At 35.9% G+C, this 120392-nt stretch overlaps 14 protein-coding genes and 2 non-coding genes across 24 annotated transcripts; 9 read left to right on the top strand and 7 right to left on the bottom strand.

The window, feature by feature from the left end:
* The first annotated feature begins 3726 nt into the window (after window positions 1–3726).
* On the top strand, window positions 3727–7225 carry LOC113701054 (uncharacterized). Of its 2 annotated transcripts, none has more exons than XM_027221513.2 (5): window positions 3727–3959; window positions 4077–4150; window positions 5731–5851; window positions 6024–6338; window positions 6694–7225. In XM_027221513.2, the coding sequence occupies exons 1-5, from the start codon at window positions 3825–3827 to the stop codon at window positions 6964–6966; spliced, it is 918 nt and encodes a 305-aa protein (XP_027077314.1). In that variant the 5' UTR covers window positions 3727–3824; the 3' UTR covers window positions 6967–7225. The 2 variants fall into 2 exon arrangements, with proteins under 2 accessions (XP_027077314.1, XP_027077313.1); XM_027221512.2 differs by having other exon boundaries at window positions 3729–3959; window positions 5731–5866.
* An 834-nt stretch (window positions 7226–8059) lies between these two features.
* LOC113702435 (annexin D2) lies at window positions 8060–11208 on the bottom strand. The gene is made up of 5 exons (XM_027223649.2): window positions 10935–11208; window positions 9999–10144; window positions 9507–9725; window positions 8925–9137; window positions 8060–8524 (listed from the first exon to the last, which is right to left on the bottom strand). The coding sequence occupies exons 1-5, from the start codon at window positions 11008–11010 to the stop codon at window positions 8228–8230; spliced, it is 951 nt and encodes a 316-aa protein (XP_027079450.1). The 5' UTR covers window positions 11011–11208; the 3' UTR covers window positions 8060–8227.
* A 10263-nt stretch (window positions 11209–21471) lies between these two features.
* On the top strand, window positions 21472–22708 carry LOC140011233 (snakin-2-like). Its single transcript, XM_072059998.1, has 3 exons — window positions 21472–21555; window positions 21662–21704; window positions 22554–22708. Exons 1-3 carry the CDS (start codon window positions 21472–21474, stop codon window positions 22706–22708), a joined length of 282 nt encoding a protein of 93 aa, XP_071916099.1.
* An 858-nt stretch (window positions 22709–23566) lies between these two features.
* On the bottom strand, window positions 23567–23639 carry TRNAR-ACG (transfer RNA arginine (anticodon ACG)). Its single transcript has one exon. It is a non-coding gene; the product is annotated as a tRNA-Arg (tRNA).
* A 168-nt stretch (window positions 23640–23807) lies between these two features.
* LOC113702381 (uncharacterized) lies at window positions 23808–28630 on the top strand. Of its 2 annotated transcripts, XM_027223566.2 has the most exons (8): window positions 23808–24194; window positions 25283–25815; window positions 25944–26016; window positions 26710–26790; window positions 26880–26943; window positions 27823–27910; window positions 28018–28102; window positions 28305–28630. In XM_027223566.2, exons 1-8 carry the CDS (start codon window positions 24081–24083, stop codon window positions 28386–28388), a joined length of 1122 nt encoding a protein of 373 aa, XP_027079367.2. In that variant the 5' UTR covers window positions 23808–24080; the 3' UTR covers window positions 28389–28630. The 2 variants fall into 2 exon arrangements, with proteins under 2 accessions (XP_027079367.2, XP_027079368.2); XM_027223567.2 differs by lacking the exon at window positions 28305–28630 and having other exon boundaries at window positions 23948–24194; window positions 27823–27928; window positions 28018–28097.
* A 1601-nt stretch (window positions 28631–30231) lies between these two features.
* LOC113701096 (uncharacterized) lies at window positions 30232–35414 on the top strand. Of its 3 annotated transcripts, none has more exons than XM_027221594.2 (10): window positions 30232–30348; window positions 31985–32355; window positions 32459–32589; window positions 32688–32773; window positions 32922–33016; window positions 33294–33390; window positions 33919–34033; window positions 34249–34403; window positions 34489–34614; window positions 34946–35414. In XM_027221594.2, the coding sequence occupies exons 2-10, from the start codon at window positions 32174–32176 to the stop codon at window positions 35153–35155; spliced, it is 1197 nt and encodes a 398-aa protein (XP_027077395.1). In that variant the 5' UTR covers window positions 30232–30348; window positions 31985–32173; the 3' UTR covers window positions 35156–35414. The 3 variants fall into 3 exon arrangements, with proteins under 3 accessions (XP_027077395.1, XP_027077394.1, XP_027077392.1); XM_027221593.2 differs by having other exon boundaries at window positions 33267–33390; XM_027221591.2 differs by having other exon boundaries at window positions 30244–30380; window positions 33267–33390.
* Window positions 35415–36695: 1281 nt separating this feature from the next.
* On the top strand, window positions 36696–44569 carry LOC113702337 (uncharacterized). The gene is made up of 12 exons (XM_072059353.1): window positions 36696–37369; window positions 37939–38020; window positions 38844–38920; window positions 39283–39389; window positions 39994–40123; window positions 41369–41485; window positions 41595–41686; window positions 42294–42360; window positions 42467–42545; window positions 42643–42734; window positions 43180–43323; window positions 43819–44569. The coding sequence occupies exons 1-12, from the start codon at window positions 37235–37237 to the stop codon at window positions 43957–43959; spliced, it is 1263 nt and encodes a 420-aa protein (XP_071915454.1). The 5' UTR covers window positions 36696–37234; the 3' UTR covers window positions 43960–44569.
* A 4020-nt stretch (window positions 44570–48589) lies between these two features.
* LOC113702164 (asparagine synthetase [glutamine-hydrolyzing] 2-like) lies at window positions 48590–57213 on the bottom strand. Its single transcript, XM_027223197.2, has 14 exons — window positions 56985–57213; window positions 55573–55711; window positions 54488–54583; window positions 54104–54245; window positions 52976–53071; window positions 52312–52406; window positions 51546–51707; window positions 51374–51454; window positions 51060–51281; window positions 50805–50939; window positions 49925–50005; window positions 49738–49824; window positions 49543–49650; window positions 48590–49135 (listed from the first exon to the last, which is right to left on the bottom strand). Exons 1-14 carry the CDS (start codon window positions 57062–57064, stop codon window positions 48914–48916), a joined length of 1746 nt encoding a protein of 581 aa, XP_027078998.1. The 5' UTR covers window positions 57065–57213; the 3' UTR covers window positions 48590–48913.
* A 2036-nt stretch (window positions 57214–59249) lies between these two features.
* Window positions 59250–64380, top strand: LOC113702392 (UDP-N-acetylglucosamine transporter ROCK1-like). Of its 2 annotated transcripts, none has more exons than XM_072058785.1 (7): window positions 59250–59548; window positions 60722–60770; window positions 60857–61083; window positions 61631–61829; window positions 61941–62084; window positions 62810–62884; window positions 62983–63709. In XM_072058785.1, exons 1-7 carry the CDS (start codon window positions 59394–59396, stop codon window positions 63001–63003), a joined length of 870 nt encoding a protein of 289 aa, XP_071914886.1. In that variant the 5' UTR covers window positions 59250–59393; the 3' UTR covers window positions 63004–63709. The 2 variants fall into 2 exon arrangements, with proteins under 2 accessions (XP_071914886.1, XP_027079385.2); XM_027223584.2 differs by having other exon boundaries at window positions 59251–59548; window positions 63688–64380.
* Window positions 64381–64778: 398 nt separating this feature from the next.
* On the top strand, window positions 64779–69397 carry LOC113701716 (uncharacterized). The gene is made up of 3 exons (XM_027222476.2): window positions 64779–65093; window positions 65210–65634; window positions 68849–69397. Exons 1-3 carry the CDS (start codon window positions 64971–64973, stop codon window positions 68865–68867), a joined length of 567 nt encoding a protein of 188 aa, XP_027078277.1. The 5' UTR covers window positions 64779–64970; the 3' UTR covers window positions 68868–69397.
* Window positions 66232–70455, bottom strand: LOC113701715 (BTB/POZ domain-containing protein DOT3). Of its 2 annotated transcripts, none has more exons than XM_027222474.2 (6): window positions 70306–70455; window positions 70086–70155; window positions 68420–69315; window positions 68000–68267; window positions 67779–67907; window positions 66232–66913 (listed from the first exon to the last, which is right to left on the bottom strand). In XM_027222474.2, exons 1-6 carry the CDS (start codon window positions 70446–70448, stop codon window positions 66548–66550), a joined length of 1872 nt encoding a protein of 623 aa, XP_027078275.2. In that variant the 5' UTR covers window positions 70449–70455; the 3' UTR covers window positions 66232–66547. The 2 variants fall into 2 exon arrangements, with proteins under 2 accessions (XP_027078275.2, XP_071914885.1); XM_072058784.1 differs by having other exon boundaries at window positions 66766–66900.
* A 3874-nt stretch (window positions 70456–74329) lies between these two features.
* Window positions 74330–77688, top strand: LOC113702495 (ras-related protein RABH1e). The gene is made up of 6 exons (XM_027223730.2): window positions 74330–74645; window positions 75792–75862; window positions 76108–76196; window positions 76360–76471; window positions 76752–76842; window positions 77226–77688. Exons 1-6 carry the CDS (start codon window positions 74529–74531, stop codon window positions 77367–77369), a joined length of 624 nt encoding a protein of 207 aa, XP_027079531.1. The 5' UTR covers window positions 74330–74528; the 3' UTR covers window positions 77370–77688.
* A 513-nt stretch (window positions 77689–78201) lies between these two features.
* Window positions 78202–83032, bottom strand: LOC113702496 (uncharacterized). Of its 2 annotated transcripts, none has more exons than XM_027223733.2 (5): window positions 82713–83032; window positions 80911–81186; window positions 80657–80753; window positions 79899–80007; window positions 78202–78524 (listed from the first exon to the last, which is right to left on the bottom strand). In XM_027223733.2, the coding sequence occupies exons 1-5, from the start codon at window positions 82734–82736 to the stop codon at window positions 78446–78448; spliced, it is 585 nt and encodes a 194-aa protein (XP_027079534.1). In that variant the 5' UTR covers window positions 82737–83032; the 3' UTR covers window positions 78202–78445. The 2 variants fall into 2 exon arrangements, with proteins under 2 accessions (XP_027079534.1, XP_027079532.1); XM_027223731.2 differs by having other exon boundaries at window positions 80657–80762; window positions 82713–83031.
* Window positions 83033–87787: 4755 nt separating this feature from the next.
* Window positions 87788–87859, bottom strand: TRNAE-UUC (transfer RNA glutamic acid (anticodon UUC)). Its single transcript has one exon. It is a non-coding gene; the product is annotated as a tRNA-Glu (tRNA).
* A 3972-nt stretch (window positions 87860–91831) lies between these two features.
* Window positions 91832–96227, top strand: LOC113701729 (probable mitochondrial adenine nucleotide transporter BTL3). Of its 2 annotated transcripts, XR_003450995.2 has the most exons (5): window positions 91832–92984; window positions 94071–94374; window positions 94772–95239; window positions 95545–95652; window positions 95856–96227. XR_003450995.2 is itself a non-coding variant. In XM_027222492.2 (4 exons), exons 1-4 carry the CDS (start codon window positions 92470–92472, stop codon window positions 95922–95924), a joined length of 1356 nt encoding a protein of 451 aa, XP_027078293.1. In that variant the 5' UTR covers window positions 91833–92469; the 3' UTR covers window positions 95925–96227. The 2 variants fall into 2 exon arrangements, 1 of the variants encoding a protein (XP_027078293.1); XM_027222492.2 differs by lacking the exon at window positions 95545–95652 and having other exon boundaries at window positions 91833–92984.
* A 1254-nt stretch (window positions 96228–97481) lies between these two features.
* On the bottom strand, window positions 97482–106811 carry LOC113701728 (cyclin-dependent kinase C-2). The gene is made up of 12 exons (XM_027222490.2): window positions 106562–106811; window positions 103423–103504; window positions 103192–103282; window positions 103062–103091; window positions 102837–102946; window positions 102657–102729; window positions 102451–102571; window positions 102217–102334; window positions 99569–99708; window positions 99433–99490; window positions 98941–99011; window positions 97482–98298 (listed from the first exon to the last, which is right to left on the bottom strand). The coding sequence occupies exons 1-12, from the start codon at window positions 106669–106671 to the stop codon at window positions 97764–97766; spliced, it is 1539 nt and encodes a 512-aa protein (XP_027078291.1). The 5' UTR covers window positions 106672–106811; the 3' UTR covers window positions 97482–97763.
* Between the last annotated feature and the right edge of the window lie 13581 nt (window positions 106812–120392).

The raw sequence follows: 120392 nt of genomic DNA, 5'->3' as shown, positions 1-120392 counted from the left end.
TGCTATTTCTTCTCCGAATCTTTGTATGCTTCACTGTACTCTATCCACTCCTCTTGAGATATCTGCACTGTTACCATTGTATGTCTTTGTTTGTTGTTGAATTCCCACTCATATCTGCACTGTTCACTTGTTTCAGTCCTTAGTATTTCTAGTTTATTTGTGTCACTCCGTATATGAAATGCCACTAGTTATCAACTCCTACAGTCCAATTGATGCCTTTTCAGTCCTACAATTTAGTTAGTTGGCCTTATGCAACTATAGAGTTCTGGGAGAAATTTCACATTCAATTGCTTCCTTTACCACGCCAAAACGAGCTAGCTTAGACCTGCTTTAAAATTTTGTTAATTAAGTATACAGTCTAATGAGTTCCTGTACTTTAAATTCGATATATTGCAATACGAAAGGATGGAACTAGTTTGCCAGGTACTAGCTTTATATATGTTTTTTTTAAGAATTTCCCTTGCAAAGATGCTACTCCACTTTGATGTCTACTGTTAAAAGCATATTTCTAAAACTTAAATTACCCTCTCCAGTGCAATGTGTTATTTCGAGTCCTGCCACTTAGGATGTAGTCATCCCATACCTTCCTGCATTAGGGAATATGATCAGTTCTGATGGGTCAATATTTATGTGTTTTTATTTGCGTATAGAGAGACCCATACTTCTTAATACTTTTAGATGTTAATCATACTTCATTTTGGTAAGTCAATATAACGAAAAAAAGAACAAGGGACCAAATAGTGGAAGCTGAAATGGAATCATGTGCTGGAAGAGTGTGTATGAGGAAGGGCAAACCGCTTGATGCTGTGTTTCCACATAGTAGTGGTATACACATTCTATTATATTTCAAACTATTGTTAAACAGATATTACATTTTAATTTTGTTGGTACAATTTTTTCACCTTTATTTGTTCACCCTTTTATTTTTATTTTTTTTAATAATGTCAGCACCGTACGTAGCACGGGTATTCCCACTAGTTAGTTTGTAATGCTGGATAGAGATTTTACAATTATACAATTTTTCACAACAATGAAATGGCATAGAAATTTGATGAAAAACATTAAAATTTTGGAAAAAAAAATTGTAAAGAGTAACAAAAATATAAAATAAGTATCCATTCTATATTCCTAGTAATTCTCATCCAGATTTTGCAACATTTATGTGAGTAATTAGAGGTGGCAATTTTTTTCATCCATATCCACCTCATTCAAATGGTTTTGGATTGCTAAAGAAATTTAGATTTATGCAAGTAATTAGAGGTGGCAATTTTAATTCATATCCATTTAACCATCTCTATCCACCTCATTTAAATGGTTTTGGATTACTAAAGAAATTTAGATGGACATTGATGTAAATCCAATTGGTTTGATGATTTTAAGTAGGTAATCCACATAATCCATCTAAATCCATTTAAGAAAAATGAACAACCCTAGATACTCGCTGCTTGACAGAAAACTATCAGACTCACAAATTTTTTCCATCCAAAAATTCAATGAAAGTCAAATGTCCCCACAAATTCTATTGTTTTCCTTTTATCACTTAACATTATCTATTTCAGGAATGCAAGCTTAAATCTACGCAGTCAAGGAGCATCATTCAAATAAATTGTAAATGAAAAGTGACAGAAAAAATGCTGATCGTAAATGAAAAATGATAGAAAAATAACTCAAAAAAAGCTAAAAACCATGAAAATGTCAATTTTATCAAAACAACTAAACAGTCTGATCAAGTCTAACTTTTGTGAGCCTCAACCCAAATTACCTTTCTTTTTAAGAAAAAATTTCTATCTTTTTGGTTCCCAGATTTGTTGTAAACAAGAGTTTACAATTTTTTTCCCCATATGTTCTTGTGATTATGGTTGAAAGATAAACCAAATTACTCGATATTCGAATTTAGTTTGGTTCGTCAATTAGTCTAGTCAAATTTGAATGGCGTTGTATACTCAACAACATTCAAACTTGATTAAGAAAAACTCATTCAAATTCGGCAAAAATTTCAAGTTCGTTCAAACAAACAAACAAGTTTGAACACTAGGACGCTCGATTCGATTCAATTGTTTGTACCCTACTTGTGATCAAGTTTTAATTTTCATGTTCAATTTCAAAGTTGCCATGTTGGGCTAACATTATCCACGGCGCATTCTTGAGCCCACCCTGTAAAGTAGCCCAGTTGGCTCTTCCAAGGGCTCTCCTTAGTCAAATAATTAATTTACACCTTAAACATATAAAGACAAATTACCTTTGATTTTTTTACAAAAGAAATAGTTTCATTGAAACTATACTAGATTCCCAATATGAGCACATTTTTGCACTTCACTTGTACACTTAATGTAGGCTAATTCAAGCACGTTGATATCGTCGAGTTGTTATATATGTCCATGGTTGATAGACAGTAATTAAGATTGTGCCACTTTGGCAATTCAAAGAGTAGTTTTTTCAAAGTGAAATTAATTTGCCTTATGTTATTACTGGAGTAGAAGTATTTTTCTGAACATGAAAAGTTTACCTTTTCTAAAGTTTATGTTAGTGGTAGAGCAAAAGTTTTTTCTGAAAATGAAAAATTGTACACCTTCTTTCCAAAAATAAAACTAACATTCTGGCAAGTAAAAGGCACAGAATAAACCTCCTTTATTCGAGTGTATGTGTGTGTGTGTATATATATATATATATATATATTTGGAGAATTTGTTCAGAATAATATTTCAAGTTTTTCTTAATCATTTGATATATGTGAAATACAAAATTGATTAATAAAATGAAGGGCAAAAAAGTAGCAATTAAAGTACTACTTGTGCCGACTTTTGACCATCAAACAATTTTTCGTTACAAATTAGTTACTAAATTAACTAATCAGTACAGCTGTGATCATTTCATGGATTTGACTCTTAATCTACAAAATAATCAGAATGCTTAGGGGTATTTTTGTTCACCACTAAGTATTAATTATATTGGATGAATTCCGAAGTTGGTGAAAAGACCACATGCATTGATCTTTAAGAATTGCAAGAAATAGGATCTGATACTTTTAGCATCGTAGTTGTTTCATTAAGAGTTAGTTATTCGTTGGAGCTTAATGAAGCAAGAGTATACGGTTGAGTTACTGGTGGACAAAAATAACGATGGGTGTTTTGATTATTTTGTAGATTAAAAACCAAAATCCATGAAAATGGCCACAGCTGTGATGATTAGTTAGTTTAGTTGTTAATTTACGATGAAAATTTATTTGATGGTCAAAAGTCAACACTAGTAATAATTTAATAGCTGCTGAAATTTTTTGCTCTAAAATTAAAATGTAATTACGATATTTGTATCTATAAAAGACATATCTATAATATTTTTAAAGCCACATAGTTTAAGTGAACTCTTCGCAGAAAATGAACTTCCCAAACCATGGGGTTTGTTTGGATTGTAAGTTATTTGGAATATTTCTACTGTAATACTTTTTGTGATGTGATGTATGTGAGATAAAAAGGTAATTGGAAAGATAAAAAGGTGTATTGAAAATCGTAATAATGATGTAAGCAAATAAAATTGAAAAAATAATGCCCAATAACTATTTGCCAATGTTATCGATTCATAAATAAAACGAAGAAAATGAAAATGAAGAATCTTAAATGGTGGGACCTAATAAGTACACGTGTTAAGTAAGATTTTAAGACTGATAACGATAGATTCAGATATTCTTTCTTTGTGGTGTCTACTGTCTATACAGTCTACAACAGCTCTCCGGATATTTTCAACTAAACCTTTCAGACTTTCAGTTCAAAACAAAAAGCACAGAAAAAGGAGAGAGACGAAAGGGATTAAAAAAAAAAAGAAAAGAAATGGAGAGAGTAACGCCTGCCCGGAAGCCCCATACTTCCACGGCCGACTTGCTGACATGGTCGGAGGCGCCTCCGTCCGACTCCTCCACCTCCGCCTCTGCCAATGTCTCCCGCTCTGCCACTCGTCCCCAGCAGGTACACCTTCTTGTTTAACTAGCAACTTTAAAATGCACTGCATTGTAGCCGGAGATTTAGAATTGTACTCTTTTTAATGTTTTTCTTTTTCTTTTTTTCTGGTTGAAATTATTGTAGCCAGCAGATGGGATTGGTAAGGTGGTGTTTGGAGGACAGATCACTGATGAGGAAGCTGAAAGTCTCAACAGAAGGTTATTGTAATCAGATGCATATCTTTTTTCTTTTTCTTTTTTTTGTTTTTGCTTGTATAATTCAGGAGAAGTTGCACTGAGATGCAAATTAAGATGTCAAGTTTGAAACTTTACTTGCATTGTCAAGAATCTAGACCCCTATTTCTTTTTTTGGGTTTTTCTTATTTGCATTTTTCCTGTATTAATTTACTAGAAGTTGGATGATAGTATAATGGATCTGTGAGTCCATGCTTCAGTTTTTATGTTTATTTAGTAGATAATTACTGTTTCAGCAGTGAAATTATTTGTATTATGCATCTATTTTAAAGATTTATTTTTTTCTCCGATGGCTTTCCTTTTTTGGGAAATATTTTGGGTAATATTGGTTTATGAGTAGAATATAAACAGAAAATATTACATATTTGGTTGAACTTACATGTTTTCTGAATCTTACTACCTAATTTACTTTTTCACTTTGATATAACCTGTGACTTTTTCTTTAACTGGAATTAATGTAGCTTACTTCGTACTTTGGAAGATATTTTGCTTAAATACAGCTATACGTATGGGGGTAACTTTTGTTGGCTTTTTGATTATTTGATTAACAACTGGAGTACAATTTTGGAAAATGTTATTTGCACTCCCACTTTTGTTAATCACACTTCCAATATCATTTTAATCATATAGTTTTCATTTATTAGACTATATGATAAAATAAATGGTGGGTGCACATAACAAAAAATAGAGTGCAAATAACATTTCCCATTCAAGAGGTCAATGGCAAGTGGTTCTGGAATATGTGGTTCTTCGATTTAAAAAATGATACTTATAATTGGAATGCCAAGTTTTGACCAAAAGCTAACCTGGCTGAATGTTCTTGATTGCTAGTATCCTATGTCTATCTGAATGTTGCATTGTAGCAATCAGGGAGATGCTTGTGTTTTACTTGCGTGTGCATGTGTGTATGGCTAGACTCTTTAACACCCGTCAAGAATCATGCTTTGCAATAGCAAGATAAGATGTTTAGGTAATTGTTTCTGCAAAGGTAATATTTTTGCATGTCAATATAAGCATAGGTCTTGGCTTTTGTTGCTGATGTATATCCAAGTGACATACGTAATAAGTTGCCTTTACTGGTCAATGTGATGTCACTATATATCAATGCTAACCAATCACCATAATCCCTGCTTTTTTTCCTTTTTGTGTATAAGTCTTTCCAAGGTGCTATATGAGCCGCTCGAACTCTTAAAAACTGCATGTCATTAGGTTCTGTTGCCATGTAGAAACATGAAAGGTCAAAGTCTTCTTGTCAAGATGTTTGTAAAGCTTGAGTTTCTAAAGGTGAAAGTTCGTTTAATTTTATGGCAGTCAGTTTAGAACAGACAATTTGAGCATGTCATTAGGCTTGTGGAAACATCATCTGGTCCATTTCTTTCCAAGCATTTTCATCTTTTGCATACTAAAATGTAGTATATTCAAAAGTAAATTGTTAAAATGTGCCAGACGCTCATGATTGATTTAGCATCGTTGCATAGTGCAATTTGGAACCTTGATTCTTAGCATTTGAGCTCTTATTTGCTGCGGTTTGTTCGTGTGTTCAGGAAACCATGCTCAGGATATAAGTTGAAGGAGATTACTGGAAGCAAAATATTTTCTGGAGAGAGTGAAGATGGTGCATCAGAATCTGGAAATGGTCATGTCTCTTCTAATAATAGGACATCTGTACGTATGGTTCAGGTATCTGTAGATGTAATTGTAGTAACTCTGTATTCTCAGCATGCCTGAATCCCTTCCATTGGCTGAATGAAGCCCATACAGCCATATTCTTCTATAAACCATGATGCCCATAACAGGTCTTTTGACTGCGAATGCAATTGCTCTTGATTGTTGTTAGCAAGCTGCAAATGGAATCAGCCAGATCTCCTTTGGTACTGAAGAAAGGATTTCTCCAAAGAAGCCGACAACTCTTACTGAGGTTGCAAAGCAGCGGGAGTTAAGTGGAACACTGGAAAGCGAAGCTGATAGTAAGATGAAGAAGCAGCTGTCTGATGCGAAGAACAAGGAACTAAGCGGTAATGATATCTTTGGCCCTCCTTCTGAAGCTCCTTCCAGATCATTGGCTGCTGTGCGCTCTATGGAAGCAAAAGAAAGCAAGGACATGGGAGAACCTGCACCGCGAAATCTACGAACATCAGTCAAGGTTTCTAATGTAAGTTAACTCGTGGGACTCATCTGTTAGATTAACTTCCATTTTCTCCTCTTTATCTCTCGTTCTTGTACCCCGTATGGCCTGCTGATAATGCACATGTACAAACAAACAGCCACACACACACACATTCACTCTCTCTCTCTCTCTCTCTCTCTCTCTCTCTCTGTGTTGAATGTTTTAGGATAGCATTTTGCATTTGTATTGTCATTATGATGTCTATATCAGCTTTTGGATCTGTTATATTTAGGGAAATTTTTTTGACAGTTTCTTTGCAACCTATTACCTAAAGTCTATTCTTTTCGGACTGGTTGTCCAAAATGCTGGAATTTTTATGGTCTTGTTTGAACTTTTGTAGCCTGCTGGCGGTCAAAGTAACATCTTGTTTGGTGAAGAACCAGTTGTCAAGACTTCAAAGAAACTACATGACCACAAATTTGCAGAGTTGACTGGCAATGACATTTTCAAAGGAGATGTTCCTCCAGGCTCTGCTGAAAAGCATCTGAGCACAGCGAAGCTGAAAGAAATGAGTGGCAACAATATTTTTGCTGATGGCAAGGTTGAAGCTAGAGACTTCTTGGGTGGAGTGCGCAAACCCCCTGGTGGTGAGAGCAGCATTGCCTTGGTCTAACTATTTGCATGCAACTGGAAGTTTTAATAACTAGGACCAATAGCTCTCTCTATGTTCCTCCACAATTTGTGTCCTGTACTTTGTGGAGGAACATCTGTGGTTCGTGAGTAATTAGGAATCTAGTTTATAGGTTTTGAATGTATGGATTATGAGATAAGAACAATTTCAGGATCTTTCGTTTTCAGAACCTTCAAAATTTATCTGAGAGTTAACCATGGGCAAGCTAAACCATTATAAGTTCGAACTTATTATTTCCCTCCTCTGATTTGTCACTATTTGCTCACTAGTACGGAGAATTTTTTTTTTTGGTGTCAACATGCCAGCTTTGCCAATTGCCAATCTGAGTGGGCTTAAAAAAGATTGTCACTTCTGTTTGTGTCGTGAATGACGGTGCAAAGTTGATGCAAATGGTGCGTATATTAATTGTATTTATGCTAGTCTCAGAATATTCACAAATCGGAAATCTGACCATATATTCCCAGGCTGGTTTAGCAATCAAGTTTGGGTAATAAAATCATAGAAAACCCATTCGTTCAGTGTCTTCAAACTCCACCAGTAACAAGTATATCATACTTGCGTTTTGAGAAATACAAGTATATCATCCTAGTGACAGAGTGTATCATACTTGCCTTTGAGGTCCATTTTGCGGATTGAGCCGAATGAGCTCTCGAATGGAGAGAGAAACAACCTATGAGAAAATCAAGCTGATCATGGTTGATTCAAGCAGGTGAAGGAGTTTCACAGGTCTCTTTCTCTAAAGTCCTGGGGAAAATCTCATCCTGTTTTGCCTCCCATTTGCTGCATCAGTAAATGAAGCCTACACAGCATGGTAGTATAAGTTTTCACATACGGTAGTACATTTGCTTCAATTTGGTTGGCCTTAACCTGATTGCAGACCTCAGTACTAAGTTCTGCATGATCAGTACATTTTCATGAATGATCAGTAAGGAGGAATCATTTCTAGCTCAAATATTAACTGGCCTTGTCAATCCCATCAATTAATTGAGGTTATTACCTACAAACAAGTTTTTTAAGGTAATGCGTAATAAATGTTGCTTGACTTTTAACCAGAAAGTGCAAGCCAGAGAGAGAATTCTGAAGGACACTCTGAACCAATCATAGATAACAGCACACAGTTTCTCTGGCCATTAACTGACCAAACCAGCAGAAGTTCATGTTTCAAAGTCATGGAACTTTAAACACTTATTACTGACTGTATTTCGTACATAAAAAGCTCTTAAAGTGCAGAACAAGGAGCTACTCAAAGATCTCCATGCCCTGTTAAAGCCAGAAGCATTTTCTCATAGTCTCCAGAAGTGTCTCCAGCAATTGCACGGTCCAGGGGGACACTGTTCCTTTTATGATACTCTTCTTTGACATGCTGCAAGTCAACCTCAGCTCGAGTAGTCACAACACGAGTGAGAGCCCATTCATCAGTACCCACTCTGTTGATAGCCAATCTAAGAACCTTCTCAAAGTATCTCTCGGGACTCGTCAGGCACTTTATTGTCGCTCTAAGTAATTTGAGGTACTCATCTTTAGGATCATCTTTCAGATTCTGCACGAACAAGACAATTACTGAATATATATGGCAAATGCCATAAGTGTCGAATAGAGTCCTATGAGTACTATCAGACTTGTATGGATAAAGAGGCATAGATATCAAGACATTAATTTGCGCAGAAGATCAATAAAGTTCCACTAAGGTATGCGTCTTATAGCAGCAAATTTCAGCCAAATTATTCAGACGAATCAGCAGACCCAGTGTTTGCAGAATTAACTTTGAGTCTATGAATAAAGAGGCATAGACATCAATACAATAATTTGCATAAAACAGGTCCACTGTATATTTTAATAGCACATTTCAGCTAAAGTATTCAGACACATCAGCAAACTCCATGTTTGCAGAATAACTTGCACTCTTGTTTTTGGAACATAAGTTGTGAACTGCAACATACCTTGTTGATAGCATTCCCAAACTCATTGTTATACTGGTTGAGAGTTGCATTGAGCTGTGCCTTGCTCCTTGTAGTCAAAATCCTGATAATCTCCTCATTATTGTAAGCCTTTTCAGATATCTTCTCGTGAAGTAGCTTAGCTTCTGATTTTGCTAAAGTCATGTTGACGTCATCTCCTTCATATCTGAATGCAGTCACTAGGGGGACCAAAAGCTGTTTTTGAAGTTAGTTAATACAAAGCAAACAGCTGAGAGAATGTTTCTAATTCGTCGGCACAATAGAAAAGGATGGTGCATTTTGCAGAAAGTGTAATGAACTACCATGCATTTTGTATAGTGCTAGATTACTTACCATGAGTAAATAATTCATTGGAGACAATAGAGTGAAATGATTTATAGTAGAAATACATTGGAAAAGTTAATGGATTCGAAATTATCATAATCACTACACGGGATGGTGTTATACATTGTAAGAAGCTTGATCCATGCTTCAAAAACTTGTAGTTTCACCAACTGGGAAAGGTTGTTGAATCAAATTCATATGATCACACAACTGAAGTAAATGGAAAGCATCCTGTAATACCTTACGGAAGTCCCCAGCTGTATGATATGCAACATCTTCCTCAATGGATCTCTTGTAACGAGCATGATAGGCCTGCCTCGCCTTGAAGAGATCTTGTGAAGATCTGGTACAAGCAATTTCCATGATAACCCAATTACTAGCAGTCAACCTCTTTGTAGCTTCATAAGCCAAGAGCGCATCACGCTCAGCTGGATCAAGTGTCCATAGCAGTACTGCACGCTGTTTTGAACATGCACGTAAGTGTCCTTAAATGCTAATGGAGAGCCTACAATGTCAGTCTTATCAGCCAGGGCATAACATTTGCAATTCAAACTATTTTAGATGATAACAAATCAAAGAAAACAAGGAAAAAGAGGAGGAAAGACGGTGATAATAGAAACACACAAAACTGAAGTACCAAGCGAGATAATAAATCATAAAGCCCTGTGTTGGGAAATGAACGACACATGTTTTCACATGGTTTCAAACGAAGCATAAGAGTCTGAAGGTCACCTGAAAGTCACTAGAAAGTTCAGCATCCAAATCTTTCAGAAGATCGTCTCCATAAGTTGCAGCATATACTTCCCGAATCAACTTACGCTGTGCTGCATTTCGGTGAGCCAGGATCTGGATAATTAGGTCCTCGTTTGTTCCCCATCCTGTAATATATTCAAACACCTCATGTCTGATTTTTGTCAAATACAAAGCAAGAGGTATGATATTTACAATCATCTCCATTTCTATCAAAATTTCCTTCAAGTTGGGCAAAAGGCCTCTTAGTGCATTAGTTTCCTAAAGAACTTCAAGAATAGGTAATAGTAGTACATTTTGTTACACACAAACAACAGAGAAACAACTAGTAGAAAGAAGATAGTAACAGCACAAATTGGAACAACACGGTTCCAATATAGGAGGACATTGGCTAACTACGAAATTAGCAAAAATAATAAAAATTCGAGTTGTCGGATGACTCAGGCGACTCGGCTGTTTCTATCCGTCTCGACCGAAGTCTCGGCAATTTATTATTTCGGCGTCAACTCGTCCGGGTATCTCATCGGAGAATTCCGTTCCGGTGTTGAGTCAACCCAGACTTTGCCGAGTCCCTGAACCATGTAATCCAACAGATCACACTATTTAAATTGAATAGGATAAAACCACGCTTATATCACTACCGAAAGCAAAACACACTGATCATTAATCATATCGAGAGATGATCAAAAGTCCCAAAAAACTTAGATCTTTAAAAACCTTACTAGGATCATGTTCAAAACTTCAAAATTGAAGCCAGTCCAGAAAAACATTCTTTGAAATCATCATACTAAAATGGCCACTGCCAAAATTCGCATAGTACATCTAAAATTAACAGATCGTCTACACACTACCATAAGAATTACAGATAATCAAAGATAACAGATTTGATCAGCAATGAAAGAAAGAAATTAAAGGGACCTGCAAAAGCTTTCCTAAGCTGCTCACAATCCTCATCTGCAGGAGGTACAGATGCAGGAACTCGCAATGTAGCCATTCAGGTTCTTTTGTGTGTCTGTTATTGTGTGTAGTGTGTGTTTCTGTAACAAGAGACTGGGGATGGAGGATGAATTGATTGACGGGACAAGTAAGTACAGTGGTCCAGTTGGTGTAACAAAGCAAGAGAAAGAGTGCGGGGAAGGATGCCAAGTGTGACGAGGAAATTGGAAAACGGACAAAACGATGAATCCAAGGTGAGAAGACGTGAGTAACGTTTTTGGTGTTTTAATTGCCAGTTTAAGGATAATGAAAAAAAAGGGCAAAAGTCATAGGGATGGATTGGATGACGTGGAGTACCAGCAGCGCAACAAAGTATGGCGTGGATATAATATAAGCTGTAGATATAAAACAAAATATTTAGAGCCAAGTACTCCATGCAATGCCCCAGTGAGTATTCATTCGTAGGACTCTGGGTTGCAATTGTTATTCACATAATCACATGCTCTTCCGTGGAATATGTATGGTTTTTGGGGGTTATATGAGTAATCATGATTTTTTATTTTGTTTCATTTTAGATTTACTGGTGGTAGAATCCCAGTGGAATGGAGTCCAATTTTTGACTGAAAAAATATTTGGAGATGGTTTTTTGAATTTAAATTGGGAACCAAACCGAAACTTTTGTTTAGATAACTTTTGAAAATTAGATAAAAATGAAAAAAACAAAGAACATAAAGTCATGCGGACATATGCACGGGTCAGGTTGATATGAAGTTGATGAATGCATGTTATTATTTTTACTTCATATATATCAAATTATTACAATATATTTTTCTATAAAAACTTAAAAAAATAGCAATTCAAACGGGTTTCAAATTTTTTAGTATATCAAAATACATTATACATTTTTCTTCAGTTACAACACATCATCAATTAAAGGAAGTGTTTCTTCAGTCTCAAAGTCCTTGCCCTAATGCTTACAATTTAAACTAACTAGTCTAAACACCTCACAGTAGATCATTTTTTTGGAAAAAAATTATAACCCAGGGAGGAATTTGAAAAGAGTAATAAATGTATGTAATTGTTCGTATAATTTAGGGTACACAAAAGTATAGTTAAAAAATGAGATTTTGTAGCAATAGTTCAATATATGATAAAAACATTCTCATTATTTTTAAACTACCACATTGATGGAAGTTGGATCCTGAAAAAAAAAAGAAGTAGAAATCTATATCATAAATTGAGCAACATAAGGGTTCAATTAAATGTAACTGAATATTTAATTCGATAAGTAAATGAAATACTTACAAATATCTTGCCTTTGATTTGATAATCTTTCATGAAGGTAGGAACATTCTTCGCACTAATCAATTCTGAGTACGAATGCCAGTATTGGGGGTTTAATTAATTCTGTTGAATTTTGTGAATCTCGTACTATAAATGAGAATGCACGATTTTTACATGAATAATGTGTTGGTCAAACAATGTACCTCCATTTTCCTAACAATTAAGAGCATACGGAATTTAGAATTATCATTTGTTTTAGAAAGTTTGTAAATAATATTGTATAAAAATATATACGTATAAATAATTTATACCTTCCCTTTTAAATCTCTAAGATAAGAAGAATTATAACGAAATATGAATCATGCATGCCTGTCTTGAAGAGCGAGGTATAGGTTACCACCGGGATCTCTAACTTGTATGTTAACATTGTATTTGATAAGAGGAAATTGTGATATAAAATAAAAAATATAATTAAAATTAAAGATATATGAAAATAATCACTTGACAATAGTGTCGACTACGTCATTGCAATGGATATACACTATTTTCAAAAATCAGATTGACATGGTTGTCCACGATTATGTTGTTATCTTTTATTATTGGGTTGGAGGAAATTTAATCGGAGTGGAATTGTTAATTAGAGGAGTATTAATTGGAGTATGAAGGTATGTGAAGGGAGGAATGTTAGTTGGAGTAGAATTCTTATTTGATGGAAACATGATAGTGTGTTTCACATATGGACATGTTGTATTTTATGAAATAAATTAAATTTAAAATGCTAGAAAAATAGAATTGAGGGTGGGAAGGTGCGTGGAGGTTTGTTGCTAAAAATCCCTTCTCAAATTTATATAGATATAGATATAGATCCCTTATTAGTACTTATAGTTAAACTAGCCAACAAAAAAGAGTGAAAATAGGCTTTGAATACATACATACATATATACTAGTGTTTTGACCCGTGCTATGCACAGGTTACATTTCAAATCAAAATAATATTTTATATATTTATATATTGTGTTACAAAATAATAAATATATATAGAATAAAAATTTTAAATAAGTGCATGCTTAATTATCAATATCCATATCAATAAAAAAGTCAATTTATCAATATCCAACAAAACATATTACTATGTTATACCCATATATCAAAACTTATAATACAAAAAAAAAATTATAACCAATTTATTTTCTTCCATTTTTAGAAAAAAAAAAGATCTTTCTCCTATCTTGTGCCCCTAAATTTGTTGAATGTATTTTGATTAGCATTTTTCATAAACTTTAACGTATATTTTAAAGAAAATTATCCGTACTATGTGTTTTTAGTGTTCTTAAAATTATTAAAAATCACTATCATTTCTCTCTATTCTTATACGCCAGTTAGTCATCAGATGCCTCCTACGACTTTCATACCTTCTATCATGGTACCACCCTTTCTATTTTTATTTTTTTTTGTCATCTCTGTCATATCCCTGCAATCCCCTTTCTTCTTCTCTTCCTTCTCCGCCCATCATTGTAATCCATATTTCTTTTTCAACCTTTCCTGCTACTTTTTAACACCTCACCATTTTCTTCCCTCGCTCCTCCCCCTGTACCTAACATATAAATTCATATTCCTACGATCCAATATATTTAACTTTACCTATCATAATAAAAATATAAAATTGAAAATTAATTACAATGGTTGCAATTATTAGTATCTAAAAATGGAAATGAAAAACTGACAATATCTATAATATCCTCAAGTACTACAATCAATTCATATATATATATAAATATATATATATTTTAACATAGAAAATACATATTTATAAATGAAGATAGCAATAAGAATCCATAAAATAATTAATGATATCAAAAGTTATCATTAGTGTTTGGGTTTTACACTCTTATCTATATCTATATGTATTGAGGAAGGGGTTTTTTATCAGAGACCCTCTCAATGACGTCTAAACTTCTCATTCTTTTTTCTAGATTTTTATATTTATTTTAATACATAAAAAATAGTGGGTTATAACTAACTCTATCACCAATCAAATTTAAAATTTAAAACATTTCCACTATCTATTTCATAAACTGTTTATACTTTGTTATTTATACTTTAAATCCTTTTTACTCCTTAATTAAAGACAAATGCTTATTCGTATGCTATTTTAATACAATGTTACATTTTTATAATTAAAAAATATTTATCCCCAAACTAACCCTATAACCACCCCTACAAATGAGCTTTACAAATTACAATCACGTTTCAAAAAAATCACAAATGTGCAACTAAATGTAAAGTTCAACTAAATGTAAAGTTGAAGGGTAAAGTGCAGCTAAATATAAAGTTAAGGGGGTGTTGAACTTCAACCCATCACATTTCCGATTGCCTTGTGTTATTTATAATTTTACAACAATTAAAACTTCCATAAGACCACAAGAAAAGATAACAAATATAACATCCATTCATGCTTTCTTATTAATTTAAATAAGTAAGATTATTTACACTCCATTTTTGTTATTCACACTCCAATAATCATTTTGATCATATAAGTTTCAATAATTAGACTATATGATAAAACAAATGGTGGAATTGCAAATAATAAAAAATTGAGTGCAAATAATATTTTCTTAAGTAAGAAGTGGCACCCGTGCCTTTCTAATTTAAAAAAGTAGTAGCTCCGCTTATATAGGAATTTGGTTTGAAGTTTATTAGTGGGAGGGTAAATAAAAAGAAAATATTGCCAAACTTAGTAAAAGTAAAAAAGTAAATGATAATCTTTTATCTTTAAACTTAGCATTCCTAAGTAAAAGGGCAAAATTAAATAGAAAACAAAAAGGAAATAGTGTCGTGGATTTAAAAAATTAAGAATGGTACCATTCATGAAATCTAAATTATGAAATCACTAAATAAAAAACAAAGTACCACTAGCCTTTTAACGTGAATTTTTTTTTTAAATATTCATTTTTGATAAAAAAAATAATGATAATAACAACACCAATTCTACCAAAAAATTTTTTAAAAAAGTAATATTTTATTTTAAGAGAAAGATATAGAACATTCAACTCTAAAATACTACTTAATTTGCATATATCTGGCCCAAATTTGACAATAGATTTGAATAAAGTGCAAAACCCAAACACTAAGGATAACTTTTGATATCATTAATTATCTATATCTATATGTATTGAGAAAGGGGTTTTTTATCAGAGATCCTCTCAATGGCTTCTAAACTTCTCATTCTTTTTTCTAAATTTTTGTATTTATTTTAATACATAAAAAGTAGTGGGTTGTAACTAACCCTATCACCAATCAAATTTAAAATTTAAAACATTTCCACTATCTATTTCATAAACTGTTTATACTTTGTTATTTATACTTTAAATCCTTTTTACTCCTTAATTAAAGACAAATGCTTATTCATATGCTATTTTAATACAATGTTAAATTTTTATAATTAAAAAATATTTATCCCCAAACTAACCCTATAACCACCCCTACAAATGAGCTTTGCAAATTACAATCACGTTTCAAAAAAATCACAAATGTGCAACTAAATGTAAAGTTGAAGGGTAAAGTGCAGCTAAATATAAAGTTAAGGGGGTGTTGAACTTCAACCCATCACGTTTCCGATTACCTTGTTTTATTTATAATTTTACAACAATTAAAACTTCCATAAGACCATAAGAAAAGATAACAAATATAACATCCATTCATGCTTTCTTATTAATTTAAAGAAGTAAGATTATTTACACTCCATTTTTGTTATTCACACTCCAATAATCATTTTGATCATATAAGTTTCAATAATTAGACTATATGATAAAACAAATGATGGAATTGCAAATAATAAAAAATTGAGTGCAAATAACATTTTCTTAAGTAAGAAGTGGCTCCCGTGCCTTTCTAATTTAAAAAAGTAGTAGCTCCGCTTATATAGGAATTTGGTTTGAAGTTTATTAGTGGGAGGGTAAATAAAAAGAAAATATTGCCAAACTTAGTAAAAGTAAAAAAGTAAATGATAATCTTTTATCTTTAAACTTAGCATTCCTGAGTAAAAGGGCAAAATTAAATAGAAAACAAATAGGAAATAATGTCGTGGATTTAAAAAATCAAGAGTGGTACCATTCATGAAATCTAAATTATGAAATCACTAAATAAAAAACAAAGTACCACTAGCCTTTTAACGTGAAATTTTTTTTAAATATTCATTTTTGATAAAAAAATAATGATAATAACAACACCAATTCTACCAAAATTTTTTTTAAAAAAGTAATATTTTATTTTAAGAAAAAGATATAGAACATTCAACTCTAAAATACTACTTAATTTGTATATATCTGGCCCAAATTTGACAATAGATTTGAATAAAAGTGCAAAACCCAAACACTAAGGATAACTTTTGGTATCATTAATTATTTTATGTATTCTTATTGCTTTCTTCATATGTAAATATGAATTTGCTATGTTAATATATATATATATATATATATATTGATTGTAGTACTTTAGGATATTATAGATATTATCAGTTTTTCATTTCCATTTTTAGACACTAATAATTGCAACCATTGTAATTGATTTTCAATTTTATATTTTCATTATAATAGGTAAAGTTAAATATATTGGGTCGCAGGAATATGAATTTAGCGGTTAGGTATAGAGGGAGGAGCGAGGGAAGAAAATGGTGAGATGTTGAAAAGTAGCATGAAAAGTTGAAGAAGAAATATGGGTTACAAGGATGGGCAGAGAAGGGAGAGAAGAAGAAAAGGGATTGTAGGGAACTAGGGATATGACAAAGATGACAAAAAATAATAATAATAATAGAGAGGGTGGTAACATGATAGAATATATGAAAGTCGTAGGAGACATCTGATGACTAGCTGGCGTATAAGAGAAGAGAAAAATGATGGTGATTTTTAATAATTTTGAGAACGCTAAAAACACATATTATGGAGAATTTGTTTAAAAATATACATTAAAATTTATGAAAAATGCTAATCTAAATGCAGTCAACAATTTTAGGGGCACAAGATAGGAGAAATATATTTTTTCTAAAAATGGAAGAAAATAAATTGGTTATAATTTATTTTATTATATTATAAGTTTTGATATATGAGTATAACATAATATGTTTTGTCGGATATTGATAAATTAACTTTTTTTTTAGAAAACTCTTCTCACCTTACCACCCAACTTAACCCTCTCCTTAAATGCGTTAACAATTCTTTTATCATGTAAATCATTATATATTAAATTTTTTTCAAGATATTAAGTATATTCTTTAAAATTTTTAGTCTATATATATATTTATTATTTTGTACCACAATATATAAATATATAAAATATTATTTTTATTTGAAATATAACCCCGTGCACAGCACGGGTCAAAATACTAGCGTTATCCTATTTGAACTTCAACCCATCACGTTTCCGATTGTCTTGCGTTATTTATGATTCTACAATAATTAAAACTTCTATAAGACCATAAGAAAAGATAACAAATATAACATCCATTCATGCTTTCTTATTAATTTAAATAAGTAAGATTATTTACACTCCATTTTTGTTATTCACACTTCAATAATCATTTTGATCATATAATTTTTATTAATTAGACTATATGATAAAACAAATGGTAGAATTGCAAATAATAAAAAATTGAGTGCAAATAACATTTTCTTAAGAAAGAAGTGGCTCTCATGTCTTTCTAATTTTAAAAAATAGTGGCTCCGCTTATATAGGAATTTGGTTTGAAGTTTATTACTCAAAGGGTAAATAAAAAAAAATATTGCCAAACTTAGTAAAAGTAAAAAAGTAAATGATAACATTTTATCATTAAACTTAGTAATCCTAAGTAAAAAGACAAAATTAAATAGAAAACAAAAAGGAAATAATGTCATGAATTTAAAAAATCAAGAATGGTACCATTCACGAAATCCAAATTATGAAATCACTAAATAAAAAACAAAGTACTACTAGCCTTTTAATGTGAAATTTTTTTTTGAAATATTCATTTTTGATAAAAAATAATGATAATAACAACACCAGTTCTACCAAAAAATTTTAAAAAAGTAATATTATAGTTTAAGAGAAAGATGTAGAACATTCAACCTTAAAATACTACTTAATTTGTAATTTAACATTAGATTTGAATAAGAGTGTAAAACCCAAATATTAATGATAACTTTTGATATCATTAATTATTTTATGTATTCTTATTGCTGTCTTCATATATAAATATGTATTTGCTATGTTAATATATATATATATATATATATATATATATATATATATATATATATATATATATATATATATATATATATATATATATATATATATATATACATATATAATAAGAGTGTAAAACCCAAACACTAATGATAACTTTTGATATCATTAATTATTTTATGGATTCTTATTGCTGTCTTCATATATAAATATGTATTTGCTATGTTAAAATATATATATATTTATATATATATATATATGAATTGATTGTAGTACTTGAGGATATTATAGATATTGTCAGTTTTTCATTTCCATTTTTAGATACTAATAATTGCAACCATTGTAATTAATTTTCAATTTTATATTTTTATTATGATAGGTAAAGTTAAATATATTGGATCGTAGGGATATGAATTTATATGTTAGGTACAGGGGGAGGAGCGAGGAAAGAAAATGGTGAGGTGTTAAAAAGTAGCAGGAAAGGTTGAAAAAGAAATATGGATTACAATGATGGGCGGAGAAGGAAGAGAAGAAGAAAGGGGATTGCAGGGATATGACAGAGATGACAAAAAAAAAATAAAAAATAGAAAGGGTGGTACCATGATAGAAGGTATGAAAGTCGTAGGAGGCATCTGATGACTAACTGGCGTATAAGAAAAGAGAGAAATGATAGTGATTTTTAATAATTTTAAGAACACTAAAAACACATAGTACGGATAATTTTCTTTAAAATATACGTTAAAGTTTATGAAAAATGCTAATCAAAATACATTCAACAAATTTAGGGGCACAAGATAGGAGAAAGATCTTTTTTTTTTCTAAAAATGGAAGAAAATAAATTGGTTATAATTTATTTTTTTGTATTATAAGTTTTGATATATGGGTATAACATAGTAATATGTTTTGTTGGATATTGATAAATTGACTTTTTTATTGATATGGATATTGATAATTAAGCATGCACTTATTTAAAATTTTTATTCTATATATATTTATTATTTTGTAACACAATATATAAATATATAAAATATTATTTTGATTTGAAATATAACCCGTGCATAGCACGGGTCAAAACACAAGTTATATATGTATATATATATATATATATATATATATATATTAACATAGCAAATACATATTTATATATGAAGACAGCAATAAGAATACATAAAATAATTAATGATATCAAAAGTTATCATTACTATTTGGGTTTTACACTCTTATTCAAATCTAATGTTAAATTACAAATTAAGTAGTATTTTAAGGTTGAATGTTCTACATCTTTCTCTTAAACTATAATATTACTTTTTTTAAATTTTTTGGTAGAACTGGTGTTGTTATTATCATTATTTTTTTTTATCAAAAATGAATATTTCAAAAAAAAAATTCACATTAAAAGGCTAGTAGTACTTTGTTTTTTATTTAGTGATTTCATAATTTGGATTTCATGAATGGTACCATTCTTGATTTTTTAAATTCATGACATTATTTCCTTTTTGTTTTCTATTTAATTTTGTCTTTTTACTTAGGATTACTAAGTTTAATGATAAAATGTTATCATTTACTTTTTTACTTTTACTAAGTTTGGCAATATTTTTTTTATTTACCCTTCGAGTAATAAACTTCAAACCAAATTCCTATATAAGCGGAGCCACTATTTTTTTAAATTAGAAAGACATGAGAGCCACTTCTTTCTTAAGAAAATGTTATTTGCACTCAATTTTTTATTATTTGCAATTCTACCATTTGTTTTATCATATAGTCTAATTAATAAAAATTATATGATCAAAATGATTATTGAAGTGTGAATAACAAAAATGGAGTGTAAATAATCTTACTTATTTAAATGGAGTATACCCCCGCCCTGCCACCCGCAAAAAAAAAATTATATATATAATTATATATAATATGTAATTTAATTAGTTATAAACTTATGATAATAATATTATTAGTTAGATGTATTATATAATGTATATTAGTGTATGTAATATAATTGATATTATCAATTATACGAATAATTAGACATGTCTACTAATAGAATTTATTAATTAGTTATACTAAATTTACTAAAACATTTATACTAAATTTATAATTACACTTAATAGAATAACACTTTTTTCTCAAAAAAAAAATCACAAACACAATAATGAATTAGTGATTGTATTTGTACCAAAAGTGAAAACTTAACTATTTTAGTTGTATTTATTTCATCATTTTGGATTGTATTCAAATAACTTTTGTTTGATTGTTTTTATGAGTTTCAATTGTAAAATTAAAATGAATAATAACTTGATGATGTGTTGATATTTTAGTACTTGATTATTTATTAAAATTTAACAATAATAAAATTTTATTAACCTAGCGGGGAAAATTTTATTAATCCCACGGGGGCATCCGCGGGGGAAGCGGGGCGGGGCGGGGGGAGTGGGAGGCGGGGGACGGGGCGGAGGCAGGGGGGAGTTTGTAGGCAGCGGGACGGGGGATGGGGGAGGGGTCCCCCGCCCCATTGCCATCCCTAATTTGAATACCCGAAAGCAATTTACTCTAGGTTTAAGGTCTACGGGGACCTCGTTCTGTCTTGACTGAACGTGAGTTCTTGGTGGGTCTCCCTTAGATTGCTTTGGGCCAGTTTCTCCGTTAACTCTTGAGTGTTTCTAATCTAATTAATTGTCTATCTTTGACAAAAAAAATACCAATTATTTGGTGAGGGTGTGCTCGGAGGGGGGGTTGGGTCACCATCCCACATCAGAAGATCGTAGAGTATTTACTCTGGATTTAAGGTCCACAGGGATCTCGTTTTGTCTTGGCTGAACGTGGATTCTTGGTGGGTTCCCCTTAGATTGCTTTTGAACCGGTTTCTCCGTTAACTCCTGAGTGTTTCTAATCTAATTAATTGTCTATCTTTGACAAAAAAAAAAAGAATGGTTTTTCGTCTTCTGCCTTTTTCTTTTCAATTAAATTACTAAATCGTTTTCTCTTTCTTTTTAACTAGGGAGGACAGCAAAAGCTTAGAATCATGGCTACTTCCAAGCTTCCCTTGACACTTTTACTTTCTTTTCTTGTTTTTCTTCTTGTTGAAGCGGATCGTGATGATCTTAAGGTACAACTTACCATTTATTTATTTATTTTTTTTCACCTTTTACTCTTATCTTTTTCTTCTTGTAGTTTTAGTAGCCAACACGTTATTTTCTTTTTTTGTCACACAGATCAGTAGCAACAGTTCTGATAGTTTTCTCACCCCAACGATAAGTATGAACCATATGCATGTTTATTTCCAATCTGCCACGACCCATGACTCAGATTCAATTATTATTGCGAAATGCATATAGGAGAATGTTATTTGTACTCCATTCTTTATTATTTGCACCCCATCATTTGTTTTATCATATAATTCAATAAATAAAAATTATATTATTAAAATGACAATGGGAGCGTAAAGAATATTTTCCTAAAGATAAAGGCCAATTTGCAATCTTTTTCATGCCTGAATCTCTAGTTTGCATACTAAATTTGCACTTTTATTCAAGTTGAGGAGCTATGTCTGCCAAATTTTGTTTGATATATATGATTTATAGGTTGTACATCAGTTTGCATTAGTTATGTGATAGAAAGTTTTCTACAGACAATAGAGAATGTGATACTAGAACCTCAACTTATTCATCAATTTTTTTTGGATAGATTTAGAGCAGATTTTACCTAAACTAACATAATTGCTAGAAGATTTAGTGGCAATTGGTTGCAAACCACATTTTCAGAAGAGTGTAGTCCACAAATGAAATTATATCCATGATGCTTCAATAAAATTTACATGAGACTGAACAAATCAACAGTAGTAACCAATTAGTCACACTATTTATGGCATGCCAGCTGCATCAAAAATTCCAACTTTTTTCACTGTCTCATATTGGTGCCTGTGTGACCAATTAGTAATCATACACTCACCAAGAATTCATCCACCATGCATATTGAATTTTGCCCTCCAAGAATTTATGAAGAAAGATACACGAAAACAACTAGAACTAGTAACCAGAAAATAATTCTGAGTTGCCAGTAAAAACAGAAAAGGCAGTCGTAGTTGTTTTGGGCATATAACACTAGATTGTGGACAAGCTTGTGCTGCAAGATGTGCTTTGGCTTCAAGGCAGAAGCTCTGCAAGAGGGCTTGTGGGACTTGCTGTGCTCGCTGCAGCTGCGTGCCTCCAGGCACTTTTGGGAACCAGAAACTCTTCTGCCCTTGCTACTCTACTCAATGACTACCCATGGTGGCCGGCGCAAGTGTCCCTAGATGAAGTAAATTACCTAAATTTCACTAAGCATCAAACAATATGTATGTGGAGTTTGTACTAATAAATATGTGTGTGTTTGAATGGTTACTTGTGGGAGAGTTTGTAATGTATAAACTTTGTGCAATGGTAAAAAATGTAGCGATTGACAGTATAAGATTAATAATCGAAGATCATGAAGTGTTTTGATTTTCAGCATCATAATAAAGTTTGAGCACATGAGATCGATGCTGATAAAGAGATTTAATCCAAAGTCTTGACATTTTTCTTTTGAAGATAAAAGTGAATTATATGGATTAATTAATCTTCTAGACAATTAATTTGAATTTAAAGGGTGATGCACTATCCATTATTAATATCCTGCAAGATGTGCTATCCATTATTAATATACATGAAGTAAACTAGGCTCTTAGGGGTGCAAGCAATGTTAATGAATCAACTTTTCATTTTCATGTTAAAAACATCTAACTTTATGGATTCCCTATGAAATTTTTCACTAGATTTTCTAAAGCAATTCGTGTTGAACAACTTTCATCAATCAGTTAACAGTCATCTTTTCTGTTAAAAAAATTTAAATTTAAATTTAAAATTCAAATATTACACACAGTATTAACATTAATTTTATTACACTCATATTTTACTTTCATCAAGTTCTATTTCCCAAAATCAGTCAACAGTGGCCCAATCTGCTTTTGTTATAATTGGGAGAAAACCACGTCCAAGAACAATTAAGTCCAACTTCAAACCTGCATTTTGGATCAATGGCACTGGACCACGTCTGGGACAAAACATTACCTGACCCCATTTATGAAGGCGAAAAGAAAAAACCGACTCCACTGGGGATCGAACCCAGAATCTCTGGTTCCGTAGACCAGCGCCTTATCCATTGGGCCATGGAGTCTTACATGTTAAGCGACAAAAAGAATAAATAATAACAATGTAGAGCTACATAAAAGAAAAGGAAATTTTGAGGTCGCTTGAAGCATACTCGTCCTCATCCGCTCCCAAGTCCCAACAAACAGCAGCAATAAAGAATAAACCCTTTTTTTTGTGAATTAAAAAAAGGCATATACGAAAATGTAAAAAAAATAAAAATAAAAAAAAAATGAAAGAGGGTATATTGAATATGCTATCTTGATAGTAGTTGATGACTGAGAAAACCATGACATCTGAACAAGCAGCTGCTGCAGCATAAATAAAGAAAGTAGTGTACAAAAAAAGGCAAAAAAAAAATTAAAAATATGGAATGTTGAGAGATAGTGGAAGTCTTGATCATCAGCATCAGCTATCTGTTGGAGACTGATCAAAAAAGGTAAAGAAAGAAGAAGAAGAGAATAATCAGATGGGAATAAGGAGTAAAGCTGCCCACTTTGTATCTGATCTTACCACAGTTCTCCTCAACCCCATTTCAGACAAACCTTCTTCCAAACCCAACTCCACTACCCCTGCTCACCCTGTAAGTCAATATTTATTATTATTTCATGATTTTAGTATGATTTTGTGCTATAATCTTCCCCCAATCCATTCATCGAAGAAGAAAAAGCTGCTTCTTTTTATTATATATCAATAATCTGATCATTTGGGTTTTAAATTTTCATGTTTTTGTATATTGTTTGAAGGCCCAGTTAGGATTTTTTTATCCCCGAGTGAAGTGGGAATTAATGGTCGTAATGGGTTTATTTTTATTTGTTGGTTTTGAAGTTCTTTTCTTTTTAATTCCCTATTTGTTTTCTGCTGTGGATTCTGGTGGTTTCTGAAGTGAAGTTTTAGTCACGTTTTTACCATTTTTAGCTGTAACTTTTTTGCAGTCTGACTATATTTTATGGCTTTGAAAAGAGGAGAAGGGTACTGCTAGGTTTTAATGCTAGAGGCTAGCTAGGGGGATTCTTTGTGAAAATGGAAAAATAGTGTTCTTTGTTTATGTTAGTCCATTTATATTCCTTTAATCCCGGAGGTGACTTGGGGGCATTCTTTGTGAAAATGGAAGAATGGCGTTCTCTTTGTATGTTAGTCCATCATGCAAATACTAAAAGTTAGGAGTTGAATTACAAATTTTTCGTGGTTTTTTGAGTTTTTTCTACTTTAAAGTTGAACCCCAGCAGTCATGGAATGCAAAGGTGGATATTTTACTTGACAGAAGTGTATTCATGTTGAGCCCTGAGGTTGTAAAAGCATCAATAGTCCAGGCCTCTGGTGGCTAGTACTGCAGTAGTGCTTTATTTAACGTAATAAACAAATTAATGTATGCAAGGGTAGGCATCCTGAGAGCCTGATGTAGATAATATGAAATAATTCTTTTTTGAGTTGAGATGCAGGGGCATCCTCTTTCTATTTCTAAAGCCTCAAATGTATCTGTAATGTTTATAATATGTTTTTATGGGATAAAGGTGGATTTACTTTTCCATGTTTGAACTTAACAGATTTTCATAATGTTTCTTACGTTCTACAGCATCTTAAGAGGAGCAGTTTATTGTCACGTTTAATTGCCCTCTCAGAGATAAAACATTAATGAAGCTTATAGAAATTTGGTATTGGTTTTAATAGGAAGAAAAATCTGAGTCTGGAGGTAGTAAAGCAGACTCCGTGTCAGATGAGGATGAGGATTCTGAGGACTCTGGTGATGGTCCTGATACATCTTCTTTTACTGCATTCCTAGTCTCCTTACTTTCATCTTCAGAGTCTGGTCGAAGGCCCGAATCTGCTGGGGAAAATGCGTACCAGGAGGACCTGGCTGAATCGTCAGATGTGCCGATACTGAGAGATAGTGGCAGAAAAAGAAGTTTATTCTCTAGGGGTAAACAAACCCTTAACAGAATCTACCACTCTGCTAGATTACCTGGCTTTCGAAGTCAAGGATCAGCAAAGAGCAGCTCTCAAATGGTGGTCGACAATGCAAATAAATCTAAAGTTTCCGCGGATGAAGAGATGTCTACACAAAATTTGGATGAGCCAATGCCTTTGGACGAGTTTCCAGAAACTTCTGAACCTTCATTGCTTCTCTCTGAAAAGACTCGAAGCGTTCTATTTGCTTCTATGCCTGTTCTTGTTCAGGGGAGGAAATGGTTGTTATTATACAGGTGCAAGAACATATAATCATATTATTACACGATATAAATAACCTTTTTGAATTTTCAGAAGATATCTGGCTTTTTTGTTGGCTATTCACATTATAGAATATTTAATTTCAGTATTCTGCCTTCTGCAGTACATGGAGACATGGGATATCACTTTCAACTTTATATAGAAGAAGCATGCTTTGGCCTGGTCTCAGTTTGCTGGTAATTGGGCCTATCACTCAGAACTTTGCTTGTTGTTTGTGCTATACTTGAAACTATTTATACAATTCATGGCACATAAGCATGGATGATGTCTAAACTTAGCTGTTGATTGGCCTGCCACCTGGTGGACCTTTTGAGAATACTCGTGTTATATGTTATGTTTGTTAACTGAAGGCTTTAGTCTATCCACTGTAATTTTGCATCCATTGTTTTTTGTTTTAAAATTAGTGTTTCGAGAAAAATCTGGATTTAGTTAAACTATTATCCCCTCTTTTTATTTCATTCGTTGCAGAAACACACAGACACACACAAGCACACTCTTTTTGTATACAGACCTCACCATGAACATGGGTCGACATATAAATGCTAAATGTGTATGTAAATGTAGATTTATTAATTTGTTAGGTATCATATATTCCACCTTATTTGGTACTAGAAGAGTCTGATTCTGGTTCTTATACTAGTTATTTTTGCTCAAATTTGAGGATTTCATATACACAAAATTAATGCAACTGGGCTATTTTAGTGAAAATATTTTCTATGCATGTAACTGCAAGTAGCTGCAAAATGGATTCGTGGACCTCATTTGTGCAAATTATTAAACTGTTGGACTATGAGTGTCATTTACATGTCACCATAATCAGTTTTAAAGTCTCTCTCTCTCTCTCTCACAATCTCAATCTGATTATTTAGGTTGTGGGAGACCGCAAGGGTGCTGTATTTGGTGGTTTAGTTGAGGCACCCTTAAGAGCTACAAGCAAGAAAAGATATCAGGTGGGATGAATGACCTCATATGTTCGGTATCTTAGCACCAAATACTATTCTGTCTATGTCATTTTAAGACAGCATTCAATTTGAAACAGGGCAGCAATAATTCATTTGTTTTCACAAACATATCTGGTGATCCTGCAATTTTCCATCCCACAGGTATTAATATTGCTTTTTGGGCTGCCGTATTTTAGAAACTTCTGAAGAGATATGTAACTTTTTGTTTGTTTTGATTTATTAATGCATTAATTAGAGTTTAGTTATCTAGTTGAATAATACTTCTTCTACTGAAAAGCTGATGACCACTGGCAGGACGCTTTGACTCTGTCCGAATATTTTTAGGGGTATATTTTTCCCGTCTTTGATGAGGTTTTCCATATTATAGACCTCTGTTTTTCGTACTTATGATAATTTTCATTCAGGTTTCTTATCCTTTCATGTAAATTTTTCCTCGATTCCGATGTCAACCTTTTCTAATTCTGCAAATTGTCCTTAGTGATGGTCTATGATGGAGAGTTAAGTGAAATTAGATTGTAGGGGTAAAATAGTGATTAACTTGAAAAGGCTAACAAGGGAAGTATCTGTAATTTAAAAGCACCAGATGACTGACATTTCATTTGAGCTTCTGAGATCAAATGGTGCATGCCCTTGACATTTTTCTAGCCAAACTACTGCTGCTTGAGTTAAACTTTTCATCTTCTTACTACATAAGTTGTCTTTACCCTAGTGTCAAAAGGACAATATAAAACTAGAGAACATGGGGCATCTTTCTTTTTTTGGAATGATATGGTAGTTATAATATGGCTGAGTAAAGCAATTAGCTTTAGTAGACCTACAACATCGAATTGCAGCTGTGTTGTCTTGTGCCTGGCTTTATGGATATTGATAGAATCATTGAAAGATTGCTGCATCTAGTTCAATTTATTCCTATCAATCTTTTCCTTTGTTGGTCCTTTTTTTTTTTTCATTTTTTTTAATGCAGGTTTGTTTGTGTACCTTTGAGGTTGATTGTTTTAAAATGTCATCTTTGCCAAGCAGGTATGAACCGCTATTTCACCTTGTGCTCGCCTGAGTATTTAGCTCTGGGTGGTGGCAGTCATTTTGCTCTGTACTTGGACGGCGATCTGTGAGTTTTCTACTCACCGTATGTACTTGTGATTGCTTCACTTCTAGTTTGCCCCTCTATCTGGCAGCTAGCTTACTGTGTCTGAATGTTCAATCTGTGTTTTCTAGATTGACCGGATCTAGTTCAGCTTCAGAAACTTATGGAAACTCTTGTCTAGCACACACCCAAGATTTTGATGTGAAGGAAGTTGAGGTACTCCCATCCCTCCTATTCACGCTCACATTTGTTGTATTCATGTCTGAACATCTTTCATTGATTTGATCTGATTGATTAAGCTTAGTTGCCCGCCTCAAGTTGACTTGGTATGTCTGTCTCTCCCATGGGGCAAGATTACGGAATTATTACCATCCAGTAGAATACCAAATGATAGAATACTGTTTCATGTTTTACGCAGTTATGGGGTTTTATATACCCTTCAAAGTATGAAGAGATGGTCTCGCTGTTGCGAACAGAGGCACCAGGAATTTGGCGCTTGTAGCAGGTTGACTTGCAATTCTATGTAACACTCTCTCAAGTCCAGCTCTTGTACCGCTGATTCACAAACTTGGGGCTGGAAGATTAATGTACATATACTAGAAAATATAAATATGCTATATGTTGAAGCCACTTTTCAGCTGTAAAGATTTGCTCTGCCTTGTATATAAAGTGCCAATTTTGGGCTGAGTGTTTGCAACAAACTTGTTTGGTAATAATAATGTTAGTGAAGCTTTTTTTGGTTAATGTTCCTTTGTTATCTTGTGCTGAAATTACCAATTTTTGAAGTTAATGCACACGTATAAGAATAATAGTGGAGAATTATGATGTGTTTTTGGTCTTGGGCACAACCAATAAAGTTCACATCGATCAAGAAGTTGCAGGATTTTTGCAGAAGATTTCCCAAAAGTAGTCTTAAAGTGTTCTTTTTTTTTTTTTCCCTCTCAACTCAAAGGTGAACTATGGTGATAGTTTTGTTACGGCTGATTTTGACTTGTTTGAAGTTTCACTCGTGTCTTCATCAAATTCCTCAAAATTTTCATTTCCTGAAAATCAAGCCACTTGCCAAAGTTCAATACCTTGAAAACCAAACTAACGAGTAATTTCATTTCAAGAAAATGTTACACGAATGATGAAGGAAAATATTACAAGACCCCAAGTCAAGGCCCATTTGAAAATGATATAGCAACGCCAATATTGTATGACCAAATTGAGGCCATTTTGAAAATCATAAACAAAAAAAAATTGATTATTATGGAAATATGCAGAGGGTAAAGGAAAAAGAAAAAAAAAAGGAATAAAAACGGCAAAATAACTAATCCACTGATAAAAGAGGGGAAAAAAAAGGAATAAAAATTGAAGTCCCCTAAAGGCCTAAACCATACTTTTGTTCTTCATCCTCTCCTGGCTAAGACGCAACAGTAACTAATTTTGTGGTAATTGAAATTTGAAAATCCCAATTACTAAAAAGGTATGAGGGTATATTCAATATTTTAGGCCGTTCGAACCTTGCCTCCCATAAAAAGTCACACTATGTGACGATTTTCATTGGTCATTTTCGATGGAGTTTCTACTCACATTGAGTCCCCTCCCCTTCTCTCTAGATTAGGTTAGATTAGATTATAGGAATCCTATCGTTGCGACAAAGAAAAAAGTATATTAATTATGTTGATGAATTATAAGTGTACCTTTTAATATTAGAATTTATTATGATTTGCTATAATATCTTCTACTAATTTCCTTTTTAAGTTGCTCCTTTTGCTGTTAAACTTGTGTTTCTTATCTTGTTGTCTTGTTGCCCCTTACAATCCAAGAGTTCGAATATTAATCGTCGCAAAATTGTAAAATTACTTATTTGCTGCAATTTCTTTTTATTGCATTTACATCTCATCCAATAATGAAATTGATGATTGAAATAGGAAAAAGAGCTAAAGATGTGTAATTTGTCATAATTTCTTCATTGCACTTACATCCAAGAATCTTTTCATTTTCTTCTAGTTTAACACATAATTTGCTCTTTCTGTTGATTTTGTAATTTCAGTTTGTTAATATCCACAAAATCGAAGATAATAAAAAGACGTCGTATTAACTAGAAACGAAAAGAGTGAAAATAGATAAGAGACGGAAAAATAGATTTTGTTTTTAGTTTTACAAATTTATTGTCTTAAATTTAACATTGTCTACCTAATGGAAGGCATTATAAGTATTTTACCATGTCAAGGGAGGTAAATATAATTTTTTAAACTTGATGGGAGTCAAATGAAATTGTTTGAAACTTGAAGGGAGGTTTCTGAAATTAACCCAGAAGAAAGGTGTCGCATGAGGACAGGTAGGTGAAAAGCTTTATCATCAGCATCATCTATTTGTACGAGACTGATAGAAACACAAACTGGGATAAAAGGTGAACAAGAAGAAGACGATAAAAGAATAATGAGATCGGAATAAGGAGTAAAGCTGTCCACTTTGTAAGTCGACATCCTCTTCCCCTGCTCATGCTGTAAGTCCATGCATTTGTAGTTGATTGCTCCTGGTCTTAATCTCCGTAGCATAGAAGAAAAGCTGCTATCTGAAATTAAGAATTTGTGTTTTTTGACTGTTAATAGAAGCCCAGTTAGTATAGGGTATTATTTGAAATATATATTTAGAATAATTACTGTAGCACTCTTTATGATGTGATGTACGGAGATAAAATGATAATTGTGAAGATAAAAAGTTGTATTGAAAATTGTAATGGTGGTGTCAGCAAATATATTTGGCCAAATAATCTACTATCCAAACAAGTATTTCACGCAGTGAAGTGAACTGGGAATTCTTGGATGTAATGTGCCTACTTATGTTTGTGATTTTCTGCAGTTTGTCTATTTTTCAATGCCAGAGGTTACTTGGGGAGTAGTCTTTGTGAGAATGGAATGATCATGTTATCTTTTATGTTAGTCCATTTTGCAAAGAATAAATCTTTGGAGTTGAACTATAATTTGTTTCGTCATTTCTGAGTTTATGCTACTTTATAGTTAAACCCTGATATTTTACTCAACAGAGTTGTCTTCGTGTTTGATGTTGTAAATAGTCTGGGACTCTTTGGGGCTAGCGCTTATGCAATTCTGTCTTGACGTAACACAAGAATAAACATATGCAAGGGTAGGCATCCTGAGAGCTGGACCTAGATAATTTGAAATAACAATTTTCTAAGCGGGATGAGCGGGCATCCTATTTCTAGTCGTAATCCTCAATTCCTCAAATGTAGCTTTAATGTTTAAGATGTGTTTTTATAGGCTAGAAGTGGATTAGATTGTACATATTTGGCTTTGTCAGAGTTGCATGATGTATTCTTAAGAGGAGCAGCTTATTAAGCTTTGAAACATGAACTCAGGTTTAGCAAGATCTTCTAGTTGCTCGAACTCGATTAACATGAGTTTAACTTCAAGCTTAAATTGTTAGTTGCATTGTACTTGGAAAGTCTCTAATAAATTAAAGTTAGTACTTAATGTTCTGCAATCCCTTTAATAATGAGTACTATCAGAGATAAAAACTAGACATGCTGTATCTTTCGATTGTTGCCAATGTATCTGAACTTTTGACATTCTAAATTGATAAGATTTTCTTAGGGCTAGATTAATAGTAATTTCAGTAGTATCTGAAGACATTGAAGCATATTGCTCTTGATGTTTTCAAGCACTACTAGACTAAAAGGTGCGTACTCGAAAAAATTTGTTTGTTGCATTCGTTTTTATCATTAGATTATTAATTTCTAACATGTTCACCTTTGGTTATTTTTCTGTCATGAACCTTTATCTGTTTTCTTTACCCTTTTCGAAATCCATTAAAAATTGGAATTCAATTACTTGTGAGTAACCAATTCCCTCAAGAATTTACTGAAATATTGTGGACTCTAACTACAATGCATCAATCAAATAAAGCAAACATATAGCTATAACTTTAAATGTAACAGTTGTATCGTATCTTTATGAGATGTAACTGTAAGTGAAAAATTGTGTCCTATGCTTAAAGTACCTAAAGAACCAAAAGACAAAAACACATAGCTATAAATTTGATTCGTTAATATGGTAAATAGTTAATAATAACAAATTTCAATGTCCAAAGGAGGAGCACCAGGCACCAAGTGGCAGCAACTAGCAAGCAACTAACTCTACGTTGTGTTTGGAATAGAAAGAGTTATTCAATGGCAGAACCAAGACAAACTGCAGTGGCAACCAACCTGGAACAATAAGCTGATAAGGTGAGGTAAAGCTAAGCCAACAGGCACTGGCAGTGGAGATTTAGATATTAGACATGGAGGAGAAGCTGTCTGCTGTGACCAAGACGATAACACCCTCTCCCATACAACAATTATCCTTGCTTGCCCAACGCTGCAACGCCATCAACCTTTCCCAAGGTTTCCCGGATTTCCCTGCTCCTTCTCACATCAAAGAGGCTGCCATTTCTGCAATCAATTCTGACTTCAACCAGTACAGGTCGCTTTTTTTATTGTTTTATTAAATCTATTTCATTGGTTGGCATTAGTACTATAGCAGTACTAGCTTAATACACTGAAAGTTGTCTCAAATCTTAATCAAGGCACGTTCAAGGAATTTGTGAGTATGTGGCATGTAAAATGAAACAAACGCAAGGCCTAGACGTTGATCCTTTGACAGATATAGTTATATGTTGTGGCCAGTCTGAGGCTTTTGCAGCAACCATGTTTGCTAGTAAGTGTACTATATGTAATTTCTCTCTTACAACGGTCAACCTGGAAGTCTTGGGTGCTAAAATCTATAATATCTTTCTGTTTGTTTCTCCCCCCAAGTAATTGATCAGGGTGATGAAGTTATACTGTTTGATCCATCATATGAGACATATGACACTTGTATTAGATTGGCCGGAGGAGTCCCTGTAAGCTTCCCCATATTGTTATTAGTAATATGCTATTGTTAAATATGGAATTAGAGTAATTTATGCCATAGCTTCTCTGCCTTCAGGTTTATCAGCTTTGGACTGATGGTGCTCAATTGATTTCTCATCATTGTATTATAAACTACAGGTGTATGTTCCCCTTGATCCACCATGCTGGAAACTTGATCCAGACAAATTTATAAAATCATTTACTGCTAAGACCAAAGCTCTAGTGGTCAACAGGTATGCGTTCATTCAATTAAATAACCTCACAGAACACACCACACGACTGTGGAAAAAGAATTTCTTTTCTTAGTTGGTAGGTTTTCAGTGGTGCAAGAAGATTTATTTGACCTGAAATAAATTCAGATTTGTCATTTTTGAACCATTTATTTTTCTAATAAACCATGCCTTGTAGAGTTCTGTTGCGCAAAACAGACCAGTTATTACTGAGCATCATTCTTAAGAATTCATGCATCCTGTATTGCATTAGAAAAGAGACTGATACAAAGTGGCACAGTCCTCACAACCCAACAGGGAAAGTTTTTACCAAGGATGATCTTGAGATTATTGCTGGAGCTTGCAGAACCTGGGATATTCTAGCTGTTACAGATGAAGTATGATAACCTTTTATAATTGCCTGATTTGAGCTTCATGTACAAAATGATTTTTCTTGGCACAAATGTGGCACTAAGAGGCATTCTTGCCTTTTATGTTGCATATCTAATTGCCTGATTGAGCTTCATGTACAAAATGATTTTGGGCTATGTGCTTGTGAATTTTTACTATTTTGATTTTAGAATTCTGAGGTTTTTGAATATCCACAGAAACTGGTTTAACTTTATACATGAATCATAGTCCTTATTTACGTGGTTATTGTTCTATACTTTCCACAGATATAGCTGAATCAACTGAAAGTTATGTCTACATGAATTTCTTTGACAAATGATTTGTCTTCTTAATTTATCCTTTCTCAGTAAGTAAACATTTTTCATTACCAGACAATGGCTTCTGATATAATATCATGTGTCTAGATTGGTGAGAAATCTAGGTTCACGAGTAAATAATTAGTAGTTGACCAACTTTATTTTATCCTCTACATCTTTTGCAATTTTGTTCACTTCTATTTTGTAATGTCGCTTCAGGTGTACGAGCATATTACTTTTGACAATGAAAAGCATATATCACTTGCCACACTTCCAGAGATGCAGAAGCGGACCATTGTGACATCATCATTGTCAAAAACTTTTAGCGTTACAGGTGAAAAATTGATTGTCCTACCTGGGTGTTCATTATTGCTGCCCGCTGTTTTACCTTGTTGACAAGAGTCAGATGGTCTGCTCTGTCTCTCCCCATTTTTTGGGTCCCTTGCATAGAATTATCATGAATTGCTTAAATCATTGATTCTTGCTACTATTACTCAGCCTGGTAGGAGGACATGTGCACTTATGCTCTGTCATGGTGTGAATATTTAGGTTGGAGGATTGGATGGGCGATTGCTCCGGCTAGGATTGCATTGGCGATTCAAAACATCCATGTAAAAGTTACAGATTGTGCTCCAGCACCTTTCCAGGAAGCAGCCTTGACTGCTTTGAGAAGTTCTCCTCAATACTTTGATTCATTGAGAAGGGTAAGATCCAACATCTCACTTTTCAAGGTCTTGTACGTACTGGAAGTTGTGGTCTGTTCCTAATAAAATCTGTTCTGATGCGTAGGACTATCAATCGAGAAGAGATTTCATTCATGAGTTGCTTGTAAAGGTTGGCTTCCCAATGCAGTTTAGGCCAATGGGTTCAGTCTTCGTGTTTGCAGAGCTTCCTGAGAGTTGCACTCTTTCTGATGTAGGCGCCTCGTCACATACTCTTATCTATTTACCTCATTGTGAAAGCATGATGGATCAATTTTCTGCTTGTTCCATATTCTACAAGGCAAATTTTTTGTAGTTTGAATACTGATCTTCGCCCAGAAGTTTCAATTTTGATCTGAAACCCGTTCAGCATTTTATGTAATTCCTCTGAAAAATTCTTACTTGTGCCTTATCAGTCTTCCAAAAGTCGAGACATGTGTGTCCGTTTATGAATAGGCATGCCTTCAACATAACCTCCCTAGAAATCACAGCAATTGATTCATCGGTGGGTGGACCGTAGCTATTAATCAATTTTACAATTTCAGGTTGAATTTGTGGAGCAACTCATCAAACAAGCAGGTGTGGTAGCTGTGCCAGGAAGCGGATTCTTTCACAAAAGCTCCTGTTCATCTACATTTAGCTACCAGAGCAGATATATACGGTTTGCCTTCTGCAAGAGCTTTGATACGCTGAACATTGCCGCTCAAAAGATTACGGGGCTCGTTAAAGAAACCGGGCGTTTGGAGCTATTTTAGTCTGGTAGGACAGCTGACAATGGGATGTTCTTTATCAAAAATCATGCTAGCAGTCTAATTATCCCACCTTATTGTCTTTCTAGACTTTTCCTCTTTTATTAATAGCACGATCGACTTCAACTCTGGAGTTAATTTGGAATCAATTCATGCGAACAAATTACGTGAAATTACTTGAGATCTGGGGTCAGTTTGGTACGCTGTAAAATCTTTTGAAGGGAAAATATTCTTCAGCAAAATAATATTGTTTTCTTCAGCAAAATATTTTAACTTGATAGAATGTACAACTACTTGTCCTGCAGTTTTGAAAGCATGCGAGTTCAACTTTCATTGTCTGATAAATTGCTGTTGCCAACCCCTAAGCTTGGGGCAACTGATAAGCAGGTTACTAATGCCAATGAAAGATCACAAATTCGACTTCTGCATGTGTCGTCTTGAAAAGCTCTGGGTCAAGTTTTCACCCTCGAATAAGAGTTGGACTCTGAGGGGCGCTCCCTGGACCGAATCCGGATTAGTCTCACGAAAGGGTAGGGATACCGGATGCTCAGAGGAAAAAAAATTGCTGTTGACGAATGATCTGTAAAAGTTACTGTAAACTATCTATATGTGGTGGTAATGTTTTCCGATCTCTAAAATAAATTTTATGATGCAAAATGATATGATTTTTCGGTTGCACTCTTATATAAGTCTTCAAATATAACAATTTTAAATGATACCAAAAAATTTATCTATTTGAGTACGGGTCAATCTCAAATTGGCAACCACCAACTGCAACAATTGAACTTGAAACTTGAGATGTGCGAAATTTTCAATCGTTTGTGGGTAAGGAAGGAAAGGAGAGAACATTTTCATCGAGCCCAACTGGAGTACTTAATGAAAAAAAAGAATGGAATATCCCTGTAGGGTTTAAAGTTCCTAAGAAAACTGGGCCTTGTTTGACAGACAAGTTTTTTGTTAAGTTTATTTGTTACAAGTTTTTTAAAAATTTTAACTACAATAACCTCACAAATTTTTTTAAAGTTTTTAAACTATACATTTTAAAATATTCAAAAATTTACACACTTTAAAAATTTTTTTAAAAACTTCTACAGTAAGTTACAGTAAAATTTTAGACAAACACTCAAAAAACTCACTTGCCAAACGAGACAGATCAATCCAATATACATCTCGATATTGATAAAACCGATTTATATCCAATTTTAAAAAAAATCTTAAAATAGTTTGAGAATAAATATTAAATTTGATTTCTAAAATTCCGATTACTAGCCGAATTATCATCGAATTTTATGTTAGATAGGATATTATATACTATTTAATAATATCACATACTGATGTTAAATTTATTCTTGAGCCTTAATTTATTTTAAATCAATATTTTTTACTTGCTTCTAGAGTTTTAAGTATTATGGAATTACGGATTATTCAGTCGAAATTCAATTATCAATATTTAATTTACCAAATTAAACTTTAAACGGTAATTAAAGAAAACCAAAGATTTTTTTTTAAAAAAAATCGTTATGGATTACTTGGCGATGGGCACTCCTCATTTTCCAATTATTCGTTGCACTCCGCTGGTCTGTAACCTTTTTTGTATTGCTGCTTTAGCAGCTGTAGTTCGCGCGAAGGTCAAAGTCAAACCGGAGAAGCGAAACTAATACTACTATTATCATCAGTATGGCATCGGCGGTGGTAACAGTCGCAGTCGACGACGGCGAAGCTACGCCACTACTACAGAGTGCTTCAGATGACTTTCCGAGGAGGAGAGGATCATCGGCGATTAGAGGAGGAGGAGAGATCACCGCTTCAGTCTCTGCGGAGGAGCCTGACAGTAACGACGGGTCAACACCACCCGTGGCAACCGCACCAAAACAACGCCTTGTGTCTCTCGACGTTTTCCGCGGTCTCACTGTAGCTGGACGTCTCTGCAATTTCACCGCCATTCCACCCTCACCTGCTCACCCTCTTTAGCTTCTTCTTCGTCTTTTTTTTTTTTTTTAAACTTTTTTCCCATTTGTATGGTTTGGATTGCTGATAATTTTGTTGTTAAATATTGTTTTTTTTTTTTTGGGTTTTTGGCAGCTGATGATTTTGGTGGACGACGCTGGAAAAGCTTTCCCGTCTATAAATCACGCGCCTTGGTTTGGAGTGACACTTGCTGACTTTGTTATGCCGTTTTTCCTCTTTGGAGTTGGTGTTTCTGTTACTCTCGTCTTCAAGGTGCTCTTCCCCATTCCTTAATTACCAAACTTGGGTGAAGAATCACCTAATGGTACTTAATTGGTGTGGAACTTCATAACTCATTTGCTGTGAAACTTTGAAAGAAGCGAAAGTATGATTTGTGTCTTTTTCACATTGAGTGGACTTCTGAGATATGGAGTAGAGAAGAGGGTATTGTGATGATGGGATGGGATGGGTTGGGGAGGACATGCCAAAGAAGAGGAGGCCGGATAATTAGATGAAGAATGAAAAAAGAACAGGAATGAGAGATTTGATTATGGTGGTTGGTTTAGGTCGAAAGAAGAAGATGAAGCCCCTTGGTCTGTTTCTTATAGTAGAACATCGACTTGCATTGATTTTGAATTTTGCTAATATGCATAAAAATAATAATGTTCTTAAATATGGAAAATATATCAATATTTATTTAATTACCCCTAACTACTACACTGTTAAGCAACTAGCTCCATTCTAACAAAATAAAGAAAAAGAAAGAGAAGAGTATCAGCTCTACTGTTGTTGCCTTGTTGTTCTTGAATACTGATGTGCCAAAACTTGTTTTCCAAATGCAGAAAGTACCTAGCAAACCTGAAGCAATGAAGAAAGTTGTAATCAGATCAATTAGGCTTTTCCTTTTGGGATTGATTCTTCAAGGTTTGTTGGCTGTCACCTACAAAACATCCATTCTCTTCCTATCATAACTGCTTTAAGTTCTCTCTCTTCCTTTTTGCTTTGGGGGTTTTGAATCATATGTGCTTTCTTTATGGAATAATAGCTGCCACGAAAAAATGTGTTTAGCAGAGGCGGATAGAGAGCAGGGATGGCTCCCTCGTGTTTATTTAGAATTCTTTTATACGGGGTGAGTTGGTCTTCAGTTGATCTGAAATGATAAAGATGCTTCAATTAAATCAGGAATTTTGTGCCATTGTTAGCAGGAAATTGAAAAAATTACTTCCCTAGGTGGAAGATTTCACTTGTCTGCTTCTTCTGTTCATCTAGGCCGGCTTTGGGTATCAAGGACATTACTACTGGGAATCAATTTAACCTCATAGCCCAGTAAAATTTGTATTATATATGAATTCAGCAAAGTGTATGCTAGCATTATGGTTTCTCGCTGTGATAAATTCCTAGTCAAAATTGTTTTAATAGAATCACTGATTTTGGCTTCCTGAGTATCAAGTGTTCAACATTGAGACCAAAAAGAGCAACCTTGAAAACAGAGGGAATTATGATTGTTTCCTGTTTTTGAAAAAAAAATGAGGAAAAGGAGATTAATTAAGTCTGAAGTTGAGGACATCACATCTTATCTTAGTAATTGCTTAAATCAGATGAATTAAGTGTCAAGTTCAAAGTTTATTGGTAGAATTTTTGATTAATCATGTTTTATAGCAAACAGAATAATATACACCATTACAGCAAGTTTGCTTTCTTTACCGGACTAACACTTCATATTTTACATAACTTGATGGAATCGTAGGTGGGTATTTCCATGGGCGTGATGATTTAACTTATGGAGTTGATCTTGGCAAGATAAGATGGATGGGTGTGCTGCAGGTATGTAAGTTGGCTTTTAGGATTTAATGACTAGCATGTTATGCTATTGCTACATATAAGGGCTAAGGAAGATATTTGGTATAAAACACATTTTAAAATCCTGCAAATCCCCTTCACACAAGATAATAGTATTTCTAAATTCCATGATGATGGTGTTATGTTACAAAGATACCTACTCATCTACTTTCCTCCTTTTAAGCACACTTATGTGATGTGCGCCTCAATAACTATTAATCTTCTCAACCTTTGCCTGATTTCATGTTTGATCTTCTGCTTGTATGGTTGAATAATTCGGCCAAATGTCTCTGACTCTATATCAAGTCTTTGTGAGGTTTTATCTTGTAGTTTGTGTTGTGCTGCAGAGGATCTCCATTGGGTACTTCTTGGCTTCGATTATGGAGATTTGGCTGGTGAATAATGTAGCGGTCGATTCAGTGGTGACATTTGTAAGAAGATACTACTTCCAGTTGTAAGCATTCGGTATTATACCTTTCTTGAAATTTCCAAAAATGTTTTCAGTTTAAGGATGGTTAACCCTTTTTAGGGTCACCTGTTTGTTGATATCACTCTGTTCTCATTTATTGTGAAGAAACATTCTTGTCATGAACTTCATTTCAACTATGACATAAAGAATATTTTCCCTTCAACAAGTACCTGGGTTGGATTCAGTGCTGAAGGGCCAGCTGAAGGCTGTTCTAGCCTATGTCTGTCTAGGAGCATTTGATAATATTAAAAGTTAAGAACGATACATGACTATATACTACCATAATCAGAAAATGGAAAGCATACTCATGTCTAAAATGTTTGAAGATAATACAACCATACTGTGGGGAAATCTTTTTTTTTCCTTTGAGATTCTTCATGTTGATGTGGCATTGGATTAAGTTACTGATTGAAAGACAAGCTGTGAGAATACAAGTGTCAATGTAAGATTCTAGAGGCATTTCTATTCGTGGGATGAGTACTATATGTGTCTGGTCCACATGATTATGTAAATGGTAAAACTTCATCTTTAATATTACATTACTGATGTTATTTTCATGTGGATTGATAAATTTGTATATTTTGTGCAGGGTGCTTGCAAGCTTACTTGGTGCTTTGTACATGGTATTGCTGTATTTTCTTTATATCCCAAGTTGGAGTTTTCAACTTCTTAATCTCAAGGTTGAGTCCATTCCTGGATACAGATCTGGCAATCAAACAGTAAGTCAACAAATTCAGGGATTGTGCAAATTTATCTATGACTGAAAAGTGTCTATTTTCTTATCAGATATTTCTGGGGCTTGGGGTGCACTCAAGGTTTGTAAAATCGGGATCCTACGTAGGATCGATTTTAGTTTCACAGGATCGGATCGTAGGATCGGATCGTAGTATCGTAAGATCCTATCAAAAGCTCTTAATTGCAATTAAAGGTTACAATTCTTTGATAAATTATAAATATACAATAAATATTTTCATTTATTTGCAAAATGGAGCTTCGTATTTCACAAATTTACCAAAAAATTGTAGGATCGTACGATCCTACCGATCCTACGATCCTACGATCCTACACGATCCTGCTACGATTCTATGCGATCCTGCAAAAATTAATATGATTTGCGACTCTGCATACGATCCGGATCGATTTTGGTTATCCGGATCGTAGGATCGTACGATCCTACGATCCGGATCGCGATTTTGACAACTATGGGTGCACTGAGACAGGTTGGAAGATACTTTATAGGATATGCTTAAGGGCTATATCATGTGTAAAGTATTTGTTTAAAACTATCCTTCAGAATTTAGTTTCAGTAATGATCTTGGTAGTTTAAATTTCCATCTGTGTGGAGTTCACTCTGCTAACTTGTCAGAAAGAGCTAAAAGCTGCAAAACTTGTGGAAATGTTAGTTAATGGCTTATGACTTGGTACACTTGGTAACTGTGTTGGTTTGTATAGCATAGAAAGTCAAATTTATGGTAGTATGTGCAAGTTAAGAGCTTTCCCTTCAGATGAAGGATAGATTTTGGGGGACAAAAAATAGTTTCCTGGTTTGGGATTTGAGACTCTTCCCTATTGGGAACGTATCCACTTCACTCTTTGATCTTAGACGTGGATAGCTTAAGTGAAATCGAGGGCTAAGAACAAAGTTGTTGTAACAAATTTTGGTTGATTCACTTATGGTAACAGCATAGCATTCTGTAGCCATTCTAGTTGGTGTTTTCATATAATGGAGGACTATTTTACATTTGATGAAGTTGTCCTCACTCATGTTTTCATAAGTTTCCAAAGATATTACTTTTTAGGAAGCTGAAGTATCCCAACTTTGCTTGTAATAGAAACATATGAAAGAGATCCCTGCATCTCTCTCTCTCTCTCTCTTGATGATTCCCTGTTTCTGTTAAGGGAGAGGAAAACAGGTTATGCATACCTGCTTAACGTAGTGAGTCTAAAATATTTATTCCAACTAGGTTCAATGTGGAGTGAGGGGCAGTCTTGAACCTGCTTGCAATGCAGTTGGTTTGATTGATCGGTATGTCCTTGGTCAACAGCATCTTTATCAACGTCCAGTATACAGAAGAACAAAGGTTTTCCCTTGAAGCTTTTTATTTTTTGTGGCTTGCACATTTCTTTTTATCTTTTAAATGAAGTTTTCCAGCAACAAAGTATTGATTTTTGTCTTGTTTTGTCTTAAAGGAATGCAGTGTCAACTCACCTGATTATGGCCCTCTCCCAGCAGATGCTCCTGGATGGTGCCTTGCTCCGTTTGACCCTGAGGGCATCCTAAGGTTTATATCTTGAGCTGCCTTTTGTTTTGACCATAACTACGATGATCTTTTGTTTGTTAGAGACTACATAATCTTTCAAAATTATTATGGAACAATTTTATCATGGTGGTCATTACATTTTCTAATAGCACATGATCATAAGAAAAGAAAAAGCACGTGAGATTGGTTACAATCTGTGTTTTGTTTATTGTCCTATGTTTTAACTTTCAGTACAACTTATGTTGCGTGAAAGTGTCAATAATCAGAGCATTAATTACCATAGGAAACCAAGCACCGCAACCTACTGTAAATGGAGTTCCTGTGGTAATCATAGTCTTACCTCTTACCTCTTGCCTTGGCCTAAGTCAAAGCTTAAATTATGTTTGAACTAGTCTCACCAACTTGCTTAGGCAGTTTAACTTTCAGCTGCACATAAAATATTTTTGATAACTACATTCTTATTGTTCATGCTTGAGGATTTTTTTCTGTTTTGTTAATCTTTAGTCTTCATCATCACGCAAGATGTACTGATTGACATAGTTTTAGCTTTTGCTCTTTTGTAATTGCCAGTCTGTTTCTTACTGGAGAATCTTCTTGTTAAGTGATGGGATCTTAATATTTTTGGTAGTTCTTTGATGGCTGCCATTACGTGTTTTGTGGGATTGCATTATGGGCACATTCTTGTGCATGTTCAGGTAAGATGCAACATTTTTGCTCTCTCGGGCTTGTGGTAGTCTAGGGTTACTGATTTTTTCTTTTTCTAAGTGTCATACTGACTTATAATTGACTTATTTGCTGCAGGGCGAGATGGAAAGAGTGAAATTATGGTTTTTAACATCCATCCCTTTGCTAATCTTGGGATTTGGTTTGGAAGTTCTGGGTACTTGGTCTTTTCTTCCATAAGTTATGTTCATTTCTTTATCTCGTAATTTTTTTCAATTTATTAAAAGTTTCTGTCATATTGTTCGTTTCTTCAGGCATTCCTTTTTCTAAACCCTTGTACACATTGAGCTACATGTTCATCACTGCAGGCGCATCGGGCTTTCTCTTAACCATCATCTTTTATATTGTGAGTTTATTTGCTGAAGTTCAATTGTTGAATTTTCTCTTTTCTAAGAGTTAGTCCATTTTTTCTGATATCAACTTTTAATTTAGTACAATTGTTGGAAACATACCAAAAAGAGTAGTCAATATCCTCAAGGGGGTTTAGTTAGTAATGCTGTCAATTATGGTAGTTGTACTACTTAGCTATTTAGTTCTTCAGTAGTAGGCAAAATGCAAGTTGAAATTGAAGAAAAGTTTGGGTATATCTGTTGCACCATCTACTACCATGTAATCCTTGTCAGTGTTGCGTATTGGTAGAGACTTGTACGGATGTTTGTAACATGTAGTCTCACTATAAAACTTAATGAAGTATTATTTAGATATAAAGTCTGAAATAAGCTACTTTCCAGTGCATAAAACATCAAAAGTAAGAGAGTTCATGTGTTTTAAATTGATGATACTTGGTGCAGGTTGATGTGAAATGCATTAGAAAGCCAACAGTAATATTTCAGTGGATGGGAATGAACGCTCTCATAACTTATGCTTTGGCTGCTTGTGACCTGTTTCCAGCAGCTTTACAGGGTTTCTACTGGCGCTCACCTGAAAATAACCTTGTATGTCTCTTTCAGTTAGACGCTTCTTTGCCGTGGGTCTTTTCCATTTTTTAAGTATGGTATAACAACTTCATGTTCCTTTTTTTTTAAAAAAAAAAATCTGAGATGTTACTTATGCGGTAATAGAGGACAGAATACTACACTATGAGCTGTATTCTTTGGTGTGAGTATAGTTTTTGTAGCATTTGTAGATTCTATCTGAGACTCGTTTGCAGACAGCATTAAACAACTTGATTTAATCGTGCTGAAAAACAACTGGAAATGCAGAATCAATATTTTTGCTGGTAGTCTATTTTTCTTGAGTTAATTCTTTAGGAAAGTAATTCAGTTATTTCAACATTACTTTTTTTTCCCCATGATAAGTGTTCTCAGGCAACTGGTGCCTTTATTTGTATCAATGCTCATGTACAGTTGTTGAGCTTTGAACAGAGAATTTTGGTGATGGGATACTGGGCTCATCCTGAATAAACTTTTGAGTTCTTTATTTCTGTGCAGGTTGACTTCACTGAGAGGCTGTTCCAAACAATATTTCATTCTAAGAAGTGGGGTACATTGGGATTTGTCCTGCTTGAGATATTATTTTGGGGTGTAATTGCTGGATTCCTGCACATGAAACGTGTGTATATAAAACTGTAGCTTGTAGGTGCAGTATTGCATTGCATTGCATTGTAGCATGCCTCGGCAAGATAAACAAATTTGCAAAGTTACGCAGCTCAGAATATACAGGCAACCATACACCTCTTAGATGGTCGTGAAGCTCTATCCTGCACTAGGATGTCTTTCTTTGCACACTTTTATGAAAATAACTGGCCTATCAGATGAGCTGAAATACCAGGTCGACAGACAATGAACGCTATAGGATTTTGTCAGTTTTAGCTAGGATAAACATATTAGATTTTTTGTTTTTTGGCCTATGTTTCCAGAATTTTCTGTAAGTACCTAGTGAAGGAGACATGTAGGCAAGGCTATGCTGTAAATATGGTCTGTTGATGTTGGAGTTAGGCGTCAAGCATTGCTTGGAATCGAGGGAAAAACTGATCCTAAGAAGTGCAGATTCGATGACAAGGAATTCCGAAGTAACATACTCTCTGCCTTGCACTGTTCTTTGGCTTGGAACTAAATTATTTTATGTGAACCAGAAATCTTTATGTCTTATGTTAGCAAAGCTCGAGAGTGTAATGAGGCATTGTCATCAACATCTTAAGCTCTTTCTGTAAATTGTGAATGCCAATTTATTGCAAAGCTAGTCACCTGTTACATTGACATTAGAAACAAAAAACCAGTCCTGTTAAGTAGAAAGATTTGGATGAAGATTCCGGAGGATATGGAGGCAGTCTACACCTTCAAGCAAGGCATGTACAAGATTCGTCCTTTTTCCCCATGAATTGGTCACCTTGTCAAGGTTCTCAGTTAACAAGATAAGTGAACAAACGTATATCTTAGGTAATTCGTTGAAAAGGGGATTTGCATCCAAGTCTTTTCCGCCATACAAAAACTTTGCTTCAAACTATTCCAACCTCCTTTTTACCGCACTATCAACTAAAGTAACCTCCACGTACTTCTGTCCCTTCGCTCTGGGAGAGAGGCATAAATTTCCAGTAGCTCTCGCTCGAGAGGTACTTTCTAACAGGCCTTGGTGTTCCAAATCTCAGTAACATTTTTTTTTTTCCTTTTTTGTGGGGGGGATTACTCCAAATTTCAATCACAACTTCATACTTCTTGTCTCCAATTCCTCAGGAAATGGCCTCTGAGAAAGAACCATATAGTGAAGCTTCTGATGCCTCCTACACAACTGCCCCTCCTGAGAGATTGGAAGATAACAAGACCAGGCCTGAATCGTCATTGAGTAAAGCACTGGCTCATAGAGCACTATATGGTTCAAACGGTAGTCACCTTGGAAGAAGCAGAAGAAAAGGTAGAAATAAAGATATCAAGGTGCCGCCCAGTAGGCTCAGCAAAGTCTCCTTGGCTGACCAAACAGAGACAGAGACAGAGACAGCACAGTGATCCTTCAATTTGATTTTAGATATACAACAGTGACCTGTGTACCATTTTTATTTGTGATGCTAACATTTGTTCATCACTCCACCATGTGAATTTTTCTCCAAATCTTGGATCAGAAATTAAGGTTTTGAGTTGTGAGAACTAATGCCATGCTTCCATCTGTGAATAGCGTCACTAAACAATCAGTGAATAGCTAATCCAAATTTCTCAAAATTTCTCCTACATTTTCCTTAATGAACCCGCCAAAATCAGTCACGTTATTTCTTGGAGGAATGCAATATATCTCACTGGGGATGAAGGTACCAACCAAAACCAAAATCAATAGGGTGACGGAAGTTTAATCAGAACTAACGATCCCAGTCTGTTAGAAAAGCAATCATATTGTTCGATGTCAATTTACTTGAGTATTAGAGGTTCACGTCCTAATAGAAATTTGAGCAACCACCCTATATAATTACTCAATGATCGCTGGGAAGTTCATTCTGGATTTTTACCAGCTTAGGGAACAGCTTCCATTAACCTTTTTTTTTCCTTTTTACTGAACGAAATTTTCCATGAAATTAGTGCCCATAGCTTAATGCTAATGAGATGATTATCTTTAATTCTACCATTTTGTGATCGAGTATTGAAGCACTCAAGTTTCCTCGCAATGGTTATTGCTGTTTAAAAGACATTTGTGTATACTTGGTCTTTTAGTTAGAGCAGTGATTATTTAGATTTGAAGGTTATTGAGTTTAATACTAGCATTCTGCCTTGTGGTTTAATTTGCGTTGGTTTTTCTTTTTTCTTTTGCTTCATTTTTTTTTAATATCAATTATGACAAGGCTATAATGGATTGTTTGGTTTGTCAAGAAGCGGCAGAAATGGCTTATTTCAAATCGAGAATAATGAAAATTGGTGGCATTACTCAAACGACGAATGTGAACGGCTGACGAGTACAATGTTGGCGTAGCATTAGCAATCAAAGATCCAATAACACCCGTGTGCGCTCAAAAATCCGATAAAGCGAAACCGGTTGCCTGCGAACACAACGATAAAAGACACAAGGGTTGGGACTTCAATGCCTAAGCTAGCAGTCGAAACAATGAGAGGTTCGGGAGTTATGAGAGTGAGATTAGTCAATTACCTCATAAGGTGGTAGGACAGCACTATTTATAGTCCAAAGCATAGTTATTAAACCCGATCCGACGAGGAATCCGGGGAAAGAGGTGGATCAATAGATTACTGGTTCAACCAGTAGGTGAGTAGTCCAACCGATGGATCACTAAATACATTTAAATATTATGTTTCATAATTTTTTATATGATTAGAATTATAATAAATTATGCCATAGTAAATGCTTAATGAGTCTAATTTATTATAGAATCATTAATTCTTATAAGAATTAACAAAATCTAAATTTAATTAGTAATCCATCAAATTTCAAGTACAAAATTTTATCTAAGTGTAATTATCTAGTTTGTTTATGAATTTTAAGTACAAAAGGTTACTAGGAATTGTGTTTGCCTTTAAAATGAATTGTGTGATATATTATTTTTTAAATCCATTTCATAATTTATAGAGTTTAGAGAATAATAAAATTTAATAAAAGATTTCAAATAAATTTTGTTTTTGAGAAATAAAATAAGAATAAAAGTCTAATATATAATATAAAAAAGACAAAACAACCAACAAATGGATTGTTGGTCCAATGCTAATTGCATTTACTTATACAAATAAGAATTAAGGTTACATGAATTAGAGGTTTTGGATTCAACTTCTATGTCCTCTCCTTCCTTCTTAAATTTCATCTCACTCCTTTAGAAAAATAAAATTTAAAACAAATTAAGCACTAGTAATTAGGGGAAATAAACAAAAAGAAAATGAAGAAGAAAAGGATAGGGCTAAATGCACTAAACCCCCTCAAATATATATACCTTGAATTTCATTATAACCCGCTTACTTCTACCTCAAGTTGACTTCAGTGCATATCTCTCTCACAAAACTATCAACCATCCAGAAAAATATAAAAAGAACACAATATAATTTTTGTTTTAAATAATTATGGGTTTTGTTATATGCTTCAGAGTATGAAGAGGCGGTCTCGCCGTTGCAAACAAGAGGCACAACGAATTTGTTGCTGCTGGTGCTGGGTGGGCTGCATGGAGCAGCTTGACTTGCAATTTGAGTTTTAATGTCGAAGCTCCGCTTTTATACCAATTTAGACACTTGGTGCTGGAAGATTATCGTACATAGCCTAAGATAAAGCCACTTTCGGTTGTATCGCCTTGTATATAAAGTCCAACGAACTCGTTCGGTAATGGAAGTAAAGCTTTTTGTCTATTTTGTTTTGTTCTTATGAGCTGAAAATGATCATAAATCTTTTTATGTAACTAAGGGCAGCTGCAATGGGGGTGTAATGGGGAGCCATTACACCGCTCCATGAGCCGTGTCATGGAGATTACACGCATCACATGTATGATGCGTGTAATCCATTGAATGTGGGCGCTATGGCAACGATAAAATTCCAGCACAAAGCATATTTGGGATCAGACTTCGATCAACTTCGATCAGACTTGGTCGAGCATATTTGGGAACGATTCGAAGGCAATGACAATGAAAACTAGTATTCATTTTGTTATTATTTGTATTTTATTTGATTTAACTTATGTAATATTATGTTATGGAGTTCAACTAATTACATTCCGAATTATTAATTAAGTATGGATTATTATGATATCTTCGCATTTGAAGTATCAAATATTTGTTTAATTTCCTACATAATTATTTTTAAAAAAATAACAATATATTATTTTTGAAACATAGAAAAAGATATATTATTCAAACTTAAAAATTAATAATATCATTTTTAGAAAATAAAAAAATTCAAAATGTACAAAATTTAACGAAAGTTAGTACTTTATTTTTTAAAAATAATAAAATTAGTTTTAAAAATTACTTTATTTATTTATGGGATATGAGTTATGCATTATTAAAATAAATATTTGATTAATTGTGGACCCATGCTATTACACCTTGTGGAGTGTAATCCATTGTGAGTGAAAGTGTAATAAAAGAGGAGAAAGTGAAATGCTGACGTGGCATGTGGATTACACTCCACAAAGTGTAATAGCATTGTGGATGCTCTAAAGGGAGAAGCTAATAAATTCAAATTTGGACAAGTCGTTGGTACTGAAAGTACAAATTCCTGATCAATGCCTTGAATCCTTTTTTGCCCCCTCTTTTTTACCACGAAGAAAGACTTCTAGTTGAGGCTCAGAGCAAATCAAATAAGTTATCTTATTCGGGAACAGCCACTTTTTTCCAGAACCATCTACAAAGAAACAAAAGAATTAAAACACTAGCTATTACAAGGGAACTTGAGTTCTTTTATCAGTACTAACCGGAGGCCATGGGACAAGCAATCAACATCCATAAAGATACAAAAAAACACTAGAAACTGTGTTCTGTGAAATGCTACAAATCTTTCAGCTTCCTTTCCGGTTATGTCAGCACCACCCGTTTGTAGTTGACAGCTGAACCATAATTGGGAAAAACTAGTTACTGCATGAGAATGGCCCTCCAACCTATACAAACTATCCTGAAATTAAACAGCCACCGCAGTCTTCTCCGCTTGTAGCTTCTGCAGCGAGGTCTCTGATGCCGTCATTTTACTCTCCTTTGCATCTTCATAAGCGGCAAGGTGAACACCGAGAGCCGCTCTGCCTGATGGATCAAGATTCTTTGACCATGCAGCATCCCACTCTACAGCCTTTGCAGTACTACATGCCACACTTGGACCTCCAGGAACGGTTGACCTTGCAGCATTCTGATCAAAGAAAGAAAAATCAGAATGAGAAGCAGAAATTGAAAAGGGGTGGCGAAACCCACAAACATCCACGAAAAATTGACATATTGTACAAGTGTTAAAGTCACTAGTACGAATCTTCAATGCATGCAGGGTTAATATGAAAGAAAAGAGACACAAGAACATGCAATATTCCCAAATCTAGATCATGTCATGTCTAGTTCTATAAACCAATAAAACAAGCATGTAGAGTGACGAGCCTATTTTATATTAAAAAAAAAAAAAGTTTTCAGTTTAACGAGCTCAGGCTGATGATCATAACTTCATCTTATATCTGTTTATTTCTTACCCTCCCTTATTAACAAGATTTCCTTTATCTCAAATTTTTCTTATTTATTGGCTCTAGATGGAATAGTAAGCAAACCCACCTTAGGAAAGAACTTCTCGAAGATAGCCCTGTAGTAGTATCCCTCTTTCGTTGTCGGTGTATTCTCAGGGTAAATGAAACTTGCATTGGCTAACATTGTATCTGTGACCTGACAATAATGTATGAAAACCATTCAACTATATGATTCAGAAGCCACACAAATCGGGTGGGCTGGGGGAACAAGAGATAGCCCAACCTGCTGGTTTGCATGATCCCTCAAGCTGTCAATCCAACCGTATCCAACTCCATCACTGAATTGTTCCTTCTGCCTATACAGAATGTGCTAAACCAAAAAAAGAAGGTTTCAGTGCCCAAAAAAAGAATGCTGTGTGTGCTAATTCATAGTTTAAAAACCTTTGTTTCAGGTTCAGGTTACAACTAACCTTTGGCAAATATGGATTCTGGTCATCATCAAAGGCATAGCGTAGAACCCACTTCTCTATTCTTCCAAGATCAGGTCTTACCTGCAATTGGTCAATAAGAGGTACTCAGCAAAAATAAACGGAAAATGGACATTCAAGATGCTTCATTGTATAAGCAGATGACTGTTGGTTTTTTATTTTTTTATTTTTTTTATTTTTTGGGCAGAGGGGAGGAGGAGGAGGAGGAGGAGGGGGGGGGAGATGAGGTATTTAGGTGTGTATAACGGTATACATAGCTTATGTGGAGTTTCAACTGTGACCCAGAAAAAGTTAGACACACTCAAAGTTACAGTAAGTCAAAACTTACAATCTAGTGTTAAATGCTGTGAAGAAAAAGGAACATGGTCACGCAATTTTATGTCCCCAAATAGAGAGATCTACCCAGATGGATCACTGGCAGATTGATCCAAGCAATTAAAAGCCATGACAAACATTTAAAACACATCTTTACAGTAAAAGAAGGAACGAGAAAAAGGATCGGGAAAAGTTGATGTTGAAATGACTATCAAACAAAAATGGTAGTGTTGCTATATATTTTGCTGGATCTTCAATGAAATTAAAATTGGTAAACCCCTTGCATCAAACTACCTCAAATGAAGAATTTGTAGAAAGCAGAGTGTATGCAAGCAAGTAGAGAGGCTATTATCAGAAATTGAAACCCGGACCTTTCAGGTCAAGATGAGGCAGCCTTACTCTCGGAAATAAGTCGCTGTTTTCTGTATGTTTTCTACGCCTTTACATGTAATAACAGCACTGGTAAAAAGTATATTATCTGAAGTTTCTGAGGTTTCAGCCTTAGCCCTGACATGACCTAGACCACAGAAATATTTAAAGCACTAACCATTTTCCATTCAGGATCAATACCCATTGCAACATTGATGAACTCCTTATCTAAGAAGGGTACACGAGCCTCAACACCCCATGCTGAAGTTGATTTATTGGCTCTCAAGCAGTCGTAGAGATGTAGAGCTTTGATCTGATTTCACAAGAAACAGCTATCAAGAACTATCATAAGGTTTTAAACAAAAAAAAAAACATGGCATGGGAAATGCCTCTTCCTAATTTTTTTTGGGGATAAGCTAATGTCTTGTCATACCTTTCGGCATGTTTCCTGGTGGAATTCCTCCTTATTGGGTGCCTTATGAAAATACAAATAACCACCAAATATCTCATCAGAGCCTTCCCCAGATAGGACCATTTTAACTCCCAAAGATTTTATTTTACGTGACATAAGAAACATTGGGGTACTTGCTCGGATGGTTGTCACATCATATGTTTCTACGTGATAAATGACCTCCTCAAGTGCATCTATCCCTTCCTGATATAGCAATCATAACCATGAAATAGGGGGGTAATGTGAGTCCGATAACATTATCATGGTGTGCACAGTAGGGGTAGAGGGGAAAACACCTGCACTGTGAAGTGGAACTCATGGTGACGAGTGCCAAGATATTGAGCTACTTCCCTGGCAGCTTTCAGATCTGGAGAACCCTAAATAAGATGAAAAAAAATCAAATAATAAACAAAAGGAGGACACACGATCAAATTGCAAAATTATTGCAGCGTTCAAGTGCAGTACTACCTTCAAGCCAATGCAAAAAGTATGTAACTGAGACCCCCATTGGCAGGCAGCCTCTGATTCCGACAAATATCGACATGCCACTGCAGCAACAAGTGATGAATCAAGGCCACCAGATAAAAGAACACCAAATGGCACATCTGTCATGAGTCTCTTAACCACAGCCTGCATATTTAAGAAACAGATGGCATAGGCAATAAGAAATGAATATTCCATAAATATGACAAAGCAAGTGCAAAATCTATTAAATTACATGTTATTCCACTACATATCAAAGGATGTAGAAAGCTGAAGTAGCATGAGAACCATGTTTGAATTCATCAAAGAATGTTCAAGTCAAATAGCACATGTTAACTTATTTCTTATAAAATTGATCAGAAACTGTAATTACGAGATCAGGAGAGAACACCAATATGAATATATCAGGGAGGAGTATCCAAGTATGAAGACAGAAAAAAGAGACAATACCCGAAAGGAACAAGAAAAAATTGGAAAGTGACTGCAGAATAATACAAGTGCATTAACCAAAGAACAGAAACAAGAATATGCAGACATGGAGAACAATGGCCTTATATTACCCAAAGAAATAACATTACACATTAATTCCTTCTAACTTGTGGAATGGAATGTGCTCAAGTCGAGAGAGAGAGAGAGAGAGAGAGAGAGAGAGAGAGAGAGAGAGAGAGAGAGAGGGAGAAGAGGAGGTCACAAGCTGATGAACAATATTCATGGCTCCTATGGTAAAATCTTATCCATAATGGAAGCCCACCTTCTCAAAGGCCTTTCGCAGGACTAGGGAATCATAGGGAGTGGTAGGAATCTGTTCTGAATACCATACTGGATTATACCATCTTTGGAGCCCACCTGTGGACGTAGTTAATGAGACTAAGGAAACAAGTTTCAACCGTACTTTGCTTAAACAGTGGATATTTGAAAATATAGTCACAAAAATCATTCTAATAGCAATAATCCAGAATTCTATGCAAAAATCTAATATGCTATTTGGAATCATGATTACATAACTACTAAAAAAAGGTTCAAAATCATGCCATTCAGAAAACATTACAACACATTATAAGTTTTATCTGTTAATTAAAACAGAGGAAAGATAAATGGAAAAATGGCTTATTTTCGTATTCTTGCCTGCGAGAAATCATGAGCTAATAAAAGGACATAATCCTCCCGGTCAATTATCATTGTTTTACATGATCTCAAAACAATGATGCGGAACTAATAAGTTTATTCACTACAAAAACCAGCAAATCAACATTTTTCTATCTCAATGTATCATCACTTCTCATATAAAGCTTGCAAAATTTTCTTGCAATGAAACCTCATCAAGTAAAATTTGCAAAGTCAAAATAGACAGTAAAATAAATTCTTTATTTGTAAAAGCATAATTGCCTGCAAGCAATAGATTTCAATGAGCATACCTCTCTTGCTTGAATATACATGGCCAGGTGGGAAAGACATAAATCGCTCACAATCATCACTCAAGGCTTTCATTTCAGATGCAAACCATACTGATCCTGTAGAGAAGATAACACTGTCCACTGTTTAGCATAAACACAATAATCCACAAGGATTTATCAAAACCAATTGAAAACCTTTTCATTAATACAGCAAATAGAAAAAACCCTTCATTTTTTCTTTTCCTTCTTCGTTATCTTTTTGTAAGGGCAAAGTCAGAATAAAAATGAATACTAAAAAAACAAAAGCACAAATGAGTCAATAAAGAAAGAAGAAGATAAATGGTTGAAATCATCAATGATTTCATGTTGAAAACGAAAAACAAGAAAAGACTATTTCTTGGTGTACTTATGTGCAAAAAATACTGAGCCAAATAAACGAGTCAGCTGGAATTATTTAAGTTACAAACCATATGATTGGGTCAGCTCAATAATAGTTAAAGAAGCCAAGGCAAATTTCCCATGAGCATACCAGTTTAGTTTTAGCTGTAAATTTATGTCCTAACATTTAATGATTACCAGCTACCTACATAACCTGTAGCAACCAGCTACAACTATGTAATCTTAAAAAAGTACCATTGTACAACGTGTGTAGAGTCGAGATTAAAAGCATTATATCCTTATCCATGTGAGAGAAGGGTCTGACATATACAGGAAAGCACAAGCATGAATGCTCCAAATAAACAATTCGTCTGAGCTTCCCGATGAAAACATATAGGTTTTCAGAAGATCACGGATGAAAACATCTGAAGCAAAACTCTAATAACCTATCCCAAAATTTTTCACAAACTATGGAGGAAGACTGCCTAAGCTCTACAACAGGAAAAGAAGATGCACAGCTAATTGAGACACGTTCTCCAATTTATGATAACAATATCTGCAATTCAACAATCTAAACTTATCAACCAGACAACAATTGTTGGCTATGAATACCATTTTCTCAAATCCATTCTTCACCGCAGCCTATTGTAAAAAGAGAACTAGAATTTACCAAGTTGTGCAGAAAAAAACGAAGACAACCAAGCTAGATTTATGTTACCAAGGATTGATAAAGCTAGTACTAAATGCATTAATCATAAAAATGTGGCATACCATCAAGGCCCCAACCCATGTATAGGGGTGTAATACCAATAGCATCCCGAGCAGCAATGAAACTTTTGTCACGCGTGTCAAGAAGCACAAAGGAGAACATTCCATCCAGCATGTCAACAAAATCTTCTCCATATTCTTCGTACTACCAAGAACAATGTGGAAGTTCATAATAAAAGGAGAGGAGAAAAATAATGCTACAACAAGAACTTTAAAGATGGACAGAAATGTAGACATGTCATTTTCAGCTAATTCGTAGTGTATATTATTATAATGAGAAAATAGAATAGAGGAGATATACGGGTAGCAGGCAGAAAACAGCTTTCAACCATTGTTAGATCGGAAGAGTGGTGGACCTATAACTGCAGAGGGAATATAAGTACTTACAAGATGTGCAATAACTTCACAGTCACTTCCAGTTCTGAACTGATGAGACTTCAGCTTTTCCCTTAATGCTTTGTGGTTATATATCTCCCCATTAACCTAACAGAGAGAAGTATAGATCAAGGTTCATGGTGAGCAAGTGAAAAGCTATATAAGAATGATTTTCATTATGGCATTTGAGATAGTACCCAAATAGGTATTAAATCAAATTTAAAAACAACAAAAAAAACACATTCATACGGCTGCGGCTCCATCTCTTCATCTCCAGCCCATCCTCCTCCAATACTTATATACAGTCTTCCTACCTTTAAATCTTTGTATATGACAGGCAACCATAGTGATTTCCGATGCTCATTAGAAAGCCTTATGACTATGAGTAACATGAAACAAAATGAGTGCCAATGCCAAAGGGAAAAAAAATGACAAAAAAATGCATAGATGCTTGATACACACAATATTTGTCTTGCTACCGATATCCAACTGATCCCTTTAGATACAATCTTTTTGTTTGAGTCAAAATCTAGACACTTTGTACCCCTACATAAAATATTGATCAACTAATCTAAGAAACAGGTAAGGAACTTGTATAAAAATTATAGTAACATACAATAAACAAGGATGATGAATTAATCTACCTCCTAAAAGATACACACAATGAGTTTCTAAGACTACAAAAAACTATTCAGCCAACGAATACTAAAGTCACTTCAAAATTCATTTAGTAGTCAGCTAGATTAAGTTTTACCTAGTTACCCAGCCATACCAAATTCCAAGATAAAGATTGATATGTATCTCTTTTTGTCTGTAAGCAAATTTCCACTGATTGTTTTCAAACTAACAAGCACTTCAAAATTCTATAACATTACTTGCAAGAATAAACATTGACTACAAAAATATTTGCACATATGACCATCCAAAAATTTGAAGCACTGTAATCATTTGTGAGAAACTTTCCACTTGTGGTTTTAAAACTATCAAACACTCCAAAATTCTCTAAGATTCCTTAAACATTGATTACAAAAATATTTCATCATATGACCATCCAAAAATTTGCAGCACTGTAATCATTTGTAAGGAACTGCTCTTACCGTGACAATAATTGTCTTGTCTTCGTTATACAGAGGCTGATCTCCAGAAGTGGGATCTATTATAGCTAACCGTTGATGAGCAAGATAACAATCCTGATGACAGTGCAAGCCACTCCAGTCAGGACCTCTATGACGCAGCCTATACTTTCAACATATTACATCAAAGATAAGTTAGGAAACTTATGTCATTGGTAGACTAGACTAAGTTGTCTGCTTATCATGATATTCAAATTCAAGAAAATACAAACAGACTCCAGTCATTTACTTTCATACAACATGTGAGAAGTAGATGCAAAACGGAGTAATCCGTTTATATTTTGATTGTCCATTTCACTTATAATTTGTGTTTTGCAAGACTCTTGGGATTTCAGGGACCAAATATTAATTCCCATTGACAATGTCTGATGAATTTAAAGTTCACTCCAAAATTAAAAGACAACTGGAAAGGCCATATTGCCCAAAAGTGAGTACTACCATGCTTTCATGCGCTGGAGTTAGACATTCAACTTAATGACCCATTGACAAAATATAACAATGTAGTGCAAACTGCTGTAAACAGTTTCGAGAATGATGCTTTTGGCTGTTCAGTCTGGCAAAACGTTAAAAACATTTCAAATAGATAATTGCATCGACCAAAAAGATTTTACAAGTTCAAAGTGAGCTATTTCTCCCATAGCCACTACTGCTACCAAGCCTGTACTCAATTTTTAGTTTCCTCTCCTAATTCCTCCCTTGACTTTGCCAGACTTCAAATTTTCATACTATTACCACCTCACAACCACCCATTATGCTCACCAAAAAATGTCATAAGTAGGGGATAAGTGAGATCATCAAACACACTTATTAATTCCCATATTCTGATGCTGTAACTATTACGACACTAGAAACTTACGATGAAATCATCAAATGAATAGAATACGTAAATATGATTCTTAAATATTGAAACTGCCTATAGCTAAAAATTTTAACCCCTTTTTCTTGCAAGAAAATTCTACCTAGAAACTTGGTGGCCAAAAAAATTTTATATGTAGCCTCAAAAAGAAATCCAGCTGATTAAGCTAGCTTCAAACGCAATCACCGGAACTGATAAACAGGGATAGTCCCCTCTGAAAAATCAAATGCATATTCAATTATATTTTCTAGGAGGCCAGAGAGTAAATTAAATCAAAATCATTTCTCATTTTTCCTCATTCCGCATTACATTATTTGATAATCAATTCTACATATTAATGAGCTCAACAGAACAATCCAATAATCATTACACCTTAAAGATTAAAGTTCTAACAATTGAAAAATACACGTAAATACAATCACATTCAAGTTTCGCAGCTAAATTAATGCATTTTAAACAGAACAAATAGATAAACAACCAAATTAAATTACAAAAATTAAAGCTTTTATACGAAAATCACCTTCTGGAGAGCTCGATAATTCTGGAACGCTTCGCTTGAGAATTATCGATGCATCCAAAAACAGCGAGGATTCCACACATGGCTGCGTCTCCTTCTTTCTCCCTTTATCTCTGTATCTGCGAGTATTCCAATTTGAATGTATGAGCGCGTGGAATGGATGCTCCTGTTGTGTGAGACGTCCCTGTGGAAATGGAGGCTCTGAAACAGAGACGAAAGACAGCTGTTGGGAAATAAGGCTGCTGAATCCGGGGGCATATTTATAGTTCCTGGTGAGCAGATCAGAGCCGTCGATTGTTACTAGTTTTATAAAAGATTCTCTCGTTTTAACTTTTAACTGATATTTAACTAGGGTTTGAGCGTTGATTTAGAAACGTGTCAGTGGGCCCCAATGGTCAGGTGATCGTGCATCTTCTCTAAATGGAAATGATTCGGTGCATGAGTTGCATCACGTGGCCGTCTGCGATCTCTGTCCATCCTCCGTCATTTTGGGGAAGGGATGGATTGGGTTACGGGTAGCAGGAAAGTAGCGTACTCAAGAAAGGTCCTAAATTCGAAATTTTTTATATATATTTAAGAAAAAGTCTCATTTTAATTCCTTTACTGAATCAAAATGGCGAGAGTGTAAATAACTAAAAATAAATTTTTGAATAAAAAATAGACATTTTTAGAATCCATTAAATATATATATATAGCATTAATACATGAGATACAAATGAGATTTTAAGCTAACAAAATTTAATTATTTTTCAGCAACACTAATTTGACCATATTATTCACACTTTCGTTAAATTTTAACAATTAAGTTCGTTTATATCCTATCATAAGTCAAGGACTGAGATTGGTGTATGACAATGGATTAGAATCCATACCGATGGTGCATTCTTTGTTGAAATGGGGATCGTGTTCAAACTTAAAAAATTTAGGGTTGTATTTTTTATTAGAAATGACAATTTTGTTTGGATTGTAAGTTATTTGGGATATTTCTACTGTAGCACTTTTTGTGTTGTAATGTATGTAAGATAAAAAGATAATTGAGAAGATAAAAAGGTGTATTGGAAATTATAATGATGATATAAACAAATAAAATTGAGGAAATAATGCTCAATCCAAACAAACAGGGTTGGGGTGGGGGACCCCTTTTTTGTCCCTCCTCTCCCCACCTCTGCGCGTTGCCATTCCTAATTAAGAATAAATACAATTTTTTATGATGTAAGGAAACATTTTTTTCGTAATTAATATCAATCCAAACACATAGTTGTTTAATATAATGATAAAGAATTGTTGTTTAATTGATAAGATAATTCACATATAACCAAAAAAAAAATTATAAATCAATCAATTAGGAATTAAGTGAAAAAATTACGATTAATCCTATTTGAAAAGAAGTTAAAAACTTTTTTTTTTATATCACGTCACCTCACCATGGTATTTAATCAGGTAAAATGCCCAAAAAATAAAAGTTTTTCAAAATTTTCATTTCACGCATTAATCTATTTTCCGTATTAAATAGTCCATTAAAATTCGAAAAGTGATTCATCTTGATCTTGACCGTTCCATTAACCCTCGCATTTAAAAACAATAAAAAGTTAACCCACTTGAGAGGTGCACCTATTTAAAATGGACAATCTGAACATTCCGTATCAAACCAACCAGCTTATTAACTGCTTTGCATTTTTTGGTTTATGTTAATTAGCAATTAAGTTACGGACACTTTTCCACGGCAAGATCATATTCATATCTGCATGCGCTGATAAGTTACCGATTTGTCCAATAACTAAATGGATTTAAAGAAAAATCACATTATTCCCCCAAAATTCCAACATCCCTTCATCATCCATCGTCTCTCCTCATTCCGACATCTGTTGCCTATTTTCATCAAACCTTTGTAAGCAGCAATTGAGAAACCCAACCACAAAGTTCATCCAAATCTTGATTTGGAGCCAATCTCGTGATATTATTCTTGAAGTCGTACTTTTTCTAATTTGAACCAGCTATTAAATAAATCACTTTACTTTACAGTCAAATGCTATGTAAATATTTATTTTCTTTTTTTTAACATATAATTTTTTTTTGTTGGAATACAGTTTGGATTAAATTACGCGAAAAAATTGTTTGCATTATCTATTATAATATTTTTTTTATTGTCATGTACACGAAATAAAAGATGGGTTGGAATATGGGAATTTTTTTTTTTTGTCAATAATGAGATATTGAATTGTAATTTTATATTCATTTTCATATTCTTTTCTTTGACTATACTACACTTTTCCGTTAATTAGTGCCAGAGAGGAGCCTCCGAAGGTTCAAAGCAACTGAAAAGCAGCAGCTGCTCAATACAATAACTACTTTGACTGCTCCTCCAAGACATTCTCCAGAGCTCTGCGATCGCCGCCACCTGGTCGCCGGATCATGACGGCTGTAGCGGAGGCGGCGGCCAAGTCAAAAGTAACGAAATCCAGCTCCGGTGATCAAATTTCTAACCCTAACGGAAAAGTGTGGTTCTATTCTTTGCTGCTCACGCTACAATACGGTGCTCAACCTCTCATCTCCAAACGGTGCACGGGGTTAGTCTTTTTCTTTGGATTTTTTTCTGTCATTTTCATTTTTATGTAATTCATTAATTTTGGCGAAGAAATGATGATTTCTATCATGCTATATTTTGTTTCATATATATATACCTGCATTTGGGAAAGGTTTTTATATTTCTTTGCTGTTTTAAGTTTTGATTTTCTTGTTAATCTTTGTAGTGATCGTTTTGATTATCATATCAGCTGGCATAGCCGCCAATTATAATAATTCTTAGGAAGCTGGAGTGAATAATAAAGTTCTCAGGGTAATAGCCGGCAATTAATTAGTATTGCAAATAAAAAAATTTGTCAATCCTAAGAAGTAATGTTATATATCTATGCATTGCTACCTTGTGCTAGAAATCTTGAGTCTTTGTCTAGTACAGTATAGTAAACCGTCAAAAAGAAAGCTGTCTATGTACGAATACGTGGAAGCATCTGTATACACAAATGCGAATGGCGTTTGTCTCATGGCGGGCACTGCATGTTCCTCAACTTAATGAAGCAAGGAAAGCTTTTGCCTCCATTTATCCATTTTCATACAGAGTTAGAGTCTTACTTTTTACCAGCTTTCACTCCAGTTTGCTGTTAGGTTTAGTACTCGGAAGTCGGAACAACTACTGGTGTTAGTTTGAGATGGGAATTGGTGAAAGTTTAAGCAGCCTGTGCCTCGTGCTAAAGTTGTTCATTCAGAAGTTCAACAGAGTTAGTGATTGCTATTCAAGAATACAAATCCGATTGAAGAACCATCCCTTGCACTGCATTGTGGATGATTGAATACGATGATGTTTCCTGTGTGGAAATACGATGTTTTGTCTGCTACTCCTGGAGCTCGAGCAAGAGAACAAACAGTGAGCTATATTGCCCATCATGGATATCAGTGTAATCCTATGGATAGTTATATTAATGACAGCTAACCAAATTACCTCCAGCAATTTACACTTCCATTGTATGTTATTCAAACATGTTGCTTATACCAAGATGCGGAATCACTAAATTGAAACTGAGTTATACAACACGAACTATGTGAATTCGAATTTTTATTAGTCAAAATGACAGGTTTTGATTCATTTATCAGTTATTACCATCTAGAGGACAGTGTATTTATCATATGTCGGCATAGGGTACTTTTCCAGTATTTGAATATAATTTTGAATAGTTTTTCCTCAGGAGAGAAGTGATTGTTACTTCTTTAGTTTTGACATGCGAGGTGGTGAAGGTAATTCATCTGCCTTATGCACTTCATTCTTTAATTTTATGGTTGTGTTTCTGTTGAAAACTTACTTCTTTATAAATGCTTCATAGGTGATTTGTGCTCTTCTTCTTATGGCAAAAGATGGTACTTTGAAGAAACTATTCAAGGAGTGGACTTTAGTTGGCTCTTTGACTGCATCAGGACTACCAGCGGCCATATATGCACTGCAAAATAGCTTGTTGCAGATATCATACAGAAACCTTGATTCTTTGACGTTCTCAATGCTGAACCAAACCAAACTTTTTTTCACTGCTTTTTTCACGTATATGATATTGAGGTATGCAGCTCATTTCTGTATAAGGCTTTTACTTTTAAAATAGATGGCTTATGAGAGAGTTATAGCAATTTTCTGAATCTCCTCTTGAAGTTAGTTTTTGGCACCTGGATGCTTATTGAAGAACTTGTGCCATCATTCTCTGATTTTTTTGGAGTAACATGGGATAGTGTTGACTGGAGATGCTGTCATTCTTTGTTGAACACTATTTTTCTGTAGTTGGCAGTCATTTATGATTTATGGATATGCCTAGGAGGAGTGATCATTTTATGCTGCTACCGTTGTCAGTGTTAGTTTTCTTTTTATGTTCCTCATAAATTGCCTATCTTAGATATCAATGTGTTAGTGGCTGCTTCTTATTTGAAATGGTTTTTTTTTTGGGCAAATTCTTGATTTCTGCTATGTTAATGTGCCAATATTAGGATTCTCTCCATGGTTCTGAACTGCATTTTGGGTAGCTAAATTAGCAGGCAGTTGCAGACTTGCCAGTATTGATGCTCGATTGAGATTTCTAATCCTTTCAGCTGTGTTTTCTGATTTTGTTTTACAGGCAAAAGCAATCAATCCAGCAAATTGGGGCTCTTTTCTTGTTAATACTTGCAGCTGTCCTTTTAAGTGTTGGTGAAGGTTCCAGCAAAGCTTCAAGCAGTAGCAATCCTGAAGAAATTCTATTCCGTGGAATCATTCCAGTGTTGGTAGCTTCTGTACTATCTGGTCTTGCTTCTGCTTTGTGTCAGTGGGCATCTCAGGTAGGCAAAAGTTTTTAATAACGGAAGATAGATGGTTGAAGTGCTAGCTAATTACATTATACACTATAATGAATAATGATCCACTTTGTTTGCTTCCTGTCCCTGTAACAGGTTAAGAAACACACCTCATACTTGATGACAGTAGAGATGTCTATTATTGGAAGCTTGTGCTTGATGGCTAGTTTTTACAAGTCTCCTGATGGAGAAGCCGTCAGACAACATGGCTTTTTTTATGGCTGGACTCCATTGACTTTGGTAACTATACTTGCTAATTCTTATTCTTGGACACTGAATCATGTTAAAGTGGCCTGAGGGTAAAATTGTAATTCTGCTGAAATCAGTACCTTGTTTGAGTTTCCTATACCAGTGAGGAGGAAAAATCATTAGAAAGAAACGCTTTGATGACCAAAATTTATCTCTGTCAATTTGATTCATTCACTGCATTGTAACAAGCTCCCATTAGATAAGCAATACATTCAAATACACATTTCACATATATCACATTTGCATATGTGCTTCTAAGGTTTGAGCCAGATGTGCTGTCTTGTACTTCAGTTATGCGCAGTAATTTGAAGCCATTCTACTTTTGTGACTTTGTTTATTCTGACTATGCATAGGAAGTTGTCCATGGGACACTAATAGTCAAATGAATTAATTCCTCATGTTTTGAATTATAAATTGGTCAGTATCTTTTTCTGCTTATTTACTCAGTGAATGACTATCCTCGTATTATTGGAGTTGCCGATTCCTTCCAGTAGGCTATCTTCTGAAGTTTTGTTATTAAGGCATTAATATATAGATCTTTTCATAGATAAATAACCACTTTGAGGATAAACAGGGTTAATTGTAGGATACGCTTTTGTTTGTTAACATAAAACATTTGGGATTTATGCATCTGATGATAGACTTGGATGTTTGAGGCAAGCCATTTGATGGTGTTTGAATACTTCAAATTCTCATGCTTTTTGTCTTTTATTCAGATCCCTGTGATATTCAATGCTGTTGGTGGGATTCTAGTTGGCCTTGTGACATCTTATGCTGGTGGTGTACGAAAGGCAAGTCTTGCCCCTTAACTTTTACTATTTGTTAGGGTGGAGCAGACAGTATTTAAATCATGCTGTTCTAATAAATACTTGTTTTCCATTTGCAATAGGCTAATCCATCAAAAACTTGAAGTATACCCTAGAAATTTTGGACGCCTAATTTCAAGAAATATAGGCTTTGGAGTGCAAGAATATAGGCCAATCAATAAAGGTACATATGCAGGAATCCTGGGGTAGAGGAAGAAGAATATTTTGGGGTGAACTGATATGGTGGGATGCTTTTCTAGTAATTGGTTGGCTGTCTGTAGTTGAAGGCTTTTGTTTTAGTGTACCATCACCAATTGCTATTTCATCTGCCTAGTTCTACATCTATAGATGCCAAAATAACTAGTTCTAGAAAGGTCGACATGGTAGCTAGCAGCCTGGCCAGCCATAAACTTGAGATAACAAGCCTTTTTCAGGATAAATCAGAAAAAAAAGAAAATACATTTACTCAATTGATGATATGTTTCCTGGCAATTGAGTTTTGGGTTTTGTTATTAGGTATTATCTCAACTCTTGGTGTTTTTTCGGGAAATTAGTGTGAAATATCTATTAAGATGAGCATTACTTGCAATTGGATAAAGTAGTTTATAGGTGTATTGTCACGGTCTAGAGCATACCAATATTATTTTCCTGTGATTGAGGAAAGTGTCTCGCCTTTGATACCCATATTTCTTTTCCTGTTGCCTGCTTCCATCTCCTTCTTTTCTTTGCCTCTTGCACGCAGTTTAAGCGTTTAATGTCTTGTCTTGTCTTGTCCAAAATGCCTGCAGGGATTTGTCATTGTTTCTGCACTTCTCTTCACTGCTCTGTTACAGTTTGTCTTTGATGGCAAACCACCTTCCTTGTACTGTCTTGTGGCATTACCACTGGTGATTACCAGCGTATCAGTCTACCAGAAGTACCCATACAGAGTCAAAGCAAAGGAGGCATGAGATGTTATGAACTGCTATGTGGGAGATAGTATACTATGCCGATTGGTTTTACTTGCATTAACATCAGTTAATGAGTGAGGAAATATGCTGGCATTTTTTAGGAGCCTTCCTCGCTTTGGATAGCGTACTGAGTTTGTTCTTGTTAGTCAAATTCATCCGGTGTCAAGTGTCAATCAAATGTAGCTGGACTCTGTTCTTTATTATCTTAGAGGACGATATAAAGATAATCTGCAAAGATGCAAATTATCAGGTGCAAAGAGAAGATGCAAAGATGCAAATGCTAGAGCTACCACTGCATGCTATTCACATTTCTGGTTGCCCTTCTTTTCGTCTTGTTACTTGTTACAATGTACTATCAGGTTATTATCATTATTTTTATCTGGGGGATAGTAAAAGGGCCTCATAAGAGGAACATTCTCTTGGTTTGGAACTGAACATGAAATGTAAGCTTTGGCATATGAAACTGTACCGACAAAAAGACTAATGTCCTGTGTTAATGAGCAATGTACGCCGTACATCTTTTTGGTAGCATTAGCAATAGAACTGCCTTTGTTTTGGTGATTTTAATAGTAAGAACCACACATTATTTACACCTTATTTACACACACTGATTTGTTTGCAACTAATGTATAACACCCCAACACTGTGTTTTGACGTCATTTGTTTTTCTACAACTTTTTTTTTTGTGGAAAATTATTTTTTATATGTAATCATGCTTACAATCTTGAAGTTGAGCCAAATAAACAAATAATTTCGACTTTAACTCCGTTTATTCTCAGTAAAGTAATTGATTTTAGAAATCAAAAGATCAAAACACGAAACGATACGATCATGGAGTCTCTCTCTTTTTTTAATTATTTTTTTGAGGCATCTGTAAATTATGTTAAAATCCAATTTGGCAAATCCGACACCTTGAGGGAGCTGGTGGTTGGGCTGCATCCACAAAATCACGGCTAACCAATAAAAGTGAGCCAACAAAATTCGACCCGGCCCAACAGCTAACCCTTTCTTTCTCCTTCCACTGATCATTTTAAGTAGAGATCAGAAAACCTCTGAACGATCTCAAAATCACTGCAGAAATACACACTTTCACACTCCCAAACGCGCACAGAAGCATAAAGATGGCAAGTAGATTGGGAAGAAGAGTAGTACACTTTGCAAACCTACCAATTAAGCTCCTCATGCCCTCCTCTTTCTCCAATATTAGGGAAATTGCCCTCAAAACCATCCCTTCTGCCTCCAAGGTATGTACTTTTCTCCACCTCAAGATGGGATATATCTTTTCTTGATTTGTACTAAAGTTTGAATTTTTATTCATTTTTTCTCATATTAATCTGGTGGGGTTTTTTTTTCCATGTAGATTGAGATAAAGAGGGTTTTAGAGTCCCTTTATGGTTTTGAGGTTGACAAAGTGAGGACTTTGAATATGGATGGAAAGAAGAAGAAGAGAGGTGGGCTGTTGATTGCGAAACCAGATTACAAGAAGGCTTATGTGACCCTGAAAAATCCTTTATCAATTTCACCTGATGTGTATCCCATTAGAATGATTGAGGAGGACAAGAAGAACATGGCTAAGCCCTCGAAAAAATCAAGCATGTTGGAGGATGGTGAGCCCAGGACTCCACATTGGCTTGATGAGAGGAAAGATAGGTCCAATGGGTTCAGGCAAGAGAGGTTCGGATCCCCTCGTCGTGGTGGCCATAGTCGTGATGGTCCTGGTGGTGGGGGTAGTACTGGTGCAGCGGCTGCCAAGTTCCCGTGGAGCAATATGAAGTCCTTTGCTAGGTAGAATTCAAAATATTCTGCTGTCAAATTTGAGAATTAGCATTTTGGTGATCAAGTATGAAGTCGATTGCTATGTAGAATTTGGAACATTTAGTTTTTGAAATGCGAGATGAGAATTGGTGCTATTTATGTGGCTGGGTTGATAAGTTAGCTTTTTAGCTTTATTAGCTTCAACAAGGTTAATGATGAAAGATGACGATGTAGTATTAATACGAGTATACAGGCAGCTGGAATCTTTTTTTGGCCAATAGTGTTGTTAATACCTGAATTTTGCTAACTTTTTTTGATTGACATCACTGATGTTATCAAGCTCTGCTCTACCGGATTGTGATGTTTTCCTTCAACCACTAAACATAATATTTGCTTTGAACTGTTGGAGGTTGATAATTGATAGCATGTGCATACTCATTGTCTTTTACTGCTTTTGCTTTGCAAGCCATTGACAAGCCATGAGTTGGTTAATTCTGTGCTTATTGAGAAATTAATGCACAGATAGTTGTTCTTTGGTTTCCTCTAGGAAATTTTTACTTCATCTGGTTTGTAGAGGATTATAGATCTGCAATCATTAGAAAGTATGTTGACAGAGAAGCTGCACTCTGATCGCAAATGTATGTTATTCGTGGCTCAAAGGATTACATGTTTGAAATGTGTCTTTCATGTTATCGAGACTTAGTTGCTTACTACAAGGACTGGAAGGTTATATTTTGTTCATGTGTTCCAGAGGAATGACTAAAATTTCTTACACATTTGCACAAACATATAAGCCATGTCTATGAAAGAGAAATGAGGTTTTAAAAAAAAAAAACTCACAGCACGTGAACAGGCTCCAACTAGCCCATTTTATCCAAAACTTAACTGCTACTGTCTTCTACAACGAGTTCAGAAAGCTTTCGGATCTTAGGTAGGGGGAACTTTAGGAAATTGATACCCTCCTGTGGAACTTGGTTTTATGGCCTGAGTGTGATCTAGGGTGGCCGTCATCAGCTTCTTCCTCAACAGTTTTGGCCTGGGCAAGAGAAGACTTTTTAATTTTCATCCATTTAAATGTCCAACTTGATAAGCTCTTGTGTTTGTTATTTAGTTTTTCATATTCTTGCTGCAACTCAAAATAGTCCGTCTGCAATTCTTCCATTTTGGCCTTTACTATATCTAATTCTGCTTTGAGAGTGTTGACTTCCTTCTTTGTACATAGCCAGCTTCCATCTTGATCAGGGTTATCATCACAGTTATCCTTTCCTTGTATTATATCCCTCATCTTTACCTGTTCTGAGAACAAAACCTGTATTTATGTCACTTTGCAAGGTCAGAGATGTTCTTCTAAGTAAGCACAAAATCTTAGAAGAAAACATGGTTGTTTATTGGCTTGTCATAAAGATACCCATTCTTTCCTTCACTAGCACTCATATTATCTTCTGAAACATATTAAAGGTTTTCATAAGTACCTGGACATTATCCTTGTCATTTACCATCATACTTTAGTACCTTTGTATCAAGATGTATCAAGAGTTTTGCTTCAATCATGATATATGTTATGAGGCGTGCAGCAGTGCAGGTCTTTTAAGTTTATATTTTTTATTACTGAGTTAGAAATCTAGTGCAAGACACCCACGTGTAGCTATGAACAAAATTTAGAAAATTATCTATTGATGCCAAACCTTGAAAAAAAAAGGCAACATAATAGCTTATGAGATGATGAGAACGACATAACAGCTTATGAGATGATTCTTCTGATCAAATTGAAGAGATTATTCAAAATACTTCTTCAACTGCTTAATTTTTCCTCTTTCACTTAAAATGTCAGCTTTCTTTGTGTTGATAAAATGACATGCCTGAACAGTAAAAACCGATAAGTTTTTATAGTTGTCAAGATTTTAGCACAAATTAGATTGCTTGCAGCCTTGCCTGGAAAACTGAGCTTCCTATCAGTTTCTCATATCTTTGTTAAATGTCTAACTATTTAACTAAGTCCTGTCATATGAAGCTGAAATTTTCAGATATGTAAAGAGTCATGATGAGATTAAGATATGTGCTTGTATCTTAAAAAATTAGGTGCATTTTACAGCACAAAAGGCTCATTATGCCATTTGCCTAGAGGCTGGGTGCTGCCATAACAATGTCTTTTCCAGATTATTTACTGCAGTTACCTGGATTACAGTTCGTAGGGGCAGCCTGTCATTTTGTGCTGCATGCATACATGCGTCAATTGACAGCTTCTCACAGTTCATGATTTTGCCTAGCCTTCTGCGGTCTTGTTCTGATAGTGAAGTATGAGTCTGTAGGAAACCAGATTGTTAGTGTCTCAAATATGGTAATATATTTTATGGAAATATAATGGATTTAGAATTGGAAAAGGTAGACTGATAACCTTGAGATAAGTATCAATGGCTCTATAGAGACCATCATCACATGTTCGAGCATTTTCAGGCAAAGATTCAGCTAAAACTTGAAACTTAGAGATGGAGAGATTGGGATCTCTTGCAACTTCTGCTAGATAGTTGTCAAGGAGTTTGCCAACAGTCAATGTCCCTGGATTTTGTTGCAGCAGCAGCTGCTGCTGCTGTTCATATATCAAGAAGTACTCCAAAATCCTTTGGACAACGTCTATGTTGTGCATTGTCCAGTCATTGGTCATCCTGGGTAACCAACATAATGTGGGGAACATTTAGAGGAACTTATCATTTTACTTGGAAAGTATACTTTTGAAAAAGGGTTTGGAAGTACTATATAGACATCTTCTTAGACAATTAAATCTTGAAGTTGAGCTAAAGAGAAGGTTGGAACTCACTTTACCATCTTCCCTTGATCTCCTACTGTATAAGTTGGTATCAGCAGATCATTCACATTTGCTTTTTCCAAAACCATTCCAACTCTTTTCTCGAGCTCTGAGATTAAAGCTGGGGATATTGAAAACACTAGGGCCATCTTCAATATCCACAGAAGGAACTTGCAAGAAACAGCTTCCTTCTGAGGTGGCAGTATACTTACTAGACTCTCTATGATCATTCTATGCTCCTTATTCTGTCCAATGACCCCTTCCAGGCTCTTGCCAGTTGTGACACTCCATTGTACCTCATTTTGACTATATCCACGTCTTTTTATTGCTTTACCTGCATCTATATCTGGCAACCATTTTTCTGCGTATCGCATGATACATGAACCTATACTTTCTGATTTTGTCCCTTTTGCTCTTATGGCTACTATGATCCTTATGAAGTGATCAATGCGAAGAGTAGCCACATCCTCAAACCACCAATCTTCTTCACTGATGTTCTCCACTGTGGCTGAGTTTTCTCGAGATACTTTCCATGAAATTGAGTCGCAACATCTTCGAACAATCTGAAGGTTTTCACCCCATGGAGACAGCTTTTCACATGATTTGAGGACAGTGACTGAGTCTCTCCATAAAGAAAGGACCACAAACGTAAAGAAAGCTTCAGTCTTGGAGATGAGATTTCCATCTTCTAGTGATTCAGTCATCTCCAGAAATTCTGAAGCACATCTTAGTGCTGCTACATTATTGGGGTTTAAGCCTATTGGCAGGTCATAACAGAATTTCAGGACGAGTTCAAATGTTTCTGATCCACCTGGAAAGTTTTCGAGTTTGAGATCATAACCTAAATCTGGATTTGAAGGCTCGAGTTCGAGTCTATTTAGGTAGCCACACCTTGCGACTAAAGGATACTGTTCCAGGAGGATAAGTAAGATGAAATGGTTGTTCCTCATGAAAGCACAACTTAATTGAGATATAGTCTAATTACTAAAATGTCTACATTGTACACATGTATGGTGTACTCGGTTGCCATTAGTACAGAAACATAGTTTTAGACTGTTTCATTTGTAGGTAAAATGTAAGATTTTTTCGAGTCATTTAGTTGTATGTTTATAGATATTCCTCATCAAGGTTTACTACCTTTACATGCAAGAGCTCTCTGGTTATTTTCAGTTATCAAAACCTTCATTCAGCTGCAGTCTCTCTTAAAACTGTTTTTAAGTATATTTATTATGCAAGTTGTCTCTCCATATTTCAGATTCTTCTTTCCTCTTTTTGCCCTCCCTTTTGTGCAATTAACCTTTCTATAGGAGCATCTCTGATTATGTAGATGCTTTGGAAACTGGAGAAGTAAAAAGAGAACATTTAGCAAAATGACATAGGTGGTATAAACTGCATGGTGAAACAAAAGAAGACATTTACAAATGCTGTAGCATTACTTGATTATTTTGTGTATTTCTAAATTTAGAAACAAGGTGCAGGAATAATATTGCACATAGTTTGAAAATGGCTGTTTAATTGAACCTTGCACTTTCCCTGATCTTGTACACTGCGTTGTAGGTTACAAAACTTCGCCAGTTTAGTTATCATTCTGCTGTGAATTCGATTTTCATTACCAGTGAAGCATTTTACTGAAAGGATTCAAAGCAAAACTGATAAGTTTGGTTTTGTCTCATGTTACCTTGTGAACACAAAAGGTGATGTCTTCAACCTGAATAGATAGATCTGATGGAATTGGAGAGAGAGCAAACCTGCACAAGTTAACATAATTGCCAGAGATTGGAAAAACAAAAAAAAAACTTTTTGTAGCAGGAACTATTGGTTCATTCATACTCCTAGACAAACTAGAGGATTATAATGGTTACCAATCTTGAGCTTCAATGAGATCCTAGGGTCGTTACCATGAATGCTCTTTCTTTTCAAAGCCATCTGTTGTTGCAATGAGGTTCCCTGGAACTATAATACTATAACCACGAGCTTGATCAGTGCCATCAGAGTCACTGCTAGAGCTTTGTTGCTGCTCCATTTGGACAGACTTCATCATGAGTACTCTGTTGCCCATACTGAAGGCAATTCAGCTGATATAGAGGCAGAAAATGAGTGGGGCTGCTGGGGGCATAGGAAGAATAAATACGTGATAGGTGAGTCTATGGCTGGAATGCAAAAATCCAACAAACAAGGTGGTAGTTGTCTTCTTAAAGTCTCTTGAAGTTAATTTGTCATCGATATAGTATTAAGGCACAATGACAATTCAAAACCATCCACAAGAATAAAGAGAATGTCTGGTATTCTGAGGCATGTGTAGTCCCATTCAAATAATACCCACGTAAATGCATGCTTGACCAGTGCCTAATCTTTGTGGCTTAGACGAAGTTAACTGCTTAAAGCACAGTATAGCAGGTATATGTGATTGTAAATCATTCAGGATGTATTGCTTTGACAAGAAATATATGCTTATGTGTACATTTATGTCGTCGCAAACTTGGAAAATCTGTTTGTACCATGTAACTTTTCTGCCAACAGGCCTTATGCAGCAGATCCCAGTCTACAAATAAAAGGGTCCATAAAACATCATCTCTGATTATACGAGCTCCATCAGCAAAGCTATTAAAACTCTTAATCTGCTATTCTTCCTAATGCTTACATCGTGCTAAGGGCCCTCAAGTAAGATTGCAGCTATTTGCTGAGCTTAAAGAATACAACCTTTTTTGTTTTTTTCCATTGAATTTCAAGGAGTTTACTCCTGGCTCTGGCTCTGGCTCGGGGTTTCCACCAATCATTCATTCTATTAAAAGCAGTGAAAGCCACTCACACAGCTTAGAGAAGCGTCCGTTATATGCTTGTGGACTATATTTTGTTTTAGTAGAAGGAAAAGAAAAGGTAGTGGTTCCCAAGACTCGGACTGCAAATGAATCGGGTCGCAAGTGGTTCGAGTCTGAACTCGACTCAAGTTCGGTCAACATCGAACTCAAGTCGAGATCGAATTCGAGTTCAAAAATACTAAATTCGTTATCTCGCGAGATGACTGGAGCTCGATTATATATATATATATATATATATATATTATTTTAATAGTAAAATTACATATATATATATCCTTAATATTTTATTATTTATTAAAAAATTATTATTTTATTTATTTTTTAAAAATAAAATAATTTTTTTTTATTTTTTTAAGTTTGAGCTCGAGCTTGACATTTTGATCTCGTCAAGCTCAAATTCGAGTTCAAGTTTCGTAAAATTATACTGAGATTTGGTTCGATTAGATTGAAACTCGATTTGGTTCGGTTCGTTTGCACCCCTACCCAAGACCCAGCTCACTCGGCAAATATGCTACCAAGGCGACACTGAAATTCTTGACTCTTTTCCTACTTCCCTTCACTTAAGGATTAAAACTCAAAAAAAAAAAAAAAAAAAAAAGCTTCTATTTTGACAAAATAGTCTTTTTTAGCTATAAAACAAAACAAAACATAAGGATCAAGAATGCATTTTTTGCCACTTTAGTCCCAGGATTAACATCAATTTGACGGTGGTCTGTTGATATGGTTAAGATTTTTGTTTCCCTTAAATTAGCAATTAGTATTCGAAAGTACCTATGGGATAGGGATCCAAATTTTGTTCCCAAAAAAGAAAGTCCATGAAAATGGTGAGAAAACTCATGGTCTTTCTCACATGGTTGGAAAAAAGGGAGAAAAAAATGAAAAAAAAAGATGTCGGGGGAAAAAAAAAGATCAATTAACGTGTAATAAAATTCACAAACATTGTACATTACCAACAAAACACGATATGTGAAAATTAGCAATCAAGAAATTTCCTCCAAATATCTTCAAATATCCACGGTGTGCATATAGGTGATATTCAGCCATAATAGTATCAACTCCATCAATTGGTGTACGTGATTTGGTGAGGGAGCAACTCAAGCAAGAACAAGGTCTTGAATTTACTAAAGCTTGACAGATGAGTTTTTTTTTTAAATTTAATTCTCAAACAGATTTTTTTTTGTTGGAAACTGAGATTTAGATTTTAGAATTAATCTTCTATACACTGACAGACAGTGTATATACACTTTCATCGTTAGATGCATAACACACAATCTAAATTTGAATTCGAAACTCAAATTTTGCATATGTGTAATGCATTCAACTGTGATAGTGTATACACTGTCAGTCTCTATAAGATTAACTCTGAATTTTAACCAAAAAAAAAAAAGAAAGAAAAGAAAAATGAAAGAGACATCAACTACAGAAGTTCAGAAATTGTGATTGTAAATATAAATACATAAATACGTCTAAGTATTTTTAGTAAGGTAACACAGAAATTATTTGCAAAGTATAAAGTTCATTTAGTGTCACACGTGATGAAGATTAATAACAGGTCATATAAGCCCTCTGTAGAGACTATACTCGAATTCTTTAACCATAGGTTTCTAAGTTTTGTGATTAATTTCCTCGATTTTTGAGTTCTACGAAGATATTTGACTCAATAAATTAATTAAAGGATCCAATTAGATTAAACATGAGTTTACAGTCACAGCAACCCGCTGTCCGCATAAGTTGGAGCAAAAGCGTCATGCTTAACGCTCAAGGAAAAGCGTCCCCAACTATTGCTCGTGGATCCCAAGTGAGTTAGAAACGTAAAGATAGGAAAGAGTCAAGCTACGAGTTCACATTTAGCACATGATGGAAAATTATATGTTGGTAAATTTAGTCATTCTTTTCTTCCTCGGAAACTGTTTCTTGCGCTTAAAAATTAATTGCCAGTGATCCGTAGTCTACACTAAGTCTATAGGAAATTGGTTTTTCTTAAAAACAAAAAAGGGATCTAAATGGACATTAATTCATATAATACTACTAGTCAAGTCAAGTTAATTTTCCTAACCTTCTCCAAGAAGACTAAGGTTGCCATTGTTGGCTGAGGTAAATTAAACCTCAAAAAAGAAAGAAAAGTTAATTTGGTAGATTTTACTAATTAACACAATCTCCATTTCTTTAGCTTTTGATGCATGAGGAGGTGAGGGAGATAGATTAATCGACCCCAGAATAAAAACATAAGGTCTGTTTAATGGGTGTCCATCGGACACTTGTTAAGATGAATTTCAAGTGTTTATATTTTAAAAAATAATATTAACCAGAAAAAAGGCATATAAATGCAAGATAGAATAATAATTATTAGTATGTGAATTCGTATAATAAGTTAGGTGTGATCTAGTATACTAACGAGTACCCATTAGACATCCATTAGAAAAACCCGATAAACATATATGCTTAAACATGATAAGGGTAGCTCAACGCTTACCATAATTCTCATGCATTTCCTTTCCTCTCATGACATGAATGATCCAAAAGAATTATAAGCAATGCGCTATCATTCATGACATGACATGACATGGATGATTTTCTATCTTACATGTCCAAATAAATCCAACACAATGCAAAAAAGATGCGAAAAAAATTCGTAATAAGAAAGTGTCAATCTTAACCTCTTAAGTTAAGATTAATACAATCATTCATTTATTTTCTTTTGACGTATTAAGGTGCATATATACGCTTGTTGGATGTAAGTATCTAATGCTTAGTGTATATATAATCGTTGGTGATACAAAAATCGTGGGAGAGACACATGAAGAGCTAAATTTGAACAATTAAATCCAAGTAATCTAAAATGAAAAATAGAAAGAATGAAAACATCCCATTTCCATGTCCAAATTTTTCCATCTATTTCACCAAAAAGAAAAAAAAATGAGAGAGAACCAACCATATATTCATTCATAAACTCCTAAGCACCATATTTTTGACTTCCCATTTCAGGCCGATAGTTGGCGGTTTCTTGTGAATGAAAATAATGCCATGCACGATTGCACGCAGCACACACAGTCACACACTTCCCTGGCTCCCTTATAAGCATTGACAATTCGAAGGCAGCATCAGGTTGGGTCGCTTATCTCTCTCATTCACTTCCTTGATTTTCTCTCTTTCTCTTTCTTTCCTCTCTGCTGTTTCTCCTCATTTGACACCCAAGAAAACCAGGAGGGAAAAACAAAGGAGGACATAATCAGATCTGAATACATAATTCATCTGATCAATTGAAAGAGAAAAAGAGAGATTTGGATATTGTTAAAAAAAAGATGGCGGTGGTTTCACCTCTAGCAAAGTATAAATTGGTGTTTTTAGGGGATCAATCCGTTGGAAAAACCAGCATCATCACGCGTTTCATGTATGATAAATTTGATACGACTTATCAGGTTCAGCCTAAATTCCATCATCCCACTTCATATTTTTTGCCCCTTTTTGCTATAACGTTTGCTACTTTCTTTGTTTTTCTGTATGATCATGGTTTTGATGTATTTCTTGGTCAGGAAATATGTGTTTTTAATGGACTTGCTGTTTTTTTTTGGGGTATTTGTGTTTATTTATGGCTAAGCAATCTTTGAAGAATGTAAGTCGTTTAGGAGTCTTCCATGATCAATAAGAAATCTGGTTTTTTTTTTATTGGATATGTTTGATCAGTTGGAATTTAAAAGCATTACTGAATGCAATATGAAGACATATTTATCATCTTTCAATTTGTAAATTTGCGTGATGTAAAATGGAAATTCTGATCACTTTTCAGATTGCCCTGTAGGATTAATCATTGTTGACATAGATCTAAATCTTTAATATGTAATTTGATGAATTCTTACTTTCTTTACATAATTTTTTTGCCATCAATAAAAGGCTTCAATTTGATCAGAGAATAGCTGGCTCTACTAGGGAGGGAAAATGGGGGTAAGAATTTTTATTAAAAAAAAAAAAAAAATCCCCCCTCCAGGGCTGGAAGAAAGGAAAAATACGTAGAAGAAAACTGTTGAAAATTAGAGATGTATAATTACATTCATACTCTGGTTGCTCAAGGGGGATGGTATCTAGTGCAACCACTTTAGCAAAATCAACAAACTTGTGATTCGGAATTGTTATTACTTTCTACATCTTTGAATTGGGTGAAGAAGGCATTTAGACATTTAAGACAGATATTTTCAAGAATCACCTGATATTGGCATAGACAACATTGGACAATTTTCTTTGGGAATCGTAGATTGATAGCATCATTCAAGAAGATCATTCATATCACCGCTTGATGACTAATTCTGAGGGTTTCTTAAGCTCGTAACTACTATGCAATAGTTGTGGACAATGCCATAGAGAGCAATAAGCAGACCTTATACTCTGAGCTCTATCTGGTTTTTTTTTTTGCCTCTGCTTTTAGTCTGTGGCAAATTTAACTGCTTTTCTTGTTGTGAAGTAGTTATGTTGTGGTTCTTTTGTCTGGTGTGACCACTTGAAGGAATTTTTCAGGAGGACTCTTTGATCAACTTTATACTTTTAACTTAGTTTTACAGTTGTAATTGCAGGCCACCATCGGGATTGATTTTCTATCAAAAACAATGTACCTTGAAGATAGAACGGTTCGCTTGCAGCTCTGGTATATGATGCTTCTTTCATTTTCGAATTAGTTTGGATCAAACCAGTGTGAATTGAGCTCTCTGTGGAAGAACATTAGAGAAGTTGATGCTACAAAATAAGTCTTATGTACTTGCTCTGAATCATTTTTTAAAGATCTTGGTCATGGACTACTACTTTTTCTGTCATTTCATACTAGATGAAGCGAAAATCAGACCATAATACTGCTATATTTGCTTCTTGATGGTTTATTTTCCAATGTTGCAGGGATACAGCTGGTCAAGAGAGATTTAGAAGCCTTATTCCAAGCTACATTAGAGATTCTTCCGTAGCTGTGGTTGTCTATGATGTTGCCAGTAAGCATCGTTAAGATAGGGTTCTCTAAGACAACTTGATAATGATACTATTCTCCATGGTGGTTGCTTTTGTTATCATTGTGATTTTCCTCATATTCTGAAACTTTATGCATTTGGAAAAGCATGCAGCATCATTTGACTTGCTTATTTATCACCTTCTTAGATCGACAGTCATTTTTGAATACATCAAAGTGGATTGAGGAAGTTCGCACCGAACGAGGAACTGATGTGATTATTGTTCTTGTTGGGAACAAAACTGATCTTGTTGATAAAAGGTGGGTGTTGTAACATTCACCAATTTTGATGTTAATGCCATTTCATCTTATTGCGTGCTTTCTGATTTCATGCGCCTTATTGAATCAGCCGTATTTGGGTTCTGCTATTAATTGTTTGGTCCAATAGCAAGTGCAGTCACCACCACTAGAAACAAGGAAAAAAAGATAAAAGTCAAGAAAAAGTCCTCACAACTTCATCTTTACCGTTTAGAGGTTTTCATATGCTTTCTTCTACTGGTTCAGAATTGTACTAAATGAGTTCTTTTCGTGGTTAAACTAGGCAAGTTTCTATAGAAGAAGGAGATGGGAAGGCTCGTGAGTTCGGGGTGATGTTCATAGAGACCAGTGCTAAAGCAGGTTTCAATATTAAGGTAATACTATTCAAGACGGCTTAGATCATTATGAAATGAAAACTCCATTGATGATCTGTCCTTAGATGCAACATAATGGAGAATGAGTTTTTGGGATGTCTATATACAAATTTTCATGAAAGCATAATGGTTTCAAACTAGGATCACATTCTCTGGAGAAGATGAAAGATAGTTTGTTCTATGTTGGTATTATCTTGCACCTCTTATCAAATATAAGGAATGATAAAGTGGTGTCCCCCCCCCCCCCCCCCCCCCCCCCACACACCCCCACAAACAGTATACATCATTTACACTTCAGATTTTTGGTTGAGTGTTGCTCTGACCCCTACACGAAATCCATAGAAAAGTATGAACTGATTTTAACGCGAAAACTTTATGTGCAGCCTCTGTTTCGAAAGATTGCTGCTGCATTGCCTGGTATGGAGACACTTTCGTCCACAAAACAGGAAGACATGGTTGATGTGAATTTGAAGCCTACTGCAAACTCATCGCAAACAGAACAGCAAGGGGGAGGTTGTGCATGCTAGATGTTTTTACTCTCTAGAAGTAGCAGCAGGAAGAAGATGGAAAACCTTAGTAGTTGCATGAACCTAGATGTGGTTTTGGAAACTAATTAATTCCCTTTATGTGGAAATTGGAGCAATTTTGGAGTTCTTCGCCCAGCACATTACCTTGTTTTGTCAAGTTAAGAGACGGAGGAAGATGACCACGATCTTTCCTAGAATACTTAGGTTTACTCAGGATGCTAGTTTATGCTGTTACAGCTCTACTCTCTTGTCTAATTCCATTATATTCCCCTTGTGTTGATCTTGATTTGATTTAGAAATGGCATATGATTCTTGTGTCTCCTCATTTGCATTTACTCTTGGAGAAAATTGTAAAGAATGGCGTGGCACAATTTTGCAGCATGACTGCAGTGCTGTTCGATCCAAACACAAAACAATCCTACCAATCTGTAGGTACTCAGTTATCATCAGCACCATATGATCAGCAGAGAGAGGTAGAACCATGACTCGTTTTGCTTCCACGCTCTTGTAGATCTGGGACTAGTAGTGAATGATGCATCAAACAGGTTAACCTCTGAGTAATTTAAAAACCTAACAAAACATTGATGGTTCCAGTATGAAGGCTACAGTATGAAAGTAGCTGGGAACTGCTAAAGCTTTTGCTATAATAAGTTGATTGAACTGAAGCTGATATGGAATCTAGTCTGTTTGTCGCTTCTTAAGTAACTGCAAAGCAATGCCTATTTAAACAGCTAAGGCAACAAGTATAAAGTTGTTGAATCATTTGTTAATCCTGTTGTTTACCTGGGCCTGAAACTCCTTAGTGAGAAACAGCAAAATTTCAAAATCAAGGTGGAGAAACATAGAAATTCTAATGCTCATTTGAACTGAATGTTTGTATTCTGAAAAACACCATTCATAAGTCATTACATGTAACCCGAATTTTCATCTTATGTACAATGAAATAGGAGCCTCCTCGAGTGAGCATTCAAAACCAAACAAGAGAAGGACCAAAAATAAAAAATCAGAAAAATGCATTTCTCATGCTAACTTTTCACAGTGGCCAGGCCACAGGATGGCAGGAACTTAGTGCAGAATCATATATTAGCAGAAGCATCCCCAATCTGTCTCACTCTCAGTGTCAGATATATAAGGATAATTGTTCCAACACTTGACCTGGACCCCCAAAACAAAAAAAAAACCAGTTAAACAACTTGAAGGGACACGACGAACCCAACTCAGTGCTCTGGTAACAATCATTCAACTTGCCAAATAGAAATAATCTCAACAAATTGACTACATCTTATCAGGCCAAAAAGAACAAAAAAATGGCATGAAATTAATGACGCATATGGTGACTATTGGAAAGTTACATGCAGACTACAGCTTGAAAATTTTCACCAGAAATTTCCTTTTAACCATGAAATCACCCACTTGAATGAGGCATCTTTTTGAACTAAGAAGTTAAGGTTCCCCAGTTCTATACTGAAGCATCCTTATGTGCCTAAACTGGCACAAAAAAGGAAAGACACATAGTAGGAGCAAGATTCCATGATCTGTGGAAGCTGTCATCTCCTTGCATCTACTTAAATTATTGATTATCTATTTCTCAAGGGAAAAAGATTGCATCATTTACTTTAGTATAAGTTTGGAAGCAAAAAATTTAGAAAGATTCTCATGGTGCTAGCTATGAACAAATGGGAAGAGTTTAAGACAACAAGCATTAGTAATCTGTTGAATACACATCACCATTTCCTTCTCAAAAGTGCAGTTTGAGGTAAAGCAGAATTCAATGGCTGAGCCATATAAGATGCAGAATACTGTAAAAGTTAAACAGACTGTTTTCGTCCCCTTCGCATAAGGCTGAGGATCTATGTGAATCCAGACTTAGTTTTGATCCAGTTTTTTAAGAAATTAGTCTATGACATAGCATGCAATGAGCTTGAAAAGTCAATGCATAAAGGACAAACTACCATGATTTCTGCTTGCCCATTAACCTACACTAAGATGCCCAACTGATTTGATGCTACCTTATCGGACTGTTCTCTGGCCAGTTCCAATTTTTCCACTTCAACTTCATGTTTCACCTTGCCATATCTTTGAGTTGGCTCTATAGATTTTCCCATAAAATCGGTAAATTTTCAACCCAATGACCACTATTACACCATGTTTCCCCTCAAAAGCTTGTGGATGTTTGATGTTAAAATTCAGAGGCATAATTAACTCTACATTTTGCATAAAGAATCATATCTAAATATATTGACATCAATACAGTTACTATCTTATGTTACAAGAAACTGACTATTCATCATGCCCAAAAACTAAACCTCTATAATTTTGAAAGTAAAATCAGCAACTACTTTTAAATGTTTGAACAGAATTTTGGCAATCAACTTGAAGGCAAAAAGCCCACCCTTGTGGTTGCTTTAGCAAGATAACTTAAAGACCAAAGTGCTAGAAATGATTTTTAACACTTCAAGTAATCTACTAGCTTAAACTTAAGAAATAGACATCTAGAGTTAAATTTAAGATTAAGGGATTTCAACTTACAAGATTGAGAATAGGAAAACAACCCTTCTTGAGTTAAATGAGGTAGAACGCTTGTATTTCCTTGATCTGTTGGTCGGCGTATCAAATACTCTCTCGGTCATGCATTTGTCTGTCGTGTCACAAAAGAGACTGTAAACAAATGATGAAATAGTACTCCATGCATATGATGTAATTCAGATAAAAACTTTTGCATTATAGTCAAATAAAAAGTTCATTTAATTTTCCATTCTTTTTATTTTTATTTTTTTGTATATAATTGAAATGTAAATGCTAAAATTTTTTTATCTTTAATTATAGTCAAATAAAATTTTCATTTATTTTCCATTCTTTTTTTTTGTTTATAATTGAAATGTAAATGCTAAAAATTTTCATCTTTAGTTGAGAAAGGACGAAAACAAGGAAAGAAAAAAGAAATGTTAAAACAAGAGTATATTATTCTGATATCCGCATAACAGGAAAATTCCAGCCATAATTTGCATAACACGCAGAGGGATAGAGAAGGCTATGTGTGTGTGTGGTTGGGCGGCGGGGGGAATATAGTCTCAAGGACATTAAAAATGCACCAATATTTCTCACCATCGATTGGAGGATAAAAGTTACATTATATATTTGTCCCCTTCTTTTAAAGGATCTTCTTGGGTTGCATACAAGGTGTGAGAAAGTTAACCCTCAGTTGAAAAGGACAAATTAACAGAGTTCACACATTAACGATTTACATCACAAATGAAACCAGACTAATTGTGCCAAATTATTTCTACCTCTTGGAGAGAACTTGGGTAACTCAAGATTATTGTTCATCAAGAGTTGCATGAACTTTCCTCCAACATGAAAGTTAATCTCTCTCTGCAACGCCCTCTGAAAGTACTGATAAGTTGTAGTTAGAACTGTGTTGGATTGGAAATGCTTCGAAACATTAAATAACAAATGATGTCGGGTACGACCAACAGATACTACAGAATTGGAAAGTGAACTTAGTAAAAAGAGGTGAGTACCATGCAAAGATAGAACTTACTTTTAAGGAATCCTCAGGCTTGGAATCGCCAACCACTTCACCATTAGACTGGGGTATCTCCAACTTTCCTTTCTCAATATCAGTGTCTAGAATAGATGATTCGTAAATGTCCATAACATCCACTTTGACACTCGGGTAGTTTTGGCATTTTGGATGGGCATCCAAGCACATCTGAGTTTTCATCAAGTTTGGAACTACTAAGACACTTTCAGATTCAGATTTTGGACTATTGGTGCATCCATCAGATGTCATAAGAACACTATGGGTACCTTGACACTGAAATTATACATAAACAACATATTCAGCTCTGCATTTTCCATTATATGTCATATTTGAATCAACCAGTCAAGCAAGCGACACAGAGAAGAAAAACTCATAACACGCACAAATGGGCTAGAAGATCAACTGTTAGAAATGGAATGACTACGAGAAAATTACTGAAGTAAAATGAAAGACAGTCTTCAAAAGTGAAAAACACAAACAAGCTCAAAACTTAATAAGACACATGCTAACATTCCCTCTAATTGTTATACTCTCAGGATTTACTTCATGATACATAATCAATCTGGTATCAAAAACAGTGGATCTTAAAGGAGATCTTAGGGCCAAGGGCTAAAGATGTAACTGGTAGGACATGAAGTGAACCAGCTTAGAGACCTCATAGTGTGTATATTATCTGGAGTTGCTAAAAGATTGATTTACTGTAGGTTGTTCATCTTTTCATTTATATAAAGGCTTTATACCCAAGAATTTTCTCCATGTCACTTCTGCAAACACGTTGAAAGTTCAAAATACGATGCATGAGCAAGCTTTCACACCTTCAACCTAAATGATAACCAAGTGGTTGAAAGTTCCATTTGGGATAAGGGTCACATCACTAATCTTTCAACTTTACCCACACTGCAGCAACCGACAGATGGAATACAGGTAGTTTTCATTTAGAGAATTCAGCACCCAGGGGATCATCAAAATGGCATTCCCAAAAATAATGCAAAATGATGGGTAGCTGATTATGGGGGTGAACACGTAACTTCATGGTTAGTTGTTAAACCGTCCATATAATTCCAATTAAAGCAGGTTAACCAACAAATTGGACATTTAAACAACCGTCTAAAAGTACAAATCTAATAACACTGGGACTAAATCTGAGTATTCCTCAAATGAACTTACTACCTAGGCTTCATTTGTATTCACCGAAAATGGTTTAAACAAAAAATCTTTCACATCTACCAAGCATTTTTTTGCACATTCTTCAGGTAAAAAATCATACATATCTTCACAACTATTCACTTCAAAATTAAGAAAAAAAAAGGAAATAAAACATATAATCCTGGCAACATAATACACTTTTGTAATCGTGAAATCTCTGGTCAAAAGCGTGTTCTGACATCCTACATTACCATTGCTACACCTAAAAAGCTTACAACTTTATTACTTTCTGGTTCCTACAAACCCAAGAGTTGAAAAAAAAATGTAACACGATAAATGAAGAAAAAAGGGGGAAAAAAAGATTCATGAAAATGGTCAACGGTTCTAAAACAACCTGAAAAACAAGCACAGTATAGTCTTCAAAGCTAACCTGAAAAACAAGCACAGTATAGTCTTCAAAGCTAAGTTTTTCGACCTTACAAGTGCATAAACACAAACTCACATACAAGCTACTTTGCATAGCCAGATTCAGGGGGAAAACAACAAAAAAAAAAAACAAAATGCGGATGAAATTAAAAACCAGAAATGAGCAAATAAAGATGAAATTCAAATTCGCCGTGGAAAATGCCATAGTGGTGACATTACAAACTCACCTCGTCGGCGGAATTCACCGCCATTGTGGAGGTAAGGAATGGGAGAGAGAGGAAGAGAGCTACAATTCCAATTTCCAAGTCAAAGCTCTGTAATTTTCCTGTACTATAACTACTTAATATTGAAAATGCATCACAATTATAAATGGTTTCTTCTGCTCAAAGCGATTTTTTATAGGAAGAATTGGCGGTGCTCTCTGCGTGTGTGTGTGTGTGTGTGAGATTTAGAACGTTACATTGGAAATTAATGAGTGAATAAGGCAGGAATTTGCCAGAAAAGCTCCCGATCACGACATTGATGATCACGACAAACATTTCCCCCACTTTCCTTCTTGGACAGTTTTACCCTTGTATAACCAACTAATACTAGTATAATATTTTGTACTATTTGTGTTTTTTTATTCTTTTAAAATGGTATGAAATTCATTAAGGGTTTATTTATTTGGATAAAATTTTCTCCACGCTTAAATGTATACAACATGTATAAAATTTAAAAATTAAATTCAAATTTTACATATGCATCAATCATCAGAGGCCTGGTTTATGCACAGTTACTCTAGAAAAAATCAAGCCGATATAATATATTATTTCATGAATAATAAAAGTATGAGTTCAGTTCATCTCCGTCAAAAGTTTTAGTTATGACTTTGTATGCGTAAGGATAAGAATATGAGAATTTTAGGCTTTTATATATATATATATATATATATATACCATAGGATGAGATACACAAGAAAGAGAGAGTAAACCGACAATAAAATTATGACACCATACCATCCCCTTCATTGAATGCTTCAGCAGTGGAAAAGTGAAGACAAATTTAATCAAGATCCATCTCTTATCTTATCCTGTACCCTCAAGACATGAGGTACAAAAAGAAAAAAAAAATCACGTAAGATGGAGAGTTATTTAAAAATTCTATGCCTTCCCAAAAAACGATCCGCTGCATGATCGCAATTTTAAATTCTTATGTTCAGACATCCAAAACCAGTATTAATACTTCAAAGAAAAGAAAGGGGAACGAACAAGATGTCATTCAAAAAGGGGAACCAATTGTCAGTGAAAATTTAAACCATAGTTATTAAACTCGGCCCGGAGAGGAGACCGGCGAAGGAGGTGGGTCAGCGGGTCACTGGTTCAACCGGTGGGTGAGTGGTTGAACCAGTGGGTCACTACATATATTTAAATATTATATTTTATAAATTTTGATATAGGATATATGAGATAAATTGTAATAAATAATGTCATAACAAATATTCATTTAATTTAATTTGCTATAGAATATTTAATTCATATAAGAATCAGCAAAACATAAATTTAATTAGTAATCCACCAAACTTCAAGTGTAGATGTTTATTGTAATTATCTAGGTTATTTACAAATTTTAAATGCAAAAAAATATTTAAAAAACAATATTTGTCTTTAAAATAAATTATGTAATATGTTATTTTTGAAATCTATTTTATAATTTATAGAATATAAGGGTCATAAGTTTTATTAAAAGATTCCAAATACATTTGTTTTGAAGAGTTTAAAAAAATAAAGATGAAATTAACAAAACATTCATATAGCATAAGAATGGCCTTTAATGAACAAGTGACAAAGTGGCCTGGTGGTGAGCTACGCACAAACAATACAGAAGGTCTGAAGTTCGAATCTAAGCAAAAGCTTGGAAAAACATTTTTTCCTCAAACTCGGTCTGCCCACAAAACCGGCCGGGTTTTCGGTTTAATCCGGTTGAACCGCCGGTCCGTTGAAAAGTCAACGGTTCATATGCAGAAACTATCCAATTGAAGAACCGGCCCGGTTTAGTGGCCGGTTCGCCGGGTTGACCGGTCGAACCGTCGGACCGGACCGGGTTTAATAACTATGATTTAAACTATTGTCATCATGTTGATACAACTTACAAGACCAACAATAGTCTATCTAGTTTAGACTCTGTCTTTAATATTGGCCTAGGTTAACTTGAAACTCGTAAACAGTCGATCACGGTACCATTTCTTGGTAAAATTGATTCTAAAAAATTTTCGAAGCTATGGACCTTGGTGACAGTGTAAATGACCACCGGCATGGCATCTCTCTCTCTCTCTCTCTATAGATATATATGTCCATTGGGATCCGGGCTGGAACTTTTACCAATAAAATCGCGCAGAACAGGTTCCTGTATTTGATTAAAATATACATGCATTTGTTCATAATGCAAATTAACTTGAATACGACGTACATTTAGTTCATTTTTTATAAGTCTCATATTACGAATCGTACAATTTTTTCTTGATTAATAGCTAGTGCGTGAAATGTTCAGGAATGGGTACTGCTGCTTCAACGGTTGCCTAATGACAGCAGCGTGACTTTCTTTCTTGGAAAAAAACAGGGCAAAAAATATCAATGGCCACTAAACTAGCAGTCGGATCATGTTTTGACCATCAAACTATTTTTCGTCAATAATTGGCCATTAAACAATTTAATCAGTAAACTCGTGATCATTTAGTAGATAATTGCTTTTAATCTGTGAAATTAACAGTACACGTAGCAAAGCACGGGAGTAATTTTGTCCAACAACTACGCAACCCTATTTCACAGATTAACTGCTAATTTCACAGATTAAGAGCAATTATCGATTAAATGGTCACGAGTTTACTGATCATGTTGTTTAATGATCAATTACTAACAAAAAATAGTTTGATGGTCAAAATATGATCCGATCAATAATTTAGTGATCGCTGACGGTTTTTTACCCAGAGAGAGACAGAGAGGTTGAGATTCAATAATTAGGCAAGGGCATTTTGGAGCAAGTGAGTATGTTTTGGTTGGGACAGCAATGTTGTACGAGATTTGTCTGGTTGTCACGTAGGTGCTGCATGTGAATTTTTGGAGCTTTAACACTGGAGACAAGTCAATCATCAAAGCCAGAGTCACGGGTTTGCCTTCTGTAGTCCTCCTCCTCCTCCTGTTCCAAGTCTTACAAACTGTGCTGCATGAGTCTGCCTTTTTTATTTACGGATCTTTGTTAGATACTTTTAGACAGAAGTGCCTGAAAATGACCCACATCGTAAGGTAAATGTCCGTCTTTGTCTCTTTTTTGGTTAAAAATACAGAACTGGCCAAGTTACCTTAGACGTTTCAAGGCTTTTGCCGAGGCCTATTGAGTAGGGAGGAGGAGGCCGATTTTTTCCTTAAACAGAGTCACGGGAGAGTCTTGAGATTGGAGAGACAGGCACCGGCAGAAATTGACCCTGTCTATGAAGTCCGACTCGGACTCGACTTCCACTTAGTCAGGACACAAAGTAGCTGTCATTCACAATGTAGCTCCATTATTTTTTTTTCCCATAGTATGTATAGATTTCTCTTTACTCCATCGACTATTGTATATGCATTTTAAGAATAATGCACCAAAGAATTCCTTTTTTGTACTTTAACGTATTATGTTATTTTCTCGTTAACAATTTCTTTTGACTGGTAAATATATTTACCATTATTTAGTTATGTAAAATATTTAACTATCACAATTTATTATACGAAACGAGGGTGTTTATTTAATAAAAAAAATGAGGTAGTTTCTACTTTTCAACTCTGCCCTTAGTTTTTTTTTTCTTCCTGTTTTAAAAGGAAACATTATGATTTTTTTTTTTTTTTAGTGAAATGAAGGCCTAAAGGCTAATTGCATAACATCTCAATGGCGGTGGAATGCTCCTATAATATCAGAAGCTAACAAGGATTTGACTGGATCTAAAGGATCTGGAATGCAACAGCCGGTTGTAAATTCTAGCCTGCTACTAATGAGGCAACGTACATTTCCAATTCCTATTGAGGAGCTCTCAGATTTTCTACACCAAATTAAGAAATTTAAATGTCCTAATTTGCATGCATGTCGAGATGAATGCCAACATGAGGAAACACTACGTTACCTAATTGTATATGGTTCTAATATTCATACTATTGAGTAGTCTAATCATGCTGCTATAGTTTTGAAAGTTCAATTTTTTTTAATGAAATTTGGTAGTTACTGCAATTAACTTTACTATCTAGGATTGTCAAACGAGGACTTGGGTTACATACTAAATCGAGCCGCTCGCGAACAGTTAGAGTCAAAACTCAATTTGAGCTGACCAAATTGAGCTTGAACTTAAAAATACTCAGCTAATTTGTGAGTCGACTCGATTTTATATTTATTTATTTTAATAATAAAATTATATCCATAATATTTTATCAGTTATTAAGAACATTATATTTTATTCATTTTTAAAAAAAATAAAAATAATTATTTTTTATTTTTTTAATCTCGACTCGTCTCCAATTTGAGATCAAATTCGAATTCGAACTTTACACTGAGAGATCATCGAGTTCGAGTTTGATAAAATTAAATCGAAACTCAACTCGATTAAGTCAAAATTCAATTCGAGTCGAGTCGTTTACAATCCTAGCGAAGACTCCTGGATTTGAGCTTGAATCCACAAGTTGGTCATGTTGATCTTGAAGTAGGCACCTGTAGGACTTGTTTGTCCAGGAGAAAATGCAAGTTGGTACCTGACTTGCTATCTATCGATTCTGTCCTAGTATTATTACTTTGGTCTAAGAAAACAAAAACAAAAAGATATCAGGGTAGGTATAGGTCCTCTTGTTTTTTTTTTAAGATCTGATGTAGGGCAGGAGATAAGTATGCCAATGCATGCTCCAACAGCACAATCGATTGCATTCCGTCATGTTCTTCACAGGTAAAACAGTGTAGACGGAGCATTGCTATATCATTTGCTGTATCTTACTGCAGTATTATCATTTGTGAGTATTGGTACATCATTTGCTTTAATCATGATTAATAGACAGAGCATTTAGCTGGTTGCCTGTTGTTCTGGTGAGAAATAAAATAATATGACTATGGAGAGGAAAAGCAGAGGCTTTTTCCATCTCTTTTCCTTTTTGGATTAGGACCATTAGGTGGCAGGACAAAACAAGAAAACTTAATTCTGTTGCCGGGAATCGAATCTGGTGAGAAATAAAATAATATGACTGTGGAGAGGAAAAGCAGGTTCCTTTTTGGATTAGGACCATTAGGTGGCAGGACAAAACAAAAAACTTAATTCCGTTGCCGGGAATCGAACCCGGGTCTCCTGGGTGAAAGCCAGATATCCTAACCGCTGGACGATAACGGATTGGTGTTTGAATGTCCGTAACTTACACATGAATTCTATTTCTAAGTGCTCATGACAATATTGGACTAGACTTGCATGCCATTTTTCCGCCTGCAGTCAGACATACGAATATACGATGAGTCCAAACAAGAAATTCAAGAACACTTAATATTGATCATGGATGTCTTTTTTTTTTAATAATCGGTTACAAAACAACAGTGCCTAGTGGGGTGCTGATAATTTTTTTTTTTCTATTGCCTTTTGATAATATGAAGAGAATTGTTAGAAAAAGAAGTTTACAATTTCGGAGAATTTCGATCTTCTAGTTAAATCCGTGGTGATGACAACAAAGTAGAAGGTTTTTGGCTGAGAGGAACGATTGTGATGGTTTTGTATGATCCGGAGCACAAAACAAAGCAAGGAATGTTTGGAGAATAACATTTTAGCCTCATCTGATATGTCAAAGACAGCTACTATTTATTGGAAAGCTTGGTTTCAATTCATTGGTATTCATGACAAAATTTCTCATTCTAATCCTCAACTTCTTCTTCTTCCATATAGTCCCAAAATTACTAATTACAAAGGGAATCAAGTGCCAAAATAGTCTCACTGACAAAAGATAAGAGTGCTAATATTGCCATTGTATTACAAAACTAATTAGAAGAAAGAAAACTAAATCGAAGAGGAAAATTGGACAAAAAGGAATAGTGAATAAAACCATAGAAAGAGAATCATAACTTTGCTTGGTTCAGCTTTCTTGCAACAGGTAGGAAACCTACAAGAACATGAATTTAACGTACTTTCAATATAGTCGATTATCTCAAAATTTCTTGGTGATGGAGTTTGCAGAAAATTCAGACGCTTTCTTGCCGGACGTTATCATCTGTGAAGTTTCTGTTGATTACCAGTTAAATCTCTCGTTCGATTTGTGTCGTGTATGTAAATTGTGCCATGGCCTCATCTCTCAAGTCATGGCTTCGTCCAATCTCATCGGCAACACCACAAGTCTACCAGGAGTCCTTAAAAACTTGTCATGTTTGAAAAGTTGCATATTACAAGTTCAGCCCAGCGATTAAAGCTGGCCGAAAAGCACATGGATTCAGATGGTTGGATCATCCAATCAAGTTTTATGTTTTTGGAAGCAATATTGCTGCATACAAGAACCATCTTCCATGTATCTCTCCAGCCCTGCCTTACATCAGTTCAGCCCTTTTGTAGGGTTTTACTTTGATCCCTCGAGAGAGGATTATAAGGCTGTGGAAGTTTCATATCATGAATCAAAAGGGCTCAGTTGTTGTGATTTATTTATTAGTTTGACAAACAATTCTGGGTAACCTGTTAGTCATCTCTTGAGAGATTTTACTGTTTATATAATGGCTGTCTATGTGGATTGGACTTCTTGGGATTCAGGTCTGGGCAATCTAAGTCTGGTTGGTGGCAACTACATCAAATGACTTTGATTCCTTGCAGAATTGTCTCCTCTGATGAGGATGAATTGGACCATACTCTATTATTCTTTGGACCTACAAAGGTTGTCTTTCTATAATATGTTAATTACGGGGTTAATGGGGGTGTTGAGATTTGGGTGTGGAAAGAATACTATGATAAGAATTCTTGGACAAAACACTTTGGATTTGGAGTAAATAAATTTTGCACATTCTTCTCGTGACATTGGATGCAACAAATTCTTCAAACTTTTCACCGATTAACGTATACATTTTTAATTAAGCATGAAGGCAGAGTGTGTCAAAAAGGCTAATAGTATCGACTGTTGTTAGGTCAAGTAGTAAGAAACTTGATCCTTCCTCAAAGCCAAGTCTCAAGTTCGAAGGTTTCGGATTTCAAAAGTGCTCGATTTCGGACTAGTTAGGAGTTGGTACCTGATACTGTCACGAAATATTGGGAAGTTTATTTTAAAAAAAAAAAAAAAGAAAGAAGAAGAAGACAGAAACACTAGTATGTTGAATACCCCCTCAAATTTCATCATTTGCAGCATTTTTGTCTAAAATTGATAGACAACTCTCTTTTAAGGAACTATGACAACATAGCCTCGCAGCTTGGATTTGGGGTAGGAACAGTCAACAGGAACTTGGTTTTGTGTATTTTGCATATGATGTACCTCAGTTTGCATACGATGTAACTCATTTTATTAAACGTGTAACTATAAAACAAAATTTTGTAGACCTTACACATAGTGTGAAAAACGATGTATAAAATGAAATCTGAATCTTACATTTTTTTTTTTGGTTAAATCTTGGCCATCAACGTTTCGGAACGATTGCAGAAAGCAACCGTTTCTGCCCCAAATCCCCGCAACTTTGAGAGAAGCGGCATGCATATTACTTATAAATAGTAAAATTTGCTTGTGCTCAATGGATTTCTATCAATGAATTTAAGTGAAGAAACAAGGAATTACGAGAAAATTATATCATGCGCAAGCACACTGAAAATTAAACATAAGAAAAAACAGACTATTTTGGTTCTATATTCTTGAACAATGGTAAGTAACTTTAAACTAAAAAGAAGTTGTAACAAACAAAAAGAACAATTTGAATCTTTACCCTTTTTCACGTTTGGAGACGCCATGTAAAAATTTTCTCTTACTTTTATCTTCCCCTCGATTTACTATAGAGTATATTGGAGGATATATCTAATCACATATATATTCCGCTATTAGGATAGAATACAAAGGCAAGGGCCAAGTTGAACCTTTCAAATTTCAACACGGGGCATATTCTCTTATTCCCTATTCTCTCTGGTTGCAAATTGGCCAGTTAATTCTTACTGTCACAATAGTGAGACAACAACTTAGCAATATATGAAAATTAACTCCAAGAATCAAAACATAACATAAAAGAAGGATTTTTCTAAGGGGTGTCCATTTCGTTAACATACTAAATTTTATCTAATTGATCATATATATATATATATATATAGATATACACACACACATACACTCATAATTACTATCCACCATTGCACTTATACATTTTACCTATTAAATCTTACTTTTTCAAAAATTTAATATTTGAAGCATATCTTAACGAATGTTTAATGGACACCCATTAAAGAAATCGATAAAAGAATAGGAGGCAACCCTACCATATAATGCACTATGCTCTTTCTTTCTTTTTTAAAAATTTTGCTGTAGCAGAGTTTTTTAGATTATATTTTGGAATATTTTCAGAAAATATTTTGAGATATTTAATAGTAGAAGAATTTCTAGAATATATTTTGAGATATTTTTAAAAATTTTAAAAAAAATTAAACTAATTTTTAGATTATCTTTTAGAGTACTTTTTAAAAATTTTTATTGTATTTGAAAAATTAGTTTTTGAAAAACACTCCCATCCAAACAAACAGAACATAAACAGTTGTGTTACACGTGGACACGCAATTCTATGTTCATTAGTTTATGTACAGGCAAGAATTTTTTTTCCCCGGATGGAATTTACAAGCAAAAGGTTCATCAACCCATGTCTCCCAAAAAAAAAATCATATATTTTTTCTATTAATTAAGAGCCACAAAAAAAAGGAGCCACCTGAGATCCATTGGCTAAGAGAAGATCATTAATCATTATGGAGAGTGTACATTTGTCTACGTAACTAAAATTTTTTTTTTTCAGAAATCTATATCATGTATTGAGTTAATGAATTTTTTGGAGAATGAATCAAAGTTTTCTACCTAAACAAACAAATCATTTTTTTTGCATTTTAGTGTATTCTCAAGTGATCAGGGATGGATTCTTAAAACTCTGCTCACAAAAAAAAATAAAATTCACATGCTAAACTTTACCTTTTGGACTTGATTTCTTTGTTTGAACAAAAAATTGACTGTGCTTAAATTCCTGCAACTCAAAGAAAAAAAAAATGGGGGGAGGAATTCTGCCTCTTCTGTGGAAGAAAGGCACAGCTTTCGTGTTTTTTTTTGGTTCAATTTTTGCTTGTTTTGGAATTTGTATTTTGCAGTATTATATCTGTACACATCCTTTCCAAACAAAACAAAACAAGGCATCCTGACAACAAAAATTATCTTGAAAAAGCTAAACCAAAACCAAAGTACTCGCGAATATTTGGGAACTGCCACTTTCCTTTCTCAGGCGTCAAGAAAATGCATCGCCCGCAGGGTGACCTGCTGGGCGATGCAAGTTCCCATTCCCGGCTACTAATGGTGCCTTTGCCTGCCCTCTTTTCTTCTCTCATTCCTCCATTATTCAGCCCATCCCTCTCATTTCTGATTCCCATATTCCTATTCCCATTCCAGTTTCCATTATTCGCCTTCGCCCTTTTATTCCATTCCTCTCTTCTCCTTCAAGCCTCAATCCGTCCCTCATAAATACTAGTCACCCAACTCACAAAACCCAGCTAGATTTTCACCTCAGATACCATTTCTTGAAGTCCCATTTGATATTCAAGAAAATAAACAAAGAAAAGATAAAGAAAGATACAGTTTTTAATTATTATTATTTTTTATTTCCCATCCCTTGTGGATTCTAGTCACCCAACATAAACCCGGCTAGATTTTAACCCCAGATAACATTTCCTGAACTCCCATTTGATATTCAAGATAATAAAGAAAGAAAAGGTATAGAAAGATACAGTTTTTTTTTTTAGCTTTTTCTTCTTGGGGAATGACTAATTTGGAAGTTTGGCTCAAGAATTTAGTAGCGAACTCATTAGAATCAAAACAAGTACAGTATTTAGCTGAAGCCCACGATTTTTCGCTGCATTTGAATGGTTTTATCGGTGGAGGATTATTTTTGGAACCTTCGATTCCGTCATCATTTGTTTCATTAGTGAATCCGAACAATTCGTCGAATTCTCTTAGTCTGGTCGGAGTTTCATGTAGTGGTGATAGGAGGAGTAGGAGGAGGAGTCGCCGGAGAGGGATCGTTGCTTGTGGCGGCAGCGGAAGCGGGAGGTTTTTGTCAGTGACGCTTTCGACTGTAAAGGGAGGTGAAGGTGGAGAAGGGATTGGTGAGGTGTTGTTGCAAGATGCAGGCAAGAGTGTGGAGTGTGAAACGCCGGCGTTTGAAGAAGGTGAGAAGAAAAAAGAAGGCGAATCTAAGGTGAGAGAAGTAAAAGGAAAGGCTTTGAATACTGTTAAGCATCTTTGGGCTGGTGCTGTGGCTGCTATGGTTTCTAGGTGAACTTTTTCTTCCCCCATCCTTTCTCTTTTTCTGTTACAGGGTATAGATTTACAATTCTGAATTTTTTCCCATACGGCTTAGCTCAAATGCTGGACTCCGTAAATTCTGTCACTTTTCTTTTATTAATTGTTCACATTGCAGCTATAAATTTTCTTTGAATTGATTGTGATTGAATTTGATGCAATTTTCTGTTGAACCAATAAAGAATGCAATTTTTTTTGCTGTAATATGTATATTATCTTCTACATTTTTGTGTGGGTATTGTTTTACGAAGGATTTAAGGATAAAAGGGGTTAATTGGCCGAGATGGTAGAGTTGGTGTCATCTTTCTGCCAACCCAGGTTCAAACGTCTCTTGGAACATCCGCCCGTCGCACAGGGCTTACCTAGTGCGTCTTACCCCTCGGTGTGGTTGGCGGGCTATTGCACGAGGCTGGATTTACCTAGTGCGCACTCTCGGTTAAATTGTCTGCTAGTTAATTTGGCATTGATTCATGATCAGTTTTAAGTAGTTTAGCATTTGATTGGCTCTGTTGCGTCTGTTTGACAGCATAAAGTTTGCGACTTTTAAACAGATGCTGTTCTGTTTGACATAGCTTAATGAACTTATATCATTGGCCAGATACATGTATAAAATTCAAATCCTTGAACTTTGTTAGTTGTGTGTCCAAAGATTAGTTTGGATGACCCAAATGTGAAGTTTCAACAATCTAGGATTATAGTTATTATGCATAAATTTGACCATGGCATTATTGGTGGAGTTCTCCTAGGATCTGAAAGCTACCAAGTCTCGCACCGGTTCAAGTTGAACACCTAGTTTAGATTTCAAGCCTTTTCTCCTCTCTGCTTTCTTGTCCATGTTATTCCAGTCTGATATTGTGAAAGGTCTGTAAAGTGAGCTCTTAGTCTTAGGTACTCAACTCTTTGAAATTTCCGTAGAACCATAAGCGAGTTGTCACCAAGCAGCCCTTTCTTTTGAATCATTCTGTAGCCCTTCATGTATTTTGTCCTTTTTAGTTTAGTGGATCATTCGTTTACCTAGTTATGAATTCATTTCTTTGCTCTTCTGCTCTGATATATCAGAACTTTTGTGGCACCACTTGAGAGACTAAAGCTGGAATACATAGTTCGTGGTGAACAGAAAAATCTATTTGAGCTGATCAAAACTATTGCTGCCACTCAAGGGCTGAAAGGATTCTGGAAAGGAAATTTTGTTAACATCTTGCGGACAGCTCCCTTTAAGGCTGTCAACTTTTATGCTTATGATACTTACAGAAATCAGTTGCTTAGAATGTCTGGTAATGAGGAGACAACACATTTTGAAAGGTTTGTTGCTGGTGCTGCTGCTGGAATCACTGCTACTGTGCTCTGCATACCTATGGACACTGTAAGTTGCATTTTAGCATTCTGGGAATTTGCTGTACGTATCAAAATGAAAGTAATGTTATCCCTCTGTTAACACCAACTAGTGCTGTGAACATGAAGACATTAGACTAGTAATTTCAGCAGGCATACCTCAAGGTCCGAATTCTGTATCGACTCTTATCTGGACATACTTCACTGCTGTGGTTATGAGTTGTAGATATTTAGAGGCAGTAATTGGGGCCTTAAACGATATCTACCATGTAAACAATTTCCATGTGGTAGCCAAAGTCTGAATTCTTCCTACGTGGCTATTATAATTTGATTATGGCACTTATGCTAAGCAGCAAAAGTACTTCTAATAGCTTTTCTCCAATTTATGCCACTCTCTGCACATGATTCAATGTTCTTCTCTTTCACAGATCAGGACTGTAATGGTAGCTCCTGGAGGGGAAGCCTTGGGCGGTGTAATTGGTGCTTTTCGTCACATGGTCCAGACTGAGGGGTTTTTTTCTCTTTACAAGGGATTACTTCCATCCATCGTAAGCATGGCTCCTTCAGGCGCTGTTTTCTATGGAGTTTATGACATATTAAAATCTGCTTATCTGCATTCACCAGAAGGTCGGAAACGGCTTCAACATATGAAACAACAAGGTGAAGAATTGAATGCTTTAGAACAACTGGAGTTGGGTCCTGTGAGGACACTAATATATGGGGCGATTGCTGGTGCTTGTTCTGAAGCTGCTACATACCCTTTTGAAGTAGTTAGAAGACAGCTTCAGATGCAAGTTCGAGCTACAAAAATGAGTGCTTTGGGAACTTGCATGAAGATAGTAGAGCAAGGTGGTATTCCTGCACTTTATGCGGGGCTGATTCCTAGCTTGCTACAGGTAACTGTTGTACTTCTTGCTTCAATTCTACTGTTTAGGCAGTATTACAAATATGTAATGTAGATGATAAAGATTGATGTTAAGATGCACGTAAAAGTTAGTGGCTATAGTAGGTTCAAGAGTTTATTTTTGTTCCCAACTGAATGTGGTCATTTTTCATGGTTAATTTAAACCATTAAGCAAATTGCGGAGTTTTAATCCCATGCTAAATGAGGCATTAGGATCGTTGCATACTTCACAAATATATAGAATAGTAATACCCGGATGAATGTAATCAAATAGTTTGCTATTGTTAAACTGCACAGGAAGATTCTAGATTTTCTGATTGAATGTTGATAAACTGAGGCAGTGCATCATCCATGCAGTCAAGTTGATTCCCCAACTTGATTGTGCTTGACTTTTGAAACACCCAGGTAATCTATCAATTACTTGTAGTTTTTACACAGCTGTTGCTTGGCTTCCATCCACTTGTAAAAATAGTTGATTTTGAGCTTGATCTGTTATTTCGCTATGATTAGGTATCTTATGCATATGCCTCTGTCTGTCTTGGAATTGTAATCTACTGGTTCTGCTTATTGACTGGCTGATAGATGTAGTTTATGTCTTTAACGTTCAGGTTCTGCCATCAGCAGCGATAAGCTATTTTGTTTATGAGTTCATGAAGATAGTTCTCGAGGTGGAGTAAACGTAAAAGTTAATCCTCCTAATAATAATCTTGCGGAAGTTGATGCTGATTGCTGGCTAGAGCCCATATCTTTCATAAAGGCCCTGGATCATGATACTTCTTGTGCTCTTATTAGTTAGGTGGAGGAAAGACTTCCAAATTTATACACTTCTATCAAACACACAGCTACAGGGGCGTTTTCATTTGTCTGCCTTTGTATCTTTCATTTTACATTTGTCAAGGTGGGAAAAAAGAGGGATGCTATCTTCCTCATTTGTGTTAGTGGACATTGTGCATTTTTGGCTGAAGATTTGGATTTCACTAGACTGAATGATGCATCCTGGAGCTAAAATGACCTGTATTACCTGTCTTTCACTTCCTGGTAAATTCAGGAGTTATACCATGCCTTAATGTCTATTGTCGTTAAGAATCTTCTCCATGATCATCTTCTGATCCTAATGCGACTACCAAAGAAGGAAAGGAAATTCATTGGTGTCTTGAGATTTTTGTGTTAATTTCTCGAAACTGAAGTGTATCTCGTTCTCTTAAGCAACAATCATTAATTTGATGAAAGAATACTTGTGATAAGCAGTCGGGAGAATATAAGAAAGAAAGAAAAACAATATCCAGTATACCATATCAGACCAATTGTTTGGCGTCAGTTCTAATGCAACTTACTGCTCTTTGCAAGAAAAAAATTAAAGACGTTGATAAAGCTGAGAAAGTAGCTTCTATAAAGCAAAAAAAAAGTGAAAAGTACGAGGGCAAGAATAGAATGCGAGAGCAATGAAAACATAAAAGTGGCATCAAGCACAACATGCAGTTAGAATGTGAGAGTCCTACAAATTAATCAGGAAATGTGGTAGCATTTGTGCGTGCGTGTGTGTGTGTGTGTGTTTTTGTTTGAAACCATCATTTATTTGTAAAACAACATGCAGTTTTATGAAGTATTATTCGTAAACTGAAATATATTTTTTAGTGAAAACATGATCATACACTAAATCAAGTCAAACACTGGATAAGCTCAGATTAACCCCCAAAACAAAAAAAAAAAAAGAAGAAAAACTTATGTTCATTTTGTATCAATAGAAAGGATATAACAAACCTATTAATTCATTTCTGATTTCTTATTTGTTTTGTTAGTTTTTTGTCATCCAAACTGTATAAAAAGTAACAGCATTAGTCGCATAAAAAGGGTTCACCGAATCCTGCAAGATCAGCTTCATCATTCATTTATTGTTCCTAATTCTAGGATTAGTAGTACACTAGAACTCCTTTCAGCCTGTCCTTTTCCTGCTCGATTTCTGCTTTCCTTTTTCCTTTTCTCTTTTACTAGCTTTTAAGGTTTCCATACTAGTTTTACAAAGAGGATGTACGACTTCTTTATAACTTGCAGACATAATTGCTTTCCAAACAAATTGGAGGAGGAACATGACAGAACTCCCAATGTGGAGGAATCCCATGTAGGAATGAGATGTAAGCAAATCATAACATTAAAGATGGTTATGATTTGATTCTTTAAGTGAAAAACACAAGAACATCTAGACAAAAATTTAAAAAAAAAAAATTTAAAAAAAATTAAAAAAGGGCTTCATCTGTTATTCCAAAGGAAAAATCATACTCCAAAATGTCTAACCAACAAAATTTTGTACCTTTGATTGATGAAGAGAATCCTTCAACCAGTTTCAATAAAAAAAAAAAATTAACTGTCAATGAAACAGCATCTGTACTGTACAGGATCTTGACTTAATCAGCCATACCTCTTATGAGAAACCTGTGGCTGCAGTCATGTGCAATCTTTACCTTTGCTGGCAACTCTACTGACTCCCTGATATCTAGCTCCTACTTTGATCTACAACTCTATTGCTGCCAACCATACTGCTGGTTCCGGTTACCAGCCATGGAATTGGGTCTGCCAGCACCAGAGCCTCCATACTGATTACTTTGGGAGTAATTAGGAGGAGCACCATATCCACTGGCAGCTCCTCGTTGAGCAGCCGGAGGCAAACTGCTTCCAGGGTACGGTGGTCCTCTTCCCTGGGCTGGATATGCACCGCTGCCATAACTTCCTCCTTGGCTCCCACGATCTGGATAAAAGCCACTGCTAGGGTTTCCGCCAGGAGGGTATCGACTAGGGCCTCCCGGAGGACCATGCTGCTTCCCATACTGATGATGACTGGGTCCTGATGATAGTGGCGGTTGGGATGGATTCATAGGATGATTTGGTCCAGCCCAATGTTGAGGATTTGCTTGCCCAGATTGTTGGATAGGAGGCAGGCGAGCATGTTGATGTGGGTGTTGCACCTTCTGTCTTTTGGCCATTTCTTCATTTTGTCGTTGCTGTTGTCTTTTCTTCTTTGTCTGGAACTCATGTGAGGATTCATACTTTGGCAAACTGCAATGAAGAGATGAAAACAGCTTTTCACATGACTAAGGATGGAAATCTATTGGAATTGGATACTGTAATCACCAAGAAGTTTCTTTGAAACTAGCATGAGACCACATAGATATAATTAATTCTGGCAAGAAGGTGGTTGGAAACAAGTGTGTTTCACATTGAAACAATATATATCTACCCATTTATGTTTGGTCAGTGGAATTGACTCCCAAGGAGAAGAAAGCAGGGTGCAATACTAAGTTAGGAGATTAAAAAATTTTCACCTTCATGCTGTAACCCCTATTTTTACTAGTACTTTATATTTCTTAATTCATAAAATGACAAGGGTCCACTCACTCTTCATCTTCCAAAATCTTCAGAGGCAGGAAGAAGAGGAAAAGGTAGGGCAGATAGCTTGCATAACCCCTTTGACTCCTCTTCCCTGATCAAATAAGTATAATGCACCATTACTACCCAATTTACTTTCTACTTCCTGTCTTCCTATTTTTGAGCAAAATGTGTTTCAGTTTAGAATAAACAATGCATATGATCCTCAAACTGTAGCATGCAAACAACCGGATCTCAAAAGGCTTTATTTGGCTAATGGGTGTTTTCAAATGGTTATATTGCTAACTTTATGTGACAGTTCATAGGACATACCTCCTTGGATCACATGGCCGCGGGTCCACAAAGAAATACTCAGCAACCAGTGCCTCCTGTGCTGATATTCTCTAAAAAAGTTCAGGCAGAAGTAACGTCAAAGAACAGTACAAGTTAAAGAGAAAATACATTAGCACAGCTAAGCAGAATAATTTAAGAATCAGCTCTAGGAAACACAAGAAGATTTACAAAAGACACCCATATTTCAACATGCAAATGCCAGTGAGTTAATGTCCATCCACAAACGCTCAAACTTTTTAGAAATGATTTTTGGGCAAAGGAACTGCCAAAAATGCTATTCGTGAGGTTTGCAGTCCTTTTTTTGTAAGGTTTTTTGAGCACTAGTGCTGCACTATGCTATCTCTCACAAGCAAGATTCATTGTCCTAGAAAAACGATTGGAACTATTACTGCAACTAGTGTTACAAAAGCTAAACAGTTAATTATTTTTTATTCCACTTCCTAAATCAAACATATCATTTGGGAGAGATACCTTGGAAGGATCAAGACACAGCATCTTATCCAGTAGCTCCAAAGCATGGGAGTCAAAACTGCACAAGCAAAATGTCAAACATGCACTGCAATTTAAAATAGTAATAGTCAGAAAATTATAAAACTGTTTCCTTAACTGTCTAAAGACCTCCTTAATTCGCCTCTTCATTGGCCTTGCTGGTTTGAACTTGTTATACCAGGGAATCTTGGAAACACCAGGCCAATTAATCTCATCAGGGGTGCCACAGAGTTCAAAGATCTTGTTCAATTGTTCAGGCTGCAATTAAAAATTAAAAACAGAAGACAGAAATAAGCTCCCTTCAACCCATGAAACAGAAAAAAGAAAAAAAGTAAGCAGGAAGAGACCAAATGCTTCAAACCATTTATTACTCTGATAAGTTTGAAGCAATTACACCAAGGAAAAATCTCCCGTTTGTGTCCAAAATAAATAGTGAAACTATTCTCGACTTAGAAGCAGTGGCCTTCTAACTTATTGTACGTTGGTAGTGATACTAATCTGGAGTCATACTACTTTTTCTCCAAATAATCAGAGAATCTTTTAAAGAAGAGTATATTTTTGTCTTTTTCTAAAGCCGAAGTGTCTACCTGCAATATGCAACCAATTACATAGTTGCTCAACCGAAATACAATGGAGTGATCAAGGCTTCATAGCACTTCTCCATGCCAACTCTACAATGTAACACAGGAAATGTGCATCGAAACTAGTGAACCATCAGTTAGGTTAAGCAACTAAAACTATTACAAGCCTCTTTATAACATGATCTCCTACCCCAGGTGCACCCCATCTCTCCTATCAAGCAAACCCTCAAAGAAATGGAGTAAGGGAGAGATGAAAATTTTAAATGCTCTCCTCCATAAAAATGAGAAGGATCACATTTGAACTTTACATGGTTAACAATAGTCCAATTTGACTTGTCTTGATAACTAGGAGATCAGTTCCTCCTTTCTGATGGGTGCATTCCAATAACAATAAGCACATACATTATAATAGCTAAGACCAAACCAAATAAAGCATAACCAAGAAGCTAGCTTCAGGTGTAGTAAAACTACATTATGTATACATAGAGCAGCTTAGAGATCACTTGATTGGTGTCTCCCAGATAGTTCAAAAATCATAGTTTATGAAAGAACTAAATCAATCAATTGATTTAGCTGTAAAAGAAGAAAAAATCCACTTGCTAAGAGGTTCACACAGGAACTAATAACGTGATTTGTGAAACTATATGGATACAGATTTAGAGAAACTTCTATTATCCCAGTAGACAAACTATTCAGTAAAAAGTTCAGTCAAATGCATTTTTCTCCTGATTTTCCTTTTTATCTTACATTGCCACTTTGAACTATCATGTCATTTCCCACGATTTGATAAGTCCTTCAGTTTGAGAGAAGGAGAATTTATTATGGCCACTTTTGGCAAGTGAGTTTTTAGGTGTTTGTATAAAACTTTACCGTAGAATTTGTAGAAAAACTTTTTGAGGTGTGTAAAAACTTTCCTTTTTAACCAAACAAAAAATTTTCCTTTTTTTCCCTTTTCTTTTTTCTCCTCATCTTCTCCCCCACACCATTGATCTTCTTCTCCCTCCCTCCCCACTGCCAGCCGGGCGACCCTGGTCGCGCAACCAGGTCATGCGACCAGGGTCATGCTGAGGAGAGGGAGAGGGAGCGAGAGGGAGGGGGAGGGGGCAGGAGGTGGCAGGGAAGAGGGGAGGAGAGGGGGAGAAGGGAAGGGGGAGGGGAAAAGGGGAAGATAAGGGGAGGAGGAGAGAGAGAAGAAAGGAAGAAAAAAAAAGGAGGTGGGTGAGGAAGAAGAAGAAAGGAAAGAAGGGAAATTTTTCGTGTGTTTTTGGGTATTTTGAGGTGCGTATTTTATAATCTTTAAGAAGTTTTTTGATGTTACTGTAGCTAAAGCTGTTAAAAAACTTGTACACGAAACTTGACAAAAAAAAACTCATTGCCAAATCCTTTACAAAAACTGTAATCCTGAACTCATTCAAACAGTATTGTTGCAATTAGTAGTTCACAAAAGCAATCTGAAGAAAGGGCATATAGTAAAGGGCCAAACAGCATTTGGCTCAACCAGTTCATGCAACTCTGAAGTGTACCATCAGATAATTGCTTGGGATTCCATGCTTAGACTGCATAATGAGTGCTTGGGTTTCCAAGCTTGAGCACTATTTCGTGGCATTCAAAAATCTTGGTATGGTAAAGATCAGGTTTCGTTCTTATAGGTACACAGAAGATTATGACAGATGACTCAGCCCTTAAAGATGCAACCAACTTTTAGCAGGATTTTGATGTGCTAAAAAAGTTAAATGGAAGTAAAAAGCTTTCAACATGGGCTAATTATTAAGTTAAAAGCTTTTGGGATGCTCCAAAAGCCAACAATGCTCCATATTCTTTCTCCTAGTGTATACAAATTGAACCAATCTAATAAATAATCATGACAATCATCCAAGTTCGTTTCATGAAGCAATTGTAAGAAAAAGACAAAACACCATCTACTTAACTCTTCCAAAATTCCTTAACAGATAAATAAGATATGACAATTCAAAAAGTAAGATAAGACAGTTTTTCTTTCGTTTCATGAAGCAATTGTAAGAAAAAGACAAAACACCATCTCCTTAACTCTTCCAAGATTCCTTGACAGATAAATAAGATATAACAATACAATTCAAAAAGTAAGATAAGACAAATTTTTCTTAAAGAAAATATAATGAAAAAAATGCCAAAAAAAGACTACAACAACTCAAGGTGTATGCCTAACCTCATTTTTTCCAGGTAAGATTGGTTTTCCATGCAAAAGTTCAGCAAAAATACAGCCAACGGACCACATGTCTACTGCTGAATCATACTTCGTAGCTCCAAGAAGCAACTCTGGAGGTCTGCTCAATACATAGAAGAATAAATTTTCTTAATTGAAAATCAAGTTATAATATCAAAGACATGGTCCAGCTATAAGGAAAATCATCATCCTTCGACTGCTATTTGGTCTAATTACCTGTACCAGAGAGTAATTACTCGATTTGTGAGATTGGCATTGTGATCACTGGAGAATGATCGTGCTAGCCCAAAATCTGCTAGCTTCAGGTTTCCCTTATTATCTATGAGCAGATTGGAGCCTGCCAAACCCAAAAACAGAACATAGCATCATATGCACACCTGAAATCCTAGATAATATGTTTAGAAAAGAATAAAAAGGTTAACCTTTGATATCTCTGTGAAGCACATGATTGAGATGACAGTAATGAAGGCCAGTAAGCAGCTGCTTCATATAACACTAAGAAAAACATATTATTAGAACAATGCTAAGTGATGGATTGATAAAAAAAAAAGTGACGGATGCTCATTATAAAGAGTAAATCCTCCTTGTCCAAGGTTACATACTTTGATTTGTGGAATTGTAAATCTCAATCCAGGACGATCAGCAAGTCCCGTCAAGTCATGGTCCATATACTCAAAAACCATGTAAATGCTGCCTTTGTATCTATTACCTTCTGCATTTCAAAAATAAAATACCATATGCGATTTCAGTATTTGGGAGTTTAGGGTCATTGAATTCTCACAGAAACAGGAAACACAAACTTGAAAATTTTCAGCACGTCTAGTTACCTTGATTCACTTGCTCATCTGCCTCGCGACCTGAAAAAGAGTTTGTTATACGTAAGACAACAAAACATATGGTAAATGTTTGATGTTTATGAATTAAATAACCACTCTGAACATATGGAGAAGGATGTACCAGGAGAGGTCACAATCTCTTTCAGTTTAATAACATTTTCATGCTGCAGCTTCTTTAGAATTTTTATTTCACGAATGGCAGTTATAGGGAACTGCAAGAAAAAAAAATCAGAATTTAGTCGTTACTTCAATGATGAGCGTTCTGAAAAGAGGAGGCATAACCATTAATCCGCTAAGGAAATTAAAATGACATAAGCTAAAGAAAATAAGAAATTGAGTAAAATAACAATACCCCTTCTTTTTCATTGTCCATGCGTATCTTCTTTAAAGCAACAACTTCTCCAGTTTTTCTTTCTTTGGCCATATATACTTGGCTGGAAATTTGAGAGGCAAAAGAAAAATCATGGACTAAAAAGAAAAAATATAAAATAAAAAGAAAAGAAAGAGGGAAGCTAAGCATCCTAGAATGATCTGATAACAAAAATACAAACAATAATCAACATTCATGTAACCACCCAAAAGGCACAAGAGAAGGAAACCTTTACAACCGTCAAAAGCAAATCTAACAAAACACAACTAAAAAGGCCAAAAATTTTAGTGCAACAATCAAGTAGTTTAGTCATTAGACATATGTTAGCAAGGATGTTAACACTACAGACGATAAAGCAGAAGTTAATCTGATAACCTTAATAGCATTCGACAAATGATAATCATGCATCCAACACATTGGCTCATAGATCACAAAAAACAATAGACTTTGCCTCTTTGCTAAATAGGGGAGTATGAAGAATACAGCTAAGTTAACTTAAGAAGATTGTTGTGTGCTTTCTATGACCCTTACTGCAAAAACAAGATACTGAGCTCAAAAAATTGTTTAGCTATCAACACAATGACCACTTCCTTCAATCAAGTAGGTATGAATCATAGCATTCAAACCTTGCTAGAGACAAGAAAACATTTCAACTTTATCCTAATTGATATCTATCTGAATGCCTTTAATTCAATTAGCAAAATTTTAGAAAGAAAATCCAAACTGACAGCTTCAATACCGTCAACTATTAGGAATACCAAGTTAATTTGTTAATCTAGCCACATTAAACTCTTAAAAAATGATAGCGGATGCATTATTTTATAATTAGTGTGCAACTAGCAAATTAAAGCAGTTGATATTGTATGTAGAAAAACTTAAACGACTACTAGGGCATAATGCCAACATAAATAGTTTGATCATATTCACGAAGCATGATTTGTCAAGGCTCCACAACAGGTATGTCATTTCTTTTAGGCAAAGGATATCTATACCCTCTTCAGAGAAGAAAAAGATCACCTTGAAGAAGATCCATTAGTGAAGGGAAGCTTACAAACTTCTGATTACACTGTATTCTCGGGCTTAGGAAGACATGTTTTCTTCTTTTCCTTAAGGAGGGCTTTTTTTTTCTCTTGTTCTTTTTTTTGAGGCTGCTATTGTGTCGCTCAAGATGGATTTCTCGGTTCCTTAAACACACTAAGGGTCTGTTTGGTTGGAAGTAAAATGTTTTCCTTGGGAAAATATTTTCCGTGGAAGTAATTTTCCATGAAAATCATTTCCCTTTCATCATTTTCAGGTGTTTGGTTAGCGTATTGAAAATATTTTCTTACTTCATTTTTCTGGTGTTTGTTTAACTTTTGAAATATTTTCACTTTTATCTCTATCTTTACTTTCTACACATTATAACTACATACTTCTTCCCATGCAAAATAAGAAAATTTATCTCATTGTTTAACTTTAAAAAATCTTGGAGAAATGTATATATGAATAAAAAATATCTCCTTAACCAATAAACAAATTGCTGGCCATTTAGTGTCAAATATCAATCACATGCAATGCTTATTGTGACATATATCTTGCACTCTCACTGCTGAAAGTTTCTCTAGAAAAGAATGTCCCTATTATACATAATTAATTACTAGTATAGGATGAGCATGATGAGGTTTTTTTTTTATTTTGAATATACTAGGGGGGGGAGGGTTGGGTGGTACGGGAGAGGGAGTGTAAAGAAAAGGTCTTGGGTTCGAGTCCTCCTGTTTACACTAAAAAAAAAAAAAGAACATACTATAAGATGTTTTCAGTAAGTTTGGAACATACTATAGGCGGGATGCATGCATTTCGGAAAACAACTTCAGTAAGTTTGGAAGGGAAGTTGTTTTCCATAAGATGAGTGAAAATATTTTACATAGGAAAATGTTTTCAGTAACTTTTGTGCAACCAAACACGGGAAATTAGGAAAATATTTTCCTTGAAAACATTTTCACCCGAAACAAACGGACCCTAAGGGATCCTATAGTCGGCAAAATGAACATGATATTGAGTCTTCAGAACTCTTTGCCAATAATATCATTGCTTTCAACTTTATAAGAGGAAAAAGATTATCTAAAGATGAATTTCTTTGACTGTGAGAAGGTATGGAAATGTTATGAGACTGGGCAACCAACTAGTCCAGAAAAGTTTAATTGAAACATCAGTATTAAGATACTTCCAGCAAGTTTCTTACAGAAACTCTTTGCTAAACAAAGAATCCAATCATAAATTATGACAAGTGAGTGAAGTTGAAATCATCCAAAATCTTAGGATCTCATGAACAGCATATGCATGGGATTATCGATCAATACATCAAAACAGCTAGTTATCTTAATATTCAATTAGATGTCAACTGACTATGAATTAACCATAGTGTCCGTTCCCAGCACACGAAACAAGAAAATTTCCAATATCCCAAATGTACCAATATATGAAGGCTAGAGACAAAAGAACAGTATCACCAAAACCAAATTTTGCAGCTTTGGATTACTTATTGTTCCATAATCAAAGTCTATCGAGTTACAACATTGGATAATTAATCTTTGACTCTGGATTACTACAAATTAAAAATTTAACAAAGAACTTCATTATCTCCAAACTTTTCTGATGACAAAAACCTGTTAACTTCTAATACAGTCCTAAATGGAATAGGACAGCATTGGTCTCATCTGGCATTGACAGCCTGGTACTTTCTCATGCATAGATAACTGGATATTTATATACTCTGTGACCCTCTAAGATAGCTAAAGAAAATTCGTGGATGGCCCCTAAAAACTAGTAACTCCCCAACAGATGAATAAAATACCCAAAAACTAACGCACAAAAACTCGACCAAAGATAAAACAAGGCAACAGAACAAGTTCCCAAATATCAATATGATATATAACCCCCCAACCGAAAAAAAAGGAAAAAGTAAACAACCATATCTATTAACAATGCAATTCAAAATTACACAAAAAAATAATAATCTAAATTCACCATACGACCTAAGAAATCGTGACGTGTAAATTTTCACTCTTGAAATTCAAAAAAAAACCAAATAATAAGTAAAAGACACAATCTTTCTTTTTTTAAATAAAAAAAGGAAGCTAACCCATAAGTTCCTTCACCAATTTGCTCAAGCTTCTCGAAGCATTCAACGCTACGAGACCCCCATGAAGGCGACTCCTCCAGATTCAGCTGCCCCGGAGCCGCCGCCGCCATCTTTCTGATACTTGAATGGGAGGGGCGCTTATGCTTTATACTTATTTATTCAATCAAAATATTCTATCAGTGCCAAGCCAATTAGGGCGATTTTTTATGCAGAGAATGAGAAAAGAGAGATGGATTAGGATTAATGATTCAGGTGGAAGCCATGGATGTTTTTGCTGGGGACTGAAGCTATTCGAGAACTGTAGTAGTTGATATTTTGGGGAAGCCGGCATGTGTGTCTATTGAAGGGGTAGACCCATGTATGATTAAAACGGTTCGGGTCTCTTTAAAATTTATGTAAAATTTGGGGGTATCTTTTTGGAAAGTCTGTTTCCTCCTCCCCACCCCCGGGGCCTCTGCTTTGAAGGATCACTGTTTCAATTGTTATAGTGCTAGTTTTGAGGTAGAGAGGGTAGGAACAATTGTAGTCTTTGTAGATTAATTCTTCCTCCATAATTTGTAAAGTTTTTTACAAATTAGAAGATGGTAAAACTAATATGGTGAATCATTTGTACAAAATATAAATATATAGCAATTGTAAATATTTCCTCTTAAATTTGGGAAATTGTTGGTTTCAGTCGAGCAATCTATTGCCTCAATTAGGGAGTCGAATTAATTTCAAGTATCGCTATACTCAAGCTTAAATTCAATGTCTAGTAACAGTACTCAAACTCGAGCTAGCAAGTTGTTTGAACAAAGTTCGAGCTCGACTCGACGTAAAATTAGAAAGTCTCAAACTCGACTCAATCGAGCTCAAGAAATTGGCAAACTCGATATCAAGGTCGAGTACTCGAGCTCAAGAAATTGTTAGGGTCATAAATATTGCAAATAATTAACCTAAAAAGATAATTTAATTATTTATAATATATTAATTAAATGTGACACCGAGTACTCGGTAGAATTCAATGAGCTCTCGAGTATATGATATACATATTCGAGCTTGACTCGAAACTTTAGTCGAGTACCTCGAACTCGCAATTGACCAAGCCCAAGTCAAGCAGTTGATTGAACTACTCACGAGTTCGAGTCAAGCTGCTCGATTGAATTGCATCTCTAGCCTCGATTAGCCAATAAAATCTTTTCCAAAATAAATTGCAGAATTGATTTGGTACTAGCACACAATATCTCATGAATTATGTGGAATACGCGAAATAGTATGTGAGAATAATTTTTCCAACAAGTGCTCAATGAACAATTGGTAATATACACTTAAATCATACTTAACTTACCATGGTAATACAGACAGCCGCGATTAATGCATCCTTACACGTTTCTGAATTAATTAAACTTTTTCAAAAAAATTTATTTAACAAGCGTTCAATAGATACTCATTAAGACATTTTAATTCCATATAACCTACCATACATGCACATTTGCTAACAATCACTACCTACCCCTTGCATTTATACAGTTTCAGTAATTATTCTTACCTTTCCAAAAATCTAGCACCTAAAGTACACAAGACAAACCGTTACAAAAAATACTACTAACATCTGAAACCCCTAGTAAAGAGTGTTTGTAGGCATCGGTTACCCAAACTGAATTAAGAATTGCATTATTTCACTTAGTTTGTACAACCTGTGAAGTGGTGTCTACGGCGTGTGCACAATTAATTTCACATTGCATGGAACAATTCACTATCTTATATCGTTATTTGGTAAAATAGCCTTCAGTTGTAAAAAACGGAACTATAAAATATAACTGAACTTGAGTTCAATTCAATACTACCATTTTGTTTATCTTGGATGATGTGGAATACGTTATATTCCAATCTTTTAAGATCACTAAATACTAAAGTTAAGAATGTTCTGAAGGATCATCCTTATCAGTTCAGGAGTTGAAGCCCATGTCTTCAAATTCAAAAGTGCAGGACTTGTCTTGAGCGTTTTAGTTCACAAAATAGTTGCGATTTGTATAGAAAGTTGATGCAGCGGCTGCTTGAAAAGAAACCCATAGCATCAGCTGCTTCCCTGCATATTCTTGATCATTTTTTTTCCTTTTTAATCTTCTTCTGGGTGACATATACTCTTGATTCCAGGATCTAGTCATGATTGAATCATCCAAGTCAACATGCTCCTCAACATTCTACAACTCTATAAAGTACCGGATTTTTAAAATTTTCACCCCAACAATCTGGTAGGCTACAAACCAATCGAGGAAAGAGAGAAGGTGCATAGCATATCAGTAAAATCTCCTCAGGGAGCATGGCTCTTTCCACGGAGGGCGACCTTCAAATTCTACCCGAGCATCCAAAGGCAGAAACAGCTCACAATTCTCCCATTTTCCGCTCAGTATCATAAGCAAATGAGCAACGTCTACTTGAAATGCATGCGGGGAGGAAATGGTTCTTGTAATGTATAAAATTAGTACAACACCCTAAAATGGATTAAAAAAAACTACTATATAATACAAAATAATAGTTGCATTAATGATCATAACATAATTATAAAAGACAAATTTTACGAGTCTATTAGTGCCAAATGAATTATTAAATTTTTGAGTAAAAAATCTGGGGAGCCCCTAAACTGTCGTCGTTGTTTACTTTCGACTCCTGGTCTATTTTTTATCTCCGGTTAGTTCCTGAATAATTAAAAATGTATAGTTTAATGACTTTTTGACCATTTTAAGTATAAATTCTATCGGCAACGGAGTATGTGAATGGAGTTGGATCGAGGAAAAGAAGGTATGACTAATCTATCGGAATCCACAGAAGTTTTGGCTCTACGACTGAACCAAAGTCAGGCATTAGACTTCATTCGAGGTGTGAAGAGGTGATTTATGACCTGACGAGGTAGTTCAGAGGTCTAGGGTGTTCCTTCTTTAAGGGGTCACTGCACCAGGATCACCTGCTCAGTTGTGTTAGGAGACGGGGCTAAGTCACCGGTTTATCTTCGAAGATTAAGTTAGTTGGAGTTATATGAGAATGCCAAGAATACTTTTTTAAAGAGAGAATGAGCTATTTTTGTTACCAGAGAGTCGTCCTTTTTCTCAGAGGAAGATTCTCCTATTTATAGGGGACAATTTGGAGGGAAAGGTTCAGGTCCCTGGACATTTGATTTAGACAGCATATCCTCTTGACTAGACCACTGGGCAGTGGGCAAAGTGTCAGATCAGTGGTCAGGGTGTCAGGGGTCACATCCACTGGTCTGGGTTGTCAAATCTTAGGACACCACCTCGGTTGCGGGGTGCCTCTTCACTTCCCTCTGAGCCAACAGAAGTCCAACTTATTTCGATCTTTCAGGGATACGTGGTACCCGAGGCAGTACAAGATAGTCGAGGTGAACACTACAGGTAAACCTAGGCTCACAGATAGGAATATCGAATCGGCTCTAACCTATCTGAGATGACCATCCTCACTAAGCCCCTCAAGCCTCGGGGAGGGAGGACTTGCTCGGCGCTTTCCGAGGCTTCCGAACAGTTCCTAGATGCAAGTTGTAATGACAACACGTCATAGGCGTGTAGATAAGGTTAAAGGGGAAGATGATAAGAAGGTTGGCAGCTTTAATGACAGGCCTCTGAACGGGCACGCCTCTAACAATTGAGACTAATGGCAATCTATTAATGAGGAGAGAGAGTCCTAGGGAACCCCAAACGTACCGTCCTTCCATCTCCCCACTATCGGTCTATAAATAGGTAAAACCCGTCACTCTTTACTTTCTACTGCGAAAATCTTTAATCATCCAAAGTAAAACCTGCCAGTACTTTCACCTCGGCAATTTTCAGAACTCAGGTTAGAAGAGTAAGTTTCACTTCTTTTCTTTGATTATGGATAAGACAGCTTGTACACACAAGGAGACGGTAAGGCCGAACTTCAGTACAGCGGAAAGGCTTGACCCATCTGAAGAGGAGGCATGTACTTCTTCCAGCCCGGGAGAGGAATCCGACGGGTCGGCAGCGTTGGAGGCGTCGCAGGGACAAGGATACACTGGCCCCCGAGATCCTGTATAATGATGACCTTGGGTCTGAGGTACCCCTCGACGAGGGGACACACGAATCAGCTACTCTGCCAGACCTCTCAACTGTGGACTTCGGGCAACTTCCGCACTTCAACAGTGTGATCGGCAATGTTCAGGCGGCCGAAATAATACATAAATATCCATTTCAGCGAAATTACAGCATCTATCCACCTCAGCTTGATCAGTCAGCCGAGCGGCCCCCGAAGGGAAGGGTGGCAATCTATCTCGACCAAATGGAACTCGGATTGAGGATGTCGATCACCAGATTTTTTCGAAACGTGCTGAGGTGTTGGGGCGTAAGGATAACCCAATTGGTCCCCAATGCGGTTCGAATCCTCATCGAGTTCGAACTGCTCTGCCGAGGTCTGAAACTGACCCCTATAGCCAACATCTTCCGCCGCTGTTATACAATCAAGAACAGCGGGAGTGAGAAGGGTTGGTTTTACTTCGGCAACATAAGTTCCAGCGTTCCGAAATTAGTTGTAGACGCTCCCTCCTCTATAAAGGAGTGAAAGCATAATTTTGTCTTCGTCCCTGCCGAAGACTTTCTCAGGGATTTTTTGTGGAGACCACCCACCGCGGCCAAGGATCCTTCCTCAGGAGATGTGGAAGAAGAGAATTTTCAGAAACTCCTCCGGTCAGGCCTTTGAATCAATAGCTGGACCTATCCCGAGATGATCTTGGTTAAGAGCGGGATCAGTCGAGCCCTTATTAGTCCGGGCCAACCTCCATATTTTTCTACTAAACTCCAAAAGCACTGTACTTTTCACTTCATACTTGTGTTTTTCATTTTCACTTGGCTCTAAGTAGTAATACTTCTTTTTATGCAGTGACAAAGATTTCCGATCTGATCACGTCGGGGTCTACTGTGGTGGCCAAAAGACCACCAAAGAGAAAAGAGGGCGCAGAGACTTCAACTACTCAGCAGAAGAAGAAGAAGACCGCGGCAGCTGCAACCCGTTCCGCTCCAGTTATTATCCGTGAAGGAGCCCCCCAAGGTTCTGACGTCCCCGAAGGATTAATGACCCGGGGTATAACAGTGGCTTCTCTACCTCTGGGCCGTGGTAAGGGCCTTTCAGCGACCGAGGTTCCTATCAGTGGGTCTTCACTGTGGAACCTTTACCATGTGATGCCCCAAGAAGTCGGGGAGGATAAGAGACACCCCGGCATACACTGGTGCCCGGAGTGGGGCGTTAATGTAAATGTTAGATGCAAAAATCTCCTCGTGGCCCACGAGCAATTAGTGCACTCCGCCCTGCCGAGGGACCATGCCTACGCGAGGAAATTGACATCAAATTAGCTGATGCAAAGTGCGTCTGTGGCCTGGGCTTCCACCACGACCTTCCTTTCCGAATTGTCGAGAACCGGGAGCCCTCAGTTGAAGCTCAAAAAAGAATTTCCTTGCTTGAGAAGAAGCTGAAGTTGGCCGAGAAGGATCGCGACAAGGCCAGGGCCGACCGGGAACAATCCAAAGCTGCTGCCAACTCGTTAAGTACGACCTTGGACGAGAAAAAGAATCGACGTCTGCAAGAAGAACAGTCATCTCGGGAAGCTATCGAGAAGGCCGGAACCTCGGCACTGGAAGCCTTCCGCAAGTCCGAGGCCTTTACTAAGGATCTCGACGAGCTAATTCTACCAAACTTCATATTTGGTTATATCTCGGCCCTCAACGAAGTTGCGCCACTCCTTGCGCCTGAAGAGTTGGATTCTTTCAAGGATAAGACCAACTACAACGAAGATGCCAAGGAATTATACGACCGTATAGCTGAGGGTCTCCAATCCGGCAGGAACTTGGCCGAGGTATGAGAATAATTCAATCGATGGCTCTCGGAGTTCGAGCTTATGCCTGAGGGGGGAACCGAAACTGAGGGAACTGGGGCGGATGGCACCACCGAGGTAGGAGGAGGTGATGGTACGGGAGAGACCGAGACGGGGAGCGCTTATAAGTGCCCTTGACCTCGGCTTTTTGTACTCCAAGTCCTCGAATTTTTGTACTTGAACTCTTATTCAATGAAAAATCATTTCTTTTATCTCTCCACTTCTTTTATCTCTATGTTACTTGTCTTGTCCCTTTATTTTCTTCGACAACGTCTTAATAGTTAGGCGAAAAAAATAACTAAGTAAACAGGAAATCGCTCGACTGAAATACAAAATAATTTACGGATAGTACAACCTAAGATTTTCGACATGCCAAGTTCGAGGCGCCGAAATACCATCACGGTATGCTAATTTACAATAACCATTCTGGTTGGACTCGGTGACACGGTACGGCCCTTCCCATTTGGGGGTTAATTTGCCTTGGGGTTCAGTTCGACTAATTGAATTCTTTCGCAGAACCAAGTCTCCCGGATTGAACCGCAGATGTCGAACCAGAGCATTATAATAGTTAACCAAGATATTTTTGTACAGCGCCACTTTGGCTGCTGCGATGTCTCTCTTCTCCTCGGCGAGGTCGAGGTCAGCTTGTCCATTGGCCTGGGAATGTCCTACCGAAGTGAAATATTGTCTGATTCCGAGGTTCTCACATCATCCTTTGAAGGGGTTATCTGCAAAATGTTTCCTGTTATCCAAGATAATGACTCGGGGTAGTCCAAAGCGGTAAATTATATTTTTTCAGAAGAATTTTTGAACCGCTAAACTAGTTATGCTCCTCAGGGGCTCAACGTCCACCAACTTTGTGAAGTAATCTATTGCCACTACCAAATAAACATGATTGTCGGTGGCTCGGGGGAATTGGCCCACAATATCCGTTTTCCATTGATCGAATGGCCACAACGAGGTAATGAGGACCATGAGACTGGTCGGTTGATGATGTTCAGGGGCATGGTACTGACAGGAAGGGCAGCAAAGAACAATTAGTTGTTTATCTCGCCGGATGATTGGCCAAAAATAGCTGAGGAGCAAGGTCTTCTTGATTAACATCCGGTAGCCGACGTGCGCTCCGCAGAGTCCTTCATGTATGTTCTAGAGAATTCTCTTCCCGTCTTGTGGCGTAATGCACTGCAATCATGGGTCAAGATAAGATCTTTTGTACAAGATATTGTCCCAGAGAGCGTACCAAGCTGTCTTTCGTTGAAGTTTTCTAACTTCGACTCGGTCCTCCGGAAGCTCTCCTTGATCGATGAATCGAATCAGGAGACCCATCCAAGTGTCCCCTGGATAAACGGGGCACACGATTTCTTCTAAATAGTCTGACTCGGCCAAGACCTCAACGAGAATCGTTTTATTCAGGTCGGAGAAAGAAGTAAAAGCAAGCCGGGATAGAGCATCAGCCCGCTTATTTTGGGATCGAGATATCCTTTGAATTTCGAATGACTCAAAGTGTGCAGTTAATTGGTGAATTTTGGAGAGATAACGTTGCATGACCTCTTCTCTGGCCTTGTATTCGCCAGGTATTTGGCACATGACGAGTTGAGAGTCGCTGTTTATCAAAATGCGCCGAGCACCGAGCCTGTGGACTAATTGTAGGCCGGCGATGACTGTTTCATATTCGATTTCGTTGTTAAAGGTTGTAAAATTACACCGTAGGGCATATGAACACCGCTCTCCTTGCGGGTTTTCGAAGAGCAAATCTGCTCCGCTACCCTCACTGTTAGACGAGCCGTCAACGTGCAGGATCCACCGCTGAGGCTCGGCGAGAGCTAAGGTGGGCTCTTTCACCTCGCTGAAAGTGAGCTCGGCTAGGAAGTCCGCAAAAGCTTGAGTTTTGATGGCCGTCCGGGGCTCATAGGACAAATCGTACTTCCCTAATTCAATGGCCTATTTCATAAGACGACCAGAAGTTTCGGGGCGCAATAACACCTGCCTGAGAGGCTGATCTGTCCTCAAGCAAATGTTGTGAGCTAAAAAATAGGGTTTCAACCTGCGAGCGGCATGAACCAAAGCTAGCACGAGTTTTTCTGCTTGGGTATATCTAGTCTCAGACCCTCGGAGGACCCGACTGACATAATAAACTGACATTTGAGTGCCTTCTTCCCGTATCAGCATGGCACTTACCGCCTCTTCTGTAGCAGATAGGTACAAGTATAGCTTGTCCCCAGACCGAGGTGAGGTGAGTGTTGGTAGGTGGTGGAGATACTCCTTCATTTGCTCGAAGGCCTGTTGGTACTCTTCTGTCCAAGAAAACTTGTCCGCCTTCTTCAATACCTTAAAGAATGGCAGTGCTTTGGAAGCGGACTGCGATAAGAATCGGTTCAGAGCGGCTAATCGCCCTGTCAGCCTCTGCACATCTCGGACGCACTGAGGTGAAGACATTTCTTCAATCGCTTTCACCTTATCAGGATTTGCCTCTATACCCCGTCGCAAGACAAGGTATCTCAAGAAATTTTTTGAAATGACTCCGAAAACACATTTTTTGGGATTCAACATCATCCGGGTATCACGGAGGGTTCCGAGGACTTCAATTAGGTAGGATAAGAAAGTTGAAGTCTTCTTGCTTTTGAGGAGGATGTCATCCACATATGCTTCAACATTTCGGCCTATTTCGGATTTGAAAGTTCGATTGACCAAGCGTTGATATGTGGCCCCAACGTTCTTCAACCCGAAGGGCATGGTGGTGTACCAATATACACCTTGATCTGTGTAGAAGGCCGTCTTCTCCTGATCCTCCTGACTCATCCCGATCTGGTGATATCCTTTGAAGGCATCAAGGAAACAGAGGACTTCGTAACTCATTGCCAAGTCTACTAAAGCGTCGACTCTAGGCAACAGGTAGTAATCCTTAGGACAAGCCTTGTTTAGGTCGGTGAAATCGATGCACATTCTCCAGGCTCCCATGTCCTTTTTGACTATGACTGGGTTGGATAATCAGGTCGGGTATTTCACCTTCTTGATCATCCTCGCCGGCAAGAGTTTATCCACCTCCTCACCTACTGTCTTACTTCGTTCCGGATCGAAGTGCCTTCTTTTTTGCTTTACTGGATGTGCCTGAGGATCAACGTTCAGCTCATGTATTATGAGATAATGCGGCACTCCTGTAACCTCTTCGGCAGTCCATGCGAAAACGTCCCGATACTCCTTTAGGAGGCTAATCATCTGACTTTTACAAGGCTCGGGCAAGTGGATGCCGACACCGATCGTTTGTTCTGGTTTTGCTGGATCCAGGGAAACATCTTCCACCTTATCTCCGGTCACCAGCCTTTTTGGCTTCCCGATTTGCTGAGGATCGATGCAATCAATTGAAAGAATATTCGACCTCCTCTCACTTCTTAGCCCGGAGGTCGAAGTAGATGCGGCCTGCAAGGTGGCTAGATAACATTCTCGCGCAACGTAAATATCGCTGCTCACTTCGGCGATGCCTGCTGGGGTTAGGAACTTGAAGATTAAATGATACGTGGAATATACTGCATGTAAGACGTTGAGTGTAGGCCAACCCATGAGTGGGTTGTAAGGAGAGTCAGATTTAACTACAATGAAATTGACGAGGATGGTTCGACAGCAGGGGTGGCGTCTCACAGTTACCATCAGTGTGACTATCCCTTCAGGGTGCACCACGTGTCCCCCAAATCCTACAAAAGGGGTTCGGACCCGGTCAATTGTTCCTTAGTCAGCTTTAGGCTCTCGAAAATCCGAAAGTACATAACGTCAACCGAACTCCCTCGGTCGACATACACTTTCTTGACAATATAATTGTAGGTGAGCACCTCTATTACTAGGGCCTCATGACTGCTTGAAACAACAGGGACGGGATCACTAGATCCGTAAGTGATCATTTCGGATATGCGAGAGTTAGACTCGGCCTAATCAGGATTAGCTTGCCTGTAGGTTCTCTTTCGAGAGTTTTGGCTATCCCCTTCCGTCGGCCTCCAGCTATTGTGTTTATGATTGCAGCTATGTTTGGTCCGTAACCAAACGCGCCTCCAGGGAACCCATCTCTGGGAGACCTTTTCGACTCGCTAGGGTCTTGTGGAGGCCAACAGCTAGTCCTCGATCCCTATTTTTCATCCCAGCATGGTTCACTTCGGCAGTCGCGACGACTATCACTCCTAGTGCGTTCTTCGTTTCGGTGGACGAACTGTTTTAAATATCCTCGCTTCATTAAGTTTTCAATGTCTTTCTTCAGATCATTGCAATCTTCGGTCTCGTGCCCAATATTTCGGTGGTAAGCACAATAAAGATTAGAGTTTCTTCCTCTCTACTTCCAACCATCCGTGGGGGTGTACGGCCGAGATGATTCTACTCTATGACAGCGAGGACATGAGATCGGTTGGTGTTTAATGGAGTAAGTTCAGAATCAGGGATGGATGACTTTCCCTTAGTTATCCTGTCAAATACGTTTCGACGATCTCGGCTAGAGCCCTGAGATCTACCGCCGATGCCAGTGTCACCTCGGACTGATTCCTTCTTTCGTCGGGAATCAGCCCCCGAACGAGCCACTGGAGCTTCTTTTTTCATGCGGTTCAGGTCTTTCGGCTGTATGCTTTTTTGGACCTTTTTTCAGAGTTTTCGAAGAGTTCGAGGGTACTTCTTGTGTATCGCGGTGTTGAACACCCCGACAACAAGCACATTTGTGAAGGCGGCTATGGTTACCTGTTCATTGGGATTAGGTATCTGCACGTTTTTATTTTGAAACCTCTGCACATAAGCGCGGAGGGACTCCCCTGGATTCTGTTGGATATTTAACAGATAAGCCGAGGTCCTTATTGTCAGTTTGGAAGAGATAAATCGATGGAGAAATTTGTCCACCAATTCTCCCAGAGTGGAGATGCTCCTAGGTTCTAGACCCCAGAACCATTTTCGAGCTGTCCCCTATAAGAATACTGGAAAAGCCCGGCAGATAATCGGGTCGGGTATATAATACAATCGAAATGCTGAGATGAAGGCATGAATGTGGTCTTCCGGATCACCTCGGCCATCATAAGATGGTATGGTGGGCAATTTGAAGTTGGAGGGGAGTCTCTCCTCATTGATGTCATCTGTGAAAGGCGGAACTCTCATGTAGTTCACTCTTGGCCTTCCTGAGTGTCGAGATTCCTTCTCGGTTTATTTTCCTAGCAGGCCCCTTGAGAATGCCTTAGAAATAGAGGCAATCCTAGAGGTGGCATTAGAGGAGACCCACTTCGGAGTACTCATCATGGAAGGTCTCCCCTCGAATTTCTCATCAGAAGGGAGTTCGGGAGACTCATCCGACTTTCTCTTAGAGGATTCAACTTTTTGCTTACATTGCCTTTTGAAATACCTCCCTAGTTCTTCAAAGATATTAGAATTCTCAGATACAAACTCAGCCATTCGGGTTATTGTTTCTCCGTTTGTAGTTTGATTCTCTGAGGACCCCTATCCTCCAGAAACATCTTCGCGCTGTAGCATCAGGCTCAACTCCAATAGTGAGAACCTTCCTGCTCCTAGAACGCGTAGACTTCATCCTTTGATGTCTTTGGGTTCCCACAGACGGCGCCAATTAAAGAGGTGATTTATGACCTGACGAGGTAATTCGGAGGTCTAGGTGTTCCTTCTTTAAGGGGTCACTGTACCAGGATCACCTGCTCAGTTATGTTAGGATAGGGGGCTAAATCCTCGGTTTATCTCTGAAGATTAAGTTAATTGGAGTTATATGAGAATGCCAAGAATACTTTTTTAAAGAGAGAATGAGCTATTTTTGTTACCAGAGAGTCGTCCCTTTTCTCAGAGGAGGATTCCCTTATTTATAGGGGACAATTTGGAGGGAAAGGTCTAGGTCTCTAGACATTTGATTTAGACAACATATCCGCTTGACTAGACCACTGGGCAGTGGACAGAGTGTCAAATCAGTGGTCAGGGTGTCATCCACTGGTCTGGGTTGTCAAATCTTTGGACACCACCTCGGTTGCGGGGTGCTTCTTCACTTCCCTCTGAGCCAGCAGAAGTCCAGCTCACTTCGGTCTTTCAGGGATACGTGGTACCCGAGGCAATACAAGGTAGTCGAGGTGAACACTACAGGTAAACCTAGACTCACAGATAGGAATACGGAATCAGCTCTAATCGAGTCGAGATGACCATCCTCAAAGAGCTCAAATGGTACAAAGACGCTCGGGGTGCCACGTGGACACCCTATCCACCATCCACGTGGTGCCCCAAGTGGGCCTTTTTTGTGGAGGCAAATTATGTATTTATCCGCTTCGGCACCGTCTTAGGCTAGGGCCATGATAGTACTTGGAGGGAGGCCTCCCCAAGATTCGATTCCTGGTCCCTTGAATAAGGGGTCTTGGGGAACTAGCTCAAGTGGTACCAGGAGCCATCCCCAAGACCCCTTATTCAAGGAGCCATCCCCAAGACCCCTTATTCAAGGGACCAGGGATCGAATCCTGGGAAGGCCTCCCTCCAAGCACTACCACGGCCCTAGCCTAAGACGGTGCCAAGGCGGACAAATACACAATTGGCCTCCACAGGGTGCAAACCAGACGACATCCAACCTAATGACCGAACCAATGTCTAGTTCTTGACATTGTCATAGGCAGCATCGCACTAGTTTCAGCACATTTTTCTGTTTTTAGTTGTTTTCTGGTTTCCTATTCCATCTAGAAGTAGTAGGCTATGTATAGATATATCAATTTTAATACTTGTTGTTTGTTTGAAATTTATACCTTTGTCCCTGTATGTGTGGCTGGGTTTAGATTCTTGTTAGATCTTACTTATTTTAGAGTTTTGATCGTGGGTTGCTCTAGTTCTATTTTGGGACTTTCGATAAAACTAATTTATGTATTCAAATAAAAGTTAACCTATAGATTTCACGGGATTTTCCACAAAACAAATTCCTGTACTCACACAAAATTTTGTCTATGTTGACGTGCAGAACGCATGAAATAAAGGAGATAATTTTTTTTTTTTGTGTTTTGTAATAAAGGGTATGCTTATAGGAAGTGTAGGCCTCAATTTTTGGTCTTTGAGAACGCTTTAATGTATCCATCTAAAATTTTAGCCATACAAATGTAATTTAAATAGAGGAAGTAAAAGATTAACCTTCGAAAAAGGAAGCTATCCTCAAAAAATTGGATTTGATTTGTTAAGGAAATTTATTTATTCTTCGTTAATTGGTAAGCACAAGCTCATGAGAGAGACTTAAACAGATAGAAGAGAGTAATTTAGAATAATCAAGCACAAAACTTGTAATTTGAATAGGAAGCTAATTAGATATTTTGGATGTCTATGATGAAAGATAAAAGAGAGTAATTTAGAATAATTAGACTTAAAACTTGTAATTTGAACAGGAAGCTAGTTAGATACTTTAGATGTTCATGACGATAAAAACTAATACTTTAAATACAACACTTTTACAACTAGTCCTATATTGGGGGAAGGAGGTACGGGGATAAGGGTGGATTCAAGTAAGTGTCCTATACTTTGGGAGGGGGGTGATGGAGGTAGACTAAGCTAAGTTATTTGAGAATTCAGAAGGAATTAAACTGCCTCCGAAAATATTTTAGAAAATCTTGGATAGGATATGTAGATAAAGGGTTGCGAGCTCCTTACCTATACCCGAGGAGGCATTTTTTGACCCTCTGTGGTTGCCAAGTGAGCTAACTTGGTTATCAACTTGAAATACAACTTGTGACTTTTAAGTAGCTTTTGTGTGGTAGTGGAAAATTAGTAAATTTCTAAACATATTTCAACAAAATTTTAAAAACATCTTGAAATACATTTTTAAAAATACCTAATTCATACGAAGCGAATAGAAAATTTTTGAAATACAATGCTACAATGTAGTTTTTTTAAAAATACCTTCAAAAATACCTAATTCATATGGATCCTTCATTTTTTAGCTATTATATTTTGCCTCGCAACTACCTTGGCAATTGGTATAAA

Source organism: Coffea arabica, chromosome 7e (assembly GCF_036785885.1).
Source record: "Coffea arabica cultivar ET-39 chromosome 7e, Coffea Arabica ET-39 HiFi, whole genome shotgun sequence".
Classification (NCBI taxonomy): Eukaryota; Viridiplantae; Streptophyta; class Magnoliopsida; order Gentianales; family Rubiaceae; genus Coffea; species Coffea arabica.
Note: the sequence above shows the minus strand (reverse complement) of the source record. Positions and strands in the feature narration are given on the sequence as shown.

Bases quoted from the DNA above. Each gene is read 5' to 3' on its own strand.
- LOC113701054 (XM_027221512.2), top strand. From the start codon at position 3,825: ATGGAGAGAGTAACGCCTGCCCGGAAGCCCCATACTTCCACGGCCGAC. The intron at 3,960-4,076 runs GTACACCTTCTT...AAATTATTGTAG, and splicing joins CTGCCACTCGTCCCCAGCAG to CCAGCAGATGGGATTGGTAA. The intron at 5,867-6,023 runs GTATCTGTAGAT...GATTGTTGTTAG, and splicing joins CATCTGTACGTATGGTTCAG to CAAGCTGCAAATGGAATCAG.
- LOC113702435 (XM_027223649.2), bottom strand. From the start codon at position 11,010: ATGGCTACATTGCGAGTTCCTGCATCTGTACCTCCTGCAGATGAGGAT. The intron at 9,138-9,506 runs GTATTACAGGAT...CTTCAAAAACAG, and splicing joins CAGCTGGGGACTTCCGTAAG to CTTTTGGTCCCCCTAGTGAC. The intron at 8,525-8,924 runs GTATGTTGCAGT...TTGTTCGTGCAG, and splicing joins TTGGGAATGCTATCAACAAG to AATCTGAAAGATGATCCTAA.
- LOC140011233 (XM_072059998.1), top strand. From the start codon at position 21,472: ATGGCTACTTCCAAGCTTCCCTTGACACTTTTACTTTCTTTTCTTGTT. The intron at 21,556-21,661 runs GTACAACTTACC...TTTGTCACACAG, and splicing joins CGGATCGTGATGATCTTAAG to ATCAGTAGCAACAGTTCTGA. The intron at 21,705-22,553 runs GTATGAACCATA...ATATAACACTAG, and splicing joins TTTTCTCACCCCAACGATAA to ATTGTGGACAAGCTTGTGCT.
- LOC113702381 (XM_027223566.2), top strand. From the start codon at position 24,081: ATGGGAATAAGGAGTAAAGCTGCCCACTTTGTATCTGATCTTACCACA. The intron at 24,195-25,282 runs GTAAGTCAATAT...TGGTTTTAATAG, and splicing joins CCACTACCCCTGCTCACCCT to GAAGAAAAATCTGAGTCTGG. The intron at 28,103-28,304 runs GTACTCCCATCC...TGTTTTACGCAG, and splicing joins TTGATGTGAAGGAAGTTGAG to TTATGGGGTTTTATATACCC.
- LOC113701096 (XM_027221593.2), top strand. From the start codon at position 32,174: ATGGAGGAGAAGCTGTCTGCTGTGACCAAGACGATAACACCCTCTCCC. The intron at 32,356-32,458 runs GTCGCTTTTTTT...ATCTTAATCAAG, and splicing joins TCTGACTTCAACCAGTACAG to GCACGTTCAAGGAATTTGTG. The intron at 33,017-33,266 runs GTATGCGTTCAT...GTATTGCATTAG, and splicing joins AAAGCTCTAGTGGTCAACAG to AAAAGAGACTGATACAAAGT.
- LOC113702337 (XM_072059353.1), top strand. From the start codon at position 37,235: ATGATTTTGGTGGACGACGCTGGAAAAGCTTTCCCGTCTATAAATCAC. The intron at 41,687-42,293 runs GTTTATATCTTG...TATTTTTGGTAG, and splicing joins GACCCTGAGGGCATCCTAAG to TTCTTTGATGGCTGCCATTA. The intron at 42,546-42,642 runs GTACTTGGTCTT...TCGTTTCTTCAG, and splicing joins ATTTGGTTTGGAAGTTCTGG to GCATTCCTTTTTCTAAACCC.
- LOC113702164 (XM_027223197.2), bottom strand. From the start codon at position 57,064: ATGTGTGGAATCCTCGCTGTTTTTGGATGCATCGATAATTCTCAAGCG. The intron at 53,072-54,103 runs GTATGCCACATT...TCTTCTCTACAG, and splicing joins CATGGGTTGGGGCCTTGATG to GATCAGTATGGTTTGCATCT. The intron at 49,136-49,542 runs GTGGGTTTGCTT...TTCTTTGATCAG, and splicing joins TCGAGAAGTTCTTTCCTAAG to AATGCTGCAAGGTCAACCGT.
- LOC113702392 (XM_027223584.2), top strand. From the start codon at position 59,394: ATGACGGCTGTAGCGGAGGCGGCGGCCAAGTCAAAAGTAACGAAATCC. The intron at 61,830-61,940 runs GTAGGCAAAAGT...TCCCTGTAACAG, and splicing joins TGTGTCAGTGGGCATCTCAG to GTTAAGAAACACACCTCATA. The intron at 62,885-63,687 runs GCAAGTCTTGCC...AAATGCCTGCAG, and splicing joins ATGCTGGTGGTGTACGAAAG to GGATTTGTCATTGTTTCTGC.
- LOC113701716 (XM_027222476.2), top strand. From the start codon at position 64,971: ATGGCAAGTAGATTGGGAAGAAGAGTAGTACACTTTGCAAACCTACCA. The intron at 65,094-65,209 runs GTATGTACTTTT...TTTTCCATGTAG, and splicing joins CCATCCCTTCTGCCTCCAAG to ATTGAGATAAAGAGGGTTTT.
- LOC113701715 (XM_027222474.2), bottom strand. From the start codon at position 70,448: ATGATGAAGTCTGTCCAAATGGAGCAGCAACAAAGCTCTAGCAGTGAC. The intron at 67,908-67,999 runs GTTATCAGTCTA...GGTTTCCTACAG, and splicing joins CCATTGATACTTATCTCAAG to ACTCATACTTCACTATCAGA. The intron at 66,914-67,778 runs GTAACTGCAGTA...ACATAAATACAG, and splicing joins CCCTACGAACTGTAATCCAG to GTTTTGTTCTCAGAACAGGT.
- LOC113702495 (XM_027223730.2), top strand. From the start codon at position 74,529: ATGGCGGTGGTTTCACCTCTAGCAAAGTATAAATTGGTGTTTTTAGGG. The intron at 74,646-75,791 runs GTTCAGCCTAAA...TTGTAATTGCAG, and splicing joins AATTTGATACGACTTATCAG to GCCACCATCGGGATTGATTT. The intron at 75,863-76,107 runs GTATATGATGCT...CCAATGTTGCAG, and splicing joins ACGGTTCGCTTGCAGCTCTG to GGATACAGCTGGTCAAGAGA.
- LOC113702496 (XM_027223731.2), bottom strand. From the start codon at position 82,736: ATGGCGGTGAATTCCGCCGACGAG. The intron at 81,187-82,712 runs GTGAGTTTGTAA...GTATAATTTCAG, and splicing joins CGGTGAATTCCGCCGACGAG to TGTCAAGGTACCCATAGTGT. The intron at 80,763-80,910 runs GTAAGTTCTATC...ACAACTTATCAG, and splicing joins AGCCTGAGGATTCCTTAAAA to TACTTTCAGAGGGCGTTGCA.
- LOC113701729 (XM_027222492.2), top strand. From the start codon at position 92,470: ATGACTAATTTGGAAGTTTGGCTCAAGAATTTAGTAGCGAACTCATTA. The intron at 92,985-94,070 runs GTGAACTTTTTC...CTGATATATCAG, and splicing joins GTGGCTGCTATGGTTTCTAG to AACTTTTGTGGCACCACTTG. The intron at 95,240-95,855 runs GTAACTGTTGTA...TTTAACGTTCAG, and splicing joins TGATTCCTAGCTTGCTACAG to GTTCTGCCATCAGCAGCGAT.
- LOC113701728 (XM_027222490.2), bottom strand. From the start codon at position 106,671: ATGGCGGCGGCGGCTCCGGGGCAGCTGAATCTGGAGGAGTCGCCTTCA. The intron at 102,572-102,656 runs GTTAACCTTTTT...TGGGTTTGGCAG, and splicing joins GCTTCACAGAGATATCAAAG to GCTCCAATCTGCTCATAGAT. The intron at 99,709-102,216 runs GTTAGGCATACA...TTTTAATTGCAG, and splicing joins TCTTACCTGGAAAAAATGAG to CCTGAACAATTGAACAAGAT.